The 121,896-nt window shown below is 41.7% G+C and overlaps 1 protein-coding gene across 1 annotated transcript; it reads left to right on the forward strand.

Annotated features, from left to right (window-relative positions):
* Window positions 1–25,946: 25,946 nt before the first annotated feature.
* Window positions 25,947–117,510, forward strand: PRKAR2B (protein kinase cAMP-dependent type II regulatory subunit beta). Its single transcript, XM_046021338.1, has 11 exons — window positions 25,947–26,483; window positions 50,781–50,816; window positions 85,314–85,366; window positions 92,625–92,708; window positions 100,950–101,056; window positions 103,857–104,010; window positions 108,441–108,542; window positions 110,563–110,637; window positions 112,922–112,987; window positions 113,118–113,256; window positions 115,541–117,510. The coding sequence occupies exons 1-11, from the start codon at window positions 26,177–26,179 to the stop codon at window positions 115,672–115,674; spliced, it is 1,257 nt and encodes a 418-aa protein (XP_045877294.1). The 5' UTR covers window positions 25,947–26,176; the 3' UTR covers window positions 115,675–117,510.
* The last annotated feature ends 4,386 nt before the right edge of the window (window positions 117,511–121,896 follow it).

The following is a 121,896-nucleotide window of genomic DNA, read 5'->3' on the forward strand; positions in this document are numbered from 1 at the left end:
GGAGCACTCTGTTCTGCTTTTGAATTCAGCCACTCCAGCATGTGCTAATTGATTTTATTCTGCAAATTTAGAATCAGGTAGTTGGGAGCCTCGTGAACTCTTCCTGAAATAATGAATGCAAATTAATGTGAAAGTATATCCCCAGGATTTCCTGTAAGAATCTTTTATTACAGTGACAGTGAGGAGTTTTTACAAGTACTTATCATAAATAATGTATTGCCTCTGGTGGCAGGCTAGATCCCTTACGTGACTGTTACTATGGGAACATCAATGTCCATATACAGTTTAATTCTATTCCCAGAAGCTGAAATGAAAGTCGGCATTATCTTAATGTTACAGATGTGAGAATTTAGGCATTCAAAAGCTAAGTAGCTGGCCTGGAACCAACAACAAATCAGAGGAAGAAGAGCTGGAAGGAGTCTGTTGACACCAAACCCATGACACTTTTTGGCTAGAGCTGGGAGTCTTCACATCATGTGGTGGGCTTGGTTTCCATGGACTCTCCTGTCCCAGGGTGACTCCAGGGGAGCCTCTCACAAGCCTAGAGTGGGCACCAACAGTCTTGTTACCTGGAGGCAGTTTATAGGAGGAAGAAGAGGATGCCCCTCCAAGGCTCTGAATGACCCATAGGGGCAAAAGTCAACAGACAAAGGCACTCGCCCTTGACCCTTACTTTGACCAAGTCGGAGAAGCCAGGGCAAGCAGGAAGCAAAGGGATTTATGTATGCGTGAAAGAGAATGTGCTAAGAAGCATTTAGACAAGTCAAAGAAAGGCTGTTTCATTTTAAATAAATGTGGCCCAGGGAAGAAAGGCGGGGTTCATTTAGATGCAAGGCTAAGAGGTTTTTTAAATTGTCACAGGGCTGGAGTGACAACAGAGAACTTTTCTCCTGCTGTCGCCATTTGTCATAGGGGAATGATGACCCTTCCCCAGCTCATCTTCTGATCCTCTGTTTTTGGTACAAGGAGGGGAAAACAAAACAACAACAACAAAAAAAAACTTCGGAAAAACCCCAGAAAATCTACATAGGGAAGGTCCTCATTTTATGTGGAAGTGATAGTCTAGGAAAACAAGTTTATAGTCACATGACTTAACAAAAGAGAATTACTATCTTACAAAATTGATATAAAAATCTACCCTCTCACCCATCACTTTTCATTCCTTAATATTGTTTAACCATCCCAATAAATACTACTTAATAATACTTTACATAAATAACAAATTATTCATAAAAAAGACTCTAATACTTACACCATGACACTTTTTACTTCTGGCCTTAATGAAAGATTTATAGGTCACTCGAAACCTGGGGTCAATGAATATTTTCTTTAAAGGGCCAGATGGCAAATATTTTAGGCTTTGCAGGTTATACAGGATCTCTTTAAAAATGTACAAATCACTCTTAGCTGAGATGTACAAAAATGTAATTTGCCATCCCTACCCTAAGCTATGGCAGCCAATGTAAGAGCCATAAAGGACAGGAGGGCAGAGCAGACAGGCCACCCATATCCACCTGGATATGGGACATATCCTGACAGAACAGTCTGTCCTGTTCCCATTGCAGCTCCAGCCCCTCAAATGGTGCCTAGTGGCCATTAGTCCTAAATATGTGGTTGCTGATTCAGTAAATGATGGCTGGGCTCAGAGGGCTGGAGTTGCAACTTGTTGAAAGTCTGCCATTGGCGTTGATTCTTTTCTACTAGAAATCTCAGTGTTGAGAGTCTGCCATAATATGCCTTTGCTCTCTCCTGGCCAACAGGAGTATTATCAATAATGAAACAACTAAATATTATGACTTACAGCACAATAGGTCCTACATGTATGAGCATCTCGGTGGAAAAATGGTATAAAAAGGGAGTTATGTAACAGAGGCCTCTCTTACGTACAAATCATCCTGGATAGAGGAACACAGGTATTTCCTGATGGAGTGGAAGGAAACTAACAGTTCCTGAGCCAATTTTATGCTAATGTGTTTAACACATTATTTCATATTCTCCTCATATGTCATTGCAAGGTAGAGGATCTTACATTTTATGGGTAGAGAACTGAGCTCAGAGGGGCTACATAACTTGTTCAGGCTTCAAAAATAAATATGTACCAAACCAGGATTCAAATCCAAGCCTGCCTGGCCCCAAACTTCAGGCTCCTTCTACTCTACCTGACTGTGGTAGGGGTGGTATTTTTAGTTCTACCAACAATTTGCCTTGTGACCTTTGAGATGATCACGTCACCTCATTCATTAGCCACAAATATAAATAGCTACCCATCTCTCAGTGAGTCGAAAGAATTCATGAATGTTGCAAAACCAAGCACACAGCACTACCTTGCACCCAATAAATACCTGCTGAATTTGAATTATGCTGAACATCTGAATTGGCTGACACCCAGGAGAAAGGAGAAAAGAACTCTGGGGAGGAAATGTCTGATTTATCACCTGAGAGGGAGGAGGAAAAAAGTATGAAATGTAATTCAATGATTATGTAGACGGGGGTATAGGTTCAGGCAAAGTAGTGTGCAAGGCAGGATCTACAGAGTAGAAGAACTTGGGTTTCTAGGAGAGCTAACACAGACGTTGTGTTGATTTGCAAAGGATTTTTGTTAGGAACAGAGCCTTTCTTCTGAAACCTTATTTTGGAGCCCAGTATAGAAAACAAATACAGAGCTATTCTTAGCCCTGCTCTCTGGTTTCCATGGTGTCCCCTAAGGAACTTTTATAGAACCCCTCAGGCCAGCTCAGGGCATGGTTTGAAACTTCCTGGTCTTCTCTCTGCCTCTTCGCTCAATGCCCAATCACACATAGTATTTACAATTGATGAAGGGTGGCTGTTCCCTTTATCCTAATAATGGTAGCAGAGATCTACTCTGGAGAGTGTAGCTGCTGGTTGTCACATTCCGGGGTGGGGGTGACTGTAGGCCTGGTCTGATTCAGGTTTCCAACTATGGAGTCAGGAATATGTCTCTCTCTGTTTTCTGATACCGTGTTCTCTGTGAAGATGCTGGTTCTTTCTACTCAGGACAGAGATGGCCACCAAGAGTTTCAGACCTCTGTCACCTCTGGTATCTACAGTCTCAGGAGAAAACCACTCTTGGTTAATAGCACAAGACCTCTTGAAGGATCCGTCACCATCAGTCATGTGCTCATCCTGACAGTGCAGTTACTATGGGCGGAGTCATTCAGAATTATGATTGGCCAGGCCCGGCTGATGCACCCGCCCCTAGAGTCAGGACGGAGGCCGGTGCCACCAACACACATGGATCAAGAAGAATGGGAGTGAAGGGTGATGCCCCAAAGTGATACTGAGCACAGAAAAATATGGGCCCCGTCCAGTGACCAGACATGATCATGATGGTAAGCAAGCCCAGGATGGGGGAGATTGGATTGACCGGGTTGACCAAAGTACTGATATAAGAAAAAGGTAGAAGTAGAATTCGGGCACAAACAAGCTAAGAGAATAGGCGAGAGACGTGTCCCGTTAATGTGGACCTGCATTTCCACAGGGGAAGAAAGATGTCTTCAGTCCCTGAAGGAAAGGTAAGTCGACCAGAAGCCATCCAGAAGACTATTTGTCATCAGGCTAAGATGAAAAGTGGTCAACAAGTGTCTGCATGAGGAGGTTGTGTGGGAACTCAGATTATAAAGTCACTGGGGAAGACTTCAAGAGACATTTTTGCAGTGATTCAGTTGCCAAGGGTGAGAGGGCGGAAAAGAGCAAGACTCAAGCCTCAGGAATAGAGCGATTTCTTATTTATTTTGGACACAGTATCCAGAGAGAAAGATTTTGAGTGTTGACTGGACACAAATAGCACTGAGTCAACCAAAGAGAAAGACGCATCTGTGGTAGGGTGGCCCCGCAGTTAGATGTTCCAGTTCTGGAATCAAGTAGATCTGGGTTTAAATATTGACTCCTCCCCCATGGGTGGTACGACCTAGACACGTCACATATTCTCTCTGGACCAAGGCTTCCTCATCTGGAAAATAAGGATGTTAATCTCTTCTAGTTCATCTAGTTAATCTAGTTTTGTGATTTAGGATTAACAGAGATAACATTTGCAGAGAACTTTGTACAGTGGCCGCACATAAGTGTACATAAATGGTGGTGTTCACAGGATATAGAAACAAAATGGCTGCTGGACACAATGCAGATATTGTATAAATGGTACAAAACATGTAGCCTAAATCAACTGAGTGAAAACTGAATTGCCTCAGAGGGAAAAAGCTGGAAAGAGAAGGGAGAGCAGACCACTGCAAAGAATTATCCAGGATACCTGATTTTTTTTACTTGAAATAGATAAGTTATTGCAGTATATTTTTTCATGCATGCATTCCAGAACTTTTCGTTAAGAGCCATTAAGTGTTAGGCACCATGTGCAAGCTGCCAGGGATATAAAGGAGAGGTTAAAACTCCCAGCCTTAAAGAGCTCACAGTCTAGAAGAGGAGAGAGAGAAGAACATAAATGGTATCAGAACAGCATGATGAGAACGATGTAGGCTTGCTCAGAGTGTGTGAGGGGAGCAGGCCAGTGAGCAGCCAATTCCACAGGACTTCTCTGGGTCCAGAGGGCATTCAACTATGATCTGTTTTATATGTTCATGCTGGAGGTGGAGCTCAGGAATATATAGCCTTAGATGGTCATATCTACAAACAAAATTGGCAAATGTTAATAATTGTTGAAGCTGGATGATAGGAATTTTTTCCACTGTTCTCCCTACTTTTTGAAAATATGCATTTTAGAAATTTTTTCTTTTTTTCCTGAAGTATAACTGATACACATTACATAATTTCCAGTGTTCGACAGAATACTTCAACAGGTCTCCATGTTATGTTATGCTGTGCTCATCACAAGTATAGCTACCTTGTGTTGCCATACAACCCTGTTACCGTACCATTGACTCTATTCCCTGTGCTGTACCTTTCATCCTTGCAATTTATTCCATAATTGGAGGCCCATAACTCCCACTCCCTTCACCCATTTTTCCCTATCCCTCCATCTCCCTAGAGCTTTTTGAAATGGCACGTGAGACCTAATTTCACAGAGCCAGAAAAGAACAGTTAGGCGAAGGAGCCCTTGGCAGCAACCATAACCAGGAACTTATAAATTGTTTGAGAAAAGAGGAAAATTGTGCCTCACCTGATGTGGATGGAGGAGTAAATGGAACAAAGCAAGGGGCAGGAACCTGGGAAAGACAGTGATAGCAAGGGGAAAGGAATAGAGATGGAAAGACAAATTGGAGCAAAAAGGGAAAACGAATAAAAACCAGGAGCTCTGAATACCCACTTACCAAAATAAATAAATAAATACAAGGAAAGAAGGAAGGAAGGAAAGAAGAAAATGTGCTGAAAACAGGTTGGGGTGAAAGAATTATAGAGAACTGAATGACAAGTTAATGCACAAGTAAAAATATTATCAGAGATAGAAAGGGATTAGGATTCTGTTCCCAAAGAGGAATCGTGAAAACAGAAGACAGAAGGACGCCCCATGAGGAAACCAAGCACAGTGGGAGAGCCAGAGTTCCGAATGAGCTATCCAGCAGCATGTTGACATAAGGTGCTGCAGTTTAAATAAAATTTTCAGAGTGAGGTTAGGGGACTTTGGGGAAGATCCACATATATAAGTTCATTCTTGACAAGTTCATAAATTCATTTGTTCGTTCATTCATTCATTTCAACAAATAGTTATTAATCTTGTTTTCTGGCAATAAACTGACCTGTCAATCACATTGCCTAGAGCCTAACAATGGAGATGAACAATGAAACAAGCAATTCTGCATTATAATGAAATGTGACCAATGCCAACAACGGTCAGGCCCTCATGGGGTGCCTTCATTCCCATGCAGGGTGTTTCCCCAATTCAGGAGTTGGCCCTTGGGATGTTGTAGGTACAGAACCATGATCTGCTTCCACACCTACATCCACCTCTTGGGGATGGACATACCCTAACCAAGCTCACAAAGGCATAACCCCCAGAAGGCCAATTTACTGACTTAGAGTAAGAAAGATAAAGATGAACGATTTGGGTATTTGTCTTCTCTGATGAGCACATTCTTTCATGATAGACATATCAAAGTGAGAGCCAGATTACCAGTCCAAGTTTACTCAAACAGAATGGATTACAGCAAAGGAGGGGTGAGCTGGATGATCTTAATGCCCAGTGTCACTTCTAAGTCATTATCTGCCTCACGGAAGATATTGGTGTTCATGGGTCAGGATACCATCCCTCCGGTCACTGCTAGAGGAGTTGTCATATTCTATCTTTTTCAATTTCCTTTTTATAGACTCCCCTACTTTTGTGTACACATTCATTCTCCAGACATGGTACAATATAACTAACTGAATGTAATCTTTCTTAGATATAATCACAATCCAGTCTTGTTCCCGCTAATGTGATACACAGATTACTCAAATTCTATCTGGGTACTCAAAATCTGTTGGGTCATCTTTATGTAAGTCTGATTTTATCAATAATGTTTAAATTATTCCTAACTTCTTATTCAAAGTGTAATTTAATCTCATTTTGTGCTGCCTATTTTCCCTTCATTAGATCTATCCTCTAGCCAGCTAACGTTGGGTTTGTCCAATAAATGGGCCATCAGAGATCAGAGGGAAGGAGGAAAATGAAGTAGGGGTATTTGATTCCTCAGTTCTCTTCTTATGGGTCACTCCAAATAGCCTACTTCTCCAGACCAGTGATCACAGCTTTTGTTGCAAAAGTCCTCTATGTTTCTGAGTTTTGATAATAGCTCTCATCCTTTTCCCCTTTTGGCCTTGGGGTGGTAACAATTCCCCAGTGTTGCTAGCCCCAACATAACTCACTATACCTGGTTGGTTTCCCTAAATCCTGCCCACACCATTGTAACAATCTCTTTATTAAACTTTCCTAATTTTCTCCTTTGGACATGCCATCTCTTTCCTCTTGGGACCCTGATATGGGTTGGTGTTGACTTTAAACCCATATATTACCAATGGGAGGTAAAGGCTGGAGCAAATATATGTAGCCAACTAATTATATAGTGATAGAGACCCAAAGAACTAGGAATTTAATCTTTGGGGCTCTGAAAGAAGAAATGTTATGTATTACTTTCTTGAAAAATAAATGAATGAAATTAAATAGAATATTGAGTTTAAAAAGAACATTAAAGAGTGTCAGGATTCTAGACAACGCATAAAACCAAGGCAAGTAAGTTTCAGTGGCTCACCCACAGTCACAAAGTCCCTTAACTACAGAATTGAGAGTAAATATGGCTTTCTGGTTCCTAGTCCTCTGCTACTCCTTTTCCCCTGGGCATATTATTTTGATTTCCTTAAGAAGAAAGCAACATGGGTGTCCTACAAACAAGAATTCTAAAAAAGAAAGGAAGGAGGTAGGTGTGGTGATTTTAAAATATGCCCACAGGGGCACCTGGTGGCTCAGTCTTTGAGTGTCTGCCTTTGGCTCAGGTCATGATCCCCGTGTCCTGGGATCAAGCCCCCATTGGGATCCTTGCTCAGCAGGAGGCCTGCTTTTCTCTCTCCCACTCCCCCTGCTTGTGTTCCCTCTCTGGCTGTCTCTCTGTCAAATAAATAAAAATAAAATCTTTTTTTTTTTTTTAGATTTTATTTATTTGACAGACAGAGACCACAGGTAAGCAGAGAGGCAGGCAGAGAGAGAGGAGGAAGCAGGCTCCCTTGCTGAGCAGAGAGCCCGATGTGGGGTTCGATCCCAGGACCCTGGGATCATGACCTGAGCCGAAGGCAGAGGCTTTAACCCACTGAGCCACCCAGGCGCCCCTAAAAATAAAATCTTTTAAAAAAATAAAATATGTGCACAATTGCTTTGATAATTCTCCATTCAAGAGGTGGATCTACATTCCTGTTCTCTTGAGTGTAGACTGGATTTACTGACTTGCTTCTAACTAACAGAATATGGTTGAAGAGATGGTGTATTATTTCCAAGACTAGGTCATAAAAGGAAATGTGACTTCCTCCTTGCTCTCTCCCTTGGACACTTGCTCTGGGGGTCAGCCACTGCCATGTTGTGGCAACTCAAGCAAACTTATGGAGAGGAAGCAAGACCAACCACCAATAGTCCTTCAAGTACACCATCTCGGAAGCAGATTCTCTAACCCCAGTCTAGCCTTCAGATGATTACAGCCCCTAAACTTCAGTCCGGACCCAGAACCAACTCTCTTAAGCTTTTCCTGAATTCCTAACCTAGAGAAACTATGAAATAATAAATGTTTGGTGTTTTAAGCTGCTAAGCTTGAAGGCAATTTGTTATATAGCAATAGTTGACTAATAAAGACAGGAAGATGAAGGAAGGCAGAAAAGAGAAAGAAGGAAGATAGAGTAGTCAGAAAAAAATTCTGCTTGTAAAATATTCTTGCATTGCACAGCCAAAAATTGTTCAGAGAACCACTACATAAAACACAAAAGGCTGATGATTTGGAGAGTTGCCGAATCAACATATTTGGAGCATGGAATGTCATGGTTTCCGTATGAATACAAAAAAAAAAGTTTCATAATTTAAAAACTTGCAAAGCATCACTTGGGTCAGATCATGGTCTTATGAGCCCATTCTATTTATGATGGTGGAACAAGATGTGGGAAAACATGAGTATTTTTTATGGTACTGATCTCTAAAATCACGATAATGTATTCAACTAATGTCAATATATGTATGTATACAGAAAGACCCTTTCTTTCTCTCTCTCTCTCTCTCTCTCTCTTTTTAGGACTTTGTTTATTTATTTGCCAGAGAGAGAGAGAGTACAAGTACAAGCAGGGGGAGTAGCAGTGGAGGGACAGGGAGAACCAGGCTCCTCATTGATCAAGGATCCCAATGTGGGACTCAATTCCAGGCCCCTGGAATCATGACCTGAGCCAAAGGCAGACACTTAACCAACTGACCCACCCAGTTATCCCAAGACCCTTTTTAAAATATTACTTTCTTTCCTTTTTTTTTTTTTTTCTCTAACACTGCCTCCAAGCTCTGAGGGTTGATCCCTCCATCTAAAATTCCTGTGACAATCTTTGCTGGAAGATCTGGAAACCTAGAGGCTAGAGGAAACTCTGCTAATTCAATGTTAATATTTGGGGAGGGAATGGCTAGCTGAAACTATTAAGGCCCCAATAAAACAACCAAAGTTACAGTCATTACCCATCTCAACAATAGATTCAATCTCCTTGAAGATCAGTTGTTTATCTTGTCAATTCTGTTTGGGTCTTCACAAAAAACACAAGGGTTTTTTGTTTGTTTTTTAACTTTGTGTTTTAGTAATCTATACACTAGGTGTGGGGCTCAAACTCAGGACTCTGAGATCAAGAGTCATATGCTCTTCCGACTGAGCTGGCCAGGCACCCCTCTGTGAAGCTCTTCTTGCTACATATATATGCTTCCCTCTGACCGCTCTTTCTGTGACTTTTTGTTACATCTAATACAGGATGAGTGGTCCTCTAAACTTTCTGCTGCAAGGCCCCTGATGGCTGCATCTGATATTTCGTGGATGTCGTTCATCCTCAATGTGGATTATTTCTTTTACAATCCTTGATTCCTTTTCCATTCAGCTTTCATCTTCTCAGACTCAACAATGGACAGACATTAAAGGAAGAAAGCAAAAATGAAGACGTAGGAATATCATAAAAAGTAAAGCTGAATGCTCGTGATGAGCATAGCGTAAGGCTGAGTTTGCCGTCACTATGTTGTACATCTGTGACTAATGTAGCAATACGTGTCAACGATGCTTCAATAAAACAAGAAAGGGCAAGTTGAATTTTTCTGAACGGTGTAGCGTAAAAGCTAATGATTCGCTCCTTAACACGCAAGGATGTGTGGTAAGAGAGTAGCTGTGCTTCAGGCTTGGAATCAGAAGAGCAGGTGAGTAAAATGCTGAGGCTACCATAGATGAGATTGGGGAGCGACGTCAGATGCTGGTATAGAATGGCAAGGAGAAGGCAGGCAGGCTGGGGCGGGGGGAGCTGTGTGTGACACCAAGGAGGCAGTCAGCCGAGTGGGAATCCATCAAGGAGAAGAAGAAATCCCTGAAATTAAGGAAGACATGAGCAAGCAAGTTTAAGAAAGCTGAAGGAGGGTGTGGACTCTGGCAAGTTTCATTGAGGAACATTCTAACCTACATAAGTCAGATAAAGGAGAAAACAGTCCAAGGTTTGATAGACAGCTGCATAGTTATCTAGCTAAGTGAGAAAATAAATAAGCTCATAAATACGTATCAGTAAAAAGAAAAGAGGAAAAGAGGGTAATAGAGTTCATTGCATGCTGTCTGTTTTCCCCAGAGAAAGGAGAAGTCTGTAATACCTTGTGAGTGACAGCGAGACCCCTAGAGGATGACCATCCGCGAGAACCTCTTCTGATTATGCAAGTCTTTGGGGCCAAAACAGGGCCCTAATGCTCTAGGGTTGCACAGTTTATTTTCCTAATGGGAGACTGGGTTTTAAGTGGCACAGGCAAATGTCTGAGAGCTGGAAAGCATAATAAAGTTCAGGAGGGAAAAGAGAGTTCCTGGAACGGATTGGCTTACCACTGCATTTGCAAATAATTCCCCTACCGTTAAAACCAGCCTTTGGCAGATATACTTGGTTTGATTCCGGAGAAAGGGAAATAATAAATTCCATGACACCCGTGCTTTGGACTCTCTCATTTAAGGTAGCTAGCAACAGAATAGCGATAATTGGAGGTACTCAACATCTTTGGATGCAGATTAAAATTTTTTTCATAATCTCATTGCAAAGGCTAGGAGTGGCAAGTGACCAGAATAATAGCTCTGGCCTAAAATTATGCTGCATAAAGAAGATGACAGACTTGACCTTCCAGTATGTTCAGAGGGACCCAAAAGGGTCTGAACAGTGCCTTTGTCCCAGGAGACAGTCGTCAATACAATGAAGCATAAATCTTTTAAAAATAGAGCCAGCATATGGGTTGCCTTCTAACTGTGTGAAATATATAAAAATGCTAGGGAAATGTGATTAGAATTCCAATACATTATGGATAAAGCTTGAAATAAGGCAAGAATATTCATGCACCCCTCTGTGATATGCATAACAATAGAAACTGAAAATACACTGCATGGGAAAATGCTAATGAAACATTAATAAGCAAAAATTTCTGTGCATAATCAGGGAAAGTAGAGGGTTATTAAAGATTGGAAATCCACTGTTTAGGGAAAAGTAAAGCTATGTAAATAAAGAGGACAGAATTAGAAACGGTAGAAGCAATCTGTTTTGTGTATCAAAGGATCAAGAGAAAATAATACATAAAGTATGATCCCAAATTTCTTTTTTTTTTTAAGATTTTATTTATTTATTTGACAGAGAGAGAGATCACAAGTAGGCAGAGAGGCAGGCAGAGAGAGAGGAGGAAGCAGGCTCCCCGCGGAGCAGAGAGCCCGATGCGGGGCTCGATCCCAGGACCCTGAGATCATGACCCGAGCCGAAGGCAGCGGCTTAATCCACTGAGCCACCCAGGCGCCCCGATCCCAAATTTCTTTTAAAAAAAATGCCAGCTGCTGGCTCTGGATATTGGGAATACGGGAACTTCTCATTTTTTCCTCAGGCTTTCTCGTTTTTCAAATCATCTCATGTCTTACTATTTAAAATATTATTTTTAAAAATTGTGATGCAGATTTAAGGACATATATCATTATGAGGTTGACACGAACAGATGGATTCTGTTTTCATTTTGGTAACAAATACATAGGTCTAGATTCAGTGTAAACAACTATAGAGAGATTGAGACAGAGAAGAGGAAAACAGATAAAAGAATAAGAGAAGAAGAAATATCTTCGTTAGAATTTTAAGTCAGTCTTTAAAGGGCAAAAGAATGGGCACCTGGGTGGCTCAGTGGGTTAAAGCCTCTGCCTTTGGCCCAGGTCATGATCTCAGGGTCCTGGGATTGAGCACACACACCCCCCCCCCCCCCGCCCCGCTCCACCCTCCCCCCCACACCTGACTCTGCTCAGCAGGAAGCCTGCTTCCTCCTCTCTAACTGCCTCTCTGCCTACTTGTGATCTCTGTCTGTCAAATAAATAAATAAAATCTTAAAAAAAAAAGTGAAAGGATGCAAGACAATACTTGGAAGAGATATTAAATAAAAAGAATATTCATCAGAGTTGCTTTCCTATAGTTTACAATTTTAACATGTATGTGTGTTGTATAGCGTGTTAAGTGTTTCTTTTGAGACATCCATGGAATCATAGAACCCTAGAATTAAAGAGAACCTTAGAGATTATCTACTATCAATTCCTTCATTTTATAGAAAAAACTGAGACCCAAAAAGGCAAAGTGAGCCCAACCTAGTTAGAGGGAGTTTGGAATCTGAACATAGGAATTCAGCATTTGGGGCTCCCTTAACCTGCTTTGACGAAGTTTTAGGACGCCTGTGAGCACTGCAGTCTTCCTCTTACAACATCCAAACAAAAGGAGGAACATTCATTAGGGTAGGCCATGACATGATAAAGGCATATTTTAAAGAGATATGGTCAACTTCACAAAACTGGAAAGGATTGGATAAGTAACCAGGAACTAAAAGAAAGAGAAATTGCTTCCAGACTGAAATGGAGAGAATGGGCCTTGGGGGCCACGAGGGATGTCAATGAACTCAAACTTAGAAAGAATGAGTAAGAGAGACTAACCAACCCAGTAAGACTGGTCTTGAGTCAAGGGAGGGAATGGATAAAATGGCGGTAGCCCTCTATAGAACATTGATGGCTGATGAAAACAATGACTTTTGAGGTGTTTGGGGTTTCTGTTGGTAGAAGGATGGCTAATCAGCAATAATTTTTTATGACTAGCCAAATAGCAAAGTGTTCTGAAAGTCATAAGTGGAAAACAGAAGGTTAATGGAATTCTTCTGTTCAAAGAAATATCACTTAAATGCAGACTAGGAAGTAGAAAGAGGGTAGAATAATTAGGAGATGTGTGACAGAGGACACAGAACACAAGACCCGGAAATAAGTTGGATTTTCAAGGAATTATTTGACCTGAAATAGTGCATCCAAGACTTAGGAAGAAAATTCTCTCTAAATGAGTGGAAATAAAAATGTACAACAACAACAAAAAAAATGTATGACAAGATGGGGATATTTAAATTCAGGTTTCTGTTTTATTAACAATGAATAAACCTGAACCATAAAAATGAATAGAAGCTCATCAAGATAGAAACAATAACGAAAGGAGAAAAGATCGTCTCTCGATACATATGATTGTGCGAGTTTCCAGTTTTCTCTCTTTTTATATCAGCCAGAAAAAGCGTTTTAAATTAAAAATATTTATGAAGTTTTGTGACTAAAGCATTGGCAGCTGAAAGTTTAAAAAAAAAAAAAAAAAAGATAGACTGTCAAGTATTTTCTTCCTGACTGGCGCTAACCTGCCTGTCCCACTTCCCCGGAGAACCAGAGTCTCTTGGAATTACATAGTCAAGCTGGCTGGGGAGGACCGCACAGGAGCCCGGCTCACTGCGGGAGGACGTGTTTTCGGGGAGGTAGTCCTAGGGAAGATGGCTACCTTTTGCCAACTGCTGTCTCTGGAGCTTTGGCTCTGAGCCAGAGATCTGCAGCATGCTCTCCTTGCTCAGGCAGCCCAGCTAACATTCTCTGGCTCTATTCAGCAGCAAAACATGGCGTGTCTATACCCAATATACGTACCCAGCAGTCAACAGAGGACGCTCACCTCCAAATTAATTAGGTTTCCTCATCTAGACTCTCGTAGACCCTTGTATATTTCTGTATGACTGTGCAATCTGTTTTCTATTTATTTGTTTAACGTCAGTACCACACACCCCCACCCCCCACCCCCACCCCCCCACCCCCCACCCCGTCCCCTCTTCTCTCCCCACCCCCAACTGGAATGTAAAGACAGGACCGTTTTACTTCTCTCCTAACTGTCCCTTTGTGTAACTGTAACTCCTCCACCCATGCCTGTGCACAGAAGAGTTGCCACAAATAATGGAGACTTCGTGGATGTGTTCCTTCTGGGATGGCCACCACCGGTGACTAAGGAAATGTTCCTTAATCTACGTCAAACAGGTAACTTTCCGTATTTTTTAATTCTGGAAGATGGTTGCATTACAAAGATCTTTCAAGGCTTCTTCTTATTCATTTTGCTTCGTGCAACTCTCAGCATTAATATTTTTGATTCTTTGGGATGCGCTCCAAAAATAGGAAATCAGATCTAAACACATCAATTGGCTCAGGAAGCGGCATCCTGAACGTGTTATTATTCTTATTGATGATGAACTCTCTTGCCAATAGCTTCCCATCCTCCCTGGATTATCGCATGCCAAAAAAGGCATGCTTCACAGAGCTCTTAGTTCTTTAAGTGGCAGCTTCTATTTAAATACATAGATAAGGCTTGTCAGGCTGAGCTGCTCTTGAAGCATGAACTACTACTGTAAAGTCACATTGCAATGGAAACAATACTTTTGGTAGCTTTCCATGTTCCTTTAATCCTTTCTCATTTTTCAGAAACCTTGGGAACTTAAAAGGCCTGGTTTAAAAGAAATTTCAATGGGAAAAAAAATCAAATACTAAGCAATAGCTAGAAATGAAATTATAATCTTACCATCAGACATGCCAGCACGCACGAGTAGCAAATGTATTCGGTATTCTAATGACTGTGTGATCTACTTCGATCTAGTCTCTGAGAGATCATGGGGAATACTATATGCTCAAAGCTTCATTCAATACTTACATTTTGTGGAGTTTATATGATGTGTAGCTTGTGTCCAACCCTTTAAGACAACTGGCTTATGCTATTAGATCCGTGGTGAACAACACATTTCCTTAGAAAACAAAATCTTTCATAGTCTTGAAGTACCAGACAGTGCCTGGAAGAAATGATTTAACAAGATTGAACCTTAGGTGCCCTCACTGAGTTACTATGATTCATTTCAGATGTTATCTTAATTTTCCCATCAGCAGGGTAATGTCTTAAAGGATGAGGTCGCTAAGCTGATCTACAAATAAGTCTTTCCGATGGATACAGTTTATATATATCTTGCTGACTCTGTTTCTGCTACTAAATAGTTGGGAAACCTTGGGAATGTCATTTTTTAATCTCCATCTGGCCTCGTTTTTCTCATTTACAGAAGGAAGGAGTTGAATAAGATCAATGGTTTCAAGTATTTGGCAACAAAACCCTTTCTTCAAAGAAAATATTTTGTCAAAGCCTGAGGTATGGTATAGAATATGACTCCAATTAGCATAGCTTGAAAATCACTAATCTAAATGCTATCTTATGTCAATTTGACTATGAAATATTATAATTCCCATTAATAGAGTCATGGTTCATATCAACAAGTAGTCACTGAATGTTCTCATGGGTCAGGTTCAAGGGACTCTGCTATACTCGGTACAAGCCAGGCCATTACCCATTTTTGCCAGCAGATGATTTTCCAGAGGGAGACCCCATAATCTCACAAATAAAAAAAAAAAAAGTATGAAATGATACACAAAATAGGGATTGATTACTTCTGCCCAGGGCATCAAAGAAGTGTTCATGAGAAGGTGGCAGTCTATGACCAAGAGGCAGGACTTTGGACCTGGCGAATATGAGTGATTCCAAGTGGGGCAAATATAGTAATCGAAGGTTTGGAGGCAGGAAGTTGAAAGACATGTTGAGAAAGGCAGTGTTTCAGTTGGTTGTGTTATTAATGGTATGATAGGGACTCTGAGTTACGACTGGGAAATTAGGTTAGAATCAGATTATCAGAGACCTTGAATTTCAAGGTAATGAGGTTTGCCTTTATTCTCTGGGAAACAAAACGTCATTGGAGGTGGGGATTTTTTTTTTTTTTTTTTTAGCAGAAAGTGACATAAACAGAAATGTAGCTAGAAAAAGATTTCTCAAAATAATGTGTAACCAGAAGTGGGAAAAATTGGAGACAAGAAGGTGAATTGGAAGACAACAGTCCAGCAAGAAGTGATGGAGATCCAGCCTGGTGTAGTGCTAGGAACGGAAATGTCTCACCCTAAAATGTGTACGTTGAAGCCCCATCCCACAATGTGACTGCCTTTGGAGATAGGGTTTTGGGGAGGTTATCAAGGTTAAATGAGGTCATAAGGGTCGGCTTCTAATCCCATCAAATTAGTGTCCTATAAGAAAAAGGAGAGGATCAGTCTTCCCAAGTGCACAGACTGAGCGAAGGCTACATGAGACTCAGTGAGAAGGGGGCTATCCACAAGCCAGGAAGAGAGTCCTCACCAGAACCTGACCATGCCGGCATCCTGATCTGACTTCCAGCCTTCAGAACTGTGAGAAAACAAAGTGCTGTCGTTCAAGTCACCCAGTCCATGGTAGTTTGTTATGGTGGCCATGAGCAGACTAAGACAGACAGTGACATGAGGAATGGCAGGGAGAGGACAAGTGTCAGCAAGTCACCATGGAAATAGAATCAACAGGATTTGACGACAAACCCACTAGGGAATGTGAGAGGCAAAGGTCAACAGTGGCTGTGAGTCTAAGTCAGTGACTAGAAGGTGTTATGATGCCATTTGCAGATTCAGAGAACAGAGGGGGAAGAACAATTCTGCGGCAGAAGAGCTTAATTTTTGTTTCTGAAAAATTTGGTGATCGAATTAGAGGTGCTGGCAACAACCACGCAGTCTTTCAGCAGCCAGCAAACAACTGTGGATTTGGCGGTTAAGAGAGAAGACGGAACTAAAAATATAACTGATTTTGGAGTCATCCGCAGAAGGATACCACCAAGGACAGGTCATGGGTGAACAAAAACATTCATGCACAAAAGATCTACATGAGCCCGAGACTACCGAGAATGATACCTGTCCCTATGTTTGCTACCTAGGCCTGGGTGACGTGTGATTTTTACAAATTCTAGAACTTGTGCTGTAAAACAGCGTTGGGAATGTGGAAGATCTACCTTTGAAATGGTAAATAAAATGTAGTTTAAACACCCCCCAGTATCCCCCTCTGCTTTGATAACGCGTATAATTTGTTTCTGTTGGCAAGAGGACCAAACAGAATTTATGAGGCCGTACAGTTCAACAAACAAGATACCATGACCCTGAAGCAGGGTAAAGGGCCAACTGTTCTTCACATAAAGTACACACTAGCTCTAAGAGGACTGAAAGCAAAAATGGAACATTCCATTCCATAGGGATGTGGATTAGCAAGAGAATTCAACACCTGGAAATCCTGGTTCTTGAATTTGACAATGGAGTAACGAACTTGGAGAGAGACAATAAGGAACAAAAAAAGAACATAAAGGGGTGCCTGGGTGCCTCAGTCAGTTAAGTGTCTGCCTTCGGCTCAGATCATGATCCCAGCTTCTGGGATCGAGTCCCGCATCGGGCTCCCTGCTTAGGGGGAAACCTACTTCTCCCTCTCCCTCTGCTGCTCCCCCTGCTTGTGCACTCTCTCTCTCTCTGTCAAGCAAATAAAGAAATTAAATCTTTAAAAAAAAAAAGAAAGAAAAGAAAAGAAAGTGGAACAAGATTACTATTACAAAACAAAGGAAAGTTTCACAAATACTCAACTAAGTGGGATAATAGGATATTTAGCAAATAAATACCCTTAGGGTCCTTCTTGTAAAAAATGATCCCCTGTCTTAAGCACAACTGATTTCTAAAATTCATGGAACTTGAAGATGCAGGCTTAGGACTTCCCACTAGACAGGCCACAAAACAGGAACTAGAAAATCTTAGGCATGTGGTCTCCCAAGCCCAGAAATAAAGAGTTCCATGAAACGTGGGGATTCCTTTAACTTAACACCCTCTATAGAAATCCATAGTCTTTAACAAATATGTGCATATCATTCCCATTTCCCAGAAGCAATGGCTTTCAATTAGCTAAGCTATTTCTTTTGCTAGTTAGTGACATATTTCTAAATTATATATATATATATATGTTACTATTTCTGGACTCTCCAACTTAAACATTTCTGTTGACTTCCTGTTATGGAACATCAGGATTTAGTGCTCTTATTCTACGCTCCTGCAACAGAGACACACAGTCACACAGACAGACACAGACACACATTGTTCTCTTTTTTCCTGCGCAACTTGGTCAGACCATACCTTATGGTCGTATCAGTTCTCATTGTTCTCATTGTCATGACTCCATAAATCCTGCTCATGGCTGAGCCTCCTGGGCTTCTTTGATTTTATTTCCTTTCCTATTCTATCTCCTGTTTTCCCTGGAGTGGTTTGTGCTGCTGTTTTCTTTAATTGTCTGATTTTCTCTGAAACTATCCTTTATTCATTTCCCAAGTTCTCTGCCAGAGGTGTTGTATTTCCCAATATAATCAAACACATTAGATAATTGACCAGTGCCTTTCTTTTGCCTTGGCAATCTCCCTCTGCATGTCTTTGATTTCCTGCTTCATTTGGCCCTGGTTGATCTCCAGATCTGCAAACAGCTGCTGGCCCAGTTCCTTGTTCACGCTGATCCTAAGAACTGCCTTAGTCTGTCTTCTGCATGCATTGCCCTCCCCCACAACTTTCTTTCTTTTCCCCTCCTTCGTTCTTTTTACTCAATAATCCTGAGTACCCACTATGTTCCAGGCATCGTTCTCAGCGCTGTGGATAGAGCAGAATTAGTAACAAAGACTTCAGGTTGAGGCATGCGGAGCCGGAGGTACCTTTTAAACAACTCGAGGCAGTTGGACGTGGAATTACGGAGTTCAGGGGGGAGGTTAGGGCTGGAGGCCTTCATTTGAGGATCATGCACATATAAATGGTATTTAAAGCCAGTGAGCTATCTGGAATGCATCAACATTTAGAGGCAGAAGGGAGGATAACGAATATCCAGTGAAAGAGAATGAGATGTGGTCAGGGAGGTAGAAAAACCAAGAAAAAGTGGTGAAGTGAAGAAAGCATTTCACATGGCTGCTTACTTCCTCAAGCCAGCAAGGAAACTCCCTGCCCATCAGGGAGGCCCCAGTCCCTCCTTACGGGGTTTTCAGCTGATTACATCAAGCCTTGGATAAACTCCTTGACTGACTCAAAATCAACCGCTTTGGAACCTTAATTCATCTGCAAAATTCCCTCACTCTTGCCAGATGTTATTGCCTAGAAGGAAGCAAGAAGGGCCACTCACACTCAGGGAAGAGGATTCTGCAGGGCTTGAATAACAGGGGGCAAGAATCAGGGGTCCCCTAGAGTCTGTTTGCCACTGAGAGGTTCAGTGGAAAGGGAAACACTGATGCCTGACAAGAGAGTTGGCCATTGCAGAAGGAATTTCCTTGCGTCCGTCAGAGGGAACAGGATAGAGCACAGTTAGAGTTCAGCCCTCTGAGTTATCAGGCAGAAGGTAGAATATGTGAGTCCAGGTGCAAATAGGCTGGTTGACGTGGTGGTGGGGGCTGATGTTAGTTCCTGTCCCTTGCTGGATCCTCTATATTCCTATTCCTTAGGCGGTCTCCTTGTTTCCATAAAACTTACTCCAGTTCTTTCTTTTCTTTTCTTTTCTTTAAGATTTTATTTGTCAGAGAGAGAGCATGCTCAAGCAGGGAGAGTGGCAGGCAGAGGGAGAAGCAGGCTGAGCATGGGCCTGATGTGGGGCTCCATCCCAGGACCCTAGAATCATGACCTGAGCTGAAGGCAGACACCCAACTGACTGAGCCACCCAGGTGTCCCTTATTCCAATTCTTGAGAAAGGATAATGGGAGTCTATATTCTCTAAAACGTGACATGTCTGCAAATATCCTTATTCTACCTTGAATTTGCTGGATACAGAATTCTGGGTTGGAAATAACTTTCCCTTAGCATTTTCAAGATATTGTTCCATTGTCTTCTAGTTTCCAGCGCTGCTGCTAAAAAGTCTGACGATAGTCTGAGCTTTTATACTCTTCTGTGTCCTGAAATACTAAAATTTCAGTATTATAAGCCTGCTGAGGGTGTTTTTCTTTATTGTCCTATGGGCATGTGCATGGGACCCTCCAGTCTAGAAACTCACATCCTTCAATTCTGGGGAAAATTCCTGTATGATTTCTTTAACAATATTCTCCATTTATCCTTGTCTTGTTTTCTTTCTTGAACTCCTATCATTAGATATCATGCTTTCTGAGTCAATTCCGATTTTCTTATTTTCTCTTTCATCTTCTAGTTTTTTCTCTTTTATTTTCTGCTAAGTGTCCTCACCTTTATCTTGATCCATTTTATGGATTATATTTTTACTTTCATAGTTTTAATTCCTAGGAGTTCTTATTCCTTTCATTTATAGAATATTGGCTATAGAGCCAGACTGCCTGGGATCCCATCCCAATACCATTTGCAAGCTGTGTGATCTTGGACAAATTACTTCATCTCTGTGTCTCCGTTTATTCATGTGCACTGTAGTCATACACACATCATAGGGTTGTCGTGAACAATGAGTTAATAGATACAAAGTGCTTAGTATCTATTCATGTTTACATGAATAAATGTTAACATAAATAAATGTTAACAATTACTGTTGTTGTTATTATTGTATATCTGAGGACAGTAACGTGCTTTCAGAATTTTTCTTCTCTTTACTACAGTCTTTACTTCTCTGAGTTTATCATTTTAGTTCATTTCTTTTGGTCCCAGTCTGTCATACTGGGACCAAAAAACCCATAAAAGTTTTTCTTGGAAATCTGATGATTCCTGCTGAATTCATGTTTTGAGGTATGTGGGGGTGGTGGAGGGTGTTGACTGGTGAACTTCAAAATAGGGTGAAGAGACAGAGAACTGGGCTCTCGAATGTCAGCATCTGTATGTCTTGACTCCTGAGCTGGTCAGCTCCCTCAAGAGGAATCCTCCGATTTCCTGCTTGGAAGGGTGTACTTTAGGGAGTCCATGGGAGGAAAGAGGCCACTGAGCCGTAGTTCACCAAATTAGAATCAATCCCTTCTCCTTAGTGCCACATCTGATCCCCCACAATCAGCTGTGCGAATCGCAAGTGAGCCCCTCTACCTCCTGCTGGGAAAAAAAGCACAGTTGCTTGCCTACGTAGGGCAGAGGGCCAGAGGGTGGACAGTGTTACCAGCTCCTTCTACAAACATTTCATTAATCCTTGCTCCTTATTGCTTTTCAGAGGCACCTGGTGTCTCCAGATTCCGTGCTTTTGGGCTCTGTGATACAAATGTGATCTCGCTACTCACTGACTTCCTCTCACTGAGCCCTCACCCAAGCTTAGGTTCCAGTGTTCTCCACACTTTGCTAAGTTAGTTCCAAAATTTTAGTAGACAACTCTCATCTGCTCTTGTCTCTTTTCCTGTTCCTTTTCCCTTTTTTACATTTTATTTATTTATTTGAGAGAGAGAATGAGCATGAGCAGGGAGAGAGGCAGAGGGAGAGAGATGCACAGATATCCCGCTCAATGGGAAGCCGACACTGGGCTCCGTCCCAGGACCCCAAGATCAGAACCGAAGTCAGACGCTTAACCAACGGAGCCACCAGGCGCCCCTTCCTGTTCCTCTTCTAAAAATTAAGCAATCAAACAAATTTTTAGTTGTGGTAAATTACATATAACAAAGTTTATCATCTTAACCATTCTTCAGTCTATAGTTCAAGTTCAGTACTGTGAAGTACACTCTTGCACAACCAACCTCAGAAGTTTTTCATCTTGCAAAACTGAAACTCTTTGCCCATTAAACAGCTCCCCATTTCCCCCTCCCCTCAGCTCCCGACAGCCACCATTCTACTTTCTGTTTCTATGACTCTGACTACTCGAAGGGCCTCATTTGAGTGGAGTCATACGTGTGTGTCTGTTTTGACTGGCTTATTTAACTTACCATAATGTCCTCAGGGTTCATCCATATTGTAGTATAGGCCAGAATTCCCTTCCTTTTTAAGGCTAAGTAATTTAAAATTTTTATTATCATTTTAAATTTTTATTATAGTTCTCTTGTTCTTTTGTCCTTATGAGTTTATAATTTTGTTTTATCTTCCCCATTCCTTTAGTCATGGTTTCGGTGCAGCTTTAGGAAGCAGAGATAAACTTGTGAGCCCGACCTTGTCCTTAAGAGGAAACCCATATTCTATTTATGAATTGTAGCATTTAAGGATATATTCTCTGTTGCTTCTGAGAATCTCTTTAGCTGTACAAGACTTCTTAAAGGAGAACAGAATAATGAAGTTGCATTTAGGTTCCATTTAGCCAGAGAAAAACTCATGCTTTGATCTTAAGCAGAAAAGTTACTTCAAGCAGTTGTCTTCTCAGTATGAGTATAAGCTCCCTGCTGGGGGAATCGAGTGTAGGGGGTCCCCAAGTGTGGTCCCCAGAACTGCAGCAGAAGCATCCCCTGGGAGTTTGACAGAAAGGCAAATCCTCAGGCCCCACTTCTGACCTACTGAATCTGAAAAGCTAGGGGAACACACCTGCATTTGACATGAATCATTTTATTTAGTCTTAGCCCAAACATTTCCAAGATTTCCGGGCGATGAGGTGGCCATCTTTCGTAAGTCATGAAGGTACCTATGCCACCAACAGTGTCCATGTTTGGGACTTTTTGCTGAAGACGAAGGTGTTGATATGTGTGTGTTTATGCTACCCAGCCCCTTCTTTATCCTGCACGCCACTGGCCACCCGGACTGAATTAGCAGAGAAACTCCCATGCAAGGCCAGCCCATCCACTGGTTGGTCAAGACCAAATTAACTGGATTCCCTCTCTTCCAGATATGAACTAGAGACACCGAAACCATAGCAGGTATTGAACTGGTAAAGGTATATAAAACTAAGAGAGACAGCCAGAGTGGGCTCTGTCCACAAGGACCCCCATGTCCTTTCCATTTGTCTTTTTGCCTGGAATGGGTATATATTTCTTTAGCCAAAGAGACATGGTCAGAATACATAGTAACTATTGGCAAGAGATGCTGTCTGATTGATTAGTCACAGTTACGATTCTCTATCATAACCTATGGCTTGTCCATGCTGTCATCCTGTGTGGGCAGCTGCATATAAACAAATTGATGTCTCTGTCCAATATCTATTTATGTTCCGTGATTGAACACAAATTTGGTAGCATTCTTATTTGATTCCGATGCTGAACTCTCAGAGTTCTTTTGCAATTGCTTCAGCTTCTCTGAGAAACTAGTGAAAATTGCTTGGTAAATCAACAACCAAAGAATCAATTTCAGTGATGTTCTTTGAGAATCCAAAGATAAATTGTCCCCATAGGCCACTGTCACTGCCCTCCAAGGTTTGGAAGGACATATTCCGAAAATGAAAGCAAAGGAAATCACACCATATTAACCCAAATAGATACAGGGTAGGGAATAAAAGGCAGAATAGGAGTTTAGAAGTGAACATTGGTTCTGAGAACAGTATTAACATAATAGGACTACCAGGATCAAGCTTTAATTTTTCAGGTCATGGTTAGTGATTTACGAATTGACGCAAATAAAACTTGTTATCAGAGAGCTGTTTGCAAAGATGTTTTAAATCCCACATGTCTTCTTTTAATATTATACTGTTGTAGAATATCCCAGGATGGGAGAGACCACATAGGTCATCTAATCCCATTATGCATTTCATGACTGACTCACTTCTAAACCCCTAAAGAAATGACAGCCATATGTCCCTAGCATTGCCATTGACGACTGAGCCATGCACCTTGCCTCATATAGTGAATCTACGAAAACAAAATAACAACAACAACAGCAACAATAAACTACTCTGAAACACAGAATATGCTACTTTGAAATACGGTTTTGTAAATGTTGGAAAAGTAGCTCTTTCTTTTTTCTGTCATTTCCTGGAGGAGAGTGTTAACCATTTGGCAGACACTGGTTATTCTCCCCAGAACTGGTTCTCAATTTCCAAATGTTTGCTTGGCCCATGGCTCTTCAAAATAAAGGCTACATTCCCAAGCTTTCCTTTTGGCTATGTGTTTCACTCCTATTGCTGTGTTACAAATTATCCCCAAACTCTGAGGCTTAAAACAACCTTTTTATTATGCTCACAGGTTCCGTGGGTCAGGATTTGGGGCAGGGCATCACAGAGCAGGCTACTTCTTGTCATCCTGACATGATTTCTTTCAAAGCAGTCCCAAATCCATCCAGATTCAAGAGGAGGGGAATTAAGGTTTCAACCCTTGATGGGGGAGTGGCAAGGCCACACCCTAGAAGAACACAAGGGACAGGAGATGTTTTTGGAGTCACCTTTGGAAAACGCAATCCAGCATCCATCACGAATGTGGCCATCTTGACTACGTTCTGGCCAAGAGAGTATACGAGGAATTGGTGTGTTTAACTTCCTGAAAGCATGGAGAGGTGTGAGAGTGTGTGTATGTGTGTGTGTGTTTGGATGGGAGATGCGGGGAAGGGGTAGGAGGTGGAATCCCTTTCTTTCCCACTCTTCTCCTGGCTTAAACATGAATGAAATGAGCCAAGGTAGGGCAACAATTTTGGACCACGATCTGAGGATTACAGAGCCATGAGCTAGAAGGAACCTGCATACCCGAAGATCATGAAACCACCATACACCAGTGCTGCTTACCTTTACATTACAGAGAAATAAGCTTCTATCTTGCTTAAGCTACTGTAGTTGGCATTTTCTGCCACATGTGAGCAAAGCTAATTTAATAAAAACATCATCATAAATGAAGGCAGGCAATGAAAATCCATTTTATTTACTGGATCTATGAAGATAATAATGCTTATATGGTTTATAGACACTTACACGATAAAGAGTTGGACTAATATTGTCCTCTATGAGGATCATGATATTTAATAAAACCTTACTGCTTACAATGCCTGGCATTGTAGAAGTACTTTACTATATTTAAAAACAATATACTATTACGAGGTTGATTAAGAAACAGAAATCAAGAAATACATTCACTAATGAAGCAGTTACAACTGGATTATAAGCAAAGGATTACTATGAAGATGAATTTTTATAAATGTGATATCTCGATTTCTCGGCTTTGAATTTCCTGAGTCATGTATGTACTTTTTTTTTTCAAGATTGGAAAGATAAATCAGAATAATTGAGCTTGTTCTTTACAATTTTATTTATTTTATGACCATTTATTTTATGGTCATTGTAGAAAATGAAGTACGTGTTTTAAAAAACCATTTACTTGGTAAAAAGCAATCTCCTAATTCAAAAGTAAATATTTGCAGAATAAGCCTCATTTTAAAAACAAGGACGTCTACTTTAAAGGCACACGTCTCTAGTTCTATTTCTCTTTATATTAAGTAACCTATTTTGGAGATACAATTCGATTAGCTCCAAGTGTAATGTAAAGTTTTAAAATAAACAATAAGAGCCTCATCAGGCAAAGCGTTTTTTGCTTTAGGACCGTCCGTCTTGACTCTGACATTTTATTCCAATTGCTGCACTATCATGTTTGAAGGGCCTCGTAATAAATGGTGCATTTGTCTTAATAAATAGTAGCAAGTGCATCGCATTAGTACCAGTAAAGCAAAACATCATAAACAGGACGTATGGAGAAAGGCTGGGTAAAATGCAGCGAAGGAGAAAGAAAGGTGTCAGAAGGATGGGCTATTATTTTTTTGTCCAAAACAAAACCAGGAGCACAGAGGACTTTAAACAAAAGACACTGCCAACACTTAACAATGCAACTAGATTCCCGGAGGAAAAGAAAATGCCGCTACCGAGGTGGAGGCTGAAGTTTCGGGGCCAATCGCGTGGCAGCAGCTCCGCGCGGTTCGCCCTGCTGACTTGTGGAATTCAGCCGGGCGGCCGCCCGCCCCCAGGCGCGGACAGGTGGACGGCGAGGCGCGCCTCCGGCCCCCTGGGGCAGTGCCGAGTGGGGCCCGTGCCCGGCGCGCGCGGAGCCGCGGCCCCCGTCAGCCAGCCGCCGCCCGCCGGCGTCTTCAGCACCGCAACCTTCCCAGAGGCGGTGCGCGGCGCCCGCCAGCGGAGGTTGCCATGGTTTCCGGGGGTCACGTGGGCGCGCTCCGACGCCCCCTCCCGCGCGGCTCGGCGGGGCGGGGGCGGGGCGGCCCCGGCGCGGGGGAGGGGTGGGGAGAGGAGCGGCCGCGGCGGGAGCGGGAGGAGCCGGAGATGCTGCCAGCCCTCCCGGGGCCGCGCTCGCTCAGCCGCCGCCGCCGCACGGAGCAGCCGCGCGCCGGGAGCCGCGGGCCGGGCCAGCCGGGCCGCCGGGGCCCAGAGCGCCGCGCTAGCAGCGGGTAGCGCCTCCAGAGCCGTCCACGCTCGCTTGGCGGCCGCGGGGCCGCAGGCCGGTCCAGGGAGGCGGCGAGGGCGGCGCCCAGGCGCCCGCCGCGGGGCAGGCAGGATGAGCATCGAGATCCCCGCGGGACTGACGGAGCTGCTGCAGGGCTTCACGGTGGAGGTGCTGAGGCACCAGCCCGCGGACCTGCTGGAGTTCGCGCTGCAGCACTTCACGCGGCTGCAGCAGGAGAACGAGCGCAAAGGCGCCGCGCGCTTCGGCCATGAGGGCAGGACCTGGGGGGACGCGGGCGCTGCCGCCGGGGGCGGCACCCCCAGTAAGGGGGTCAACTTCGCGGAGGAGCCCATGCACACCGACTCCGAGAACGGGGAGGAGGAGGAGGAGGCGGCCGCGGACGCCGGGGCGTTCAACGGTGAGGACTCGACCCCCTGCGCGCCCCCGCTCGCCCGCGCCGTTGCCCCTTTGATCTAGAACCCCGCAGCTTTGCTCACCCGCCTCTCCCCGCGTTCGCCACCTTCCCTACCTTCCCATCTCGCCCACCTCCTCAGCATCCATTTCTGTCTCTCCCACTCGCCCACCTTCCTACTCTGCTTTCGTGTCGTGCCCTCCCCCTCTTTCCCTCCTCTGGAGGTGGGGCGCTGAGAGGTTAAGGCTCTCCGTCCCGGTGCCCCCTCCGGTCCTGGGCTCGCCGGCAAAGGACCAACGGTGTGGGGTGGGCATCCAAGACAGCTGTCACTGCAGTTGGACAGATTTCGCGGCTCGGATACCATTGTGCGTAAAGGAAACTGGCCCACTTGGCATCCTCTTGCTGCTCTTGTATTTATTAATGGAGTGTCCAAAGAGAAAAGGCGAAGGGTATTCCGTTGGATTGGCTTTGCTGTCGTTAGGACTGTATATTCACTAAAAGGAGCATGAAATTGGACTCATTGGGGCAGAACAAAATTTATGGCAATAACTTTGACGTTCTTGGAAGCCGAGTAATCTGTTATTTTCCAATTTACCAATACCGCGTTGTGTTATTTTTGGACACACAACAAAGGATCCTGTTTAGCCTGCAACTCATGGGGTCTTTGGAATGAGGAAATGGGCTAATGGTTTGCTTTTTATTTAAAACAAATAGTCAACGATTTGGTGCCTTAAAGAAAAAAAGTATGTGAAAACCCCTGTAGGAAGTTCTGAAAGCTTGTTGGTTGTCGTTAGAATGAAAAGTCAGTGAGTAATTGTAAGAATTGTGCCAGACACAAGCTAGAAAGAATGAATGAGAAAGAAAAATGAATTTTCTGCAATAGTTGCTCCTGGCAAGTCCCACCCCTTCTGCTTACAACCGTCTTTCCCTAACACACACACACACACACACACACACACACACACACACACACACACACACAGTCACAGCCTCCTGTATTTACACACATGCCTAAATCCCATCTTTATGGCATCCCAAGCTAACATACCACGGTGTGCAAGTGTTTTCTCTTTGTGGTGGAAGACAAACAAGCATTTCAGCATTGCACCAGTCTGTATTTATTTACACTGCTTGTGGTTTGTGTGTCTGCAGTGTATTCCATATAATGAAAACGTTTTAAGGTGTCATTTCTTTGAGTAGGTTCCTAGGAAGGTGTTTTCTTTGCAAATTTGTTGAAATGGGCTTTAGAATTAATGTATTTTTAGCTTGTCTGAAACAATCACAAAAACCCTGGACATCAGTGTTCTATGAAGATAAAAAGGAAAACTGTTACTTAAAAAATGTTTATTTTAGACTTTTTAGTGTTCCCAGGGATAAGATGGTCATAGTCTTACTCGTTCCTTTTGCACAAGAATTTAATCAAATGCTTTCCTTACTAGAACTAAGAAAAAGGGAAAAGAAGGCATACTTTAAATAGAGGGGAAGGAGAAGCCAATAACAGATGACACAGAAAGGGCACAATCATCTAATACTTCTTTTATGCTCCTGGCACGTCCATGCACACTTACATACATGCACTTGAACACACACAAAGGAAAAAAAAAAGACTTGTTTCCCAGATTGGAGGAAACTAGGAACTAAGGGAGGTGGTTAAAAAAAAACAACAAACCCTACGTATGTTTGATATGATTTATTGTTAGTATAACTATTTTCTTTGTAGTACAATGCTTTGGAAGTACTTTGCATTGATGATTCCATTTTCTCCTTACAACAACGTAGATTGTACACAAAACAGATTTTATTTCCATTTTGTAATGAATAAGCCATTAACTTCTAAACAGCAGGGATCGTTTTATATGGTTTTATGTTCTCCAAGGCACCTTTATTGTAAAAATGACTCCGTGTGAGTTTTAATGAATACTCATTAGCCAATTGCGCTATTTATTTCCCACCCCTACCCACAAGGACTTTAAAACTCTCCGACTACAGCCAAATACAATTTGATCATTATCCAATACACGTATATGCGTAAATAACAGAAACTTTGGCAATGGTCCGTCCCTCTATTATGTGCATTAGAAAATATCTATTGAGTCTCTCCTATTTTAATGAATTGTCACTTATTATCACTATTTTTTAAGTATGTAAATTGTGTTGAGACTTGCAGTTTAAAAAAAGTATAGGCAACCGTGGGTTGACACACATTTTTGTAAAGGACTAGATAGTAAATATTTTAGGCTCTGTGAGCAATATATGGTCTCCATTGAATATTCCTTTTTTTCTTTTCTTTTTTTTCTTTTTTTTTTACGTTTTAAACACATATTTCCTCTGGAAGTTGGGGTTGTGCAAAACTGGCCACAGACCAAGGCCTTAGTTTGCTGGCTCCTGGCTAGAGGGGAGGAAAAGTCAGAATAGTGCTGTTAGGGGAAAAAGATTATAAGTGAACCTATCAGTTTAATATTTAGATGCAAAAATAGCCAAAATAGGAAAACATCAGATCCTGGGTAATTCTCCTAGCATAGCATAGTAAAGAGTAAGGACTAGAAGACAAAGTCTTAATTTACTGTGACCCAGCATAAAACCAACTGGGTCCCTAATTTCTAAAAATTTAGAATGCATCTCAAGGAAGTCTGATTTAGAAATGAGTATTACCTGGCATTGCTCTTGAAGAGCTTTTTTGAATAGGTTGGGGAGGTGGGACATGGGGTCTTTTTTTTTTTTTTTTTAAACCGACATCCTAAGTTATTCTGATAGTCTTAGTTCTCTGATCACACGGTGAGAAACACCGATCGACAGATAGTGATGATAGTAATGTCTTTGTCTTACCAACATTTAAAAAACATTTGCCATGTGCTAGGCATTACCTAAATGCTCTTATTCATTATGCCAGCTGTATGAGAAGGACGAGGCTGTCACTTGCCCAGTGTTTCATAGCTAGTGTGCTTCCAAACTGGGACTGAAACACAGGTGTGTTTCAGAGCCTGGCTCGGTCCCTGTGCTCTTAACTCCCAGGTTTTATGTCTGGGAGGGGCTGGGGCCAGCATTACTTGAGCATTCTTTTTGTGTCAAACTCTACCTGAGACCCTCGATGTGCTTTATCTGTAAGACTCTGAAAAATGAACTTGTCCAGGGTTACACAAGGAACTAGTAAGTAGCAGAGCCTAGTTTCTTACTCACATCTGACCAACCCAAGACCATCAGAGTGTTCATCCCAAATGAAATTTGTCCAATGGACTGACTCACAGATCGGGTTTTCCTGGTTATTTTTCCAGGAACGGTGATGAATTTGCATGGATTGGTTTGTATTCACTTTCATGAATCCCTTTAGGACAAGTGACGGTATTTTTGAGAGGTTGGGCAAATTTTTCACCATGAGACTGCTGCCCATTTGACCCACGTGGGAATACAGCATATGACCTTGATCTCAGTGTAGTGGTGGAATCAAATAAGCGAGCTAGGGTCTGGTAGCATGGCCATTGATAGCACTGGGCCAGATGGGCAGAGAATCCCTTTTTCCATGGGTAGCTGTCCCATCTCTCTCCTGTTTTCTAATTTTATTACTTCTGTTCATTTCAGTTTGCTATCAGTTCTGGTTAAAAGGGCTGCCTTTAGGTATTAGAATGATAATGACGTATGGTAATAACCCTTCCAGGGAACTCTTTAAGTTTTGAAAGAAACTATAGTGGAGACTGCCTCCCTCATCCCCTCCAAGGGAAAGCAAGTAAAGCATGACATGTTGCAGAAGTGTAGTGTCCCCAGGCTTAGAATATATTCAAAGGGTTAACTGCAGGCCAGAGAGCTGGATCAGTACTAATTTGGAGTGGAATTGTGGTAATTAACGGTTTCAGGCAGGCATCATTGTGAGATCTTGTGTTGCTCAATAATTTCTTTAGTGAAATTGCTGAAATTATAAAACGAAGTAAATAAAATTCCAAATTACCCCTATAAATTGACAAGTGGTCAGAAAAAAATTAAATTACATGTGGGTACATGAAGAACAATCAAACTGGAAGAAAAAGAAGCTACTGTGTATAAAATACAGAAGAACTCATTTTCCATATTGTGGAAAAAAAATCCAGAGTTCAACGTGGATACGTCCGAAATTCAGAATACCTTATAAAGCAGGCACGTCAAGATGTAGAAATAGAAATTCACCATGTACACGCTATGACTTAATCCTCTTAATTCTGACCTATGTCAAATCTTGATTTTTTTTTTTTTTTTTTTACAATTTAAAGGGAATATGGGGAATTTATAAGAGATCCTTAAAATCACACAAAATATTGGAAAGTTGGAGCTGGTGGTGGTGGTCGGGGAGATTAAGAGAACATTTCTTTCATGAGAAGACCTGGTTGCTTTAGGAGCAATTGGAAGAATAGTCACGTGTCTAAGAAGATTTCTTAGAGGATTATGAGCAAATTATTCTTTATCTCTGTATCTCTGCTGCAGAATCAGAAGAACTAAGCTTCACTGGAACTTGAAGCGTAGGGCTCAGAAGTTGCGCTGTCTGAAGTGGTTTATGTGGTCTTCCTGAAATGAGTTGGCCAAAGGAGTCCCAGCAGTAGATATAATGGCTCCCAAAGAACCTGCTGTGTGAGAATGTTCTTCACCGTGCCCAAACTGGGAGTACAAAACACTTTGGCCAATTGACTTCTTGGATAGTAATCCCAGCTCAAATGAAGTGGTCCTTTGGCTGATTTATTAGGCTCCCTGTTATCTCTGTGTTCTTCCTTAAGAACCTGCTCTCTTGGTGGCTACTAGAGATGATTAGGAGACAAAGCAGCCAGTTGTTAGCTCTTCATTTCCCTCTTCAGTACACTTCATTGCCTTGAAAATGTTCGTGAAAATCAGACAGCGTTCATTTCCCTTCATGTATGAAACGCTGCGCTTGGCGTATTGACATATTATCATACTAATAATCCTTACCTTGTAAGGTTGTTAGCGGATAAATGGATTAATATTTATAAGGGCCTCAGGACCAGTGCACATAGCCAGCATTGTTTCCGTGTAAGACAAATGATCTCATTAACATGAAATGTCTCAGAAGTGTAAACTTCTTGCAGAATAGCAATTTCATTGTTATTTTGTGGAAGTGAATCTCGTGTTTGCACTTTTTAGAGAAATGAAGTAGGAAATGAGCTTACGTGGCATTTCCCACTTAGGATTTAATGTGAAGTTATGTTGCACAGTAATAAAACCCATATCCTTTCAGCTTGTAATTTGTAGCTAAGAGCTGCAGAATTTTATAATTAATGAGACTTTATGGTCTTTGGCTATTAGAAATTTATATTGTAAGTTTTAAATTTGTATGGTACTTTTGAATCCTCCGAAATGGGAATCCCATCATTCATGACAATAGCTAAAATATTAAAGCCATTATTTTAATTATGAGCATAAAACAATAATAGAGAAGATTTTAGAAATATTGAGTTTAGATGGTAATTGTGATTTTCAGAGTAGAACAGTGAAGAACATTATGCATTTTAATAGCACTATTAAGTGAATAGCTTAGGGAAATCAAAGGACTTGAAATAGTGTCTTTTCTCAAACTCTTACCCATCAGTTAGCCTTAGGCTTGGGGAAGAGGGAGGGAGGGAGGGAGGGGTAACGTCAGTTGGGACTTATGGAAGGTTCTTTGACTAACTTATACTTCGAAGAGTGCATAGAATAAAAACACGTGAACAAAAAGTGCAGGATACTTTAATTTGTCTACCTGTCTTAAAAATCAAACCGTTCAGCCATTATTTAATGTAAGACAGTGATAAGCTTTCCATCTGAGGTTGCACCTACAGTGATGTGCTGTGCCTGGGTGGGATGGAGTAAATATTTAGTGGTTGTTATTGTTGCAAATCCCATTCCTTGGGTTCCAGTAAATTTCCAGCTGTCAAGATTTTGTTCCTAGCTGCCTCAAGAAAAGCAAATGTGTTTCTTTTTCAGCTGTGTAAATACCAACAAGAGACCTTTGAATTCCTCAATGAGAAGCTTATTGTGACCCATTAAGGAAGTCATTTAATGAGAGTAGTAGCAATTGGAGAAAATCCTGTGGTGGAGGTTGGGATTCAGTGAAGGAGTTTGGCTGACTGCAGAGTGGTGTCTACACTCCTTGATACCAGCACGGGGCTGGGACCTGGGGTGGCCTGTTAGCAGAAGGGATGTATGAAAAGGTGAAGGGAGAATGCTGTGCTCATTCACTCATTTATTCACTGCAGAAATATCGACTGGGTGCCAACTCCTTCCTTCCTTCTTTTTTTTTTTTTTTAATTTAAGGAAAAAAAATTATTATTCTTTTAAGTTTACCATCTCTGGACTTAGGAAACAATCCTTTTGTCAGGTACTGTCTTCTAGATAGTGCATGTAATCTATTTCATTCAGTAGGTGGGGCAGCTGAGAGCCCTGGAAGCTCCTTGCCCCAGTTTAGTTGATTTTGGTCTTTGTTCATAGCACTAACCCTTACGTTATTGATATTAACTTACATATAAATTCTCTCTGTCTTCCATCAAGGTGGTAGTTACAGTTTGAAAGCCTAGGCTAACGAGAAGTACTTTTGTACTCTTACCTTCGGAATTACCACTTTTTTTGTTCTTTGATTTTTTTTTTATTGTAGTGAAATATAATACAGGCTTTATTTTTATGTCAATCGTTTAAGGACAGACAATGGGAAAGAAAACAGAGTGCAGTGATTTTTCCTAGTTGAACGGATTATCACTATGTTCTTGGTCCTATTCTTATAGTCCTTTCAGTTTCATCCATACTATTTAGGTATGGTTGAAATAGTAAAAAAAAAAAAAAAAAAAAACAAAAACCGTATAGAAACCTCGCCATGATGCTGATCCCTATCTTTATTTTATGGGAGCGAGTTTTGCATTTCAGAAATTCAAAATGACTCAGACTGTTCCATTATGTAATTATTTTGTGGAAAGAATTTGAGCTAAATTTTTTAGGTCATGGCTTATATGAAAACAAAACAATCTCAAAAAATCAGAACTATAAACACAGTTGGTGTAACATTTATAAATGTTTCAGCAATGGGCACTGCCATGTGTAACTTAATATGTTTGGAAACTTAAAAAAAATATATCATTCCAGTTGCTGCTGTTTAAAAATGTCTCTGCATTTAAAAAAAAAAAAGACAAAAGGTCAAAATGTAAACACATGTTCCACATGAAAGTGAAGCCAAGAAGATATACTGTATACAGTTATTCCCGTATCCGTTTGGCTAGGGCCTGACATTGTTTAATTTACATTAGCTGTTCCAAGACCAAATAGTTCATAGGAGTGATGTTGAGGGAATTTTTTTAATACAAAAAAGAAGGTAAAAAGCTTCCACGTGTTTAAATACATTTCAGTTGGACCCAAAAAGCATCTTTCCAAAAGGTGAAGCTGAATTAAAACATGACTCAGCTGTTTCATTTCAGTTTCTATAGAAAGCTAATGTTTGTTAAATGATGCTCCTTTTATTTAATAATAATGATCAACATTTTTGGCAGCTTAAGTGCCAGACTCTGAACAAGGCCCTTTATACATGCGCCATTTAGCCCTTCCCAAGTAGGGTTGGAGTCGGGATATGAACCTGACCTTGGGTTCAGAGCCCATCTCCTTAATCGTGGTACACTTCATTTTCAATAACTCTCATAGCAGGAATTTAGTTAAAAAGAACCATATATCAAAAAATAAGCTCTCTACTTTTGTCTCTAAAAATGTACAGCCCAGCCAAATACTGATCTGTCCCTTTTATAATTTGTTTTCTCTGTTTTACTCAAATTAGCCCCTCGTATACTTTAGAAACTTGATAAAGTATTTATTTTTAGAAATTAACACCTGATATACTGAGCTGTTTAATTCTCAAAACTTTTTGAATTCTGTACCCTCAGCAGCAGAAGGTATCTGAATATGCACTCCCTGTCTATGTCTTTTAAAATGTTATACATGTACCCTTCTATTTTTGTGTGTTAGAGCACTCCACAGTATAAACTTTGAAAGGAAGAAGTAAAAAGTAATCGTAAGCAAGTTCTGATTTTTTCCTCTATGCTAAAGATTGCCTTATGCTCTGCCTTAGGGTACGTGAGCCATTTTGGAGACCACAGCTTAACCTGATAGTCTGTTAATACGTAAAATGCCCCTGCTCCACTTTGCTTTCCTGATTTAAGCTGCTAGATTATAAAGGACCTGCAGGTAGGTAGGGTCATGCGCGTGCGTGTGCGCATGTTTTAAAAGACATTCATTAGGTAAGTTAATTGACTCAACACAAGTTTGGCTGCATAAAGAGGGAAATCCTATCTTATAAAAAGCAAGTAAGGTAAGATCCAGGCTTTTTCTTTGAGACCTGCATTCCTGTCTACATCTCGAAGTCCAGCTGAGATTGTAGAGTACTTGTTTTTTGGGGGGGATGTGACCAAGAGAATCCTATCCTGTTATAGGTGTTTAGTTAGAAATCACTAAATCATGGAAACGCCAATCAGAATTAGAAGAAAAAGTTTAAACAGTTTACAGAAATGTGGTTTGATAGAGTGTCTCAGGAGGGGCAGCTGGAGAGACAGTAGTTGGTCAGGAGGGAGACTTTTCAAGATCCCCTTTTTGGTAACTTTTGAAAAAATGTTTGTGATATACTTGTATTGCCTACTAAATAAATTTTAACTAGAAAAAGATTTTAACTAGAAAGGAAGGCAAGTCCCTTACAGGGATTCATTTTGTTAAATGAAACACAGCCCTGAGAGGCACACGGTAGGGTGCTCAGTGGGTTTAATCTTCAGAAATACTCTCGTGTGAGTTATCGTCTTGGTTCTTAGTGCCCAGTCCTCTTTCCTTAACGTTCTGCCAAATCCCACTCTTTCTCCAGAAGTTAACTTGCATTTCACCCTCCCAGTAATCTTCACAAAGCTTTATGCCATATGCATCAGCGTAAGCTTTGCAGGCGGGAGGTGTCCTCACCCCAGGCGGGTGGGAATAGGTAGGCACAGGCTCTCTCCCTCCAAGACTTTCCTGCCCACAGTAGGTGCTCCAGTATAACTTAACCGCAGTTGAATACTAAATGTGTCATAATCGTAAATGTCTACACATGTATATTTCTGGAGTGATTGAAGCCTTCTGAAGGCATGTAAACATTTAAAATAGTCTCCTAATAACCCATTACATTAATGCATTTTAAAATGTTTTCATGAAATGGAAACGCCTTAGCCTATCTTCAGTTTCATAGATTTATACCTCATTATATTAAAAATGAGGCTTTATCCGATATTGGCCTGTTATTTGGTCATTCTGCAGAATGCAAACGCGCATAGGCACAGAGGATTTCTAATAGAGTGTTTGGTTTTTTTTTAAAGATTTGTTTGAGAGAGAGAGAGTGTGTGGGGTGCGGGGGAGGCAGAGGGAAAGTCTCTCAGGCAGACTAAGAGTCATGACGCTGAGATCATGACCTGAGCGGAAACAAGGGGCGGCAGCTTAACCGACAGAGCCATCCCCGTGCCCCTCTGATGGAATGTTTCTCATCGAGGACACATTCTGACCCGCCCAGACTTCATGTAGCTGCTTCTGCTTTATATGAGCCCCATGCTAAATCCGAAACTTGTCTGTGGCCCTGAACCTGCTTTGTCCTTTTTTTTTCTTTTTTTTTTTTAATCTCTTGGCCTTCCCTTGCCATTCCTGCGGCCTTTATTGCATGAGTCCTGCCCACCTCCCAAGGCTCACTTGCTCTTTGGCTTTCCCCCCAGCACCAGCCCAGACCTCCCGTCTTTGAGATTCAGACCCATGTGTCTGCCTGCTTCCCAGCCATCTCCACTTAGAGGCTCCAGATAATTTCGTCCTCAACTGAAAATGTGATCTCCTGCCTCAGCCCCTCCCTGTACTACCATGTCATACTCTCTCTCTTTTTTTGTCCCTCCACTAATGTGAGAAACATGGTCAGTAGAGCCCCTTGTGCTCTGCCTCACATTTGTTAAACCCAGTAGTTTGTGGAAAACACATAGATTGTGTTTAGTTGCTGAAAATTTAAAGTAGGGACATGAAAAATCAGAAACAATGGAAACTTAAAAAAAAAAGTAGGACTGACTTTGGCACAGATTCTGGATCTGAATCCTGGCTCTGCCACTGGTAACTTTTGGCACCTTGAGCAAGTTACTTTACCATCTGTGTCTCTCAGTTTCTTTCTCCATGAAATGGGAATAACGGTAGTACCTACCAGAGAGGGCTGTGAGAATTAAGTGGGATGACAGTGTTTGGCATATACTAAGCGTTCTATTTAGGTTTGTTAAAGAGAAGGAGGGAGAACGGAAGGGAGAATGGGAGACCTTTACAAGTCAGTGAGAGGGAGCACCCGGCTGGCTCAGCTGGTTAAGTGTCTGTCTTCAGCTCTGGTCATGATTCCGGGGTCCTGGGATGGACCCCCATATCGGGCTCCCTTCTTAGCAGGGAGCCTGCTTCTCCCTCCGCCTGCTCCTCACCCTGCTTGTTCTCTGTCTCTCTGACAAAATAAAATCTTTAAAAAAAAAAAAGTGAGAAAAATGAAAGTTTTTAAAAATGAAGTTTGATTGGAAATGTAAGAATCTAGAGATTGCTTTCAAGGCAGTATCATGGTGGTACTTAAAAAAAAAGTTATTAATGAAAAGTAGAAAAGTAAAGTCTTTAGATCATTTAGCTAAGTGTTTCAGACTTTAACAAGCCCGTGCTCCTTTAAATCTCAAGCCCTTCTTGAATTCCATTTGAAATGCAAGGTAAATAGTCCGACTTAAAAAAATTTTTAAAAAGCAATGGTATAAAGCTTTGCTCTGTTTTCGCACCTTCCCCTCCCTTGAGAATCCATGTTTAACTGGCGGAATAAATAAGTTCGGTGTGCAGAAGCTCCCATGTTTATGGTTTCATTTAAGTATTCACAAGTCATTTTAAAACTCTTAGTAAAATGTAGGTAGGAGTCTTGAAAATAGTCACTTTATTTAAATGAGGCAGATGCTTATAGTAAAAATAGGAATATGTGCCTAAAATATAAATTAATTGGAAAAAATTTGTTGTAATAAATTGATAGCTTGTTGCCGTTTCCTCATGTCATAATATTTGTGAAAGTAAGCTCGTGGTGGGACAGATTTCTACCTCCCGAAGTTTTACATTACCATGCGGTTTTATGCTGAAAACTTAGAATTCTCTGCTTGCGCCACTACACGTTGCTATCTGTATATATTTTTAGAAGGAAAAAAAGACCATCCTCTTGGATACCTTTGTTTCTCCCTGGAGTTGTTCACAGGCCTTTGATTTCTTTGACTGTCACTAATGACCATTTATCGACAAAGCAGTATTAGGACTTTTGATTCATAAAAAGTCTTAAAATTATTTCCTTGTAATCCCTTAAAAAGAATCCAGAAGGTATGTCAGTATTTGAATTCTAGTAAAAACTCATTTGTAAAAAGAGTGTTTTGTGAAAAATATTTTAAGAGTACATTTAGCATCAAAAGGGTACAAAGTTTCAGTTAACACAAGAGGAAAGGGTTCTGGAGATCTGCCTCACAGCATCCTGATGCTAGAGTTGCCAATACTGTGTCATATACTTGAAATTGGCTCGGAGGATAGGTGTTAAATTAAATCTTCACACACACACACACACACACACACACACACACACACACAAGGATAGCTACACAGAGGTGATGGCAAAGTTATTTAGCTTGACTGGAGTGATCTTTTCAAGACATATATCAAAACATCAAGTTGTATATCTTAAATATCTAGTTTTTCCATGTCAAAGATAAAGTTAAAAATTCACAGTGTGAATTAATTCTGGTAAGTGTTAGAGCGTATCTGAGAGATTTTTTTTCTGCCAACACTAATTAGACCAGAACCTTTTATTCCCCTTTGTTTATTGTGAGATGTTTCTACTCTAAAGAAAGGAACAGACACTAAGGAACTCTCACACAAGTCATCTCCTGGCTTTTACAAATTTTAACATTTTTTAATGTTTTAATTTAGGCTTTCTGAGAGAGAGAGAGAGAGAGAGAGAGAGAGGGAGCATGCACACAAGGGTTGGGAAAGGCAGAGGGAGAGAGAGAGAGAGAATCCCAAGCAGGATTCACACCCAGCATGAAGCCCATTGCAGGGCTCTATCTCAAGACCCTGAGATCATGACCTGAGCTGAAATCACAAGTTGGACGCTTAACCGACTGAGCCACCCAGGCATCCCTGTTTTGCATATTTTCAAAGCTTGTATGAATTGTGTCACTTACAAAAGTTTCATTTATGTAAATTATAATTTTCCATTTTATTTTTTTTCAAAGATTTTATGATTTATTTGACAGACAGGGATCACAAGTAGGCAGGGAGGCAGGCAGAGAGGGGGGGGGGGAAGCAGGCTCCCTGCGGAGCAGAGAGCTTGATGCGGGGCTCGATCCCAGGACCCCAGGATCACGACCTGAGCCGAAGGCAGAAGCTTTAACCCACTGAACCACCCAGGCACCCCAACTTTATTTTTGAGAACAGTTTTTGAGATGATGTTCCATTGATTCATGTAGCTTTAGTTCATTTATTTTAGACTGCTATGTAGTATGCCTTTTATATAAAGCTTTGGAAGCTTTATCTACTCTTTGACAAATACTTTGGGTATTTCCAATTTGTTGGAAACAAATTATAGTGCTGTAGTGAACTCTGGGTGTGTGTGTGTGTGTGTGTGTGTGTGTGTGTGTGTTATGCACATGTACTAGAATTTTAAAGATGGTTTTCAAAGTGTGGTCTGGGGACCCCTTGACGGATCATTCCCTCCCAATCCTAGACTTTTTCAGGGAGTCTGTAGGGTGAAAGCTATAACAACAACAACAATGGTCTTTGCCTTTTCCCCCTTCTCATTCTGTCGTGTGTATGTTAGAGTTTTTCAGAGGGTACATGATTGATGTGTGATACTATAACACATCTGAAAGTGAAAACGTGAGGACCCAGTTTTCTCCCATTATATTCGATTTGCAAAAAAGTAGAACAAAGGCATTCTTTTTACCAAATTTTGCTTATTTTGGGAAGTATAGTTATTTTCCCCCCAAAATATGTTATTTGTAATACCATGCATTGTTTTGTTGTTGGTAGTTTTAAGTGAAATATTGTTCTCATTTAGCAGTTTTAATTTCTAGTATCATAGGATAGGACCCATAAAAACAAGTAATTTTTAAGAGTGTACAGAGGTTTTGAGACCAAAAAGTTTGAGAACTGCTACCTGAGGATATATATGTAGGTGTGGAGAGGGTGGTTGTAAGGCATGCATAGCTCTAACTACCCCCACCCGGCATTTTGCACCGTGGAGTTGTTAAACTACTTCGCATTCTCAGCAGAGTGGAAGAGTTCCTGATTCTCCACGTTCAAGCTGACATTTGCTGTTACCGGATTTTAACAAGCTTTGCCAGTAGCCGGATGTTAGGTAGAATCTCATAGTGAATTGAATTTGCTTTTTCCTGATTACTAATAACACGGAGCATCTTTTTGTGTTCGTTGACCGTATTTGTAGTTTGTCTTCCGTGAAAAACGTTTTCGTTCTGTGCCATTTTTCTTACCCAACCGATCATGTTTTTCTTCCTGATTTATAGGAGGATTTCTTTCCTTCCCTCCTTTTTTTCTTTCTTCATATTAATATTTTGGTTATTAATCCTTTGTTGGTAACGTGCAGTGGAAGAATCTTCCTCCAGTCTTGGGTTTCTTTTCATTTCGTTTATGGTCATTTTGGTTGAACAGAATTTTTTAATATTAAGTTTCTTAATTTCTAAATTTTAAGTTAAGTTTCATACTTAAGATTTTAATCCATTGATAATATATTTCAGTGTATGGTTTGAGAAGAGAATTTCATTTTCTTTTTTAAAATATGCATTATTTATTACCTTTTCCCCCACTGATTTTTAAATACCAATTTTCCATATATGTTTTATGACTGTACTTAACATCTCTAGTCTATTCTGTTGTTTTTTCTTTCATTACTACCTCTTTACCTAGTTAAGATTAATATGAATTTATATGGTCTTCATATGGTAAAGAGGGTAAGTCTCACCTTGGTTTGTTTTTTTTTTTTCTTCCCAGAATTGTTTATTCATAGGCTCTTATTATTCCATAGATCTTTCAGGATAAGCTTAAAATTTTGGAAAACTTTATTGGGAGTTTTACTGGAATTGTACTTGGTTTATAAACAAATTTGGAGAGAAAAGACATTTTAATGGTATTGAGTCTTGAACTTTCCATGAACATGGAAATTTTATTTCTAAGTAACTTATCATTTCTAAGTTTTATTTTTAAGTAACTTATCACTTTTGTTCTTACAACTAGGATTTTTTCTATTTTATATTCTATCATTGTCATTACTGAAAACATGTCACTACTGAAAAAGGAACTGTTAAAACTCAATAAGGAAAAGCTCCAATCAAACTGAGTAAAAGACTTGACTAGTTCAATGAAAAAGACATCAGAATGGCCAGTAAGCCCAGAGGCTGGTGCTCAGTATTTGTAGTTACCAAGGATAAGAAAATGAAAACCACAATGAGACACCGTTCAGCACACACAAGAACAGTAAAAGAAGAAGACATTCCTTACCTTGTCAAGGAATAACTAGAACTCTCATATATTGCCTGTGAGAATGGTACAAACACTTAGGAAAACTGTGGGTTTTTATAAAGTTAAACATTTCCCACCTATGACCCAGCAATCCCACTCTAGGCATTTACTCAAGAGAAATAAACACATATGTTCACAAAAAGGCTTATATATAAATATTTATAGACACTTTATTCAAAATAACCCAAACTGGAAACAACCCAAATGCCCATCAACAAGAGAGTGGGTAAATAAATTGTGATATATTTATGCAATGGAATACCGTTAGCAATAAAAAAGAACAAACTATTGATCCTCTCAACAGCTGGAATGAATCTCACGTCTATATGAAATTCAAAGGAAGGCAAAGCTTAACTATGGTGACAGAGATCCTAACAGTACCTTCCTGTGGGATAGCGGGGATTGACTGTGTCAGGGGGCTCAGGGCACTGTCTCAGGATGCTGGAAATGTTTATATCTTTTTTTTTTAAGATTTTATTTTTGAATAATCTCTACACCGAACGTGGGGCTTGAATTTTCAACCCTAAGATTAAGAGTTGTACATTCTACTGACTGAGCCAGGCAGGCAAAATGTTTATATCTTAATGGGAGTGTTGGTTATGTAGATGTATAAATTTGTCAAAATCCTTCATACTGTGCGTTTCATTGTATGTCAAGTTCACCTTGATTTTCAAAAAAGTTGGATACGTGGATCTCTTGAAGTGCTCTTTTCCACAGTTTAAATAAGAAGTACCATTGTTTTCTGCACTGATTATCTTGTGAAATTTTTATTATTTCTCTTGGACACTAACATCTGGATTATATTTTCCCAATTATGAAGCATAATTGGGATTGCTTTTTGCTACTTGTACAAAAAGCCAAAGGTTAGTTAAGCTCTACTATTTCTAAGTATATTTTATATTTTCACCCAATACTGTCTTTTAACTTACAGGTTTCATGAATTTAATACTTCTATGAATAGTATATTTGTCCATATAATCGCTGTCGGGAAGCACCCCTATTGTATTAATTGCCATTAGCACTACTCATTTGGCATTTATTGAACCTAATATATTTCAAGCAGTTTTTAGACACTGGGGAAACAGTCGTGAAGCAGACAGACAAGAAAGGACCGTCCCCTCACAGAGTTTGCAGACTGGGGGGCCGGGGAGAAAGAAGCTAATGATAAACATAATGCCTTAAATCCCTTGAGACACCACTTACAGCGCTGCAGGGGACTCTTTTCTTTAAAGATTTTATTTATCTATTTGAGCGAGAAAGAGAGCACAAGTTGGAGGTGAGGAGGGGCAGAGGGAGAGGGAGAAGCAGACTCCCCGCTGAGCAGGGAGCCGGTGCCGGTGCCGCTCGGGTTCCATCCCAGGACCCGACCCGAGATTGTGACCTGATCCAAAGGCAGACACTTGAAGGACTGAGCCACCCAGGTGCCCCTGGGAGGAGCTCTTGGGGGGAACTGGAGAGACTACTTTCACCCCAGCGTTCCCAGAGAGGCATCTGAGCGGAGACTAGAATAGCAGGAACGTCTTCCTTCTGTGAAGTTATGGAGAGGGTCTGAATGTAGGTATTTGCTCTGACTGGACTTTTATGATCAGACCAACCTTAATCATATCCCTGAATTTTTTCCTTAGCTGGTCTCCATTTCAAAGCCCTTCTATTTTTCTTAATTATGTTTTCTTTCTTTCTTTTTTTTAATTTTTAAAAAAAATTTATTTGACAGACAGAGATCACAAGTAGGCAGAGAGGCAGGCAGAGAGAGAGGGGGAAGCAGGCTCCCTGCTGAGCAGAGAGCCCCATTCGGGGCTGGATCCCATGACCCTGGGATCATGACCTGAGCTGAAGGCAGAGGCTTTAACCCACTGAGCCACCCAGGTGCCCCTTAATTACGTTTTCTGAGTCTGTTCCGTTGTGACTTTATGGATGTGTGACACTTTGAACCCTTGGAACTCTGGGCTTTCCTGATGTCAGTAGTAGTGCAGTCTGGATGGTCAACTCTTACCAACAGGCCGTTCGTCTCCACGAATGTGCCCTTCACATGTATTTGACACCTAGGTTTAGAAGAGACAGTCTGGGGCGCTTGGGTGGCTCAGTCGGCTGAGCATCCCGCTCTCGATCTCAGCTCAGGCCATGATCTCAGCATGCTGAGATGGAGCCCTGGGTGAGGGATCCGGCTGCGTGGGGAGCCTGCTGGGATTTGAATCCTCTTCCTCCCCTTCCTTGCCTTGCTCTCACACATGCGCACGCTTGCGCAAAAAAAAAAAAAAAGAAAAAAGCTGTTAGACTGTTTCAATATGCACAGAAGCAGAGATGGAATTTATGCAGCTTTGGCAGTGGCCCTTCTTATATCTTACTTCTCTTCTGAGCCCACATTTTAGAATCCTGAAAGACTTGGGATCCTCTCTGTCAGCACTGTAACTGCATTCACTCTCTGAGTTCTGTAAGTTCGGCAACCTCAGAACTCTCATAGCCAAAACTATGTTTTTCTTTTCCTTAGAGGACATTTTGAGTGAAGTTCTGATGAATTAAGAAGTTGAGAATCAAGTTCATTTAAAAGCATAAACAAGTGGGTGTAGTTTTTTTTTCTTTAAACTGAGAGTATCTTTTTTTTTTTTTAAGATTTTATTTATTTATTTGACAGAGATCACAAGTAGGCAGAGAGGCAGGCAGAGAGATAGGAGGAAGCAGGCTCCCTGCCGAGCAGAGAGCCTGATGCAGGGCTAGATTCTAGGACTCTGGGATCATGACCTGAGCCGGAGGCAGAGGCTTTAACCCACTGAGCCACCCAGGCGCCCCTGCGTGTAGTTTTTCATTCCTAGTGTAATAATTATATTTTACTGTATTTTATTTTATTTTTATTTTTTAAAAGATTTTATTTATTTATTTGACAGAGAGAGATCCCAAATAGTCAGAGAGAGAGGGGGAAGAAGGCTCCCTGCTGAGCAGAGAGCCCAATGCCGGGCTCAATCCCAGGACACCGAGATCATGACCTGAGCCGAAGGCAGAGGCTTAACCCCCTGAGCCACCCAGGTGCCCTTGTATTTTATTGGTATTTGAAAATATCAGTTATATTTTGAGGACTTTAGTTCATGAATAGAAAGAACGAAAATGCACATCTTTTTAGTGGTCCTGCAAGCTGGTGCTTTCTAAAAGCTTGAGTGTCTGTATTTCATCCGACTCCACCAGGCTCCATCCATGCCCCCTATGTCTAGGTGGGTTGGACCTCTGACCCCAGGCTATATAATCAGAAAGGAAGAAGCAAATTGGTTCCCCAAATGCCTGCCTTTCCAACAGTTTCCATTATGTCTGATCACAAGTACTTTGAGGGTACACAGCTTATAATCTGTGTCCCCTTGGAGCCGAGACTGGGACACTCTGGAGAGTACCCCCCAACTGTAGCTCTTTCCTAGTCTCCCACAGCCCCACTAGGGGCCGAATCCCAGTGGAGTCTTGGGCACCATGCACCCACCTGGAAACGAACTCAGAGGCTCACAGGGGCAGCGGCAACAGCAAGAGTAATCAGAGTGTCTCTGACTACTTACAAAGGTGGTCAAGTCTCCTCATCCTTTAACAAAAATAACTGGTCCTTTTCAGTGTCAGGAATTAAATTTGTATAAGAAAGTTTGAAATGGTGCTTGTTAGGTTAATAAGCAAGATATTTCAGGTTTTGTTGTTTATTTGCTGTCTTCTAAAAGAGGTGATTCTTCCTTGGTTCAAGGGTGAAGCTTACTTCATTTTTAATTTTCGAAACACAAGCATAAGAGAATTTAATTCATTCTGAGCTAAGTGTTTACTGTGTCAAAAATAATTAGCTAAGATGGTCTCAATTTACATAATTTCTAGAATCTTTTATTTAGACAGTTAACAGATTCAGAAAGTGTTTACTGCTAGAAAAAGCAACTAATAGAACAGGGATGCTAATTATTTGGTCGACTCCGAGATTACTGTGTACGTCTCACTTCGGGGTATAGGAACGCTTCTGCGAAAGGGCTATGTCACCAATGCAGTTCCAGTATAGACATGGTGATTGTGTGTGTGTGTGTGTGTGTGTGTGTGTGTGTGTGTGTGTGTGTAATGACCAAGCACATAGCTCAGGGCTCTTACTTCTTTAACCTGGAGCTTCTTTCCCAGTATTATGCTCAAAGATGCAAACTCTGTGGACTGCTGTCAGTGGGTATAGCTTTTTTGAAGACCAGACTCATTGGATCATGCTTTCAATTGACTGCTTTTTTTGTGTGTGTTTTTTTTGTTTGTTTGTTTGTTTGTTTTGGTGGGCAGCAAATTGAAGTTTCTTGAGCAGTAGTACAAAGTTTATTGAGTAGTAGTACAAAGCTCCCAAAAAGGGACGCCTGGGTGGCTCAGTAGGTTAGGTGTCTGCCAACGGCTGAGGCCATGATTCTAGGGTCCTGGGATCGAGCCCCACATCAGGCTTCCTGCTCAGCAGGAAACCTGCTTCTTCCTCTCCTCCCAGCTTTTGCTCTCTCCCACTGTCTCTGTCTCTCAAATAAATAAATCTTCAAACAAAACAAAACAAAGCTCCTGAAGAGGGAGGGGACCTGAGAGAGTTGCCCTGACTGCTTTTATTTTTATAGAATTTAAGTTGCTTTAGTCTTCTGTAGAATTTCTAATTTACCCAAATTTTTGTTTAGTAAGTCCTTGAGTCATTTTATTTGGAAATACGACTAGACTTGGTCAAACTCTTCAGGGACAAGGACTCTTGGCTGTCCAGGGCCCCACGTCCAACCTCAATAAAGCAAATAAAATGACTGGGACAAGGAGACTTGCTCTATTGATTTCACAGTTTATTGATTCATGATGAGGTGTTCACTTAGCACCGCTTGTCTGCCAGGCATAAAGAGCTGAGAAAATAAGCAGGTCTTGCTGGTACCAGTGGGGGCCCGAGTCACAGGTGTGGGAAGCTCTTTTCGCTGCAGGGAATAGAGAGGCTCATTCAGGCTACATCACATCGTGGAGCATTTTTCTTGTAAGGACGCTCCGACATGAAGGAAGGCTTGAATCAGTTCTACTTCTGGGTCTCCTGGCAGCAGAGAAATTAAGACTAATCTAGTGGAATATAGTTTGGGAAGGGAGGAGATCGCTGGTTAGACAAGCATGTAGATGTTCAGAGGAACACAGGCCTCTCAGTAATCCCCTAGGATGGCATTTGGGAGAAAGTCAAACCTGTATAAATATTTCTGTATTTTTCCTTCAGGATTCACGAAGATCTGAGGAGTCACTAAGATCTAAAAATGTTAGGAGTTTAGTACAGTCTTAAATCATATTTGCTTGTTTTTTTTCAGGCAGATAATACATTTCCTATTTATTTATTTCTGTATTATCCTAGTCTCCAGTATTTGTGTGTGTGTGTGTGTGTGTGCGTGCGTGCGTGTGCGTGTGCGTGCAATGTGTATAAGTAAATACACACAGAATAGCCACAGGATAGGAAAATCTGAAGGTGGAAACCGAGAGTCTGGGAAAACTAAATCTGACTTGTCACATTTGAAAACATCTTCTGTTAACCTTTTTTGTGTGTGAGTTTATACTGCTGCTTAGTGTATTTTGAAAGTGGTAATATTAAAACTGATCATATTAGCTCACAATAAATAAACATCAACCTCTCACATTTGAATAGGAATTTATAGCTTATGGGCACTTTCAAAGATTTTTTTTTTCCTTTTTTTAACTTATTCAGTTTGGGGGGATTTGGGGGGAGGTAGTTCTTTTCTGAAGTTCTTTTCAAATTCTTTACTAAAACCCCCCTGAAAGGAGGCAGGCAGGTCTTAACTTTTCATATTTTCAAAGTTGAGAATTTAAGTCAACAACATGACCCCATGCATCCCAGGCCCCCTGACTCCAGTTGGTGGCCCTGCCCATGTGGCAGGCTGTCCGGGGTGCGGAATGTCAGCAGTGTCCTTCCTCACCTTCCGCCTGCTCCCCTTCTCTCTGCTTAGTTCCTGAGAATCAGAGTAGCAGGCACACCAGAGCCGGATGTTCATTGCTTGCTTCGCAGCCAGGCTTCCACAACCTTCTTCCCTATTTCGGCAGCTAGACTAAAAAAATCTAGAGAGACTGTGTAGGTTACTGTTAGCTTGCCAAAAGTTCGCACAGGGAACACCTGTGCTTCATATCCGCAAGTGAGTACGGAGAGTTGTGGGTGTAAGGGATTGAGTTCTTGGTAATTGTCATCCAAACCCAGTGTTGACTTGGGCACCGGGTGGCTCAGCTGGCTAAGCATTGGCCTTCGGCTCAGGTCATGATCCCAGGGTCCCGGGATCGAGTCCTGCTTGGGTTCCCTGCACAGCGGGGAGCCTGCTTCTCCCTCTCCCTCTGTCTGGTGCTCCCTCTGCTTGTGCTGTCTCTCTCTAATAAATAAATAACCTCTTAAAGAAGAAGAAAGAAAGAAAACACAAAACCCACTGTTTACCTTGACTACTGCAAATCACTTGCCTGGTGCTTCCCTGATCCCACATCCCATTCACTACTGGGAGGTGGAAACCATAGTCGTATAAGCTGTCGACTCACAATTTAAACATTGAGACAGTTTCTAGCAAAAGTATAAAGGAGGCATAAAGGAAAGTAATCTACAGTCAGTAAAGTGAGGACATTTTTACAGTCAAGCTCAGATCCTAATTTGCTTTAGATCAGTGTATCAGCAGGTGTGCACTCAAGTGTGTTCATGGAAGATGTAACGTAGTTAGGATTCTCCCCCTTATGTGTGGAACCACAAAGAATATAAAAGCTGCACATGTCATCCGACCAGGTGTATCATACTGGTTGATTCAGACACCTTAAGTGGCTTTGCAGCAAAGTCCTGATCTTTTGAAATGCTGAATACCTATTAGTAAAATTCCAAACAAAACAAAATACACAGAACACCCCCAGAAAACTCTTTGGATTTATGTTGTAGCTGTGCTGTGGAAAATTCAACGCAAAACTGTAAAATAACAGTGTTTATATATAAATACTGTTAGGATCTAGGATCTGATGGTTATAAGCTGACTCTTTGGCCAACCTGAATGGCCAGATGTCTGGTGAGATACTTGAAGGCAGTGCGGGATACAGGAGTGGGATTTCAGGAGGTCCCAGATGCCAGCGACCACCTGTGAATTACCGTGACAATTGAAAAGATTGCCCCCCCCCCCCCCAATTAGAATACACCTTCCAGATGGTGATGGTACTTGTGTTGCAAATCTCTGCCTTACACAGGTCAGAAAGACCTGGAAACCTAAGGGATCCCAAGGGAACAAAGACTGCCCACCATTTCGGATCAGAAGCTCCTCATGCTGTAATTTCATTTTCTCGAAAGGCTGGAGAGGGCGGGAGGAGAATGTCTGCTCTAATTTTTCTCCAAGGCTGACAGGTTTTCTGCCTTCCTTTCCCTTTGTCAGCCTGCACTATCTCCTCTGCCTGCGTTCTTGCCAGGAAGTGCTTTGCACCGTCTCCATTCCCTGTCCTTGGAGCTTGCTGGGGAGCCTTTCTTCAGGCTAGGTTCCTAAGGAACTGTGAAGAAGGGCTTTGAAAGTGTTCAAGAAAACTGGTGGGAAGTTGTTTTTTTGTTTTTTGTTGTTTTTTTTTTTCCTCTTATGTGGTGAATGTATATACCATACAGGTTACCTGTTTCAAGGTTTTCTATAAGTAATTTGTCACTTTGCAAGTATATGGCTAAAGTATTCTGGTATATAAATAATAACAATTTCATCTTGATTGGTCAGTTTGAAAGATACGATTTTCTATAAACCATAGCATTTTATTTTATTTTAAGATTTTATTTATTTGACAGACAGAGATCACAAGCAGGCAGAGAGACAGGCGGGGGGGGGGGGGGGTGGGAAGCAGGCTCCCTGCTGAGCTGAGAGCCTGATGCGGGGCTCGATCCCAGGACCCTGATATCATGACCTGAGCGGAAGGCAGAGGCTTAACCCATTGAGCCACCCAGGTGCCCCAACCATAGCATTTTAATAATAATTGAGCTTGTGACTCACGTCACCAAATGAATCATTGATAACAGTGAGAATCAACATGGAAGGATGTATTTACTTGTCGCAGTATAACTTCAGGAGTCAGTATTTTTGCTTCCTGTTCTCTGTGAGGCAGCATTTGGTACTAGAGGTGTCTAGGTTCGAGTCCTCCAGCTCTGCCGCAGAGTGGCTTTGTGATCTGGAGCAAATCAGGATCTTGGAGCTTTACCATAAAAATGTCCTCATCAGTAATGTGGTGATGTCGGTGTTTAATACAGTGGTTGAAAGGATTAATGTTGAACATTTGACACAGTCCTCTTCTAGTACTCATTCCTATGCATCCACCTTTTTTCATATAGTCTAACCACAGTGCATGTAAAATTTTTGTCTTCCTTTTTCACTTGACCTAGCATAAACAATTTTTATAATTACCATTTTCGAAGTATTAAAATTCAGTATTATGGTATATAATGACATTCTGCCACTAACTATACTGTGGACATGATGTCCTCTCTGTGTATAATATGAACCTTAAATTTACCTGCTTACTTCAAGAAATAAAGTTTTTCAAAACCTCCCTTCTTGACGTAAGTGTAAGCAAAACTGGGAGGGGACAACAACCTGAGTTGAGTCTGGGCCGTGGCCCATGGGAGGCTTCCCAGGTGAGGGACGGTGCACTTCCACACGCCACCTTGAAATTGCAGCCTTCAGTATACAGATCTGGAGGCCTTGACCTCTGGGTTGCGCAGAAATGTTCAAAACTGTAACTATTAAATCTGAGAATATCAAGGATATACTCAATAATGATTTCAGTACACACAAGCATTTTTCATTTTGTTTCCTATTTTTTTTTTTTCACTGTAAAAATCATGCTGCTGAATAGAAGTATACTGTTGACCAGGAAAGAATGCACTGAAAATTTAAGCAAACAGGTGTTTTGGGGGCAATTAGAATTGCAGTTCAGGAGGCACAGATACAGGTAGGAGCCTGAAGCCGAGGAAGCCAAGAGAGGGCAGGGTTATAGAGTGAGAGGGCTGAGAGTGTAGTTCTCATTCAGGTCCTCCGTGCAAGACTGGGAGTGGAAAGAAGTTGGCGGGATTGGCTGGGGTAATGTGCAGATGAAGGGTTGAAGCTTTGCTAAACTGCTTAGGCTCTTTGGAAGTGAAGAGTGAGGAGGATTCAGGTGTCCCGATGAGAAGGAAGTGAAGTCCCAGCTGAGAGCTTGCCACTGGCTGAAGGAGTCTTCAAAAAAAGTTTGTGGTTTTCCCAGTGAGAGTGTGAATAAATTCCTCTACCTTTATGGCCTCCCGATCACATTTTAAGCGACTCTGTTAGCTAGGGTTACTCGCTGTGTTTTGAAATCTTCTTTGACAAGACATACTGATTTTTCTTTCTCTAGTAGTATTTCTGTCGCGTAAATCTCTGAAAGTAGAATTATTTTATTAGAGGACACAAGAACCTTGTATGGCCCTCGATGTGACTGCCAAATTTTTTCCAAAGATATTATATGGATTTACATACAGATCCCCAGTTAAGTAGTTTCAGCTGTATATAAGGTGAGCCTTTTTTTTTTTTTTTTTAAATTTCAGGTGTTTTGTGGGGGACTGATTTACCAGGTGAAATATTGATTTTAATTTCTCTTTCTTGGCTACTGGTGAATTTAAGCAGTCTTCACATATTTGTGATATTTCCTCTTGCATTTCTTATTCATTCGTTTTTTTCCTCTTTTTAGCTTAAGTAATATGTATAATAATGTGTAATAATGTGTAATCATATTATTCTGCTTTTTTTCTTTTAGCTCCAGTAATAAACCGATTCACAAGGCGTGCCTCGGGTAAGTCAGACCATATTATGGATTTTGCTTATTAATGGTGACATTTCTTAAGTAATAATTGCTGTAGAGTAATGATGTATTTGTCATTCGTTTTCCCGGAAAACCAGCCATCGGATATAATCAAGGACGAGGACATAATTGGAAACAACCTCTGCGTGGCTGAACTTAAACCCACCCTGTGCACTGAGACTGATGCACCTTTTTATTTATTTTTATTTATTTATTTTTTAAAGATTTTATTTATTTATTTGACAGACAGATCACAAGTAGGCAGAGAGGCAGGCAGGAAGGCGTGAGGGGAAGCAGGCTTCCCACTGAGCAGAGAGCCCGATGCGGGGCTCGATCCCAAGACCCTGGGATCATGACCTGAGCTGAAGACAGAGGCTTAACCCACTGAGCCACCCAGGCGCCCCTGGTGCACCTTTTTATTTTTATTTATTTATTTATTTATTTTTTAAAGATTTTATGTATTTATTTGACAGAGATCACAGGTAGGCAGACAGGCAGCCAGAGAGAGAGAGGAAGGGAAGCAGACTCCCTGCTGAGCAGAGAGCCTGATGCGAGGCTTGATCCCAGGACCCTGGGATCATGACCTGAGCCTAAGGCAGAGCTTTAAACCACTGAACCACCCAGGCGCCCCTGATGCACCTTTTTAAATGGAACCTCTCACCCCAATTTGTCTATTCTTGTTCTTGATCAATCATTATCTGCCCAGTTCCCGGAGGTGTCAGGCACGGTTCAGAAGCAGTGATTTAGAAGATCGGTGAAGGACATCCTAGGAACAGTGGTGGAGGAGCGATAGGAAAAGGGACAAGGAACAGGGAACGAGGACAAAGGACAATGGATAAGGGACAGGAAAACTCTGAAAATGTAGATACAGGAACCTGTCCTCATGGTGCCCTTCGGAAGAGGAGGGAATTGCTCTGCCTTTGTTAATGGTCCTGAGGCTCTTGTTCTCTTCAAGACAGCGCAGTAACCTAGCATATGTTCACTGTGAGAGATCGCAGGCACTGACAGATGCTTGAGTTAGATTCCCAAATACTGTACCACCTGCACTGGTGGGGAGTACCGGCCACAGCTGAGAACACTTCTGTCCACAGTGGTTTAAGTAAAGTGAGCTTGGGCATTGAAGTGGATGAAATTTACTTCTGTGGAATGCCTTCCTCTCTGAACAAAGAGGACAAATGAAGTGTTATTGTGTTTGATGTGAGAACATTACTCTTTCTTTTAAATACTCTAGAATTTTTTGTTGATGAACGTTTTGACTAGATCATTTCTGACGTCTGTATGATACCATTGAGTCATTTAATCGAATTACCTTGTTTCCATTGTGCTGGATTATTAAAGATGTTAAAGATTAAAGATTATTAAAGATATTTTAAGGTTAAGTTTTATTTTTAATTTGTCGGCAGTTACTGATACAATTTATTCTTATTATGTAGTGACCGGCTGTAAGAGGAAAAAGACCAGGATTGAGAACATGTGCTCTATTGGGGTAGTGTCTACTTTATCCTCCTGAACTTTTTGTAATCTGAAGACATATTTACTTTAAATGGTGCAAACAAAGAGTGGATTGTAGTGACTTTAGTGGAATGAGGAATCATGTTTATGTCAGCAAGACATCAGATGATATCCCAAAGCAGAGCCATTGAGCGTGATGGTGGTGTAGTTTAGGGATATGGTCTGTGAGCAGTGGTGGGAATAAGAGAGGAGCAGTAGGAGAATCCGTCGTGTGATATCTTGTCTTCATGGTGTAAAATTCTCTCCGTAGACGCATAGTTAGGAGTCTTAGAATAGATCATCTGTCTTTCTGTCTCAAACTGTAGGCATGAGACAAGTGTATCTGGGCAAGTTGTATTAGCACTTGTTGTAGGATCAACTTAACCTCAATCAATGGGTCAGGGGCTCTAGTGTGTAGGGTAGCTTTGAAGTATCATTATTTTAGTTTCTCCACCACCACTAAATCCGTGTCCAGTGTATCTCAGTAAGACTTGGCTGGAAGTGTAGGGAAGATGGAATGCCAGCAGAGAAGCCCACAATAAAGTCGGATGTTGTGTTTATTTCTACGATGACAGGCATAGGAAACGTCGATGAAAACAAGAGGAAACAATTTGATTTAAAGAAAAATAAACAAGGTGATATCAAGTTCAGGAGTTGTGTTATATCTAGCAATAAGCCTTAAAAGGAGTGAAAAGTGTTACCTTAGGAATATAACACACTGGAATCCGTTATGAGAATGAATCTTGACATTGATTATTTTATGTGCATCTTCAGTCTTTCAGGCAAGAGAAATAAAATTGTATTTACTACCTTAGATACAAAGAGCAGTGGTATAGGAAGGAAAAAAAGAAATGGGACCTATTAATCATCTACCTATCTATAATTTATTTGACATTCTTATTTTTTATAGAAGTTTCTCTAAAACTTTTCTGGCAAAGGAGAATACAGAAACAGACTTAAGCCATCTTGGGGAGGAAATCCTATAGTTCTCTTTGTTAACTCAGTGGCTAAAAGGAATTTAATTTAGTAGTAAAGATACACATCAATTTATTTGGAAGTATCATTTCCTGAAAATAATAAATGTTTACTTAAAATGTAGAAATTCATAATTGATAGTTAATATTTCTTAGCACGTCTTTTTCTAATGGAGTTTTATTTCAGAAATACTTTTTTCTTTTCTGAAATGAACCGTAAAACTTACATAAAACCTGTCATTTTGGGGAAAAAATAAGTCAGTTAAAATCAACCAGAAGTTTATGTGATATGACAGTTTGTTTCTTATTCATCTATTTTTTAGTAATGATTTCAACAACAAATGCTATGTAATATACAATAATATACTACCTGTGGTGCTCGGTAATCAGTCTCTGTTGATGGAATGAAAGTGGAAAAGAATATGTTACAATGTATTTCTAAATCTTTGAGGTTTTGTCTTTTGCTATTCCTACTGCATCTTAGAAAAATAAATACTACAACTGTAGTGATTCAAACAAAACATTTCTTTTATTATACTTCAGGAGGATGAGGGGATGTTTACATTAAGAAAGTGTTTAACAAATACATTACTTAGGATCATTTTCACACCTTCCACCACACTTTCTGTGAAACTCTCTTCATGTGCTCTCAGTACCTGCCTACAAACCTGTCAGTTTTCATTTCTATAAGTAGACGTGTCACTCAGCATTTTCAAATGGATTTCAAATGGAGTTTGTGGAGGTTTCAGGGTTTCCTAAGCTCGTTTTCCACTCGGTGGAGGAATGAAAGGCATACAGTAGGGGGTGACTTATGGCAGCAAACACAGATGGGCGTTAGATTGGTTACATTCTACAACACAGGATCGAAACTGTCAGGTGTCTTCTGAAATCCAGGTGAGGAGGTATCTTTGGTATCTTCCTGACAGCAACCCGTAACCTTAATTTTATCACTTATTTTTTTTATATTTATTGTTCATTGAGCTGTAGTTGACATAGAACACTGTGTGTGTTTCAGGTGTGCGGTGTTTTGGTTTCACACATTTATATAATGCAATATAATTTTTTTTTAATATTTTATTTATTTGACAGAGAGAAATCACAACTAGGCAGAGAGGCAGGCAGAGAGAGAGGAGGAAGCAGGCTCCCCGCGGAGCAGAGAGCCCGATGCGGGGCTCGATCCCAGGACCCTGGGACCACGACCTGAGCTGAAGGCAGAGGCTTTAACCCACTGAGCCACCCAGGCGCCCCTATAATGCAATATAATTACCCACAGCCTTATTTTTAGGCAGTACCCCATAATCTTCTTTTGAACAAAAGAAGTACTACTTTTGTTCTTTTTTTTAAAAACTCATTTCTACTCTCAGTAATCATTTCTTATCAATATGTCTTTTTTAAATACACAGAAGTCACACATAATCTATTCTATAATCACATAAGCTATTATGTGATTATATATAACATACATAAAATTAACGGAAAATACACATACTGTCTTGGAATGTTGATGGAATTAGAATTAACATTGACAGTTTGGAGTATTTTGGAAGGTTATTTTTCTTGGTGGAATAATGGAGATATACCATTTATTATAATTATTATTAAAAATTTAATGGTAGTGGTAGACATAATCGTTGGATAACTCTTTGAAGAGTAAAACTTTACACGACAACAGTCCAGTTGCTTCTCTGTTCCTCTAGTATATTATGTGGGAAAGACTCCAGAGTGTGAGGTTTCACAGACTTGAGGTCATACCACCCATACTGTGCAAATTTGCACGTAAGTTATTTTGCACATTGAGTCTTACTTTCTTATTTTCACTTCCTTTCAGTTTGGGATCATAAGAGCTATAATCCCGCTTCTGCTTATGGTTAAGCTAGATGGTTTTTATAAAGCAGAGTGGCTAGGCTCTCAGAAATGTTAGTGGTCAACCATCTTCTGAACATAGTTTAAAACAAAACAAAACAGTAAGACCTTCAGTGCTGTGCCTTAGCCTTTCACGAATAAGCCTGAGGGAGTCATAATACTCTTTGATACCATCCTTTAATATGGGGCATCTCCTTTTACTGTTTGCATGTTACGGTTTTTAGAAAGATCATAATGGTTTTCCTCTGTGGTCTTGTGTCTGAATTGGAAAAAAAGAAAAAGTAAAAGAAATTTCTTGTTACTCTTGAGACAGTGCCTTGCAGTATGACCTCAGACCACACTCTGATTTTGTTTTAACCCTAGGATTTTATTTTGGAAAAAGTCAAGCTTATAGAAAAGTTTGAAGAATTGTTCAATGATCACTTTTCTCTGGATTTCCTGGTTCATATTTTACCACATTTGTAGACCCCTCTCTGTCCTTCCCCTGCACACGCTCATACCCACACTTCGTTTTTCCACTGGATTTTTAGGAATTCTGAATACTTCATTTGTGTCTCCTAAGAACAAGGTCATTCTTTTGCATATTACACTTAAGGAATTTAACCTTGATACAGTGCTGTTATCTACATAGAGTCTAATGTCCTTCCTTGTCTTGGTGTAGCCTCTGTTCCTCTCTCTTTATCTAAGTTGATTCAAGGATTTTTAGATTGCATTTCATTTTCATGGCTCCATTTTTCTAATCTTTCATAAACTGACTCCCTAAAGTTTTTGAAGTCTGCTTCCCTTGAAGTTCTGAAGTTTCTCCCTCCCAGTGAAACCATTCCCATTATCACCGGTTATGAATTCTTGGTTCGCTTGGGCGTACCCGCTGTCTGGTCACCATGCCCTGCTGGTGTCGGTGAAGCCTTTGCATTGAGCATTGCTTTATTTAGTACTGCTTTCCCGGACTGCTGTTGAGCGTTACTTGCTCTAATGCATAATTATTTCTTATAATAGAAGTGAAAATGGAACTCCAAATTATGAATTTGGTAATTTTCTTTTCTTATGTAGATAATTAGCCACACTTCAATTTTTAGCCATAACGTGAGCATTGAATTTTATAGTATATTTTTAACAGAGCTAAAATTTTATAATTTTCCCTGCATTAGCATTTGGAGTAATTCAGAGGTGAAATTAAGTCTTTAAATTTCACACACCCACTGTGTAAAATGATATATTAAAAATTCAGTAAAATCACCCAAACCAGAAAATGATTAGTCCCCAAGATAGTAGTGAAACAACAGAAGTTCAGATCTTTTATTGACTCCAATTCAGGGAACATATGCTTCCTTGATTGAGGGAACATATGCTTCCTTTTGTTTTGTCGTGGAAATATTTTGGAGCCTTGGTGTTCATTGTTTTTTTCTTTAAAGTTTTTTGATGAGAGCTTTTAACCTTCCCATTTTTTTTTTTTTTTTTTTTTTAAGATTTTATTTATTTATTTGACAGATAGAGATCACAAGTAGGGAGAGAGGCAGGCAGAGAGAGAGGAGGAAGCAGGCTCCCCGCCAAGCAGAGAGCCCGATGCGGGGCTCGATCCCAGGACCCTAGGATCACGACCCGAGCGAAAGGCAGAGGCTTTAACCCACTGAGCCACCTTCCAAGATGTCATTCTCGTGTTGTCAGACCAGTTTGCTGGAGTGATTATACTGACATTTGTACTTTATTTTTGAAATGAGCTTCAGTTTGAAAGCTCATTTCAAGCTTGGTCATGACCAACACCAGGTAATGGCCACTGGGAGCATGTTCCTTGAACTGATTTCCTAATTCATTCTGCCGACATTTACTGCAGCCCTACTGTGTGCCAGATACAGGACGAGGCACGCAAGAGAAGTAGGACACGGCCCTCCGGAAGTTCACAGTCTAGCAGGGGAGCTGGCTGTGACTGACTCGGTGTGGTGAACACCGTAATGTCTACAAAGGGAAAAGGAGAAAACCTGTAATTGTTGCAGGGCATGGCTCTCAGGAAGGGGGCTGGTCATTAGGGCTTATAAGGTGGGTTTCAACAGAAAAACAAGGTGCGTGGTTGTGCCTTATCACGCAGAGCCAGCTGTTTTTATCATGATGTCCCTCTGTGCTGCTCTGCACCTTGCCCCAGCATCGAGACCTGTGGCACGGAGTAAGCAGTTGCCCACGGCCATGGGCAGCAGGGGCTTAAAGCCAGGATTTACTTCTGCCTTTAACTTACCATTCCTTCCCAACCTTAGGGTCTCTGATGTCAGAGGAGGCAGGAGAGGCTCTGGACTCGGAGAGACTTGTGCTGGAATCCAGCTCCGCTACTCCTGTATCCACTTACTAAAAGTGTGGGAGGGGCCCCGGGGCTTAGTCATCTTGCTAAGGCTGGGTTTCTTCAGGTGTAAATGGGAATAATACATACCTCACAAGATTATCGTCGTGATCAGACAGTAGATAATACATGAAAAACACAGCACAGTGCTCTTTCCGGTTCAGTTTCCCGGTGTGAGCCTGTTGTCCAGTTGTGTCTCCTGCATAGACAGGGCTGCCAGGATCCGGGCCTGGACGGAAAGGTGGGTCCGAAGTAGCTGAGAAGGCTTGACATGGAGACTTGTTAGAAGGGGGACCCCCAGGATTAGGCCAAAAGCAAGGGGCAGATGGTTCAGCCGAGGCAGCAGGATGAACACAGAGGGCCCGGCCCTGCGCAGGAGGACCGAGATTCGAGGGTGGAGGGTGGACCTGGAGAGCTGCTCTGAGATGCCAAGTGTAGCCCCCAGGTCTCTCCCTCGGGGGGACTGGAAGTGGTTCCAGGCTGCTTTATGCACCTGTTGGCTCTTTGTGCCCAGACTAGTTCTCCCCTGTGGTTCTCTACAAATAAAACCAAGTGAGCAGAGGAAGCACGGCTCCTGTCTCGGCCCATCCTCTTCCCGCCCCTCCTGTCATCCTCTGGCAGTACTGATTTCCTGGCCTTGTAAGTGTGGCTGTTCCTGGGTGCATTAGCGTGCTGTGGGAAAGAGAGCCTCGTGCAATCCGTGGGCAGTGTTGAGTCCCCGGTTTTGTTTTTTGTTTTTGTTTTTTTTTTTTTTTAAATAAGGATTTTATTTATTTATTTGACAGACAGATATCACAAGTAGGCAGAGAGGCACACACAGAGAGAGAGGGGGAAGCAGGCTCCCCGCTGAGCAGAGAGCCCGATGGGGGACGGGACTCTATCCCAGGACCCTGGGATCGTGACCTGAGCCGAAGGCAGAAGCTTTAACCCACTGAGCCACCCAGGTGCCCGAGTCCCTGGTTCTTTTTTTTTAGGCCCAGGAATGCTGATAGGCATTCTCAAGGCCAGTGAGAAATTCAGTTATCTTGAATTTAACTGCATTTTCTTCAAAGTTCTCTTTGAGCCCCCCAGGGAGGGGGGAAAGGAAGGCGGTAGTAGAAGCATGCTCAGCAGTTCAGGGCAGGGCTGGGGCGCAGGATAGGCTCTCTTCTCCTGCTCCCAGAGTGCTGTCCTCAGACTCTTCACGCCCGCAGTGGGAGAGGGACTTGGCAGATGGCCCACTGGGGCCCTTGTGCGTCCTGGTTACTGGACACTGCCCTGCAGAGCAGACGTGAGTAGATAGAAGGCACGGCCATTCTCTGATTATGATCAGAGTTCAGGTCTCTGTTCCACAAACCATATGAAGGATCAGCCTCCTTCCCCCCTGAATCCGTGGCAGACCAGTACTTTTATACAATAGGATAAGATTGCCGCTGCTGTATCCACGTGCTGCAGTGGCCCCAAAGCTCGCTCACTCTCAGTTTCTCTCCCTGGGGACTGCTGTGCATTCGGGGTCATGACTGCTGTGCTCTGTGGGAGATCGGAATCGTCTCATAAAGGAAAATTACACATTCATCCCCAAATAACTGACTATTAAACCAATGCCAAAACCCTTGTTTTACTACTTTGGCATCTTGTGAGAACAGACAGCAGCGTGAATGGTGTCCCCTGGAGAGGGAGAATGGTGGCAGGTGGCCGCTGGGCCGCAGGCCCTGGGGACACAGGTTGCTGCCACTGCCCGGTACCTGCCTGTTCACCTTAGGAGCACTCCGGAGCCTTCGCTTCTCTGCCTTCCTGCAGCTCGCCCCCAAACACGTCCCCTGGCCCCTCAGCATCCTTCCTGTCTCTCTTGGTGCCACCTGTCTATAGAGCGCGTACTTGGGCTGCTGTTACTGTTTACACAGCACTTAATGCCGTGGTTGTTTGTTCACACATCTGGTTCCCTCCTAAACTGTGCTCATTGTAGTTAACGAACTGAGGAGAAAGAGGGGCAGGACGCGAAGTAAGGAAGTGGGAGTCCTAGAAGAATCAGGAGATTTGGCCACATGTGCACAGTGGGGTTTAAGATTCCTGAGGGAAGGACCAGCAGGTGTGTGGTTACAGCTGAGGCTGAGGCGAAGGAGATGGGGTGGGCTTGGACCCCAAAGTTGTCTATGGTGATGGCGGAACTGGCTTGTGAAGAGCGTGGAGCCGGAGACGTATCAGGAGGGGCACCTGAACCTGTGAATCTCAGAGATGCCCCCACGTAGGCACGAGGGTACCAGGTAGTGGTGTGGGTGCCCATGTGGGGAGCCACGAGGATCCCTTGCTGTCTTCTGGGTCCTGCTGTGTGCCCGAAGCAGGGCCTTCTGAGAGAGGTGGTGTTCCCGGAGTAGAACTGGGTTTCAGCTCAGTGGGGATATGTTGGGAGTGTTTTGTAACCGCACTTGAGGGTGTGGGGAAAGCGTTGGGAAGGAGGGTGGGAAGGGATGGGAGGACCCTGCAGGTCAGAAGTTCAGTTGAGCAGGTTTTTTTGAGCAGTTACTGTTGCCAGGCACTGTCCAGGGACCGTTGCCCTGGGAAGGGGCAGCTGCAGATGCTCCCTGACCTTGAGCTGCTGCAGTCCAGTGGGGGAAGCTTGAAAGAGTGTGGACATGAACTTGGGGAGAAGGTGGTTCTCTGGAACCTTGCCTGTTGTGGATGACCGAGGTGTGAGAGCAAAGCGGGCATGGCCGGATCAGGGGTCTTCAGGGTATAATGTACTCACTCTGGACGCATGTTTAAACTTGCTTTAAAGCTAATTCTATCAGGTTTCCAATGAGAGATTTCTACTGCCTGATGTTTAAGTGCAATGGACAGTATGGCATAGAAGTGAAGAGCTTGGATTTGAGGTCATTCTGTCATTTTTTTTTTTTAAGATTTTATTTATTTATTTGACAGAGATCACAAGTAGGCAGAGAGGCAGGCAGAGAGAGAGGGAAGCAGGCTCCCTGCTGAGCAGAGATCCCGATGCGGGGCTCCATCCCAGGACCTGAGATCAAGACCCGAGCTGAAGGCAGAGGCCTAACCCACTGAGCCACCCAGGCACCTCCATTCGGTCATTTCTTGATCAAATAGCCAGTGAGGGCCTGTGATGGGTTTGGCACGGAGCGGTGCCCAAGGCAAAGGACATTGTTTAGGGTATTGGCTACACCATTTATCAGCTGTGTGACCTTCGGCAACGTACTTAAACCCAAGTCTTCTGTAGAAATGGGTTGTTGTAATTCAGAAGTGAATTCAGGCAAAGCTGCTTTTTTTTCTTTTTTCTTTTTTTTAATCCCAATGCCTGGCACAGAGGGAGTGCTAAATTAACATTTCTATATCCTTAGGCTCAATTTGTTTTATTTTACTCTAGCAAAAATACCTTAATATTAGTATCTCTGCTATTTTCTCCTATAATTTACCCCACTGACTTTTAATTGGCCAGAGTACATAATTCTGTGGGTCTCCTCCAGCAAATTCTCCTACCCTAAACTTGGATTGATAGAACATTGTATCAGCATTTGATGGAGATGGGAAAGATTTCTCTCAGATGTAACATCCTTTGGATTTTTAGATAAAGTCAGAAAAACAACTTTAGTCTCCTCGATTGTAAGCTGTATTCTTAGACTGTTACTTTGAAGATAGATTGATCTGACTTTTAAAATTTAACCTTTAATTTTAATCAGGTCTGTGTAGATGCAGATGCCGCCCCGTCCTCGTCGCCATTAGATTGGACCAGCTGTGCCCAGGAGCTGATTGCTAGGAGTGTTACTATTACTGGGTTCTGAGTCTCTGAGAGCCAACGAGTGTGTTTTATGCTAGCTAATCATTTGATCATGTTTTCTCATATTTAAAAAATTAATGACACAACTGAAAACCAAAAAGTGAATCTCAATCTGCTCTTTCTTTTACCATCTTCAGCCTTGAGTTACTAAAACTGGAGAACGCTGATTTCATAGTTGTTTTACTAAGGCAATATAATTAAACTGCTAAAAAAACTAAAATACAGATTAATGGTATATTGTTTTCAAAATGGTAGAAAAAAGGAGCCTTTCATTTGAAAGACCAAATAGCTTAAATAGTTGTGTTGTTAGACCTGTTTCAAGGAATGATGAATATTATCTTTACTGACCTCCATCAGAAAAGGTAGAGCTGGCCCTGCTCTCTTTAGGTATTTTAAAACAATTCCAAGTTGTAGCTCCCATTTAAAAACAAACGTAGGTAGTTTAATATGCTCTGCTCTATGCATAACATAAAGTAACAGGGTACCAGACACAAGGTATTTCAGAAAAGGAACATGGCTTTCTGCTGTGAGGTCATTTTCAGAGCTGAGTTTCCACAGGTTGCTGGGTAATACTTGTAGTAGAAATGCAAAACTTAAACTTACCATAGGTACTCAGGTGGCTTTCTAAAATAAACTGCTACTTTTCGGGGTCCTGGCTGGCTCAGTTGGAGGAACATGTGACTCTTGATCTCATGGCTGTGAGTTCGAGCCTCACTTTGGGTGTAGAGATTACTAAGAAAAATAAACTTAAAAAAAATTAAAAATGTGGGCGCCTGGGTGGCTCAATCGTTAAGCTTCTGCCTTGGGCTCAGGTCATGATCCCAGGGTGCTGGGATCCAGCCCTGCATCCAGCTCCCTGCTCTGTGGAAAGCCTGTTCTCCCTCTTCCACTCCATCTGCTTGTGTTCCCTGTCTCGCTGCGTCTCTCTCTCTCTGTCAAAAAAAAAAAAAAAGAAATCTTTAAAAAAATTAATAAAAATAAACTGCTGTTTTCAAGTTACCTTTTTATTTGGTCTTTTCACTTTTTTCAGATCTTTTGGCCCTGCTAGAGTATTGCTTTTCTTTCTTCAGTGGCTTAACATGAAGGGGAGAGTTTAATTTAGGTATATTTCTTAGATTAAGAGCTGTCCTTAGAATTAGAATTAAAGTGAAAGTTTATAATCCCAGATTATGTTTTTAGGGATTAAAAAATAAATATTTATGTCCTATCACAAAAACAACGAAGTTTGAAGTTAAATGAAAGCAAAATTTTTCTTTAGTAAAATTGTGTTTTAGAAAGGACTGTCGATGTTAAACTATATAGTTGGTCGGACTAAAATCTGGATGGTTGGATGGTTTTCCTATCTGTAGGAGAGTCACACTGCGTGTCTCATCCTGGACAGAGTCACACTGCGTGTCCCGCCCCTGGACAGAAATTCTGAGGCAGAGGTCATTATATGTTTTCAAGGCAGCCTGTGTGTCCTGTTAAAAGCTAAACTGAGGCATATTAAAAATTGGAAGAGTTTATTGGAGCAAAAATCTATTCAAATCACGCAGCATCCAGTCTAACAGATAGAAAGGAGCTCCGAGGAGCTATACAAAAAATAGAGACTTGTAGGCAGAGGGGAGCGGAAACAAGGAAGTTATGTGTGGCAGAAAAGTAGATTGGTTCCTGCGGGGTCACTTTCATATAGGGAATGACAGGGGTTTGCCTCACTGGCGCTGACTAGGCGATTCCTGATTGACGGACCTAAGAGTCTATCTCAGGGGCATCTGGAACTGTCATCAAGTTTCAGTTTGGTGACATGGGACTTAGCATAAGTGACTCCATTTGGCGCCTTTTGTTTTTTACAATCCCATATGTTTCTCATGAAGTTGTAATTCCCAGAGCTTTTTCCCCTCACTTTTGTCAAAGAATAAATTTCTCTAACAAGAGAAGTAGTTCAGAAGTGTGACTAAGGACCAGTTATTTTGATTATGAACCTTAGCAGCTTCATCTGTGAAAGCAGATGATGGTGGTGGTAAAATGTGCTCGGGGTCGCCTGTGTGCCAGGCCCTGTTGCTCAGCTTTGCTTTCCCTGAGATAATCTATGATAGTCACGACCACCGTCTTTGAAAGGACATTTTCTTAGTGTCTTGAAAAGGGAAGGGGATAATACTTAAATTTAGATCAAAATTAATCTGAATCGTGATGTCGAGGGGCAGGGAATGTACAAGTCACACCAGAAACTGCTTATTATACATTTTTGCACAGGCTGAAATCAGGAGTCCAACGCTCAACTGACAGAGCTACCCACACGCCCATTATTTAAAGACTTTTTAAGGAATGCCAGCGTGACTCAGTCAGTTAAGCGACTGCCTTCAGCTCAGGTCATGATCCCAGGGTCCTGGGATTGAGTCCTCCATCGGGCTCCTTGCTCAGTGGGGAGCCTGCTTCTCCCTCTCCCTCTGCCTGCCACTGGCCCCGCTTGTGCACGTGTATTCTCTACCTCTGACAAATAAATAAATAGACACATTCTTTTTTAAAAAAAGAATTTTAGTGATGAGATGTGTATATGTTCATGATAAAAGTCAAATATTATAATAAAATGAAATTAAAGGTGCTTTTTTCTCCTGCTGTTCCCAGTTCCAGCCCTGGAGATCGCCACAGTTAACGCTTTCTTGAGTACTTTCCTTGACGTCTTTAGGCATGTGCATATTTAGTTGGAATTTAAATGATATCCACCTTTCCACGTTCTCTTTTTTACCTAAGAGCATATCCTGGACTACTTTTCATGTCTTTGCATGCAGAGGTGCCTCATTCTTACTGGAATGCTTGAATTCCATTGAGGTCCATTATATGGCTGTATTAAAATTTATGTAACAGGGGTGTCTAAAAATTTCAGGTACGTGTAGTTTTGCATAACTGTGCCAGTAAAACTATAAATGGGCTTGCTTAGTCAATGGTATGAGCATGTACAAGTGGACAATTATTGTCAAATTTCCCCCTGCGATGGCATTACCCATTTCATTTACACCCTCATCTTTAACGTAGTGTGAAACACGCAGTACTACAGAATTTTTAAATGTTTTTCAATTGAATAGGTCCATTATGTTTTTAGCTGGCATTTTTAAAGATTTATGAGTGAGGCTTAGCATTTTTTCATCACCGTTGACCATTTGTTTTTGTTTTTTGGTGAAGTGCCTGTTCAGTTTTTTACCCTTACTGATTTGGTAAGTGTTTGAGCTTGGAGGTCAGATGGCTTTGTGTTCATATTTGGTCTTTGCTACTCTCTAGTTGTTTAACCTTGAGAGGGTTATTTTGTCTCTTTGAACTTAGTTCATTATCTGTAAAATTGGTGGTAAGTGTACTTAACTCGTAGGGTATTGTTAAGTCATTAATGAGCTAATCATGTTAAATGCTTATAACATTACAGTAAGAGTATAGGTTTATTAGTAGTATTACTAATACTACGGAGATCTTTTTAAAATAAGAGTGGTATTTGTCAAATGCCTTCATACAGTCATATGATCATTTGGTTTTTGTCTTTTAACATAAGGATATGGTATTGTGTTAATGGACTTTTTTTAAAAAATATTTATTTATTTGACAGAAATCACAAGTAGGCAGAGGCAGGCGGGGGGGGGGGGGAAGCAGGCTCCCCACTGTGTGAGGCTTGATCCCAGGACCCCAAGATCATGACCTGAGCTGAAGGCAGAAGGTTAAGCCACTGAGCCACCCAGGTGCCCCTTAATGGACTTTCTAGTACTCAACTGTTCTTACACTCCTAGGATGAATCCGCTTGGTCATAATATTAATGATTAATCTTGTTCTTGAAATGTCGTTAACAGATACCAACTATTATTTTAGTGCAAATCAAAAACATATTTTGTAACACAGAATCAGGCTCTGAATTTGAGGTTTATTTCAGAAACCGTTGCTGAGTGTGCTTTCTTGATTTAGGGGAGTAATTAGGGATCAGAGCTGGGAGTGAGCTGTTTAGGAACCATTGGTTGAAACACCTGCTGATCCCAACAAGAGGCATTTATCATGGTTTGGATGTACTTTCCAGGTCTTGGCTCCTCTGTTACCTCCTGGGAGAGGCATTCTCCCCCATGTAACGAGGTGTCATGTGTCCACTCACGGAAGAACCGAGTCACCTGCTAGCTTCCCCTTCAGGTTGGCATCCCACTGGTGGAACGTTAGGCCCTGAAAGAATGGGTGCTGAGAAGGGCACAGCCAGAGGGAAACTTGCTGGGTTCACACTTTGCACTCCAGGTGAGCTGAGGGACTTTGGAGTAGTTATATAACTTCTCTGGGCCTCAGTTTTCTTGTCTGTAAAACGGGGATAATTAATGGTGCCTTACACAATTGATGGGAGGATTACATGATATATGACAGTCAGAGAATGTTAAGACAGTAGGCAGCCACAGCGTCACTGGCTGGGAAGGTTTGTGAGAGGGCTGGCAGAAAGGGTTGCAGACCGAGGAAGAACAGGGTGGGGGGCCTGGAGGGGAGCTTTTGGTGGGAATTTGTGTGCAGAGGCCTGGAGCTTGTTCTCCTTCATTGGCCAGTTTGAATGATTATTCTACTTCATCCTGATCTTTTTTGATAGCTTAGAACCAAATATATCAATCTGTTTTTCAAGGTTTACTTCTCATGGAATGCCTATGCAGGTGGTATTTATTTAATCACACCAGTTCTCTGAGGTAGGTCTTAATAGCCACATTTAAAGATGAGAAAAATCTCATTTAATAATGCTTAGTAATGTACAAGGGTCATGCAGTTAATAAATGGCAGGAAGAAAACAGCAGAGCTGGGATGTGCTTTGGTCTGTCTGAATCATGTCCTCTTTCTCCATGCTGTAAATCAGTACTTCTGTCTAATCACAGGTAACTTATATTCCTACCTTAACAGATGAATTAATCTTCCTAAGCAGCTGGTAGAGGGCAGGGACCCTGTTTAGTGCTTCCGTCATCGTAAACACCAGGCACAGCTGTAGTAAAGTGAGTCAGTAAAGAAGAGTGGTTTTCTGTGTATTGGTTTTGCTAAAGCTAGAGGCATTTTATATTTGGTAAAACAAAAGTTTAATAGTTAAAAAACGAGTTGTTTGCCAGGTGCATCTGTCATTTTCATCAAAATGCTAAAACGGTTAAAAAAAAAAATACCACCCAGTGGTTCTGAAATCCATGAAACGTAAAGCTAAGTTGAAGAACCGAGGCCAGGTTTGTTCTGCCACAACAGCAAAATTTGGTGGAAGAGAATAATTTCAGTTTTGCAGAATACCTGTATCATTTATGATCTCTGGTTAATATCCCAGATCAGCAAGGATGGTACTCCTGTCTGAGCCACCCATGGTCTCTGACATAAGTGTCAACTACTTTTGTTGTTAGAATTTCATTGAGTTTGAACTTGTTATCTTGGTAATACCACTTTCCTGTCAAGGGCTGCTCTGTGGGTTTTTTCATTTTGTTTTGTTTAAGATTTATTTATTTATTTGACGAGAGAGAGAGAGAGAGAGAGAGAGATAGATAGATCACAAGTAGGCAGAGAGGCAGGCAAAGAAAGAAGAGGAAGCAAATTCCCGCCGAGCAGAGAGCCTGATGTGGGGCTTGATCCCAGGACCCCGTGATCATGACCTGAACAGAAGGCAGAGGCTTTAACCCACTGAGCCACCCAGGCACCCCCGACTGCTCTGTTTTATTCTCAGTTACTTCTGGCAGCTGGTTGGACCTTTGTTACCTTGTTTTCCTGGCCGAGATCTTTTTAAACCAGGGTTCCCCTTCATTTCTGATGTTTCCTTGGTTGTCAGTAACTGAAACACACATTGAAATCCATCAAGCAAAAAAAAAAAAAGTTTATTGAAATAATGGTCAGGGCGGGGTGCTCCGAAAATCATCAAGCTGCAGGGAAGGCAAGCCTGTAGCTGGGCCTTGGGAGGAACTGGAACCTGGGTTTCCAACACTGTGGAGAATCTGTTGGTCTCTCTTGCCGTAGGCTGCTCTCTCCTTGAGGTGGGCAGAGGACACCACAGCTCCACGCTTTACAGTGATAGCCACTAGAAAGAGACTGACCTGGTATTCTCTGTGATTCACGCCCTCCTAAACCCCAGGAAAGGTTTCTGAATAATCAGGCCACTCATCTTGGATTGATCTGGAAGCTGTCTCATTTACCGCTCTGGGATCCACTAGGACAGAGGGCCCCGAAACCCCGACCTCACCTCGGACTGACTTCAGCTGAGCCATTTTGGGTAATTAGAATCATGTCTGCGAGCTGATTATTAGGTTGGACTGGCTGCCCTGAGGAAGTGCTCTTGTGTTCGGTTGTCCAGGGCAGCTTCTCCGCTGGCCACCGAGCTTCCTCTGTAGCCTCAGGGGACATCTGCCTCAGACCCCCTACTTTTGCAAGTCAGAGACCGTCCACACCCCTGAACTCTCTCTGAGGGAAGCTCAAGTCACTTGTTTCACCACCTGCTTATAAGGCTACAGGTGACCCATTTGGATGTCTTTTTTTCTGTTGAGAAACATTACCGTTTCACGAGAGCATAATACTTTACACAAAGAATGGCAGTAAATAACAATCCAGACAAATGTCACTTCTTTTTAAAAGAATGGAACTATTATCTTGCATATCAGTTCGTCTAGTTACTGAAGGAAAAATGCCCTGAAGAAGACATCATACTTCACATTTAAACCACCACGTGTTCAAAGAGAAAAAGTGGGAGGCTAAAGGTCACTGTAATTTTCTTCTTACAGACTCTCTTTTGATGTTCTTTTCTTCAGAACAGTAGAACAGCCAACCACCTGGTTCCCTCCTATTATGCAAAATTATTGCATTTTAAGATCAGATTGGTTTTTTCCCCCTGGACTTGCAAGGGTTTGTCATTTGTGAGGGGACAACTTTTTTGTATGCATAAGCGTTTGTTTTTGAATGTTTCTACTCTGGTAACTATAGAAGAGATTGGCTTCAGGGTTGGTTGTGCTGTCTCTTCACTTAAATTAAGAAACACTTATCGTTCACTATTTGTAAGACTGTGTTCTGTGCACACTGTAAGGTTGCTGGAGCTAAGACTTAGCCCTCTGGAGGAGCCGACCACGTAACCGTGAACCTGGGCGCACTGATGTGGGGTGGGAGGCAAACAGTCAAGAAAGAATTCTTGAGACCTTTTCTGTTTAAACAGGTGCTTATTTTTAATACCACGGAGACAGGTTCCCGTGGGCAAAAAGAGCTGCCCTTTTGCTCTATGAAGCTGGTGCTTATATGCTTGGTGCTCAGGGGGAGGGGACATACAGCGAGTATTAGATCTTAAATGTTTCTTTCAATTTCTACTCGTGAAACTACTTACTACTGGGGCAAGATTTCTCTGTGCTTCTCCTTCAGATTAACTATCGGTGAGATGTGCAGACAGGCAGTCATGAGACCCTTTAAGAATGTAGCAGCTGGGTCTACGGCCGTACCACCCTGAACGCGCCCGATCTCGTCTGATCTCGGAAGCTAAGCAGGGTCGGGCCTGGTTAGTACTTGGATGGGAGAATGTAGCAGCTGGTACATGTTTGATTTTTATCAGAGCTATGCAGGCTATAGGTCTGCGTTCTGGGCTAACGGTGACGTTTTCTGCATCTGCCCTTCATCACTATGAGCCACTTGGAGGACAGCACAGCAGAGTTGGGTCATGGTGACTTCCACTCTGATTTCACTATACACATTCTGCAGAGAGCATGAGCCTGATGGAACGGCTAGATGTTCCGCTCTGAGTTTGTGCCCTCAACGGGTGCGGGTGCGGATGCGAGTGTGGGGGAGATGTGATTCTACCCCTCCCACTGGCTTGCTCCGTTCCTGCATACCTTGGAGTATGAGCATTTCTAGGGTTTAAAGGTATCCGTTTTTCATATAAGTAGCTTCTAAATGTAAGCCAGCAATAACTTCGAGTGCTCAGCAGAAGAAAAAGGTGTCAGTTTTAATGCTGGAGGGAAAACCCCACCACTCACTGTGGGACCATATGACCGTCTTGAGTAGTGGCTTCCTGTGGGATTTTCAACAATGACATTGACTGTCAGAGATGTTTCCCTCTTATATTTAGAACTTAACCCCCACGTGATGTGTGATTCTACTGAAATAAAAACACAAGTAAGGTGCATTCCGCTTCCCTGCACAGAAGGGAGAATTTAGTCCTACCTTGTGTGCTTAGGGAAGTGGCAGGGGGGAGGTGGCATTTGTGTGGTTTTGAGGAAAGAGTAGGCTTTTGAGAGGTGGGAATGGAAGAAGTGAATTTCTCGTTGAGCAAACCGTGTGAAAGAAGTAATACTGAATATTCTAATCAGGTTAGCAACTTATGGGTTTGGGCTGTATTCTATATGTTGTGGGAGGCATTACACATTGGGCCAGAGATACGTCATGCCCAGGGATGGTCAGGTTGGGATCCTGAAGTTTCCGAATGGGTCCATATTATCCTCCTCGCCCCTTTCACCTTGATCATTACCCAGGAACAGACTGAGAAGAGGTGGTGACTTCCTGGGGATGGCCACCTGTGGTCATCAGACTGCCTTAACCAAGGCGCATGAACTGGGAGGAACTGGGGGAGGGAGCAGACTGTCAGCCCATAGTGTTGTTACTGACATGTGCACTGTATACGTTATAAACCCAGCTGTGCAGTGTTGTAAGTATTACGAGACCTCGTCTTTTAAAGTAAAAATCAAGAGAAAAAACCCAGCGAAAGTATGTTTATACAGTCTTCCATATTTACTCACGTGTTTACCTTTTCCAACACTCTTCACTTCTTCCTGCCAATCTGAGTCAGCATCTGATGTCGTGTCCTTTTAGTCCTTTCTTGTAGGTCACATCTGTTAGCAACAGGTTTTCTCAGTCTTCGTTTAACTGGGAATGGATTTATGTCATCTTAATTTGTAAAGGATAGCTTTGCTGGGTACAGAATTCTTTGGGAAACAATTTCTTTCAGCAGTTTAAATATGGCATCAGTGCCTTCTGATAATTATTGTTTCTGATGAGAAATTAACTATTAATCACTTTATTGTTTCCTTTTATATGATAATTTTTTGCAGTTTTGAAGATTTTGTTTTTTATTTTTTTAAAGATTTATTTACTTTTAAACAAATTATTTATTTTTAAACAAAATAATTTGTTTAATTATTTGACAGACAGAGATCACAAGTAGGCAGAGAGGCAGGCAGAGAAAGAGGGGGAGGAGCAGGCTCCCTACAGAGCAGAGAGCCCGATGGGGGGCTCAATCCCAGGACCCTGAGACCATGACTTGAGATGAAGGCAGAGGCTTAACCCACGGAGCCACCCAGGCGCCCCTCGTTTTTTATTTTTTAACAGTTTACTAAAATGTAGTCTAGGTATGGATTTGTGTGTGTGTGTTTGCTCTAGGCTAAGTTTCATTGAGATTCTCAGACTGTTCATGTTTTTCATAAAATTTGGGACTTTGGGGGCCATTATTTCTTCTTTTTTCCTGCCTCTTTCTCTTTTATTTTTTGGAACTGCCATTATGTGTAGGTTAGCATGCCTGATGTTCTCGCAAGGGTCTCTGAGGCTGTCTTAATTTTTATTTATTCATTTTTTGGTCTGTTCTCCAGATTGAGTAGTTTCTGTTACTCTGTCTTCAAGTCCCTTGATTCTTTGTCTTGTCAAATCGAGCCTGGTGAGCTGATCTAGTGAATTTTCTCAGTTAGTAAGCTTTTCAACTCCAGAATTTCATTTGGTTCTTTTTCATAATTTCTACCTCTTTATTGAGGTAAAGGTATTTTTTGAGTCATTGTCGTCATACTTTAATTTTTTAAACCTGGTTTCTTTTAGTTCTTTGAACCATAGCTGCTTTGAAGTCTTTGTCTGCTAAGTCCAACAGCTGGCCCCCTCAGAGACAATACCTATTGAGTGTTTTTTTCCTGACTATGGATCACACTTTCTCATTTCTTTGCTGTTCTTTCCCATTCTTTTTTTTTTTTTTAAGATTTTATTTATTTATTTGACAGACAGAGATCACAAGTAGGCAGAGAGGCAGGCAGAGAGAGAGAGGAGGAAGCAGGCTGTCCGCAGAGCGGAGAGCCCGATGCGGGGCTCGATCCCAGGACCCTGGGATCATGACCTGAGCCGAAGGCAGAGGCTTTAACCCACTGAGCCACCCAGGCGCCCCTGTTCTTTCCCATTCTTATAAGTTTGCGGAGAACTGGCATTTTACATCCTGTTTTGTAGCAACTCTGAATTCTGATTTCTTCTGTCTCAGGGTTGTTGCTGTTTTTTGCTCAGTAACCTTCCCATGGTAAATGTACAGGCTCTGTCTCCACCGAGTATATGGCTGCTAACGTCCCTCCTTTTTTTTTAAATTAAAAACAAATTAACTCTGGCTTTCCAGCTTTAGTCCGTGTGTGTGCATGGCTTAGTGGTCTGTCACTGATGGTTAGAGGTTATACTCAAGTGCCTTGAGCTGATGGATCTGTGTTTGAGTTGGGAAGCATGTTCAAATTGCAGAGAGTTTAAAGGGTGCCCCACTCGTAACTACCGTTTTGGTCTTCTCTACATGTGCTACATCCTTAAGACAGCCAGGGAAATGTGGATGGCCTGGGTCCTGTCTGGTTTCTCCAGCATTGCCCACACAGCCTTCCAGTCAGCCACGGATGTTTGAAGAGCGTATGAAGCTTCTCTTTGCTGTCTCATTTTTTGGTTTACTTTCTAGTTAGTCTGTTGATCTGTTGTGTGCTGCAGCCAGGACCACATCCTAGGCTAGGCAAGCTACTAGTCTTCCCATTTGTCCACCACCAAGGCCACCATTACCAGCCTTGCTGGCGGACATTGGTTCCTTTGTGCACTTCCCTCAATCAGGTTAGCCTCCGGTAGCAGCTCCAGGCAAGAATGCTGTGAACTTCCTGTGCAAGAATGGAAATCATATACAGCTCTCTGTCTCCAGTTCCTGGCACAGAGCTCCTAAATGCCCCTTGTCATTTCCTAAGTGATAAGAGCCCTGGGAGCATCTTTTGTGCTACTATTTGGTTTCCGACTCGGGCTCCTCACACAGAGCATCTGAATCCTTTGGAATTTCCTGGGTCAGAAGAGTGTCTTTTGTTCTGGTGAGGTGACTCTTAGTGGGCTTCTGGATGGTCACCATCCAGATGGAGGCTGGTCACCGGAGTGACCAAAGCATGATTAGAAACTTAGAACTTTCAGCTCTATCCTCCATCTTCTGGGAAGAGGAGAGGGGCTAGGGACTGGGTTATGATCAATTATGCCTAATTGATGAAAGCTCCATAAAAATCCCCAAAGTACAGGGTTTGGTGAATACATGTACGTGCTGGAAGGGTGGCACACTCTGACTCAATGGGGAACCCTTCCAGACCTTTCCCTATGCATCTCTTCACCCGGCTGTTAAACTGTATCCTTTATTATATCCTTTATCATGTGATAAACTGCTAAACAGTTTTCCTGAGTTCTGTGATGGATCCTAAGGAGGGGGTCATGGCAACCTGCAGTCTGCAAGACAGACAAGTGAGAGGTAACCTTTGTATAGCCTACTTGCACTGGGCGTCTGCATTAGAGGGTCTGTCTTGGGAGACTGAACCTTTGCCTTGTGCCATCTGATGTTAACTCCAGGGAGATAGTGTCAGAACTGAAGTGAATTGTAGGACACCCAGCTGGTGTTGGAGAATTAATCATTGTGGAAATCAACCCACCTTTTTGGTGTCAGATGTGTTTTGAGTGTGGTAGTAGTGTAGGTAAAGGAACACGCTTGTGTGTTTTCCTGTGTGCTTCCACTGTTGTAACGTGAGGCTCACTAGTTTTGTATGAATAAATGCCTCTCCATTTGTTGTATGCCTTTAATCGATCCCCAGAGTCCTGAGATGATTTTGGGTTTTTTTTGTGGAAATTTTGTCTTGTTTGATCATTGCTTTTGAGGTAAGGATTTGCATACTCTTCACTCTTCCCGGTACTGTACCTCTGGGGGTGGTTTTTTAAGCGTTCAAGGTTTAGAGGAAGCCCTATTGTTGTAAGACTGAGGTAGACATTAAGCCAGTGTTCTCGTTTTATGTGAAAAGATTAGAAAGAAAGCTTTCAGTGATAAAACAGTCTTGTTGATGAGATTATTTTTCATGACTACTTTCGAATAAGGTTTAGTAGATTGATTCTGCCAGTTGTAGAAGCTTATGTTTTTAAGAGGTATTAAATTATAAAAGTGATTTTGACAGGGGATTGGATCACTTTAAAAGACAGACTGATTATTAGCAGGATAACTTTTTCCTAGGTTTTTAAACCCTCTTTATGTTTGAGATGTGAATGGGAGTTTTATGATCCTCTCTTTTAAAAAAAATTCTTTATTTCTGATTGTAAATACAGTGTTTTCTGTGTTGAAAATGAGGAGAACCTAAGAAAGTACAAATAGGGAGATAAGAGTGATCACAACGATACCACCAAGAAACAACAGAGTTCAATGTCTGCCTTACCAGATCAGTGCACACTTTACATGGGCTCAAACCATGCACCTGTCTTGAAACTTGCTTTAAAAAACAAAACCAAGGGGCATCTAGGTGGCTCAGTGGGTTAAAGCCTCTGCCTTCAGCTCAGGTCATGATCTCAGGGTCCTAGGATCGAGCCCCTCATCGGGGGCTCTCTGCTCAGCAGGGAGCCTGCTTCCCCCTCTCTCTGCCTGCTTCTCTGCCTACCTGTGATCTCTCTCTCTGTAAAATAAATAAATAAAATCCTTTAAAAAAACAAATTAATAAGATTTAGTGACCATTTCCTATGTCATTACATATACCTGTAAAATGTAATTTTTTTTAATTTTTAATGTAATCTTTAAATGGCTGGGTTAGTATATCAGTAGTATATATAGATATCTGTCACTGTTGTTTATTGTTGGAATTCAGATTTCTTCTATTTTGAACCATCATCTCTTCAGATTACTTGCAGGGCACTTGCTGAACTAGACATGAGCATTTTCCTTTTTTTTTCCCCCCAATATTGAAATATGGTTTCGAAATTTCTTTATTTTAGTTAACATATAGTGTGTTATTAGTTTCAGAGGTAGAGTTCAGTGATTCGTCAGTCTTTTATAACACCCAGTGCCCATCACATCACGTGCCCTCCTTAATGGCCATCACCCAGGTACCCCATCCCCCGACCCTCTCCCCTCCAGCAACCCTCAGTTTGTTTCCTGATTAAGAGTCTCTTATGGTTTGTCTTGCTCTCTCTTTTATCTTATTTTATTTTTCCTTCCCTTCCCCTGTGTTGGGCATGAACATTTTCAAGACTTTTAACATTTTCAGGCTGACTCTTTCATCTTTCGATTTTCCCCAGTTTAGAGTTTCACCAGCAGTATATAACAGAGCTCCTTCTAAAATAGACCCCTCTCTAAAACTGGGTTTTATTTAAAAAATGAGTAATTTTGCTAATTTTAGTATTAAATGTTTAATTGCTATTTTACCTTATTTGTATATTTCCCATCTTATTGCCTTTATATTGTTTTTCTTTTAAATTAAAAATTCATTTAAATTCATTGTCATTTATCACCTTGGAAATCTTGGCATTGTTTTTCAAGTTTCCCTCAAAAAAATGAAATGGAATTTTTCTTTTCTTCAAGAAGAAAATCCTGGTAGACTATTTATAAAGATTTCTTTTTGGGGAGCCTGGGTGGCTCAGTGGGTTAAGCCTCTGCTTCCAACTCAGGTCATGATCCCAGGGTCCTGGGATCAAGCTCCGCATCAGGCTCTCTGATCAGCGGGGAGCCTTCTTCCTCCTCTCTCTCTGCTTGCCTCTGTGCCTACTTGTGATCTCTCTCTCTCTATCAAATAAATAAATAAAATCTTTAAAAAAAAAAGGATTTCTTTTTGACTTTAAATAATGAATAAGCTACACCCAGTTGCATTTATTTATAAAGACAGATCACATATTTTAAGTCTTTGGGTATTGATATGTATTGTTTTGTTATAGTTTGGTTATATTTCTCTAAAATAGCATTGAAATTCTTATTAGACTTCTGATAAAGACACAGAGAGAGACTTGATTGAAGGACATTCCCCTAATGCTCACATTTGGTAGTTTTATTATTAAACCAGGAAGCTTGGGATTGACCAAACTTTTTCCATAATTCTGGCTATATTTAGTCCCAACTTCACATCCTAGAACCATCTGGTCAAATGGTTCTGATTCTGAAAATTTATTAATAATGAGAAGAATCCCTTAGTGCTTCTCTTCCTAGAATTTTTTCATAGGTAAATGTTAGGCAGCATTAGTCTCAAAAACAATAAACAGATAAAATTATTCAGAAGCTTTAAGTAGCCCCAGCTCCTCTGCATCTGAAAGGCAAAATTGTGCTTTGATAGATGTGGGCATATCATCCACTATCAACTTCCTGTTTCCTTAATGTGATCCAAGTTCTCAGACCAAAATAAAATACAAGAGTTGGGCATTTTGCAGATTCTTAAGAAGCTGTTGACTTTTTTAAAAAAAGATTTATTTATTTATTTGACACACAGAGAAAGATCACAAGTAGTCAGAGATGCAGGCAGAGAGAGGGGGGAAGCAGGCTCCCTGCTGAGCAGAGAGCCCAATGTGGGGCTCGATCCCAGGACCCCGAGATCATGACCTGAGCTGAAGGCAGAAGCTTAACCCACTGAGCCACCCAGGCGCCCTGTTTGTTGACTTTTAATCAAAGCATAAGAATTCTTTTTTGATATCTCCTTGGCTATTAATTTCTGAAAACTTATGTCATCAAATGTAGTGCTCAGAAGTCCTCATTAGATTGTTTCAACAAAACACAAATGTAAGTTCTATTACAGTGCTCTCCTCTGAAACAAATGGATCTACCTACCATCACTACTCAGTAGTTCTGGAGAATATCATGGAGGAATTATGGTGATTAATAGTAAACACATACATGGGCTTTCAAATATTAATGGTTATCAGAATATAGTCTCCTCAGAATTATTCTTCAGGCCCTTTCTATGGTATCTCTTTATCTTACTCACTGTCATTTGTAAGTTTTTATTCTTTCTCTTAAAGAAAATTCACTTGGAATGTATTACTTGGAGAATACCCATATGTTGGGTCCTAAGATTACATGCGCTCACCATTTCCTGGATCTTGCACATTGTTAAGTTTCCTTCCATCCTTAACTAATGAGAGGAGCATTAGTAGCTATAGGGGGACCACTGTTCCATGTGAGAGGAAGTGGGGGCTCATGTGGTTCTCTTCCATTCTCTGAGTCCCACGGGCTATGCACAGGGTATGAACGGTGGTATTACATAGAATATTTGGAAACATACCATGTTGACATGATTTTTTTTATAAACCTGTTGAATGCTTTGTCCTCTTAATTGTGCCACCCTTATAAATGAATTGATTTTATACTAAAAGAGGTGATGGATTCAGGGACTGAATATATATGTGTAGAGCGTGTAGCGTGTAGTGGAAAGACAGTGGATTGGGGATGGATCCAGTGATTGAACCCACATACTTTATAACTGAAGTTTTAAAATATTTTGGAGCCCAAGCCTGGAATAAAAATTCATCTACCATATGTATACAGGTTCTAATATAGTTAGAACTTTGTTGTTCCTTTGGAGTTATTTTTTGAAGAAAAATTCATACATATTTTGAACAGATTAAAGAGTGTTTTGGTTTCCATAGCTTTAATCATAGGGAAATGGCAAACGATGGACAAATTCTCATTTGTTTGAAGCTCTCTATTGTGCTCATTTATGTATCTCAGTGACCCTGTTCCACTGGTGTCCTGTGCACTATGGTTTATTTGTGGGTGTGAATAGTTCTTGATTTACAGTCACTTAAAGAGGAGTGGTATGCAGATGGGGGGAAATTGTTTTTAGAAAGAAAAACAAATGAATTGGTTAAGTTATGAATTCTTTCTCTAAATATCTCTCTGGTTTTTTTCCTTAAGATTTTTTTTTTTTTTTTTTTTTTGATAAGAGAGAACACATGCTGGAGGCGGCAAAGGAGAGGGAGAGAGAATCTTTTTTTTTAAAGAGACAGAGAATCTTAAGCAGAGTCCATGCTTGTGGAGCCTAATGTGGGGCTCGATCTCACAACCCTGTTTCCTTGACCATGAAATCGTGACCTGATCTGAAATCAGGAGTCAGGTGCTTAACCAACTGAACCACCCACCTGCCCCTAAATATCTCTCTTGTTAAAGGGCAACAAAATCAGTGTGTTTGTAATGAATCAGGGCAGTTGATTAAAGTATGTGGCATAGCTAAAATGCTTTTGTGACAGTAGGTTAATTTATGGTGGAAATGACAGGAAAAAATTTATAGCCTTTTTTTAGGATTGGTAGTTATATGTTGGGGATGATTCAGGAACCTACCTGAACAAAGGTTTATATTGCTCTTTTCGTAGCTGAAATGTAGGCAGTAATGGGAGATTATAATAATTTAATATTTCGATGCAGCAAATCATAAAATATTAAGTGAAATGTTCAGTGACTAAATATTCAATGAATTATTTGGAAGGCAGTTTTAAGGAAATTTTAATGATTCTGTTCAAAGTTTATGAGCCTTAGTCTATAGATTTTTAAACTAAGAACATTTTCCCTATTTTTAGGTAAATCATATGGTTGAATTCAATACTCTCCATTCCGCTTCTAAGCCCCTGGTAGAGAGGACAAGAGAGGACTGCTTGAGCTTAGGGCCATCAGGTGGTTGTGTTGGTCATTAGGACTCTTTACAATATTCTGGTTTTCTCTCCTCTGAACACCTGCTGAGATGCATGTCCCTCTGTCCTTGAAGTTAGGAATGGCCATATCACTTGTCCTATGAACTGTGACTATATGTTCCTTCTTGGCAGAGCGGACACATATTGTTTGCCGGCAGAGGCTTCAGGGGTGCAGGGGAGGAAAAATTCTCCTGCACCCTCTTTGGCTCTCTGGTTGGGTCTAAGAAATTAACATAAGAATAACAAAAGAACTTATACACATCTTATGGAATTTTTACCTGTTTATGGGGTCCTCCACAAGAAAATGAAGACCCAAACTAGTAACTAGAACAGAAAGCTTTTATATCTTTTGGGCAATAACAAATCTGTGAAGGGTTGACAAGACAAAGGGGTTTGGGCTCATGGCAGTAAGTGGGTAAGTGTTGTTTTTACAGCCTTGTCGGCCCTAACTTCCTTGTCTCTGGATGGAAGGGATGTTAAGGATGTCCCCCTTCCTCCTGGTACAGGGATGGTATCTTTCCCATGGGAGATTGTTGGGGCAGAGGGTGGGGTGCAGGAGGTCAGAGTGACCTTCTTTCTTCTGCTGATTCGTTGATGGTCAGCATGAGGTGCGGTGTTTTGGGGTGCTCTATTTTGAACCCATCAGGGGTCAGTGAGCAATTTGCTGCTGTCTCTGGGACTGGCGACGCTCCAGATGGTGGTGGCTCTTTCAGCCCGCAGCCTTCGCAAAGACGACGTGGAGCAAATGCTGCTGTCCTGTGATGGACATACCTTGTGGGCAAGAAGTACCCTTCTGTTTGAAGGCCCTGCGATCCCGGGTGCTTGTTACTCTAGTGTAAGCCAGCCTCCCCGACACAGGCAATTTCCCTAGGTCTAAGATCAAAAGAAAGTCATACTTTGCTCACCACTACAATGACTCACCACTACAATGACTGTTCCTTTTCTCCACCATTTTTGCTAACAATTTACTGTGTGCCAGTCACGGTTCTACGTGCTGGAAATACCGCAACAGACAAAGCCGTCTGCGCTTTCCTCAGACTTGTTCCCGTTTCTTCTTAGCTGTCTGGGGGTTTCTCTCTCTGCGCAGCTTTCTCTGTCCTCTGAGCCGCTGCTCACTGCCTTCTCCTTTGTGCTTCTCCAGCATTCTTTCACACTGCATCATCTCCCAGATTCCACAAACGATTTTTTTTTTTTTTTTTTAATGCTAAGTAAGAATTCCGATGGGTCCTTTTGCTTGAGTGTGATTTGGGATCAAAATATGAACTTCTCTACTGGGGTCATGTCCAAAGGCTTTTGCTCAGTGAATTCGAAGTTAGGATCGGCACCAGTGTGTCAGAGCAGACGCACAGCACACTTCCTGGACAGACGTGTGGATGAGGCGGGGGAGGGGACAGCTTCTTGACTGTCACTGCGTCGTCTTTTCCCTTTACTTCGCTGGAACCAGTGCATCTTATCCCAGTGTTTCTTGGTCTTACTTTTATCATTGGCTCTCCCCCCAGTCTTTTCAGGCTCTTTCCCCTGATCCCTCTCACCCCCACAGTGAGATTTTAATGCCAGATATGTACTGTGTACATATATGTGCTTTATCCAGAAAAAAAAAAAAAGTAAGTTTTTGTTGCCTCCTCCAACTGATTTTGCTTGAGAAAGCATGCCTCAAACTCGTATTTGTAAAGGTAAAATTTTTTTCCCCTTTGTAGGCGGGCATTTCCACTTCAATAAGCTAAGTTTAACCATATTGAAGCAGAACTCTGTTGTCTAATACACCTGTGCTTTTATCATAGCTTTCTTTTTAGCTGATTACCATTTAAATAAGTATGCTAAAATCTTAGTATATTGAGAACATTGGAAAATTAGATTTTATATACTTTCTAGAAGTCGGGTTTTTTTCCCCTAGGTTAAAAGCCTATAAACGACACAGCTTTTCTGTACAGGCCACGTTTGCTTTTTGCTCCTTCGACAAATATTTATTGAGGGCGTACTGTGCACGAGGCTCTGTGCCAGGTGCTGAAGCCCAGTGGAGTGGCTCGTGGAGTTCAGGCTGGTTCGTTTATGCTCTGTTAGCCCGAGAGCTAGCATGGGTTATGTAAACTGGTCCAGTGCAGAGCTGTTGGTACTAGTTTTTATACGTTACCAACAAAGTATAGTGCCCCTGGGAGTTGCTGTAACTCCTGCGTGGTGTAATAGGAAGGGTACTTGGTCTTGGTCCTGGGTCCCTAAAGCTCCTGAAACCCTTAGATTCTCCTGAGTGGTGAGAATTTCCTTGGTGCTCAGTGACTCTTGGCTGGGGGGCTTCTAGATAGCATCAGAATGGGGGCTGGTTCCCAGAAAGGCCAAACTTTGATTAGAAGCTTGGAACTTTTCTGCCCTATCCCCTCCAGCCCCGGGAAAGGGAGGGAGGCTGGAGATTGGGTTAATCACCATTGGGCAATGATTTAATCAGTTGCGCCTCTGCAAACTCTAGAGGACAGGGTAAAGAGAGCTTCCAGATTGACGATCACATCGGGGTACTGGGAGGTGGTACACCGAAAGAGGACTTGGAGGCTCTCTGCCCCTCCCCCATGCCTCACCCTGTGTCTCTCTTCCATTGGCTTTTCTTGAGTTGTTGCCTTTAGAGTAAACCTGTAAGAGCAAGGAAGGTACTTTCCTGAGTTCTGCGAGTCGTTCTAGTGATTATGGAACCAGAGGGAAGGGGTCATGAGAACCCTCAATGCTGGTTGTTCAGATGTGCGGATGGCCTGGGGCTCGAGATTGGCACCTGAAGTGGAGGCGGTCTCGCCAGCCTGAGCCCTGTGACTTGTGGGACCTGATACTAACTTCAGGTAGATCGTGTCAATTACACAGAACTGTGGGCCAGCCCAGTGGGTGTCAGAGAGCCGGAGGAGTGCTGTTGGGAAAAAAACAGCATGTATTTGGTGTCCTGATGGGGAAAAAAATCCTTTACTCCTTGTCCATAACCACAGTGGACCCTCAAGCAACAGGGTTTGAACTCCACGGGTCCACTTACATGTGGATTTTTTTTTTTTTTGAGTAGGCACTGTATGGTACTGTAAACATATTTTCTCTTTCTTAAGATTTTCTCTGTAACATTTTTTTCTCTAGACTTTTTTGTTACAAGACTACAATACATAACACATATAACATACAAAATACCTGTTAATCAACTTTATGTTATCAGTAAGACTTCCGATCAACAGTAGGCTCTTTGTAGTTAAGTTCTCAGAGGGTCAAAAGTTATATGTGGATTTTCAGCTATGTAGGGGGTCTGCACTCCCTAACTCTACATTGTACAAGGGTGCAGGGGTCAACAGCTCTGTGTGTGTGTGTGTGTGCGCGTGTGTGCACACGCACGCACACACACACGTGCATACTCTTATTATATGAAAACATCGAGCGCCAAGCCCCGGAAGATGCAGAGTCAATATGGTTCTCCCTTCCCTGTTCTTTCCTGCCAACTGTGACAGGTTTCTGGCCACACAGTACATGCCTGTCGCAGAACAGTGTGGGAATTGACTTAATTCTTGGACCATTCTAGATGACTGATGTATTATCAAATAGATACATGCAAACATAATAGGGAAACCTCAATTCCTTCAAAGAATAAGGCTCTGTCCTTCACTACTATGTAATTGCCAAACCAAGAAGGGGGTATATAGTTTCAGGCTCAATTTCACATTGCTCAGGAGGGACTGGGTAAATACATTTTAGAAAGAATACAAAGCAGCTCATATCCTCTGGAGGCTTTCGTTTGAGGGTCCTTCCGAGGATAGAACATCTCATGCATTCGTTCCTTGTACAGAGAGTTACGGAGCTTCCAGGCTCTGTGCCAGGCTCCTTGGTGCACAAGACAAAAGTTCTCATTTCACTCTGTTCCTATTTCTTGGACAAATGGTGTTAGACAACTTTTTATTCGTTCAAGAGTCGAGCATGCAGGTAGACTATCAGGAGGTATTTAAACAAGATACCATCTCTGCCCTCAAGGAGCTTGCAGGCCTGTTTGTTCATTAATCAGGCATTCATTCAAAAAGTGTGCACTGAGCCAGGTCAGTGGTAGGGAAACAGAGGACCGGGAGCACACAGTTAGTCCCTGAAGGGCTGTGAGTCTCAGCCTGGAGGGCGAACACACAGTAACCACTTCGAGGGAGTACAGTGTGGTGAGAGACAAGAATGAGCTCTGCTCACGGCACTGGGAGCACAGAGGCAAGGGGAGCACAGAAAGTGGGTTTTCCTAACTTAGCTCTGAGGAGGTGAGGCACTTGTCTTGACTTTCTAGTTGGGGCTGGAGAGAAGGGATGGCTTGGAAGGGAGGATGCGGCAGGAGTCCCAACCTGAGGGAACATGGCAGTGTCCCAGCCTGCAGGGGCTGTATTTTGCTCTTGCTGTCGGAGGTGGTGGTAGATGGACTGGAAGGTAGCGAAACCCTGCATGCCAGGAACTAAATCCTGGTAATCCCGGCACAGTAATAGTTCAATGAAATGGGCAGCCGAGAAACAAGTAAGTAACACAGTGGACACCACAAATCAGAAGGGGGTCAAGGAGCAAATAACACTGGGACATTGATAACTTACTTAGAAAAACAATAGAGTCTTATATCTCGTGATTTTTCGTCAGAGTATAGGAGCTTGGAACTTAGAGCAATGAAGGTTTCCCTCTGTGAATTAAAATTTAAGATCAACACTAAAGTGTCTTACCTACTCTAACACCTCGTTGAATATATTGATCCTATTAGCAGTGCTAACGTCCTGGGCCCCTTGTTCACAAGGGCCCCGAGTTTGGTCCTAATGTTCTCTTGGTGCCCTCTTGAAATTCTGAATTTTTGAACATGGGGCTGTGTTTTCATTTTGCACCGAGCCCTGATAATTAGGTAGCATCCTGCCTGTGAGACTGGTCATCTATGGAAACCAAGTCACAGAGCCAAGCTTTTTTTTTTTTTTTTTTTTTTTTAAAGATTTTATTTATTTATTTGACAGAGAGAAATCACAAGCAGGCAGAGAGGCAAGCAGAGAGAGAGGCAGGGAAGCAGGCTCCCCACTGAGTGGAGAACCTGATGTGGGGCTCGATCCCAGGACCCTGAGATCATGACCTGAGCCGAAGGCAGAGGCTTAACCCACTGAGCCACCCAGGCGCCCCACAGAGCCAAGCTTTAAAGAAGTACATGTCCTCACGCTTTCTGGGAAGTTGGAGCCAACAGGATTAAAGTGTCTGGGCCCCATGAGCAGGACCATCTGTACGGTGTGCGTGGAAGGCTCAAGCTGTCCCAGACTGATGCCATCTAACATTCGTTTTATTAGACAAATAATCTCTTCCTCCCAGCTCTTTCTCAGCAGGCAACCCTTTAATTACGATTTGGCTTCATCCGTGGTCTTCCTGCAGGGAGAGAGCTGGTCATGCTGACTCCATACTTGATTCAAGGAGTTAGTTACTAAATTGGCATTCTGGTGATACTCCTCAGTGAGGTTCTTTAACGGGATCCTGCCCGTGAGAGACCGGTCCCCTTCTGCTCAGTTCTGAGCCTGACGGCTGAAGTCTAGCCTTATGCTGGTGAATTCACCAGAATCAAGGGCACAACAGGAGTTAAGAACAAGGGCTCTGGGTTCAGCCAGACCCTGCTGGGATCAGATATCGGTCCTGTCTCCTAGAGTGTGTGATCTGGGTCAAGATACGTAACCTCTCTCTGCCCTCGTCTTTCATCTGTCAGGTACCGACAGGAAACCTATCTGTCTTAGGGTTGTTGTGAGACTGAATGAAGAAATAGACAGTAGGTCACTGTTTCTCACCCTCAGCGCTGTGGACATTTTGAGCCGGTGGTCATAGGTTGCCAGGGAAAGGAGCTGCCCCTGGTATTGTAGGATGTTCATCAAAATCGTTGACGTCCCTCAGTAACCAGCTACTTCCCCATCAGTCCCACAGCTGTAACAATTGAAATGTCCTCAGACATTGTCAGTTGTCCTCTGGGAGCCAAAATTGGCCCTGGTTAAGAGTCTCTCACTCACTGGCCAGTGTGTAGGTAGAGCAGTGCCTGGAGGAAAGAAAGCTAATGTCGGGTTTTATAATCATAATGGCAGTACTAGGACTAATGATGATAGCTCTCTTCGTGCCATCCTGAGGCCTCTGGAAAGACATTTGTCAGCTCGTCGCTGGTCCTCTCTTCCTTCAATTTCTACATCCCTGGCAGAGTAAAGTCCATATGAATTAAAGGGTAAATGTTAAAAAAAAATCTACTTTTTAAAAAATGGAAGAGAAGTAATCTTTAGATTTGCAAACAGAGAAGGAGCTTCCTAGCTCAAAAGCAGTGGTGTTTTTGTGATGTTTACTTTTGAGTTTAAATCATATTTGGGAATTTTCTTCCTTGATCTCATTGCATTAAAAATAAGCATGCATAAAGCTATAGTGAAAAAGGAAACTGGATAAAATGATCATGAGAAGTACAACAAAGTACTGTTAAGAAACTGGTATGAACCAAAAAGAAAATCAAATGCATACCGAGATTCCTCATAAAGACAAAGGCAGAAATATAGTCAGCCTGTAAACAGTAAAAATTTGAACCTAGTTCAAATTCAAAATAATTTTTTAAAATTTCAATATTTTTTTCACCTAAATTGGCAAAGATTTAAGCAGTAACATCCATTTCTGTTGTCTAATTTAGAGGAATCTTCTTACAATTCTTTGTAGGACAGTGAATGGGTGTAGTCCTTCTAGAAGGAAGCTTGGTAGTAAGTACACCTTAAAACTTGTCATACCTGCTAACCTCCAAAAATAACATTTGGAAATAATTCAAATATTTATGCATGAAGATGTTTATTGCAAGCTTATTTTAATAGAAGCCAGCCAAGTGTCTAGCATTAAGGGAGTGGTTAATTCCAGTTTATTGTAAACAATCAGCAGTCCTTAAAACAGTTTTTGCAAAATGTTTCTAATGACATGTGAAATTCTTACAGTGTTAAGTGAAAAAAGCAAGTTTAAACATTGCATATGCTGTATGAAATCCACTCAAAGACCAGGAAGAAATAGGAACACATTAATCCTATTTGCTCTTGGAAGACTGGGTTAGGGATAATTTATAAATAAAGGTACTCATAACTATGATTAAATTGATCATTTCATAACAAACTTAGGCTTTTTTTCCCGTTCTTGAAGTAGTTTTTAGGTGTCATGCATTTCTATAGCTTAGAAACGAAGGTGGAGGAGGTGAAGCTGTGTTTCTCTGAATAACAGAAAGCAGAAAGCAATTGTCGTTGTCTTAAAGTGCAGCTTTATATTTTAAATAAAGTCGTTATAAATTCCAATAGGGAATCGTCTTTTGAGTGTAGATGCCTTGCCCTGGATGAAATGAATTAATGTTTTATACCATGGTTCTCTTTTTGTTTATTAATTTTTAAGGTATATTTATTTTAGTATATTTCTTGATGGAACAATCTTTAAAATGTCTATTTTTATTTTTATAGTATGTGCAGAAGCTTATAATCCTGATGAAGAAGAAGATGATGCAGAGTCCAGGGTATGTAAATTACTTAATAAATTAATTTTAAATTATACTCCCGTATCAGATCAGGAATATGATTTTAGAAAGAGGTTAACAGGCATATAGATTGACAAGAAGCATAATGGATTATCTTGACTGTTTCTTTTCTAGTCTTCTCTCTGATAGCTTACTTCTACTTCAAATTCTATAGAATTACTTTTCTCCAAAGAGAAAGATCTTATTCTTTGGATAAAAGGAAAGATGAACATAAAAACTCACCGTAGTTGTGGTTTTATTTCTTTTGCAAAAATACAGCCTGGTGATGGAAAATGTTTTCAGCTACCTTTCTCATAGCATTGATGCTATTTTTCTGACAGTGTTTCTAGTAAAGAAAAATAGTAGGGAAAGCCTTCTTTCTGTTCCTACCAATTTATAACAACAGAAGCTTATTCTGAAACAAACAAAAATCACAGTAGGATTATATCTAAAGTGCCAATATAAAAGTTCTTACTCTTTGATATCTATGAATCTAGAAAACTGATTTCTTGAAGGTCGTAATGTTTTTGTAAGAATTTGTCCAGTGTTGTTTGAAGCAGTTTTTAAATTATGTCCTCCCTTCACCTATTATTTATTTAGTAAAAGGTAAACTAAATAAGGGATAACTGTGCCTGAAAATGGAAAGTAATAATTTACCTTTTATTTTTGAGTACTTTCTTGGCAAAAGCTCCTGTTTTCAGTTTGGACTCAAATGATAAACAAAAATTTATTTCTGTAGCTCTGACAAATACTTAAATAAGATTGAGTTTTGATATGGATAAGCAAATACTGTGTCCCTAAATCATTACATCATGAAGCTCCCTGAAATTGATGTAAAATACAGTGGTAGAAAGATCAGGAGTCTTATCTTGAAGGTCTGGAAGGAAATCCCATTTCAATTCCCATAAGCGTGGGGATTCCCACCAGCAGTGTGGGGGGAGCTCACTGTTTGCTACCAGAACATAAATTAATTTGATAATGTCTATAAATTCTGGCCAGAAATTATGTTTCTTTAGGATTAAGGTTTTACTAACATATAGCATGCTGTTAGTACTTGGTGTAGTCGTGAAAACGAGGCTGTCCCCATTGTGTCTTTGATTTCTGTATCTAGCAGAAACAATAATTGGTGACTTTGAAGAGTACATACATTCTTTATATTTGCGTATTAAGGTATACATGATAAAACTTAGTAATTGAGATGTGTGATGGGCTGGTTTAATTTAGTGAGAATCTAAATTGAATGACATTTCAAAAGTACGGTTTAAAAACAATATTCCGTATCTCCTAGACTCAGACTATTAGCTACCATTTTGATCGATGTGATAGGTAAAGTGATTGGCTGGGTCACTCCATTAATTCCTAACTGTCTTTTGGGGAGGTGGTACTTGTTAAGATTCATGTGACTATGTCAAAGAACCCAATCACATTGAGATAAAAATTTAAAAAATACTGAAGAAAATTATTGGATGTATGCTTAGAAATCTTAAAGAATTCCAGAAAGTATTGGGAAAAAAACAAAATGACCCAAGCTGCGGTGGCGGGCCAGAGCAAGCCCACCTCTGGGGACCTTCCATAGCCGTGGTGCAGTACTTAGAGTGTTGTCTTAGAAAGACACTTGGCTGCCAATGGTTCTTCATGCTGGGACTCTCAGCTGGAAGTCCCAGTTTCCCTGGGAGAGTTTCTCATGAACCCAGCTTTGGGTAGAGGACCAGGGACAAGGGCAACCTTTGGCTACCAGACACCACTTTTAAATGAAGGCAGTTCCTAGAGAAGGATGAATCTTCATGAGCTGGGCATTCACTGCGGGAGCTGTCCTCTAACACCCTCCATGTTACTTTTAATAGTTTCTTTCCCAATTTATTTATTATAGTTATTAAGTGCTTCAGGTTCTCCATTAGTTTGACAGAACAGTTACTAAAAACTGCACTGTTTTTTTGGTCATAGATACTACACGGCAAATTGCACCATAGCCCTGGGAAATTATTCTTACAGATTTCAGAATTAATTGGCTCTAAGTATATATTGGAAAATGTCTGTAAGGAAAACATATATTTTGATAAAGTGCCATTTCATTTGAACATTTTATATTTCACAGACCATGTACTAAATCCTTAAGTCTCAGATTAGTATAAATAAGTATTCTTTGATACGAATTCAAAGAAAATTTTAAATACTTAAGATGGATTTTTGGGGGCACCTGGGTGGCTCAGTGGGTTAAGCCTCTGCCTTCTGCTCAGGTCATGGTCTCCGGGTCTTGGGATCGAGCCCCACATCACATTCTCTGCTCAGCATAGAGCCTGCTTCCCCCCGCCCCATCCCTCCGCCCTCTACCTGCCTCTCTGCCTACTTGTGATCTCTCTCTCTGTCAAATAAATAAATAAAATCTTTAAAAAACAAAAAAGATGGATTTTGGAAAAATCACAAATTAGATTTTACCTTTAATAAATGAAGATATAAGGGTGCCTGGCTGTGTCAGTCAGTGGAGCATGCAACTTTCCATCTCGGGTTTGTGAATTCAGGCCTCGTGTTGAGTGTAGAGATTACTTAAAAAAAATAATAAATGAAAATATAAGAATTATACATACACATCTAACATGTAGCTCTTCTGGTAGAGAAGAGCTGGTAATTTTTAGAACAGGTCATTTCTTTGTTATGTTACTCCTCAAAATTTTGGGGGAGTGCCTTCTGTATGCCTGGCCGGGTGCTAGAAATTTCAGGGGTGAGTACTATGGGAAAAGTCCCTGCCATATTGGGGCACAGAGACTAATAGCAGAATTAAACAACAAACCAGTAAATGAATGAACAGTTACAAGATATGAAGTGCCCAAATGATGGTAAAATAAAACCAAACCCCACGTCGACAGGGTCCCTAATTAGATGGACTGGTTGCAAGATGTCTCCTTGAGGTGGGACCAGAAGGTGGCAAAGGGGAGCCTTGCACAAAGCCCAGGAGCCGGTCTTGGCTTGGCCCCAGCGCCCCCGCGTGGGAGCCTTTGGCAGGTGTGGCTGCAGGCTGGGTGGCTGAGGTGATGGTGGCGAAGGAAGGACAGGCATTTAATGCGCAGTAAATGCAGTGGAATCCATCCAGGTGTTCTGATTTGAATTTTTTAAAGGTTACCTTCAGCTCGTGTGGACAAATAGGAAACTATCTTGTACAGATAGGCCTTGCTTAGTAGAATAGATTTGCGATGTTTTCTTTAGAGAAAATGTCTATATAAATTTTATTTATTAATTGGTTTTCTAATTTTTCTAAATGAAAGACACCAGAGCTTTAGAGCAGGAGCTGGCAAACTTTTTCTGTAAACCTTTTATTTTTTAACTGAAAAATTTGCTCTTTCTAGGTAATAAGTATTTTAGTCTTTGAGGGGCCATACAGTTTCTGTCCAAGCTACTTGCTCTGTTTTTGTAGCTTGAAAACAGCCATGGATAATACATAAATGGATGAGTGTGGCTGTGTTCTGTTAAAACTTTATTTCTGGGGGCACCTGGCTGGCTCATTCGGTGGCATGTGTAACTCTTGATCCTCGGGGTCATGAGTTCAAGCCTCATGTTGGGTGTAGAGCTTACTTAAAAAAAAAAAAAAGAAAACCAAAACCAAAAACCCAAAAAACTTTATTATAGACACTTGAATCTGAATGTGTTATTTTCACATGTCAAGAAGTATTAATTCTTCTGCTTTTTTCCTCCAAATCATTCTTAGCTTAAGGGCCATGCAAAAAGAAACTTGGCCTTAAGGCCACAGTTTGCTGACCCTGGTTTAGACCATAAATACTATAGCCAGCCTGGCTGGGATGAATCCTAGCTCTGCAGCTTTGAACTTTCTGACACCGAAGAAATGACTTGGGCAAGTTCGTTTTAACACTGAGATCATGCAGGATTTTTCTTTCTGTCTGACTGATTTTATTTAGCAAAGTTATTACTTGCTTCATGGGGTCAGTTACTAGGATAAAAGGAGTTTACATTTTTAAAGCCCTTAAACCAGTGCCTGGCGCATAATAAATGCTACATAATTATTAGTTTAACAAATAAGATTTTTACCCTGAAATCATAAGTAAGATTTAATTTAAAAAACCAGAGTGACTTCTAGTGTAATGAAAATCACATCTGGGTGTACTGTTTAGTCACACCATTAGTTATCCAGGTGCAGACCTATGCGGGATCCCACCAAATCAAACAGAAAAAAAACGAGAGTCTTAGAAGTGGGAGAGCATCTTTTGAGCGCTTGGTTACAGGGCAGAAGCATCAAAGCCTCAAGGAGTCACCTGGTTTCTGACTGTTTTCTCTCCTGAATACAGAGCAGTATTTTGATGCAGGGTCTGTAAAAGAAGGCTCTGGGCACCAAGGAGTGAGGCTAGGAAGACGGACAGAGGGAAAATGGAAAGCAGGGGGAGCCAGAGACCACAGCAGCAGTGGCAGGATTGAGAACCAAGACTGCAAAGGGTTAATGCATACGCCCGCCCAGGAGTAGGAGAGAGAGAGAAGAGGAAAAGCTGTTGTGTGAGGGGTTCCCACAGAGTGAAGACTTAAATTGTTAACAAGAGCAAAGCAGGTGCAAGATGGTGCTAAGAAGGATTAAAGAAGACTGGGTGATCCAGACAAGCTCTGGCACTTCAGAAGCGGGTTCGCAAGGGTCCAGAGACCTGTGAGACTGGGTGGAAGGCAGGAAGGTTCATGGGATAAGGGTAAGGGACGAGAAATAAGGATGGAGCCCAGAGTTGGCTTGGCTCTGGGGCTTGGCTAACTGGCTACACCACGTTTCTGGCGCATTCATGGGGACACGAGGCTATCTGAATTGTGGGTTGCTGATGCGGCTGCCTGGGCTGGAGCACCTCCCGTCTTGGGTCTAGAATGTTTTGTGTTTTTTTCCCCAAGGGTGCCATGGTATCCCCAACTTTTTCTCTCTGAGGACAGAGCTTCTCAACAGGCAAACCTTTTTTTTTTTTTTTTTTTTTTTTTTTAAGATTTTATTTATTTGGGAGAGTGAGAGAAAACGGGGGAGGGGCAGAGCAAGGGAGAGAAAGCATCTCTAGCAGGCTCCACACCCAGCACAGAGCCCGATGTGGGGCCCGATCCCACAACCCTGAGATCACCACCTGAAACCAAGAGCCAGCCGCTCGATCCACTGCATGGGCCAGGCGCCCCTCAGCAGGCAGACGCTTTTTGATTGCTTCGGTTTGAAGTTCTCCTTGGAGGGAGAAGTGTCTTTTTGTTTTGTTTTATTGTGTTAATCTTCCTCATGTGAAGTAGGGAGATACGAGTTTTGGCTGGTGTGTTTCTTCAGTGCCCTAATTTTAAAAGTCTCTTGTGTAGTAAGCAGGGAGTTAGTAGGCACCAGGGTCTGCTTTTTCTGGGTCCATATGTCATCTTAAAATCTGGATTGAGGTTAATATTGATTAGATAGTAAATAAAAGTTTGCATATATCTTACCCATACGGGAAAAAATGCAGTGATGTCCTCCCCACTGGCTAATACTCTGCTGTGCAGTGTATAAATAGTACACAAACAAGCATACCTTGCTTTCAGACCACCGAAATGAAGCAAACAATTGCAGTAAAACCAGTCAAATGAATTGTTTTCCAGCGCATATAAAAGTTATGTGTGTACTCTGTTTTCATCTGTTAAACGTACAATAAATAGCATTATGTCTAAAAAAACAATGGACATGCCTTGATAAAAAATATACTTTACTGGGGCACTTGGGTGGCTCAGTGGGTTAATAAGCCTCTGCCTTTGGCTCAGGTCATGGTCTCAGGGTCCTGGGATCGAGCCCCCACATCGAGCTCTCTGCTCAGCAGGGAGCCTGCTTCCTCCTCTCTCTCTGCCTGCCTCTCTGCCTGCCTCTCTGCCTACTTGTGATCTCTGTCTGTCAAATAAATAAATAAAATCTTTAAAAATACACACACACACACACACACACACTTTATTGCTAAAAAATGCTAACCATCATCTAAGCTTTCAGCAAGTCCTGATAACTGATCACAGATCACCATAACCAGCACCGTGTTAATGGAAAGGTCTGAAATATTGCAAGAATTACCAAGATGTAACACAGAGAGATGAAGTGAGCAAATGCTGCTGGAAAAATGGCCCTCAGCACAGCGTTGCCACGCACCTCCGATTCACAAACACATCCCAGCTGTGAGGCTCACTAAGGTGAAGTCAGTAAAACAAGGTGTATGCCTGAATACTATGAATTTCCTTTATTTGTCTTGGGCCTATAATTTTCATTAATTTTTAGCCACCTGAGATGGGTTTGAAATGCTGATTCTAATTTCCCATTGTGGGTCCTGGTATATTCATGGGCACAGAACCCCCCATAGCCTGATTCCAGCTGCTCTGATGGTGGGGCCAGGGACAGAGGACCTGGGACACACGCTGGCAGTGGCCACAGCCGCGCTCAGAACATCAGTGCACAGGCGGTCCAGGAGGGTGGCCGTCTCTTGCCTCTCAACTCATTTTATAGTTACAGACTGAGTGTTCACAAAAGAATGGGCCTTTTGGCTCAAGTGCGTTGCACCTTCTGCTGGTCAAAGGGGACTCTGGAGAGGTGACGCTCCACACTGTAAGTTAAGAGCATTCGGTTGGTCTTCACTTTCCTCGAATGACACTTTAGGAAGAAAAGACCACAGCGGTTTTTTTCAAGCTCATTCTAAATTGAGCACACCAGGACTGTTGGGTTCATCTTTCCTCAAATCCACACTCTCTTAGTACATCACCCCGTGTTGACTCGCTCCCTTCGGAAAACCGCCCTCCGTGGGGATGGTGTCGTACGTAAAAATGTGTTTAACATCTAGTGCCCTACACGTGTAAGAATTTACTGGCTTCGAGAGCCTGTCACATTTCAAAGGAGAGAGCTCCCTCCTGAAAGACCGTCGCACTCTGGCGGAGTATGGAACAGTATTAGAGAGTATCAGGAGAGCATTAAACAGAATGAAGGCAGTCTCCAGACCGTCAGTGTAGCAGTTGGCAGCCGATTGTCCTGTATGTTCCCACCGGGGGGGCTGGGGTCTGGGGTCTTCAGTGAATAGGTGATCACAGACCTTTACAAAATGAACTTGCTAACCTGGGGGAGCACTCGCCTGAAAAGCAGTCAGGCACGCTGCGGATAAGGGTGCTCCCCAACCCCAGACAAAGCTGTACGACTTTTCCTCCCTCGGGGGACCTCAGCACTGACAGTTCTTCCCTCCAACGTCCTGCGGGGAAGTTTTATCCCTATCATATGACGAGTAGACTGATGTGTTTGTTAATTTGGTTTTAGATTATACATCCCAAAACTGATGATCAAAGAAATCGATTGCAAGAGGCTTGCAAGGACATCCTGCTGTTTAAGAACCTCGATCCGGTAAGCGACACCTCAGTGACCGGCGACGGTTTTTTTGTTTCAGCGTCACAGAGTGAAAAACAGCGCAGGGTCTTGGATTTTACCCTCTTGACAAGCTAACGTCACCCTGGATGATGTAACCCCCGCCCCCAAGCAGCGCTAAGCTTGGGAGGAGCAGTGTCCTTGGAGCCGGAGCACACAGGCCGGCCGGCCTGCCCCCTTGTCCGCGGAAGACATTATCTCATCTCTCCAGGTTACAAGTGTAGCCCCGAGAAACGGCCCAGATGAAGGGAGGGCTGGACCTCACATTCTTTGTCCATCCAGTGGGAACGTGAAGGGTGGATTGCCGCTCTCTTGGGCTAGTGATAATGATATTTTAGTGTATAACTTTTGTATTCTACTTATTTTGAAAGTAACATTTTACTTCACTTTAAAGGTAGAGGGGTTTTTTCCCTTATAAGGATTTTGAAATCTCTGGGTTTTGGTTTTGGGTGCTTTTTTAGAAACCCCTCTTGGTATGAGTAGGCCTGAGGTTCACATTTTGCCCTGTACTCATACCTAAATGTTCTCTTTCTTCATCTCATGTTATGCTTCTTCATTGCTGTGTGGTCATTCAGGTTGCCATGATCCTGCTGCCATGACCCAAATGTGGAAACTGAGTCAACTTTTATAGGTTACCCCAACTTTTTAAAAATATATGTATTTTTTTAATTTTCTTTTTTCTTTCTTTCTTTTTTTTTTTTTTTTTTTTTTTGAGAGAGTATAAGGGAGCATGAGCAGGGAGTAGGGCCAGAGGGAGAGGGAGAGGAAGAAGCAGGCTCCCCATTGAGCAAGGAGCCCGATGTGGGGCTCCACCCCAGTACCCAAGCTGAAGGCAGATGCTTAACCAACTGAGCCAGCCAGATGCCCCTTAACTCAGCTTTTTTTGGTCAAATGCAGTATCTTATAGTTTTCAGATTGATGCCCTGGAACATTAAATTAAGGCCTGCTCGTTTTAAGATGAGGTCTTCTTAAATCCATTTTTATAAAGAGGAAGGTATGTATTGTACTGAGTGTTACACTGGGACACACTGAAACATCTTTTTAAGATCTTGTGTTTCGAATACCACATGATTCTATCACGTCCTCCAGGAACGGGGATTACATGTTGTGACTTTGGATACTGTTTTAGGACCACATGTTATAAGTTTTGTCCACTTTGACTTAGGTCCTCTAGAATTCTTACTGAGTTTGCAAAACTGTGTGCTCTAAAGAATGGGATTGTTGGTTGTTTGCTCTAATCATGGAAGATTAAGGAACGAAATTCAGGGGCGCCTGGGTGGCTCAGTCGGTTAAACACCTGACTCCTGATTTCAGCTCAGGTCATGATCTCAGGGTGGTGAGATCGAGCCCAGTGGGGCTCCACACTGTGGGATCCACACTGGGCATGGAGCCTGCTTAAGATTCTTTGTCTCTCTCTCTCTCTCTCCTCTTTCTCTCTTCCTCCTGCCCCCACAACCCTCTCAAAAAAATAAAGGAAAAGAAAAAAAGAAATGGAATTAAGATAGAAAATTTAGAAATTTAGGAATGGAAATATTTTCTTGTAGTATTAAGTACTAGAATAAGTGACTAAAGGGAATTTGTAAAATTTTGTTGGGCTTCCAAATAATCCATCTTCTCATTTATCTAGAATAATGACTGTGACATAAAGGACACTAAAACTGTATGATCTCTAATCATCTTCCACCAATAAGAGTCCAAATAATGATTAGTGGAAAGATACAACTTTGTGTGTTGCGGGGGATTGGGATTAAACTAATCGAGTATTTAACTCTTTTCCTCCAGAAACACACAAAGTCAGCTATAAAATTAATGCCCAGTTTTACCCTTAGGGGTGGACTTCCACTCAGGAGATCAATTTTTCGACTAGAATGTTCCGTGGGAGAATTTCCAAGTTGTCCAGAAGCAGGGCTTCTTGCGCTCTCCTGTGTCTGTCACCAGAGGGTCTTGCTCAGAAGGCAGGGTCTGGTTCACTAGGTCTGTGGTGGAGCCTGAGTCTGCATTTCTCACGGGCTCTCGGGCGAGGCGGGGGCGCCTGGTCCACAGCCCCGCTTCCCGTAGCGAGGACGCGCACCAGCCGTGAAATGGTCCAGCTCTGGATTTTGGTGGCTACCGTGTGTTATTCTGTGTGCGCACTTTCCTGCTGAATCGAAGCCGCATTTCACAGCTTGGGCAGGGACGGAAGGGTGCTCTCCGCGGCCTGAGCGCCAAGTGATAAACCGAGAGGAGCCGGAGGGCTGCCAGGCGTGCTCTCCTCGGATGCCGCCACCTGTCCTGTCTGCTCCGTGCCGTTAGAGTGATTTTTCTCGTTTTACCTTTGACTCTTAAAAGCACTGTGAAAATTTTGGATGCGTTTAAAGTAATTTTTGAAAAGCTTTCACTAGTATATTCCGACCAGGAACATGTCTACTTAGTTCAAGTGGTGGTTTTTATAAACAGTAAATATTTTTGGCTTTTTTTTTGCTGCTGTGTCAAAGATCTTTAATACGTGTATTTTAAAGGCCAGTTCATGGCCGGGGGAGAAAGAAAAAACCAGTTCACGAAATTATGAAATTCATGAATTATCATTATTAAATATTTTGTAGGGGAAGAAGCTAATATGTTTACATAGTTGCTTCTAATAGATGTTTTTTTAAAAAAATGTGAGCTCAAGCTGTCTTGATTTATTTGCCCTACTCTCCCCAATCCTTCTGGGAATGATGCAAAATATAGATGAGTAGAACTTTATTTTTCTCAATAAATGACCACCTAGAACAAAAAACAAACAAAAAAACCCTCACCAGACATGGCAGATTGAAGATTTTAGGTTAAGCTCATGTTTTAAACAGTCTTCTAGTTTTTCATGATACACATTTTTTTTTTTACAATAACCCAGATGCATTTAAAGTGAATTACATATTCAACTCCAATCACCTGCTTATACAACAACTTTCAGTTCGATGCCCTGACTGCTCATTGTGCTCCAAAGCCCATGTAAGCCTTTCTAGGGACGCTGCAGAAATACTCAGACATGGCTTTTGTCCTCTTGGAACTTAATAATTTGATGAGGGATTCAGAAGCAGTTTGGTACCTGTGACGGAGTCAGGACACTGTGTGAGGACAGGGTTTCTCAGCCTCACGTGGGGATTTGGGAAGCTGGGGAGGCTACCTGAGCTGAGCCTCAGAAGATGAGTAGGAAGGAGGTTGCCCATGGAAGGAAAGGGAAGGGAGTGTTCTCCTGGGAGCCTGCGCTGGCAGACACAGTGGCGAGTGCTTAGGTACACGGGTGCCGTGTCCTCAAGGACCCTTCTTGGTGCCCCCCTATAGCGTCAGCCACATACTGTAGGCAGCGGGAAGTCACCATTGAAACATTTTAAGCAGAGAAAATAACAATCGTATGTCTGAGGTCACTGCTGTGATGGGATGGAGAGTAGAAAGGCAGGAAATGGGCTTAGGGAAGGGAATGAGAGGACGGGTTTTGTAAAATATTCAGGGTTAGCAGAAGTTGGCACTTTTTAGGGACCAAATGATTGACCTGATGGAAAGGGTTTAGGATGACTCCCACTGTCTTGCTGGGAATGAACATGAGCTGGTATCTTTTTCTGAAATGGGAAAATTTGGAAGAGGAAGGGCACGCAGTAATTACGGACTAAAAAGAACAGTCTTGGCCTTTTACCTACTATCTCATCTGAACTCCCTGAAGTCATTGTTTAGCTTGGAAATCTTCCTCCTCCTGGGCCTCTGGACATTTTTCCTGGGAGGGCTGTATATTCATATGTTGAGCACAGCATTTATAATTATTAATCTCTTTGAAGATATCCTTTTCATGAATATTTAATGCTTGACTCAGTAGGCCATTTTTCTTCTGAAATGTTTCTAATTTGAGGCAAACTGAAATAATTTTCATATGCTCCATGATAGGTTCTTTCGTTAATGGAGAGTAAATTGTTATTTTTGAAGTTAGAGAACTTTCATCGAGCTCGAATTTGCTTTCTGTAGAATAAGATGTGGATTTCCTACCGTAGTTGTCAGTCACTGGGATAAGCCTCTGCATATTAAATATTTCCTAAGTTCTTTTCACTCTGTGCATAATTATGGGGAAATTGCATTTTGATTGATTAGAACAGACACATGTCACAGTGACAAGTTCTAGAAGAAATGATTGTTCTGTATTTTACCAGGAATTACTTTTTTATATATCCATGTGTGAATTCCTAAGCTTTATAATGTTTTAAAATGCAGCTAAATACCAAGGCAACAAAAAAATTTATTAGAGCACTTTATTTCATTTTTTTCCCCTCCATTTGACATTTAGAGAAAGAGCTAATCAATAAAGCTGATATTTTCTCTCCATCTGGACTAAAAGAGTTGGAATATAAATAGTAAGAGCTACAAAATATTAGTAAACCATTTAATTAAACTTCGTAATTTTGATAGGTGACCATATGCTGCCTAGTTGATGAACTCATTTGGATAAAATGGTCCCTGCGGGGCCAATTAGCAGCACATCCAGACAGCACTGCTTGTCGGCCACACTGGCTTCATCTTCCACAGGGGCTCCTGTTTCACAAGTAGGTGTCAGAGCTCACGCAGGGACCCCGGGAGGGGACGAAAACCCGTTCCTGCAGGACCCAGCCTCATCATTCCTCCAGAAGCTTCGTTAGCCCTGTGAAGATGTATGTTCTCTGTTCCAATGGAGAGCTCAGGTGTTTTTTTTTTTGTTTTTTTTTTAATATTTTATTTGTTTATTTGACAGAGATCACAAGTAGGCAGAGAGGCAGGCAGAGAGAAGGGGAAACAGGCTCTCCGCTGAGCGGAGAGCCCGATGCCGGGCTAGATCCCAGGACCCTGAGATCATGACCTGAGCTGAAGGCAGAGGCTTTAACCCACTGAGCCACCCAGGCGCCCCGAGCTCAGGTTTTTAATATAAGTTGTAAGTCTGTGTGCATATACAATTTATAAAAATCCAAAAAGAATAAAAGAGTAGTCAGGGAGAAGAGATCCTCTTTGCAACCTGGCTTCTCAGGTTCCATGTGCTCTGAGCATTTTCATGGGTATTTCTCCAGGGTTATGCCCTATACAGAGCAGTATGTTGTTTTTTAAAATTTCAGTGGCAGCCAACTCTCCACAGTGTCCTGTCCTGTTCTTTTTACTTGACAATATATCCGTATTTGTAGAGGTTCTGTATTTTTTAAAAATTATTTGTATCAAAAAAATTATTTGTTTCAATATGATTTTATAAAAGTTTAAATTGGTAGCATTTACATATTTTAAAGCTAAACCAGGAAAACACACTAATATTTTGCTGTTGTCTCATTTATTAAATTTGTATAGATAGCCAAGGATGGCCCATATCATCAAAATAATATTGCAAAAGGAGAGCAAAGTTGAGGGACTCACACTTGCCAGTTTCAAAACTTTTACTACAGGGACACCTGGGTGGCTCAGTCTTTTAAGCACCTGACTCCTGGTTTTAGCTCAGGTCATGATCTCAGGGTCATGAGATCGAGCCCCATTTGTGGTCCACACTCAGTGGGGAGTCTGCTTGAGATTCTCTCTCTGCCTCTGCCTCTCTCCCCTTTTCTCTCTAAAATAAATAAATAAATCTTAAAAACAAAACAAAAACAACGACACCTGTACTACAGAGCTTCAAGAATAAAAACAATGTGTTACTGGCCTGGGTATACGCATCAAACAGTTGAATAGAATTGAGAGTCTAGAAACAAACCTGTACATTTGATTTATACATTTGATTTGAAGGCCATTTGATTTTTGATGAGAGTGTCAAGACCATTCAGTGGGGAAAGAATAATCCCTTCCACAAATGGTGCTGGGACCATTGGATATCCACACACAAAGGAACCAAGTTGGACCCCCTCCTTTATACTATACAAAAAAACTAACTCAGAATGGATCCAGGACCTAAATATAAGCTCCCAAACTGTAAAAACTCCTGGAAGAAAACACAAGGGTTTAGGGCGCCTGGGTGGCTCAGTGGGTTAAGCCTCTGCCTTCAGCTCAGATCATGATCCCAGGGTTCTGGGATCGAGCCCCACATCGGGCTCTCTGCTCAGCAGGGAGCCTACCTCCCCATCCCTTTCTGCCTGCCTCTCTGCCTAGTTTTAATTTCTGTCTGTCAAATAAATAAATAAAATCTTAAAAAAAAGAAAAAAGAAAACACAAGGGTTCGTCTTCATGACCTTGGATTTAGCAGTGGATTCTTAGGTGGATTCCAAAAATAGGAATATGAAAAGAAAAGAAAGAAACTGGGCTTCATAAAAAATAAAAAAATTTTGTGCATCAAAAGACATTATTGAAAAAAATGAAAGACATTCTACAAAATGGGCGAAAATAATTACAAATCATCTGCATATATAAAGGCCTAGTAGCCAAAATATATAAAGAACTCTTACAACTCAACAACAAAATAACAACCCTACTAAAATTAGGCAAAATACTTGAATAGACATTCTCCAAAAAAGATATACAAATGACCAATAAACACATGAAAAGATTCTCAACATGGCTAGTCATGAGGGGAATGCCAGTCCTGAAACCATAATGAAATACCACCCAGTGCTCCTAGGTGTGTGTCTATATACAAATTTTTTAAGAAGGGAAAATAACAAGTTGGCGAGGATGTGGAGAAGTTGGAACTTCATTGCCAGTGGGAGAGAAAATGGTTTACGGACTGTGAAATATGGCTTGGTAGTTGCTCAAAAGGTTAAACCTAGAATTACCATAGGGCTGGGTAGTTCCTCTCCTCAGTATAACCCAGAAGAATGGATGTAAATATTCAGACAAATCCTTGAATATGACTGTTCATAGCCGCACTATTCACAGTAGCAAAAAGGTGGAAACAATCCAAGTGTCCATTGGTGGATGAATGGGTAAAGGAATTGTGGTATATTTACAGCAGAATACTATTCATCCACAAAAAGGAATAAAGTAGGATTATCCAGAACAAGGATGAACCTTGAAAACCTTATGCTGAGTGAAACAAGGCAGAAGGAAAAGGTCACACTGTCTGATTGCATTGTCGGAAATACCAGATTAGGGGGATCATAGAGACAGAAAACAGGTAGGTGTTGCCAGGGGCCAGTGAGGGGAGAAGAGCAAAGTGACAGCTTAGTGGGCACAGGCCTACTTTTTGGAGTGATGAAAATGTTTAGAAACTAAAAAGTGGTGGTTGCACAACTTTGTGGCCACTGAATTGTTCACTTAACCATGGTTGATTTTATGAGAAACTTAACCGCACAAAAAAAGTCATGTATATATAATTCATCTGAGCATTTAGTGTCCATATTTAATGGCCAGATACACTTTAGGGAGGCATTTAAGTCAACAGTTTACAGAATCAGTTACTGCGGCACCTCCGCAAAATCCCTGGGTTCCACAAAACCCAGTTTGAGAAACATTGAGCTCTTTTGTCTGTCTGGGGTGGGGGGTCTTTGAATGGTTCCTGTATTTGTTCTAAGGAAAGGTTTCTTCACCTTCTAGTTTATCCTCACTAGCTGAAATTTACCCTTAAGCCTTGTCAACCACGCTTTAGCAGAATAAAAATTTTATGTAGTGTAAGTAGTTGTTGAAGAATAGGTTTGACGTTTCTGACTTACATTTTAATAAACCTGCCCTAGGGAGATAAATGGTTGCTTCTTGAAGAGAACCAGAGTGATGAAGAACCATGATAACAAATTTACCATTGTCGTTTTAGGGTTTGCCTTTCATCTTGTTTTTCTGTTCTGTTGTTTTGTTTTTGGTGCTAACCCAAACAGGATTGGAGTCAGAATTTGAATTCACTAAGTGTTTAGGTAATCGCTACATAAATTCTAGTGATGACTAAACATAAGGAAGTTTTAAGAACAGATAATCTTTAAAAGACATTTGCAGTCATTCTTTATGAATCTGGTCATTTTAATTGCCAAGATTCTATTTCATTGATAAATTGTGGTTTGCAGGTTCATTTTTCAATATATTAAAGTGGCGGTCATTGCAGTGAAATATTCTGAAATACGCTAATTATAATTTCACTGAGCTACTGAATACGAAAGGAAGGACATGTATAATCATCTCATTTGTTAGGTGGTACGAACAACTGTGCAAGTTTTTGACAAGATTTAATGGCAGTGATGATATTTCTGTGTCTTCCAGCTGGTTCACAGAAATACAAAGCCGGTTACGGTTAGTTAAGTGAACATACTGTAGACAAACGTAAGAATCGTATCTTTTCTTTTGAAAAAATAGGAGCAGATGTCTCAAGTGTTAGATGCCATGTTTGAAAAACTGGTCAAAGAAGGGGAGCATGTAATTGATCAAGGAGACGATGGTGACAACTTCTACGTGATCGATAGGTAAGTTTCACGTAACCTCCCTGCTGAAATGTAATGAACCTTCCGTATAAAACCTCAGTAGTTCCAGTAACGACTGGCAAATTAATATTTGATAGTTGCTGTTACCTCTTTATTCTTTATTCTTGGAAGCCTGCTGTGAATGCGTGTGGTGCAACTACATTAGATCACAAAAAAAAAGGCCTCGTTCATAGAAGAACGGGTGATTTGGGTCAGTTAAATCTGTAAATCTCAGGCATTTACTGTGAGCCGCCTCGTTTATTAACTTTGTCTTGAGAGGAGGCCTGTTACACTTAGAAGGGACAGCATCTGGGGCGCTGAGTCTCATAACTCAATCTGTTCTTTTCTTATTAACAATGAACTAAAACATGCACATGGTGGAAAGGGTAGTTTATGTTCTTTCCAGAAATTGTGTATGCGTTCTTGTGCATTAAAAACCTTGTAGAAAAGTTATTTTAAACCTTGCAGAGAGGGGCGCCTGGGTGGCTCAGTTGGTTGAGTAACTGCCTTCAGCTCAGGTCATGATCCTGGAATCCCCGGATCGAGTCCCACATCAGGCTCCCAACTCCATGGGGAATCTGCTTCTCTCTCTGACCCTCCCTCTCATTCTCTTTCTCAAATAAATAAAATCTTTAAAAAAAAAAAAAAGTGCAGAGAGATTATCTTATTTAAATGGGGGAGGCGGGCATTCATATTGAAAATGTAATTTTGGAAAACGTTAAGTTGTGCTTTACTTCACCAAAGAACAGCGTGCTTCAAGCGATCGTTAGGTAGGAGCCCTAAACTGTGATGGGGGGGGCAGTCTGAACAGAGGCTGTGTTTCTCCATCCTGGTAAAGTGGTGCTGAAGTGTCAGTGAGACAGTCGGCATCCCCGGCCCCTCCTGGTCTGGGGGCCACGCACGTCATCTCCCAGCATGGCCGAATTCATCGGGAGGCATTGCTTCTCCGGGCAGAGTTGTGCTCAGCACAGAGCCTTGCAGAAAATCCCACCCCGTCTGTGTCCGCAGCCTGTGTCTTGACTTGGCTCTGGGGTTGGCATCACCCCGACACCAGCAGTGATGCAGGCTCACCGATTCCTCTGGTCCCTCATGTGGATGCCGTGGTGACCTGGAGAGCCACTGGCGAGGGCTGGGTGAGCTCTCTGATTTTAGAACAGATCCAGTTATTCCATAGGTAAAGTCTTGATTTTTGTACCCTTAACAGCTTTCATCAGTGACACGCCTCAGAAATTCTCAGCTGTTATGCCGTATTTAACTGTGGGGGTATAGATGGCAAACCCAAATACGACAGGAACTCCCTCACGTTTCCCTGTTTAGTTAGATCCTCATCACCCATTGGACAGGCGAGAAGTCCCAGGCATGCAGAAGTGACGGGAGTCAGTGAGGGTCCGCCAGCCCGGCATCCGGGTCCATTGGTCCTTGCTTATGGTCTCCCTGTGGCTCTGCTCTGCCCGACGCCTCACATTATCAAGGAAGAAATGTGTGTGAGAAGGTGGTAGGGGCATTAGACAGTGTGCCGGCAGCTGGCCTCAGGGCTCATTTTACTTCTCATCAGCCCGTTTGTCACGTACTTTATTCTGTTCAAAGTAGAAAATGCATAAAATGGTTTTAGTGCCAAAGTGTAAATAGTGTTAATAGAAGAATTAGTCTGTGCTTGAAAAATAGTCATGAAACAGCTTCTAGAAGGTGTCCTTGAAAAGCCCTTCTAACCACGAACATCAGACTGGTTATTCTCCTCCTTGTTAATATGTTTGTGTAGTGCCTTGTGCTTTTTGCTTTTGTTGTATCTTTACCACTCATAATCCTTTCCTAATCTTAAAAGCTCTCCCTTTTTTGTCTTTGATAGAGGCTTAGCCAACAGAATAAAGCCAAAGAATTTCTGCTGTCTGTCCTCTCAGGTGTTTCAGCAAGCCTCAAAGCCATGTTCTCTGGCAAAGCGCAGGTGTGGGAAGACAGTCGTCCGAGAAGAAATTAGTGCCATAGACACAGGGTCCATGATACATGTAGGACTGCTGGGCAGATGGAGTGCTGCCTGCCTAGAAGATGAACCCAAATATAAGATAAGCACAGAATTAAAAGACCTACAGAAAGACCAGGATCAGATATTTAGTCTGAATTTCTACCACTCTTTGCTTTAGCTTAGGGGTCAGTCTGCGGTAAAGCCCCAGATGATGTATAAAGGGCCAGAGTACACTCTTCAGGCTTTGAGGCCCTGGGGTCCCTGCCACTCAGCTCTGCCATTGATGGCGCATGCAGATCAGCTGTCAGGAAGGCGCAGGCGAACCCATGCGTTTGTGTCCTAGTAAAACTTTATTCCGGAAGGCAGGCAGTGGGTCCCTGGGCCCCAGGCCCTGCTTCGCGGGCCCCTCCCTTAGATGATACAAGTGCCTTGTATTTGCTGTATAGTAGGGCTGACCAAATTGTTAGAGCTGTATTCTTTAAAAAAAAAAAAAAAAAAAAAAGTTATTTTCTTCTGAGTACAAAAGTAATACATATTCTCTTTAGACACAAAACCCCTAAAGCATCCTTCACGTTTGTAACGCTCAAATGACTGCAGTTGGCTTTTTCAGAAGGATGTCTGTGCCCATTCTGTACGGTTGGAGTCTTATTTTTTATCACTTATTTTATTATTATAAACTTTTATTTGGTCTCATTTTTCCCTGGCAGGCACATGTCCGGTCAGAGGAGAAAGGGAATCTGGAAAGGAGATTTCGTTGAACACGGCTCTTCTCTGAAATGATGATTTATTGTCAGGAGACTTGACTTGAGTTACTTTTACCTCTTGTTTTTCATCTGCCAACAGAGGAACATTTGACATCTATGTGAAATGCGACGGTGTCGGAAGGTGTGTGGGCAACTACGACAACCGCGGGAGCTTCGGTGAACTGGCCTTAATGTACAACACGCCCAGAGCGGCCACCATCACTGCTACCTCTCCTGGTGCTCTGTGGGGTTTGGTGAGTGGAACCTGTATTTGACCTGAGTGCTACTTGTGAAAATCATTATGACAAAAACCGGGCAGGTGGAGTCTTCTGGTTCTAAGAGGTGGATGTCTTTGTGATCCTCATCAGTCATTTTGACGGTATTTATTAAGCACCTACTGGATGCTGCACTTCTCGGTGCTGAGTGAAATCTTCATGTTCTTTTCCCAGTGAAGTCAGCTGCTTAACCTACTGGGCCAGATCCGAAATGCTTCTGTTTTACCCACCCTTAGAAACCAGCCACCCAGACCAGTGAGCAAAAAGCCTCCGGGGCTGTGTTTTCTCAGGTAGCTTTCTTCTAGTGTGGTAGGATCTGCGCTTCCCAGGTGTGGTCCCCTGACCGGGAGCACCTGTATCACTGGGGCATGTTGCTAGAAATGCTCGTTCTGGGCCCCCTCCCTCTTACTGATTCGGGCCCGTGAATCAGAGGCTCTGGAGGTGGGATGCGGTGATCTGTGCTTGAGCAAGCCCACCCAAGACTCGGACACATGCTGGAGTTTGAGAAGCGCCCATAAGCAGGTTCGCTCGGCGTGCTTTAAAATCGGAACAAGTTTGCATTGAAAAGCAGCTGGGTAGCATCCAAATACTGGAAGCCCACGTTTCTCACCCAGATGCACATCAGAATTACTTGAAGGCGGGGCAGGGCAAGGGGAAGGGATATATAAGGGAAAAAAAAATCCTCTTGCTGAGGATCCACCAGAGACCAGTGTAATCAGACTGCAGGGGTGGGAGCTGGATTTTTAAAATAAGTTTGTTAATGGTGGTATTTCTACAAGACTTAAAAGTTGGTTTAAAGACCTTTGGGAGAGGTGGGAAGGGGGATTCTTTCCATAGCCAATACCAGGGCTCAGATTGGCCGGTTCTGGAAGCCTGTCTTTAAGCTGGAGCTTCTCAGACTCGGAGCTGCTTACGGGTCACGTGGGAGCATAGTTTGCAGCTCCTGATTCACGGGATCTGCGATGAGGCCTGTGGTTCTGCATTTCTCATGAGCTCCCAGGAGACCCCGGTGCCACTGTGCCCAAAGCACACTTCAAGCAATGCTGATTTTTAGTGCATATTTGCAATGCTTGTATTTCCTTTCAAATTGTTGAAAATGACCCACTCTCTAGTTTTGAGAGTATATTTTATTTTATCAGATTAGTTCCTTCAATAATCATTTTGTGGAAGGAGAAGAGATTGAGAGCATAGAAAGTCTCTTTGCAGTCTGGGTCCAAGAACCACATGCAGCTTTGCAGAAGTAACCTGTCACTCCGAGTGGACTTAGCCCTTGAACTCTGAAGTCGAGTCAGCTGATAAAAAATCTCTTGCTCAGAGAAACCATACATACTCTGTTTCTTCTTATTAGAATCAAGTGGTTACTGTTGCCGTGGTAAAAATGTGATGAGTCACATTTTAAGTTGTACAAAAAATGAGAAGAAACTCATCCTGATCTGGCGTGGGTAAAGGACTGTTAAAGATTTGAGCACCCAAAGCCAGCAAAGTAGGAACCGCAAACTGGACCAGGCTAGGTCCATAGGACATGTTTGCCAGGTATCAGAGTGTTTGACTCCATCTGGTGTTGGCCGTGACCTGTTCCATTAAGGAAGGTATCTGGTGAAGGTTCATTCGTTGGGTTGAGGTTGCCGGTCAGAGTCAGAGGGTCTGGAAGCCCCCTGCACACCCTTGAAGCAAGATCACACGTAGCGGGCTGGCCCCTCCGAGCCCTCCTAATTTGTAGCTCCGGTAGAAACCTTAAGCTGGGTACCAAGGCCCAGCATTCCCAGTGTATGTGATACTTAAGCCATCAAGAAGGATTAAACATTTTCAGAGATTTTACTTATCTCTCCATGTTATTCACGTGGGCAGTTTGTGATGATCACCTTAGGATACGTGCCTAAGTGCAGGAACTTTTCTCAAAATTAGAATTAGCCTGTCACTTAATCCTTCAAATATGTTTTTTAAGAGCCACTTACCGAACTTTTCAGGGAAAGTTGAGTAGGAAAGATGTTTCCCTTTAAGGCCTGCAGATTGGAGCTCTGCCCTATAAATGCAGGTAGAAAGATAAGCAGATCCGGAGAGAAAAGCCCTTTGTTAGACTAGCCTAAGTTTGTAAATAGTACTTGGTCACTGTGAGCCCTAGGGGATTAACTGAGGCACGTGATGCTGCCGGTGATTCAGGAAGGCCATTATTGAAGTGACTAGAATGAAAACATTTGAAATGGGACTTTGTGGATTTTAATTATATGTCACAGTGGGTGTGAAGAAGTGGGCCACTAACAAAATTTTCATGGGACCAATACCTCATTGTGGTTAATTTTTAATCCCTAAACTATTTCTCATCCGCTCTGTTTTGCAATAAACTCTGTCCATAAAAGGGAGGTTGCAGCTGGTTCCCAAACCTGATTACGTATCAGAATCACATGGGGTAGCTTTTATGACCTATAGGTTAGTGAGCCCTACACGCAGATGTTGTTCGAGTCATTCAAGTCTGGGGTCTGAGAACCTTTTTTTTAATACTACAGTAATTCTGATGCAGACCCGAGCTTGGAAATTATTTCAATAGTTTTAGTAATTATCTTACACATTTTTCTATTTTAAAAAAGTTAATTAGGATTACAACTCCAAATTACTGCCCTTGTCAAATTGTAATAAGCTAAATTGGGGAACAGGATATTTGCTTTCCTGGAAACTTATATCCACAATGGCGTTTTCCTCCATCCTGCCAGTTCGGTTAAATTCATCCTCACTGTGTTGGCATAGCAATTTAATAATGAACATATCGCAGTTTTATTGGATATTAAAATGGTGTAATTGTTTATTGGTGTGTGTGTGACAAATCAACATAATTCTGGGGGCTCTTAACTAAGAACCATTATAAATAATGTTTTGTAGGGATTTTTTCAAAATAAAGTTTGGAGGAAAACAATTTTTTGAGCTGTTTGTTATCTTTAAAATTTCCCCTAGTTTCCTAATTGAATTCTGTATCTTTGAGGTTAAGTAGTATAAACAGAGGAAAGTTTGAGAACCCTGAGAATGGTAAACACTGGCATTTGACTGATATTCAAGAAAGTTGTAGTTCTCTGTGCACAGTTTTTAAAAAAGAAAAACTCTGACATTATGTGGCTGTGACAACCTAGCATACATAATTTTTTTCAAGATCTCATTGTAATTGCTTTATGATTAAAAAAATTTCTACAACCTACATGAAGATTTCCATTCAGAAATATCACAACCAGTATATTTACCAGTATATTACTATATTTGCTTATGTATGTGTCTTTGTGTAGAACTGAATTAAATAACTAAACAACACTTAACTAAAAGGTGTGCATGCTGAGAATTTCTATACGTTATTTTTTCTAAAAATGCTGGTCATGGGTGAAGGGGGTCAGAAGGTACAAACTTCCAGTTATAAAATAAATAAGACCTGGGGATGTCCTGTCCACCACGGCCACTGCAGTCTGCAGGCTGTATCTGAAAGTCGCTAAAAGTGTAGATTTTAAAAGTTCTCACCACTAGAAAAGGGAATTTGTAACTATGTATGGTGATGATGTTAACCAGATTTATTGTGGGGATCATTTCTCAATATATGTGAATACCAAGTCATTATATTGTACATTCTAAATGTAATGTTATAGGTTCATTATAAGTCAGCTTTTAGAAAAGGGGGTGGTCATGTTCCACGGCTTGATTTTGGACATCTGAGGGCTGTCATCCACAGTAGAAGAACTTGTGTTCTTCTGTTGGAACTCAGAGACAATGAATGCCGTGGTCGCCTCGCGGGGGTGAGGGTGGGGGAGATGGGGAGATGGTGGTCAAAGGTTGGAAACTTCCAGTTACAAGGTGAATGAGTTCTGGGGATTGGATGAACAGCATGGTTATTATGGTTAACACTGTATTGTACCCTTGAAAGTTGCAAAGGGAGTCTCAGATGTTCTCATTACAATAAAGAAAGGGTAATTATGTGAGGTAGTACCAGTATTAACCAGCCCTATTGTGGTAATCATTTCGCAGTATATAAGTGTATCAAAGCAGAGGGTTGAATACCTTGAACTCTTACACAATGTTACAGATCAGTTCTATGTCAGTAAAGCTGGAGGAAAACAAAGACAGAGCAGGTGCCTTTTTTCTAATGGTGCAATAGCACCACCTTGTGGATTTATCACCGTTACGTGTTGGCCTGTTCTGAATAAAAGGAAACTGTTTCCTTTTTCAGAAAAAGGAAAGTAATATTTTATATGAATCTGTATTTTATGCCTGAAGAAATGAAACAATCTGAAAAAGTATAATAACATTAACCTTTTATTTGAGAATCTTCAGTTATTGTTTGTTTTTTATTGGGACTAAAATGAGACTATCTCTTCAAACCTTTTTTCCTAATAAAATCTGCCTCTTAACTGTTTTTGTATCTGCTTTTTTGCCTTTAGGACAGGGTAACCTTCAGGAGAATAATTGTGAAAAATAATGCCAAAAAGAGAAAAATGTATGAAAGCTTTATCGAGTCACTGCCATTCCTTAAATCATTGGAAGTAAGTACATGTTTATGCTTCTGTTTTATTTTGCTTTAAAAGTTTGTTTTGTGTGGAACATTTAGTTCTGGAAAGTTTCTTTGAATGTTTTTGTTTGAAAAGATTAAATGATGGTGTTTGTCTAACATGGTATTTCTTATACTACCTATAGCTGCAGATGTTTTGTTTTGCTTTGTTTTACAAGTAACAGACTCCTGTGAGTGTCTAGAACAGATTTACATGGGTCTTTATCTAAAAGCAGACTTCAGAGGTATTTGCCCAAAGAATACAAAAATACTAATTCAAAGGGATACACACGTCACGATGTTTATAGCAGCATTATCTACCACAACCAAATTATGGAAACAGCCCACGGACCCATCGACTGATGAATGGATAAAGAAGAGGCGGTATATGTGTGTATGTAAACATACACACAATGGAATATTACTCAACCATAAAAAAGAATGAAGTCTTGCCATTTATGACATGGACGGAGCTGGAGAGTATAATGCTCAGTGAAATAAGTCAGTCAGAGAAAGACAGATACCTTTGATTTTACTCTTGTGTAATTGAAGAAGCAAAACAGATGAGCCCAGGGAAAATAGAGGCAAACCAAGAAACACTCAACTCTAGAGAACACTCTGATGGTCATGGTGGGTGGGGGGGATAGGGGATGGGGATTAAGGAGGGCACTTGTAATGAGCACTGGTATGAATCCCTATATCGACCCCCTGAAAACTAATATAATACTGTATGTTAACTGACTGGGATTTAAATAAAAACTTAGAAAAAGTAAAAGCAGACTTGAAGTAATGGCAGAAATGTGGGCAGGAGCACTAGTTACGCCTTCACAGGGAGAGCTTCTCTAAAGATGGTGTGTCTTTTCCTTCCCAGTCAACCTTGCTGTTTACCCTCCTTCCCCTTTCCTCTTCGGATTGGCCTTCCAGGGTCTCTTCTGTTTTCAGGCCACGCTTACTCACTTGGCGAACTTGTCAAATGCCCTGGCTTTAAACACTACTTATACATTGATGTCTCCTAAATGGCCATCGCCAGGCAAGGTCCCTCTGTCGAATGGCAAACGCGTTTATCCAACTGCATAGTTTGACATTAGTGCTCACGGGTCTAATCGACATCTCGAACCTAGCGTATTCCTGATCTCTTCCTGCCGTGCCTTCCCTGCCTTCCTGTGTCACGGCCACGAGCCTTGGAATTAGCACTGACTCATCTCCTGAAATTTCCCTCTGTTGGGTTGTCGGTACATGCCTGGTAAAGTTTTTGGTCACATTACAGAATGTGTAAGAGGCAGACTGATCGTGTCTCATGGCATCTCTTTTAAAAATGAAAGATTAGGGGCTGGAAATCCACACGCCTTCAGAGTTAGGCAGGTAAGGCTCGGGAGCAGAGGAAGCCAGGGTGGGACGGAGGCTGGGCTCAGGCTCCAGCTCTAGAACGTTGCTGAACCACAGCCTGTTGTTGGCCGTGCATCATCAATGTGGCCTGGGTATTTCTGAGTCCCCTGATTTTTCAAGAGAAGCTGAGAATTCAGATTTTCCTGAGAAACTTATTTTTTTAAAAAATATTTTATTTACTTATTTAACAGAGAGATCACAAGTAGGCAGAGAGGCAGGGAGAGAGAGGGGGAAGCAGGCTCCCTACTGAGCAGAGAGCCCGATGTGGGGTTCAGTCCCAGGACCCTGAGATCATGATCTGAGCTGAAGGCCGAGGCTTTAACCCACTGAGCCACCCAGGTGCCCTGAAACCTATTTTTTAAAAATGCCGGCAGTTAATTAATACAACACACACACAGACAAACCCACACGCTGCTCTGTTTATTTGGCCTCGAGGCTACCGATTTTTTTTTAAAGATTTTATTTATTTATTGTACAGACAGAGATCACAAGTAGGCAGAGAGGCAGGCAGAGAGAGAGGAGGAAGCAGGCTTCCTGCTGAGCAGAGAGTCGAGGCTACCGATTTTTAAGTTCTGAAATAGTTTAGTCTGTTTAATTTAGTCTGTTTAATCATGTTTTTTCCATTGAAGGTTTCCGAACGCCTGAAAGTGGTAGATGTGATAGGCACCAAAGTATACAATGACGGAGAACAGATCATTGCTCAGGTATAGTGCTTTTTTAGGTAATTCCTCTTAGGGTTTTATTCCAAAAGGTTCTTCCACAAGGCCGATCTTGATGAATTTTTCATATGTGTTTGAATCAGCGTGTAGTGGTGGATTAAATGAACATCACTTCCACCGAAAGACCTGTTGAAAGTGGTTTAATTTACAGCCATTAAGTTATTTGAATATTTTTATTTATATAATTACCTCCTGATGAATATGTATTAAATCATCAGATGGATTTCTGGATAATTTTCTATTTGTACATGACATGAAATTCAAACGTATCTACAGTAAGTTGTGGTTAACAATCAGAAAAAACAGGTCAGCGTGTTCCTTTTGATAACACGCACCCAGAAGGCACATGGGAGTTCCCGCAGAGTTTTGCATGATCAGTTCGGGATGAAGCCTCCCGGGGCTGCTCCCTGATAAAGTTAATCAAAAAGGGAACACACTGTACCGTGTTCTGTATCAGCTTCCAGGCATGAAATGGGGGGCGACGTGCCATTTCACCCCTAATGCTTCTCCGAGATCCCAGTTGGAACAGGTAGGTGACGCCTTCATTACGACAGAGCTGCCAAGAAGTAAGATTGATGAAGGCAGTCGGGGTTCACAGATAAAGCAGACTGATGATAGTGCCCATATTTCTTAGCTACAGTTCTAAGCACTGCGTGAACGATTCCAACAGATTTTAAGGTTCTCTAATTTTTGTATCACATTTAGTATTGTCTTTGGTATATGTGGAACAAAATGCAAGGTCTGTGAGCCTGAGGCAAGAATAATTGCGTTAGGAGGCTAATACACAAGTAAATCAGTGTCTCTCTCCTGTACACACGTGTGCACACACCGATTATAGTCAGAGGGTGGAAGGAGGTGGAGTCAAATTAGAGAACAAGACCAAGGTTCTCCTATGGAAGTTGAAAAATAACCAAGCACAGAGCACTTTTGACATGATTTTTTTTTAGCCTTTTATTTTGAAACAGTTACAGATTCATGGTAAGATGCAGTGATCATACAGAGGTCCCGTGCCCTTCTCCCGGTGCCTCTGGTGTCCCTACACGGCACACCATCACCCCTACGATCCAAACTGGCACAACCCGCACTTCTGTGTGCCTTTAGAGCATGTTTTGAAAACAAAATTATCAGGCACCGGCTCACTTGGTCGGTGGAACATGTGACTCTTGATCTGGGGGTTATGAGTTCGAGCCCCACATTGGGCTGAGAGATTATTTAAAAACAAAATCTGAAAAAACAATTACATAGCAGTCAACAGACGGATTATGATTTTAAACGCTTGAAAATGTAATAGGACGCTCTTATGATACAAAGTAAGAGAAAAAAGATTATAGATATGCTCAGGATTTATTGAAGGTATTTTGAGGCATTATCTCTGAAGCATCTATAAATATCTATGTTAAATACATCTAGACTCCACATTTTTTGTGATGTAATCTGATACACTGTGTTTCTTGAACTGTATGTACTAAAGAGTTTTGAAATCCCCAAGTTTCTCTAGAATCACGTTGGAGGCTCAGAAAAGTCAGTATTTGCTGTCGTCTGCACTACACTACTTCCTTCGGGAGGCATCATTAGAAATCAGGGCAGAGTTCACCCAAAAAGAAAAAGTAGAGAAAGCAGGGATGTAGTTAGACATGGCAACAATTTCAGAAGCCTTTTCGAGGCCCCAGGGTAGGCTAGAGCATCAGTACCGACATCCGGGCCCACGCGGGCTGCCTCCCAATAGGCCCGGTTGTTTTCTCCTCCTTGAGAGTTTCTCCTCTCTGGGGCCCATGCTGATGCTTCTTATCAGAGGATGGCACAGGGTGCGCATCTGAGCGCTTCTCGGGGAGCACAGGACTGGCCTGCGGAGGACGTGCTGGGACGTGCTGGGACACGGCGCTGCCATCTGGGACTGTAGACATTGTCATCCAGACGGGAGTGGGGCTTAATTCTTACCTCCGTATTTGCCATGTCTCCTTGGCTAGCTTTAGCCAGAAGTGCCATGGGGAAGAGTTTATTATTTGAAATAATTTTACATGAAATAAATAACTGAACAATACCAAATCATTATATTGTACATTCTAAACTAAAGGTGAGCTTGTTACTCTAGAATTGTTGATCATGGCCTCTCAGTGTAGACAGCGAGCTGGTCTGTTCCTCTGGCCCCACTGTCCCGGCAGATCATCCGTACGATGGAGCTGGGTCGATCTGAGGGCTGCAAGAGGCCAGCGGGATTGCTGGCAACGAAATCTGCATTTCCCCCACTGTTTTTGTTTCCTTCCTACAGGGAGATTTGGCGGATTCTTTTTTCATCGTGGAGTCAGGCGAAGTGAAAATCACTATGAAAAGGAAGGTGAGTGTTGGCAAGTCCTAAAAAGCCACGTTAGCCACAGAGCACCAGGTTTCCTTTCTGATGCTCACCCGAAGATTAACGGAGTTTTCATGCACTGAGTCAAGGCTCACACTCTTCCTTCCCTTGTCAGGGTAAGTCAGAAGTGGAAGAGAACGGTGCCGTGGAAATCGCTCGCTGTTCTCGGGGTCAGTACTTCGGAGAGCTGGCTCTGGTCACCAACAAACCTCGGGCCGCTTCTGCACACGCCATCGGGACCGTCAAATGTTTAGGTAGGGGTCACAGGGGTGGACGTGCCTCTCCTGCTTGCAGTCGTGACACCTACATTCCGTGTGTTCGTGAGCCTTTGCCGACGATCTCACTGGGTGCCCAACTTTTATGGTCCCCACAAAAGAGAACAAGGTCATGATTCATTGCTTTATGGAATCCATTTGTGGGAGCCTTTCGTTTTTTCTTTACAGATTGTCCCATTCCTATTTTGTTCTTCCATACAGGCACGAAAGAACATCTTGTTTTAGTAAAGAATTCGGTGTATAAAGCTTTAGGTCTCATCTTTCAAGTAAAGTTTGTGTTCTTCCAAAAAAAAAAAAAAGAAAGCCAGCTAGAACAGTATTTTTTTTTTTTTAAGATTTTATTTATTTGACAGAGAGAGATCACAAGTAGGCAGAGAGGCAGGCAGAGAGAGAGAGAGAGAGGAGGAAGCAGGCTCCCTGCTGAGCAGAGAGCCCGATGTGGGGCTTGATCCCAGGACCCTGGAATCATGACCTGAGCCGAAGGCAGAGGCTTAACCCACTGAGCCACCCAGGCGCCCCTAGCACAGTATTTTTATAGCATCCATCCAGGTCTGTGGGCAAAGCCGGAGGGTCTGTGGGAATACTTCCTCATCCTAGTGCCACGAAATGAAGGTTCGGGTTTGTCAGCTGCGGGATGGTTTTGTTGTCCAGCTGTTAAAGAGAGGTCATCACAGATGCCGCCTTCCGCTGGAAGACCTCCCTCCGACCTAGGAGAGAGAATCGACTTTAATAGTGATGAACGGAAGCCAGGAGGTGTCCACGTAGAGGACACTGTAAGAAAATTGATTCCACAGTGATTATCCACTCTGTGTTCTCATGCGCAGTTCCGTAGAATAAACGTAGCATCCTCAGATCAGCAGGCATCTTCACAATTAACTTCTTAGAGAAGTCACTTTTTGAAAGGCTTTCAGGAAGTGTAATAGTAATCAAGTGTTACATTTGGATGAAAGAGCAGGTAGGTAGGAACTAACGGGTAATTTTCCTCGGTACAGACAGGAGGAAAAGTAAAAGCGAAGTGAGTGAAACTGCATTAATTTTTTTCTGTAACAATTACTCACATTAAAGAAAACCTGAGAAATACGGAAAAGGATAGGAAAAACTAGGAGTCACCCATACCACCCCCCCGATCCTATTATAATTCCTTCTCATTTTTTTTTTTTTTTTTGCAGGGGTTTTCTGGTTTTAAGGTTTTATCAACTGCTTTTTTTCCATTCACTGTAGCTTAATCAGGCCCTTGCTCATTTTATTTCTAGTTGACCAAATTGTAACGTTGTGTGAGGTAAAATACACATTGTAAGTCATGCAGGCATTTCCCACTGGCAAATATTTTGGGGGTTTGGGCCCCATATATTGGGGGTGGGGGAGAGTTTTTGTGTCTGTGTGCACAGATAACTTTCCCATATATAGGATTTTTCCTTAGAAATGTTCTCAGGATACACTTTCTTTTCATGCCGTTCAAGGTATTCTGCTAGCTCTCTCAGTCTGTACTAATTTACATGCTACCACAGTACAATAATGTCCACTTTCTCTGCTCTTGCAAGCATTGTCTTTTGTACCTTTGCAAATTTGAGAGGGGGAAAAAAAAAATATATATATATATATGTATGTATGTATGTATTTTTTAAATCTGTATTTCTATGGCGGTGTGATATTTTCCACATGTATATTATAAATAGTTTTTAAAACTGCAGGAGACAAGCAGGGATGGGGACATAAAGCATATACGTAGAAGCAGACAAAAGCACTTGGGCCGTTATTTAGAATTGACTAGAAAATAGGATAAAAGAGTAAAACATTACAAAAGGTAACACTGGGTCTTTACAGCATAGCATTGGGAAAACAGTAGAGAAAAAAAAAATCAAAGGGAAACAGTGAAGAAAAAAAACAAAGGGAAAACAATAGAGAAAACAAAAATCCCTTGCCACCTTTAAGGAGTTCATGTTTCTGAGGTGATGACGTCAAAATTAATTTATTTTTTAAAATTCCAAGGCCTTGCCATAACAGCCCCTCATTTTTTTCTTACCATAGACCAGGAGCCTCCCAGCCGACCTAGAACTGCACAGATTATCAGAGGAACACTGGCTGTTTACTTTCTGAAGCGGAACATTTTTATCCTTTTGCCCTTTCCTTGCATTTGATATATATCTAAAAATGCCATTGCATTATTGATAGCTGCAGAATGGGCATCGTAAATAACTTGGGAATTTTTCAGATTTGCGAAGGATGTTAAATTTGTTTTTCTTTTATTCTCCCCTTTTCTTAGCTATGGATGTGCAGGCATTTGAAAGGCTTTTGGGACCTTGCATGGAAATTATGAAAAGGAACATTGCCACCTATGAAGAACAGTTAGTTGCTCTGTTTGGAACTAACATGGATATTGTTGAACCCACTGCATGAAGCAAAAGTATGGACAAGACCCGTAGTGACAAAATTCCGCAGTAGTGGTTAGTCCACTGAGAATGTGTTTGTGTAGATGCCAAGCATTTTCTGTGATTTCAGGTTTTTTTCCTTTTTTTTCTTTTTTTTTACCTTTACAGTGTATCTGTAAACAGAGTAGTGATTTAATACTCAATAGGCTTTACCATCACTTTCTAAAGAGTAGGTCAAAAGAATACTGACATACTGATAAGATGACTTTGTACTCCACAAAATTATGATTTGAGTGAAAGGTGCATTCAGATGATTGTAATATACCAAAAGTATCTGTGTGTGAGAAGATAATTAAAGGACACTGCCGTGGGTGATATGTGTTCGTTTGGACTTCCCGGGGTTGCTGTGTTAGTGACTGTGCCCATGGAAAGGGACCTTGGCAGTGACTCATGCTGGACAGCATGACATCACATTCTTTTTACAACTCACTATATATAGTAAGTACAGTTTTAATCATTTTTGTTTTCTCAAGTTTTTCAGGCTTGATAAGTTATGTGCTGGCCTTGGACAGTGAAATGGTAGAAAACATCATATGCAATTTTCAGACCTTTTTATATTTTTGCAATAAAGTACATTTTGACTTCTTTGGCATAATGTCAGTAACTTCCATACTCCAGTGGTTTTAAGGATGAGAATGTAGTCATGGTAATAGGGAAGAGTCTTTGAGAGATCATTAACACAATTCCCTCATAAAGCATATATCTGCTTCTTTTTTCCATTTTGTAGTTCTCTGTACTCTTTAAAAGTTTGAGTTCAACATTTAATGTCACAAATGGTGTTTTTTTGTTTTGTTTTGTTTTTTAACGCTATTTAGACTTGTCTTCTAGAAGCTGGAGATCTTACATATGCTTAAAAAAAAAGAAAAGAAAAGAAAAAAAACGACCTCTCCTATACCAAAAATATTTTGGGGTCCTTATCAACATGCCCACAGGGATATATCTCTGTTCTTCACTTGGTGTACATAATACGATCCTTGGCAGACATCTCCTGTGGGTTTCCTTTAAAGGTGGTAGAAATAAATTTTTATGAGCAAAACCATATATAAAGATAAAAGGAATTTCTGCCCCATCCAAATGTCCTTGCCATTTGTGTTACTGTAGACTCGAAAGTGCAGGATGGACTTAATACGTTTTCGTTGATAATATGCCTGGTATTCTGCCACATAAGATGAATTACATTCAACCAAAGCAGTATTATTCTTAACATGGTTTCTAGGTCCATGTGACCCCAGTGTCTGGAGAGGTTAGTTCTAATCAGTTGTTCACTTTTAAATGAACAATTGCATCTTGGGAAACAGGTTTTAAAGAAATATATATACCTGGGTAAAAATAGTCTGTGGCTCTTACAGTGTGATGTTATTAGAGAACGTTTATGGTCTTACATATATAATGAAAATACGGTTTAAAATGTGTTCATCAAATAATGTACATATAAAAAGTATGTAAAGTATAACTTAGCCACATTTTAGAACACCGTTTAACAATTTTGCAAACTTTCTTGTAGGAAGGGAGCTTACGACATGAAGATGACTTGTTTTCTATTTCAGATTTTATTTTAAAAGCCAGGTCTGTTAAACAAGGAAAAACCACAAAGAACCCCCAGATTCCTAGTTCATCATTCTGTACTCTTTATCCACTTTTTCAAGATACCTTGTTGCATCAGCTGATTGTTAACTATTCATGGAATAGCAAACAAATGCCTGTTTAATAAAGAACTCTGACCAAGGCTGTAAATGCCAGTTACATTATTTTCAGTATTGTTGGTTATATTTAAATTTACCTTATAATAAAGCACACTTTTATAATAAAATGTTTTTAATGAAGTTTTTTTGTTTGTTTTGTGTTGTGTTGTGTTTCTGTCCTGGGACTTGGATGGTGCATATTGTGCCATGTGAGAAGTAGGACAGACGGGGGGTACATGTGAAAGCCATCCCCCCCCCCCCCCGCCACACACACACCCCAGACCTAATGCAAGAAAAGAGTGTAGTTCTTTATGGCAATAGGGATTTACAGATTTTAACTATTAGTCAAATGCGGTCTAAACGATCGCAGTGTGCTCCAGATTAGCTTGGCTGTGTAGGCTCACCAGAAATGTGTCACTAACTAGGGGATTTACAAGTTGAAGCATCTCATAAAAACATTTGACTCACACTTGACTTGTGGATGTGATGTCATCATTCAGTCACAAACCAAGATTCTTTACTCTTGGGAGATCCTCCATTGAAAGTTCATTCAAGAATACGCTCTGTGTAGCTATTATTCTGGAAGAACATTGTAATAAGCAAGTGCTTCTCCTGGTTTCATATAGTGTGTGTGTGTGTGTTCTGCATGTCACTATGAACTAGGACTTGCCTATGGTGTAACAAACACTGTGACACAAGTTGGGTGAGCATGCTTGGATTACTGTTAGAAACTAGCAGACCACTTAAAATGTGTAGAAATTCTGCGAGGGAGGCATGGGACATGAAGTAAAGGACTCTGGGTTTGATTGAAATATGTCCGATTAAATGCCAAGTCCTTTTCCTTTCTAAAGCAATTTTCCTAATTTTCTCTAGCAGTGCTATATTTAGAACAAGGAATTTGTCACCTGTGGCATTCTTTTTTTAAATTTTTACTTAAATTCATCAGTCTCATGTAATACCCAGTGTTCATTACATCATGTATCCTTCCTAATGGCCATCACCCAGTTACCCCATGCCCCCAACTCACCACCCCCCCCCCAGCAACCCTCAGTTTGTTTCCTATGATTAAGACTCTCTTATGGCTTGCCTCGCTCTGGTTTCATCTTGTTTCATTTTTCTCCTCCCTTCCCCTATGCTCCTCTGTTTTGTTTCTTAAATTCCACGTATGAGTGAGATCATATGATAATTGTCTTTCTCTGATTGACATATTTGGCTTGGCATAACGCCCTCTAGTTCCATCCGCATCGTTGCAAATAGCACAACCTATGGCATTCTTAAAACCTTACGTGTAAGCCCAGAAGGGTAAGAAATACATTTGGATAAGCCACGGCTTTGTTAAATGACTGAAGAAGCAATTCTATCTGAATAAAATGTTAATACTGAAGGGAGAAACGGAGTTGTTCATGCATAAGGGAGAAATAGAATAACCAGGAATTCTGGCTTCTGGAATTAAGAGAGTGTGAAGTGTGGCTTCATGTTGAATATCAGAAAGAATTCTGACCAAAACAAATTGGAATAGGAGTTGAGACAACCTTCCCTGCTCTGGGATATTTTTAAAGGCAGCAAAACTGGTTGAGCAACTGAAACTATATAGTTGTTAGTCTTACCCCAGGTACTTAAAAAAAAAAATAGACCTTAAAAGTATAGCAAATTAGGGAAACATAAACAATAAAGTTACCAGGTATTGGCAGAGGTCTTATGTGCCCAACAATAACAATGGGAGCCTAGATCAGTGCGTGTAAGTGAGGAGAGTCGGTGACTTTGCCCAGTTACGTCGTGAGGCCACAGCAAAACTCCCAGGCCACTGATTCTCTTGGTTTCCTGTGCAGTTCTTGGTCTCGTATGTTTTCCCATATTGAGCCTATAGAGAAATCTGCATCAAGTACGCAGTGCAGAGGGTTAAGACTCTTGAGAGGAAAACTGTACTTGACCAACAGATCTGCGTCTGTCCCTTTTAATGCCGTAAATTTATAAATCTAAAATTGCCTAAGAAATCCTCAAGATGCATGTTAACACTTAGATTTGGGAAGATGTAATGAGGTATGCTGTGGAAGTAACTGCACCATAAAATGAAATGACACTGGGGTGCCTGGGTGGCTCAGTGGTTTGGGCCTCTGCCTTCGGCTCGGGTCGTGATCCCAGGGTCCTGGGATCGAGCCCCGTATCGGGCTCTCTGCTCAGTGGGGAGCCTGTTTCTCCCTCTCTCTCTGCCTGCCTCTCTGCCTGCTTATGACCTCTTTCTCTGTCAAATAAAATATTTTTTAAAAAAAATGAAATGACACTTACTAGGTAGGTGGTTGTCCCCAGATTCAACCACAGCCTGAGCCTTGCTACACTCCCCTCTCCCAATCCCCCCCCAAAATGCATATATGAAATGTTTTGTTAGTATCAATTATAACTGAGATGTTACAGTAAGTAAATGAATTTTTACTCTCAGCTGCAAAGAACAGAGAATGAATTTTTCTCTAGGGGGCCCGAGGTTTTAGGTGTGAGCCGGAAATGAACTCAAATGACAAAAGCAGCCTTGGCTCCTGACCTCAACAACCCGGAAGTGAACCTCTAAGTGTTTCTTGCTTAACAAGAACGAGAGTGTGAGCAGTAAATACGACCCGTCAAAAATCTTGGATAAAGTTGCTTCCAGTCGCTGATTTTCCATCTTTATCCTAATTGGAAACCTACCGAGATCTTGCTGAGGAACAAGGGAGTGAGCGATCTCCCAAGAACACCTCTGCCTCCTTGAGGCCACGCCTTTACAGACGACTATAATCTTGAAATGTGTACAAATGACATGTTTTTAGAAGAGATGCTCGCTTTTCCTTGTGATTGCTCCTTAAACTGGCTGAACTTAACCTCCCCATGTTTACTACTACGGCGCATTGCGATAGGCTGTGGAACTTGAAGGAGTTGAATGGATTTAAAGAATCTTGTTTGCCTTAGTGTGACGGAGAGGAAGTAAAATAGCGCTTACCCTGTGAGAAGATGAGATCTGTCCTCTTAGATCCGTGATAAATGTTCACACATAGAAGGCCCATTGGAAGCTTGTTCATAGTCCATGTGCAAGAGAGCAAGCGACATACAGCATAGCAGGTAACATGCCATACTCATAAGAAAGTTCCTGCGGCCTGTTTCCTCCCAACTTCCTCACTTGTTCAGCGGGCACCTACTGACTGAGCGCTCAGACAAAACGATGCATTGGAGATGGTGGCGGGGAAGGAGGAGGTAACATTAGTAAATGCTGGTGTGGGGGGCAGCAAATGAAAATATTAAGGGTAGCCACAGTGTGATAAGAGCTGTGTGCATATTATTCCTGCGGTTTTGTTTTTTATCAGACTCGTCTCTAAAAGGAGGTTCTTGTGACTGGCAGCTAAAAGGAAATACATAGACAAGAGCCTAAAATAACAAGACGCAGGAGAAAATACGTAGGAGGTTGTGTTAAATGGTTCAGGTAACAGGAATGGTCTATTCTAGAAAACTCGCAATGAAAAACCCGAGAACAGTTATTTGAAAGATTTCTGTTTCTTAATTTTATAAAAAGGAAGTAGGATTAAGTTGAATTCTTTTGCTGCCTTCTCTAAATGCTCACGTTTCCATGAGTACCAAATTGGGCAACTTACAAAAACATTTTGAGGGTGATTGAGGCCACAAAGCGTGGTGCCCTCTGAGTCCTGAGGACACCCAGGCTTATTTCTCTCCACTTGGATCTCCTAAATTCTACATAGGTTCAGCTGCTTTTAGGAACTCTGTACCCAAACTTCTTGCTTGCTCAGAAAGCTCATGATTTAAAACTGAACCCATCCTCTCCCCTTTTCCCAGTTCCCAAGTCTGTTCTCTCCAGCGTTCCCCACCTCAGCAATAACATCGACATACCACCAATACCCACCCACTAGTAATCTCTACACCCGGTGTGGGGCCCGAACCCACAGTCCTGAGATCAAGAGTCACAGGCTTCACTGACTGAGCCAGCCAGGCACCCCCCACCCCCACCCCCCAATTCTTTATTCTTCCCTTTCTTTTTCCCTTTGGCTCTTCCTCCTAAAGGTGATTGTGTTGAGACACCCAACATATCGAAGCAAACTCTTGCTCTATGGTCGTCTGAGTAAAATTTAAACTCATAATAGAATTAAGAATTATAAAGTACAACGAACATATTACTCATTTCTAAAATGGCACTCATCATTAACTCCCGGGCATTCCCTTACAATGTGAATATACCTGAGTACTTGGAATTAATCATAAAATGATAGTACATACATGGAAGGATGGCTATATGATTTTTAAATAATCTACCCAAAGAGAGACTATCTGAAAAGTTGGGGAACTACTTTCAGCCATTTCCTAGTTTTAGTACAGGTGGTCCCCGGCTTAGGATGGTTTGACTCACAATTTCTCAACTCCACGGTGGTGCAAAAGCAAAGTGCCCTCAGTAGAAACATTCTGATCTTTCCCCGGGCTAGCCGTAGGTAGGACGACAATCCTCTCTCATAATGCTGGGCAGGGCAGCCACAAGA

This window comes from Meles meles, chromosome 10 (genome assembly GCF_922984935.1).
Source record: "Meles meles chromosome 10, mMelMel3.1 paternal haplotype, whole genome shotgun sequence".
Taxonomy (NCBI): Eukaryota; Metazoa; Chordata; class Mammalia; order Carnivora; family Mustelidae; genus Meles; species Meles meles.

Coding starts and splice junctions, on each gene's coding strand:
- PRKAR2B (XM_046021338.1), top strand. CDS start 26,177: ATGAGCATCGAGATCCCCGCGGGACTGACGGAGCTGCTGCAGGGCTTC. Junction 104,011..108,440: donor CTGGTGCTCTGTGGGGTTTG/GTGAGTGGAACC, acceptor TTTTGCCTTTAG/GACAGGGTAACCTTCAGGAG. Junction 113,257..115,540: donor CGGGACCGTCAAATGTTTAG/GTAGGGGTCACA, acceptor CCCTTTTCTTAG/CTATGGATGTGCAGGCATTT.